We start from the raw sequence: 144,179 nt of genomic DNA, 5'->3' as shown, positions 1-144,179 counted from the left end.
AGATGCTCTGCAAAAGGTGGCCATAGTGTCCAAAACATGAAGCACTTGAGATTTCTTCGCTTTGCAAAAAAGGATAAGGTCGTCTGCAAAAAGGATATGGGAGATTACAGGACCTCCCCTAGACACGGTCACTGGTTTCCATCTACCAACCTCCACTTGCCTAGCAATGAGGCAACTCAACCTCTCCATACAAATAACAAATAAATAAGGAGACATCGGGTCTCCTTGCCTCAAACCCCTCTTTGGCTGAAAACCATCCAACCGGTTACCATTCTACATTAGAGAAAGGGAGGAAGACTTTACACATTTCATAATAAGAGAAACAATAGTACTTAGAAAGCCAAGCATTAGGAGAGATTGCTCCAAAAACTCCCAGCTCACCCTGTCATAAGCCTTTTCTAGGTCAATTTTAAAGTAAGAACACCTTTCTTTGATTTGGTTTTCTTCATAAAATGGAGAACTTCCTGAGCTACAATGATATTGTCTGGGGCACCCCTTCCAGGAATAAACCCTCCCTGAGGGCCAATAATATCTTGTAGAAAAGGTCGTAACCTCTCCACAACCACCTTAGTTATAATCTTGTATATGACATTACAGAGGCTGATAGGACGAAACTCTTTCATGCGAGACGGGTTATCAACTTTAGGAATCAGCACCACCAAAGTGTCAAATAGAGTACTATCCAGATCAAACCCAGCGAAAGCCTTCTTAACAAGTTTCCATACCTCTGTACGAACCACTTCCCAATATTCCTTGAAGAAAAAAGCCTGAAAACCATCGGCACCTGGGGCCTTAAAAGAGTTCATGCCCATAACCACCTTCCTAACCTCTTCTTTAGAAACATTTCTTGTGATACTTTCAATAGCTTCACGAGATAAAGAAGGTAATTCCTGATCCCCCATCACATCAAGTTCTACATGTTCCACATTACAAAAAAGATCTCTATAAAATCCAATTGCACATTCTTCGAGTTCTTGCGGATCAGTACTCCATCTTCCATCCTCCAAAAACAACCCCTGAACCTTGTTACGCTTCCTCCGCATAATGGTTTGCATATGAAAGAACTTAGTATTCCTATCTCCAAATCTGACCCAGTGCTCTCGGGATTTTTGATACCAAAACAACTCCTCTTGCATAAGCAGATTACTATATTCAGCCTGTAACTCCCTTTCTTCCTGTATAAGGGATAAAGCATCAACTCTCTCTATTCTTTGTTGGATACTGGTCACACGCCTCTCCAATTCCCTCTTTCTTTTAAAAATATTCCCAAAGACATTTCGGTTAAAGGCCAAAGTATCATCTCTGACCTGAGAAAGGCAACGAATAGGATTGGGTCTACCCTTGTCCCAAGCACCCCTGACCACTGACGAAAAACTTGGGTGATAAGACCAAGCTACTTGAAAACGAAAAGATTTTACCCCGACTCTTCTATCATTACCTTGACATCGCACCATAATGGGACAGTGGTCAGAATGCATCCTCGCCAAATTCTCCACATAGCTTTCCGGAAAACGAAAACACCAAGCATCAGTAGCCACAACCCTATCCAGCCTCTTTGAGATGAACCGATTACCCTGCATATGTCTGAACTAAGTGTACAAGGATCCATGAGCTCCCAAATCAATCAAACCACACTCATCTAGGAGAGCTCCAAACCGCTCTGCCCTTCGAGAGACAAAGTTCCCACCTTTAAAATAGAAAATGATATTTTATTGTTTTTATTTTTTATTCTTTTATTCATAAAATTTTAAAAACAGAAAATACTAAAAAATGAAAACACAATCCAAATCTACCTTAAGTCACTAAAAAAACAAAATTTGGGTACCGTACTGCTGTAAGACAGAAGAGACAAGAGAACCGGAATTGAGAAAGAAGAAAGACTAGCTTGAATAAACAATTTGATTAAGCTTTTTGAAAAAAAAAAGTTTAAAATACAAAAACTTATATTAAAAATAACTTATATATAAATTATTTTATGTTTGTTTTTTTTAATCACAAAAGTGCTTATTTTAAAGAAAGAGTAATAAAAAAACTATATATTACAGAAGAAGTCATTTTTTTAAACTTTTCTATAAGAGTACTCTAAATAAATTTTTAGAAAATCGCATATTAGTCTTGAAAATTGTATCAAACATTAATGTTGTAACTTTTCATAAATTAAAAGTTAAGAAAAGTCACTTAAGTAGCGTCTGTTTATAACTAAGGATATGATGTTGAAATATAGATATGGGAATGGATCCTCTCAATTGTTAAAAAAAAATTGAGTGTAAAGTGTGATCTCTAACCATTCATTACTCTCTCTCTCATATTTATTTTTGGTCATACTTATAAAATTAATGGTGAGAGATCACACTTTATTTCCTCAATTGTAGAAAAAAAAATTGAGAAGGTCCATTCCGTGTTTAACATGTAAGACATAAAAAGAGACATTGTGTCTTGAGATACTAAATTAGTATATATTGTGTCTTTTCTAACAGAAATAACATAAAAACACTAAACAGAAACACAATTTATTTTTTCATTTTTTTTATTATCATTATCAAATTTTTATAATTATATTTTTTATCATTTTATTTTTTCTTCTAAATTTTGTATGAATAAAAAAATAAAAATAAATTAGACTTTTTATTTTTTCTTCTATTTTTTTGTGTCACATTCTTAATATCTTATCTTTTCCTATTCTTCAAACCAAACATAGCCATATGGACATATCCAAACTGACCCTTAAGCCGATTGATGAAATTGTTCTGCCATGTCTTCATTCTTTTGTTATAATATTCCTACTTTACCCCTTTAAAAGTTTCTCATTTTAAGTCCTATCTATTATAAGTTTATAACCAAACATGATACCAAGAGACCATCCTGGTGAAAGAACCAAACTATTTAACGCAAGAGCATCTCCAATCTAATAGAGTGCTTTTGGAATTTTAAATTTGACATGTACAGGAAGTGGATTATTTACAAATTTTACTTTGCATTAGAGAGAGATGATTGATGAAATGAAATGAGACTAGAGCTGAGACAGCTTCACTTTAGTAGAGAATTACTTAAATTTTATCACCTTATATAAAGTGTAAATTAAATTGAAACTAAATATTAGAATAACAAATTTCACGTATAATCTCAAATTAATATTTATAACATTTGGTCCTACAAATATGAATGTATCATTTTGTGAGATCCAAAATAAAGATAGATGCTCTAAGGACACACACTCTAGCTACTACCCATGTTCAGCCGCCTATGTTAACTCAATCACTTACTAGTAAACATGAACAAGCTTTGCCTAATTCATAGTAACAAAGAATATAGGATGTGCGAGTTGTTACCTCTACTTGATCACCAACATTAATTAGGAGAGCATCAGAGATGATGGGAACTTTGAACCAACGATTATCTTTGAGGACTTGGAGGCCATCAACTTCTTTATCCTGCAAAAGATAAGTAACAGTTGATCCGTCGGCGTGCGGCTTCAGGCCGAGGACATGATCCGCCATGGGACAAGGAGGGTAGTAGTTGAATCTCAAGAGCATTGTATCTTTGTCTCCGCATTCCTTCAAGAGACAGTACTCTTCCAAGTTCAGTGACTTTGCCATGCCCTTCAAAATCACTTCGTTTAGCAATTTTAGCCTTTCAGTATACTCTATTACAGTTGTCCTACATCATGACACCCATTCAAATTAGGGACAATTATGTCTACCTAAAATATTTTGTATCCCATCCCTCATTACAACCAAACAAAGTATATAAGAACAATTTTAGTAGAGTAAACTACCATTTCTATCCATAGAAGTTCCGAATATTTGACAAATCTAATCATGAATAAACAAAACTAATTTTGTACCTGTAAAAAATGAAAATCTGTCATTTCTACCTATGAATAAAATTAACGTTTGGACAATTTTATCACATAAAAACCATCTTTCGTAGATACAAAACTAATTTTGTTCATTTATAGTTAAATTTGTCAGCATTTTAAAATTTTACAGCTAGAAATGATGGTTTACTTTTTCTATCTCAGAGTCACTATCTATGGTTGGTATAGGTGTCTTTGGGAGAGGCAAGAATGAGAGTAAAATTTTGATAATCTACCTAAACTTTTTATCTACATACAATATACCTGAAATCATTGGGTTTTTCTGGCCAGACTTTGAAGTTTCTCTGTTCTTCAGGCTGCACTTTGAGGTATATTCTGTCTGTCCAATCAAGCTTTTGATCTCTGAAATATATAATATCACTTCCATATCCTTCCATGTCATTTGGTTCCCTTGCATATATCATTTTTTCTTCTTTTGGAAGTTCAAAAAATTGCTTTGAAACTTCTCTAACTTTGTCAAGAAAAGAGCTTGACATTCCATGGTTTATTGCCTGAATCCCACAAAAAATTACAAGGCCTATTAAACACGTAAATAAAACGTGAATATCATCTAGACCCAAAAGAAAAAATAAAAAAGAACAAATCAAAGTGAATATCATACTTGCCATTTTCAGAATGAAAAGGGATGGGTTTAGTTTTTTATTTTTAGAATCTTTTATTTTTAAAATTTTATATTATTCTAAAACAACAAATACTGGAAACAAGATAAAATTTGCACAAAAAAAGTTATTAGAAATTCTAATTCATTCTCCTAATTATGCTCCTAATTTTCAAATAAAGAAAGTTAAAAAATTTTATCTTTTCATTTTTTTAAAAAAAATAACATATATATTTAAATTTTTACTCATTTAAGCATTAAGAAAATAATTAAAGAACGGAATTAAAACTTCAAATCCTTACCCAAATTAAATTTATTTCTAAAAAACCATTGTTACAGCATTCTCAAATTGTTTTGATTGGAGCGTAGAAAGACTTATAGTTGTATATACTCCTATTTTTGAATAACATTTTTTACATTAATTGTGATATTGTTCCCCGTTTCTATAACAAGGCTACAAGAAATATGACCTGTGGGTACCTTTTTTTTTCAAATCACGTTCAAAAAGTGTAGCCAAAAAGTAGTGATGGTGGCGTTTGTTCATAATTTTGGCCACACTTTTCATGTTATATTTGGAAAACGTGGCTATTAATAGTAATGGGCACCATTTCGAAACATGGCCAAGTTTTTAAGAAATGAAATAATTGCCTGTGAACAATCATTTTGTTGTAATCACGGTGAGTTTAGTTTGTATTGTGTTTTTTATTTTAGAATTTTTTGTCTTTAAAATTTTGTAAACAAAAAAAAAATAAAATAATAAAATCCTATTTTTTATTTTCATCACTTAATTTTACTTTTTTTTTATGAAATCCTAAAAACTGAATATTAAAAAAAAACGAAAATATAAACTAAATGCACTCTAATTTTTTTTAAAAAATAGAATATGTTTCATATTTTGAAAAAAAAAAACAGTACCTATTCTTTCGTAAAAGTAATAATCTATATATAATTTTAAATATCATAGATATAATTATATATAAGGTTAAGTACTTTTTCCATTTCTAAGGTTTGGAGTGAAAATCAAATTCGTCCCCGACCTTTTTTTGTTATTAAAATCATCCAAAACGTTATAAAATCATCTTTTTGTTTATAAACAACATTTTTTTCGGACAATTTTACTCTTAAATAAAAATAAAAAATATTAAAAAGAAAATAAACCACCCCACCCCACCCTTTACCCCATCCTTCCCACCTAAAACAGAAAAACAAAAAAAAAAAGAAATCAAAAGACACAGAATAAAAGAAGAGAGAAACAGAGAGGAAGAAGAAAGAAAAAGAAAGGAAGAAGAGGGAGGTAACTGCGGGGTAGAGTGCGGCCGCTGCCGTCGCCGGTGTCGTGGAGAGAGAGAGAGAGAGAGAGAGAGAGAGAGAGAGAGAGAGAGAGAGAGAGAGAGAGAGAGAGAGAGAGAGAGAGAGAGAGAGAGAGAGAGAGCTGCTCTATCGGCGTCGAGCTCCATCACTGGCGTCGAGCTTCTGGTGGTGAGGGGCTCTGCTCTTTCCCCTCGCTCGATCTGTCCTCTCCTCAGCCACAGCTGCGACGGCGACGGCAGTAGCTTTCCATGCCGTCGCTTCTTCCTCCTCTTTCCTTCAACCGCGATGGCGATGGACGGCAGCAACACCACCCCTCTTCTCTGAGTTTTTCTCTTCTCTCTTTTTTCTCTCTTTTCTGTGTTCTCTCTGCTAAGTTTGAAGGATTGGAATTTTGAATTTTCTATCTTGAATTTGAATGTAGTGTTGTTAATAGATTTTTGAATTTGAATATATTGTTGTTGATTCTGTGTTAACTTTGTTTGATTTTTTTGACATTAAAAAAAATAGTTGGTGTTGTTGTGATGGATTTTTGTATCTGGATATATTGTTATTGTTGATTCTGTGTTGGCTTTGTTTAATTCTTTTGAAATTAAAAAAAAAATAGTTGGTATTGTTGTTGTTGAAGATTTGAGTGGAGAGAGTGAAGTAGAGAGGAGGCTGAGGTAAAGGGTATAGTGAGGAGGATAAATGGAAAAGATGATGATGAAGGGTATTTTAGTCTAAAATTTAAAAAATGATGATTTTATAACGTTTTGTAACGTTAAGGATGATTTTAATAACAAAAAAGGTCGAGAACGAATTTGATTTCACCCCAGATCTTAAGGACGAAAAAAGTACTTAACCCTTATATATATTATATTTATTTTTTTTTTCATAGCAAAAAAATTAAACTAATAGCTTCGGATAATAATTTTATAACTTTTAAATTTGAATTTTACTATTCATTGTTCTTTAAGGAAGTGTTTGTTTTGAAGTACTGAGACAGAGATTGAGAGACTGAGACTCAGTATCGTATTTGTTAGTTCAGAGACTAGTACTAAAATTTCTGTCTCTGTCTCTAAAATTTCAGTATTTCAGTACCTCCAAAAAGTAGGGACACAGGGGACTGAAATTTTTAGAGATGGAGACTGAAACTTTAATAACATTTTATACCTAAAATACTTTCATTTCAATTAATTAATTCTAATTTTACCCTTTGTGTAAATTAAATTAGAGTTTCATTCTTGTTTCAATTCCTGTCTCCCATTTTTCACTAAACAGAATACTGAGATTTATTTCAACCCCTGTCTCTTAGTCTCTGTCTCTCAGTCTCGGTCTTTCCGTTTCTGTCTCTCCACCAAACGCTACCTAAATACGTATATTGATATCAAACCATCGTTAGCCTTAGCGGTGGCCGCCTTCTTATAGATCATTAAATAAAAGTGCGGAACATCCTTTTTTAAATACTTTTTATTGGTGTTTGCTTCGTATGACTATGAATTTATACGTATCAGATAAAAATACCACAAATAAATTATATTATTCAGATCAGTATTTAATTTTTTTCAAAAAAATATATATTATATTATTATGTTTACAAAAAAAATTTATAATTTAATAAAAAATAAAAATTATCCTTTTATTTAATTTTATAAAAAATCTAAATTTTTTATGTTTGACAAAAGTTAGTTTTTTAAATTAATCAAATTTTAAAATTTAATTTATTTTAATTTCATATTTTTAAATTTTAAATAATTTAAAAAATAAAACAAAAACATCTAAAAAAATATTTTTTGTTTTTTTTATTTTTTAATATTTTTTTTATCGAATTCTTACATCTTCTTCTTCTCTTTCATGTTACATCTATTCCCACTTCTATTATTATACCACTCATTCTAAAAGGTTCGTCTCCCTAAAATAAGTGATGTTAATAGCAGAAATGTGATAGACATAGAGTAAAAAAGAAGAGAAGGATAAGGAAAGAATCAAAAAATAAAAAATTTATAGAGATGAAGAATAATTTTTTAATTTTTTTAGATGTATTTTTGTTTTGTTTTGTTTTTAAATTATTTGAAATTTAAAATATAAAATTAAAATTAATTAAATTTTAAAATTTAATTAATTTAAATGAAATATTTTTGTAAAATTAAATAAAAAGATGTTTTTTATTTTTATTAAATTATAAAGATGTTTGTAAAAGTAATGATATGATATATATTTTTTTAAAAGAAAACAAAATGTTGATGTGGATAATATAGTTCAATATCATATTTTTATTTGTCCATATTTTTATCGTACCAATATGTATAAATTTACTGTCATAACGAAGCAAATGTATAAATTTTTAACCATCTTTAAAATAATATATAATTTGTCTTATGTGACACATTAACTTTTGATTAGTTGATATTTTAATCTGATTACTAATTAAATTAATAATTTGAGTTGTTTAAATTTAATCAAAATTAATATTTTAAGAAAAAAGGATAAAGAGGTCCTCAATGTTCTAAAAACCGGTTCGAACTGGCCGGTCGAACCGGTCGAACCGTAAACCGGAAGCTGAAGTGGTTCGGATAATAAGGAAAACCGCAGAATTTGAAAATCGGCGTTGAACCGACGAACCGGACGGTTACCGGTGGGTCGAACCGAACCGGGACCCGGCCGGTTTTTTACCCTTGCAGCAAACGCTGCTGTTTTGCGCGTTTTGGGAACCCTAATTCCCTTTTTGCCTTTGCAGTTCGCACTTTCGTCCAGGCTCCAGCACTCCAGCATCCCACAGAAGCAGAACAACACCCACCAGGCCACCACATAGAGAACGCCTGAAGCCCTGAACGCACTCACCTCCGTCGCGCCTTCAGCACCGTCACGCCGTCAGCACCATTGCGCCGTCAGCTCCGTGGTGCCGTTGGGTCCGTCGCGCCGTCAGATACCTCGCGCAGTCAGCATTGTCGCGCCCTCAGCTCCATTGTGCACTCAGCTCCATCGCGCACTCAGCTCCGTCGCGCCCTCAGCCACTTCGACCAGTCACCTCCGTCCGTCCGTCGAGCTCTGCCTCTAGGAGAAAGCAATAGAGTTCGGTTGAAGCGTTGAAGCGTTGAAGCGGTGAAGTCCTTTGAGCTCTGAGAGAAAGCAATAGATTTCCTCATTTTCAGGTAATTTTTAATTTAGTTATGAACATGATTTTGTGATGAAATCTGATACTGATTCTGATGAACTGAACTCTGAGTCTCTGAAACTGTTATGAACTGATATGTGAAGTTGTGAACTCTGTGAACTCTGATGAAACTGTGAAACTGAAATCTGATGGAAGTATGAACTGATATGAAACTGTTATGAACTGATATGTTTTAGTTATGAACTTATGATTGTTTGATTGAATCATTGAATAACTGTTGCATGATGAACTGCTAAACTGTGACTGTGAACTCTTTGATTGAGTAGCTCTTTGATTTTGCTTTATTTACTATCAACCTCAAGTTATGGTTTTGGATTGAAAATTAGGTTAACTCTGTTTTCATGCTAGCATTCATAAACACTTTTGGCATATTGGTAAGTGAAGTTGAACACTTTGTTGAAGGAATATATGACTTGATGCCTGTGAAATTGCGAAGGGTGATGTTTCAGGGTCTCTGGTGGAGTTTGACAGGGCAATTGAGTTGGACCCTTGTCAAAAGGCGTGTATGTTTATAAGCATTTTGAAAAAAAAAAAGCGTTATATCAACACTTTGGTTTGGAATGATTGTAAATTGAGTTCAAGTTACATGAAATTTGGTTGTGCTCATTGTGTTTGTTACCATATCTTTGGCAAAGGGGCCTCTCCCTTTACTACCTTGATAGGTACTCACTCTACACTCTTCTGTTATTTATTTGAGTTTAATTACTATTCACATGAAATTGCATATTTATAATGTATTGTTTATGAATCTGTAAAAAGGGGGACTGAATTGGATTCCCATTTTGTCATAGATTTGAAGAAGGAGCTGAGCAGTTTCGGCTAGATGTTGCACAAAATCCGAATGATACCGAAGAGTCCATATGCTGCTTTCTCTGTGAAGCTCAACTGTATGGAGTGGATGAAGCACGGAAGTGATATCTTAAGGTGAGTCATTAATTATGTTACTGGAATTTAACAAGAAAAACGAATATGTGAATCTTCACAAATCTGCAGCAAGTTATGGAGGATTTTGATTATTGATGACAAACTTGGATCATTTTGATGTTGCTATGTTATGTTTGATTGGTTGTTTTGTTTTTTGACTTTTGAATTTGTATTTGAATGAGATTATAACATTCTGGTTTATGTAGTTCTTTTAATTTGAATGATATTTTAAAGTTTACATTAGACTATAATTATATTTTCATGTATTTATTTATATTTTATTTATTATTTTATTATAAAATGGTTTTTTCGATTCAACCACGGTCAAACCGGTTGAACCTATGAACCAGTGAACCAGTAGCTAGAGCGGTTCGATGACCGGTTCGGTTTTCAGAACCTTGGAGGTCCTTTACATTTTCGTCCGCATACATTTAAGTTTTTGAAGATTTGAAAATACATTTAAATTTTTGACCTTCTCAAAATTTAGACACATTGATTCCTATTATTCATTTGAGTTTGTCAGACTCAACGGAAAAATCAAATGTGACTCCCATTATACTGACTTTGTCGATACAGATATCCACGTAAAAATTTTTTTTAAATAGGACAAATCAGACCCAAAGATCGAAGTATTCAGATTTTGAAAAAGTCAATGACTTAAATGTATTTTTCAAATTCTCAGAGAATTAAATATCTATAAATTAAAAAGTCAAGGATCAATTTATCATTTTCTCATTTAATTATAATAATATCATCTTGTAATTAACTTATTGTCAAAATTGATTATTTTATAATTTATAAAATATTAATAAACAAAATCTTCTATCCTAAATTTTCTTCACCATTGAACAAAACACATTTTCTTCTTCTCCAAATTTGATCTCTCTTTCATGGCTTTGCTCTATTTTAAGACCATTGTCAATCTTAAACTATAGTGAAAATTGCATAGTTATGAAATTATCCATTATTGTTATCTAATTATTTTTTTAATTAGCAAGGTGAGATAAATTGAACAAATTTTAAATTTATATATGAATGCTTTGTTTTTGTGGATTTTTTTAAATAAATAAAATAAATATTTTAATTATAAATATATGTTAATTTAAGGATATTTACGGATTTTTATTAAGTGATTTATCTCGTTTACAATATAAACGAGATAAGTTTAGTTATATCTCGTTTACACTATAAATGAGATAAGGTACGAACACTTGGCAACATATCACGTTTACAAATGTGATATAACACGAACCTTATCTCGTTTACAGTTTACACTGTAAACGAGATAAGTCCAGAGAGCGACTATAAATAGAAGTCGTTAGTTCACAGCGTTCCTGACCCTACATTTCTCCCAAATTTTTCTCATTTCTCTCTTTCTTGTACCGTTTTGTTGATATTTATTAGTTCTCCGAATGTTCTGACATGCAAGGATGCACGCACGGATGAACGGGACCCTATCATCAATCGTGTCAATGCTAGTTGACACATTGCGGGAGCTATTGACTTTGAGGTAAGTGTTGTCTTTATTATTTAAATTAATAAGTGTATGCGATTTTATTTCGAGAACTTTTATAGAGTTAGTGTTTTAACACATGAATAGACTGGATGATATTGAGGTAACACAGTTTAGGTTAGTTGTCAAGTTAGTAACATGAGTTAGGTGTATAATTTACTTATAGTGAAAGTTAGATAAGTAATTACTTTTATTTGATTAGTTAATTAAATATTTTGTTAGTTAATATTTTCTTTAAATTCGGAGAGGATTTTTGAGTATTGATTGGTTTTGTATCTTGTTTATTATGTTGTGATGTTTATTTGAGTTGCATTTTAGATTTGTGAGAATAGATTTGGACATGAACTTAGTTTGGAATCGAATCTTTATAAAAGTTTTTCTCTTAAACAGAGGCCTCGTTTGCTACTACTTAGGTGAGTTAGTCATACACTTGCACCCCTGGACGCCATCGTCCCTTACCTGAGGGAGGCTGGATTTGGTGACACAGTGCAGCTCAAGGACTTTATGTTTGACAACTCCCTGATCACTGGATTCGTGGGGCGCTGGCGTCTGAAGACCCACACTTTTTACTTGCCATGGGGTAGTGTACCATCACTTTGCAGGACGTTGCGTACCAGTGGGTGGGTGGGTGGGTGCCTGCGTGACTTCTAGACTTGCATCCAATGTATGGTAGTGACTGGGTACAGATGATAACTTTGGAATTGGATGCGGAGCATGCAGCAGGTATCAAACTGATCCACCAACATGAGTCTCAGGTATGAACTCATCGTCGTCGTCATCGTCAGAAGAACCACTTTCGTGGCTATCGACAATGTACTCTTCGTCAGATTCCTCATCCTCAACGTTCATGTCCTGCACTGGACTAGCACAGTGTAACGATCGTGGTGCGAGCGGAGGGTCATCCGATACAAAGTTCGAGCTGCTAGCACCATCACCACCAACATCACGAACTCCGCAAAAAGCTCCATTCCTTGTTCAACCATAATTCTACCGTGCACATCAAATATTAGGCGCACATGTTCATCGCCATCGAACTAGAATAGGCAAAATCGAAATACACCATTCCCCATTGGTGCTAGTATCCTATACCCAACTCTACCAACCTCATTTCTCTTACTACCACCGACGTGCGTCAATATCATACTCTTTAACTCGGACTATGAATTTGCTCTTCGAGTTCGGAACAACGCAGGACTCTCATACTCAAATATAACCCTGCTATCATTGTTTCTCATCTAATAGTTGGGATACACCATCACAACAAAAAAACCACTACCACTATACATTTTTGCTAAGTTTTTCGAAGAAAACGAAAGAGAAAAAAGAATTGAGAGATTTCTGAGGAATACCAACGATTTTTTGATCCTTTTATAAGGGGTTGATTTTTGTCCTACTCACTATGATGCACGGAGATTGACACAGACACGGGACATGACACGACATGGGACACACCGATACGCAAATTTTAAAATCTTATAAGACATGGGGACATGCATACATATAAAATGTAAAGTATTTTTTAGATAAATTGTAATTATATTTTAATATTTTATTGATATTAAAATATAAATTAATTTTTTTAATTACTTTTAATGTCTTATTTTAATTATATCAAGTATTTAAAATATTTTTTGTTTTAATAAATAATAATATTACTATATCTAAATTTATTTCAAGAATATATGTTAAGAATAAGACTGGACACACTGACACGTGATGATATTTAGGTGTGTCCAAGCGTGTCCGGAGAAAAATTTTTTATTTTTTATTAAGATACGGTTGGACACAGCAGAAACGTGTGTCGGTGAGTATCGTTTCCAAAATATGTCTGACACGCAGACACGACAACTCAGCGAAGTGTCCGTGCTTCATAGTAGTATCTCGTTACTGTATAAATCTTTTTTACTCCCACGTATTTTGTTTACAGTGTAAACGAGATATGATTAAACATCTATTTCTCATGTATCATGTTTGTAAACGTGATACATTGTCACATGTTCGTGTCTTATTTCGTTTATAATGTAAATGAGATATGGCCAAAGTTATCTTGTTTACAATATAAACAAGAACGAAATAAGTCATTTAATAAAAATTCTTAAATATTCTTAAATTAACGTATATTCATAATTAAAATATTTATTTTATTTATTTTAAAAAAATCCTCGTTTCTGTAGGAACGGAGCAAATTGAATTTATGTCCTTAAATTGATACTCTATTCATCGTTGGATTTTTGGTGCATTTATATTGTTTTTCAGTTGTTGAACCTTTTGCTGGGCCATTGAAATGAAGTTTTCTTGCGCAAAGCCATGTTAAAAGATAAAATATTTGGATTTAAAAAAGATAAAATATCCTTTTTAAAGATTTATTTTAAAATTCTAAAATATTCATTTAAAGGTTAATTAATGTAATAATATCGACTTATACAAATATAGAAAAAAAAGGTTCTTTATTGATTCAAACACTATACCTACGAAATAGGAATAGAGAAAGAGAAACAAAAATCAAAGATTTCATACAGTACTTTTGATCGAAAAATCAATCTGATTTATTTCGTAACTTTCACTCAAATAAGAAAATAAGTCAGATTCTACAGGATCAAATTTGTGGGACTTAAGGAACAAAAATACTCTTTTAGTATTATTGTTGTTTAAATTATTAAAATATTATTTTAAGATTAATTTTGAAAAGACAAAAATCTCTTTTTAAGATTAATGTTATTTAATAAAAATTAAAATGTTAAAATTTAAATTTAATTTTAATGATTAGAATACACTCTTTTGGTAATTTTAAAATGATAAAAAATAATCTAGCTCTATTTCTTCCCTCTTATAATTAGAGGTGGCAAAGCAGGCCGGCCCGCCCTAACCTGCCCCGTCCTGCCGCCCGTCTTGCCAACTAAGATGGTTCAAAATATTAGCCCGTCCCATTTTATGGTGGATTGGCGGGTCAACTGGTTATCCCACTTGACTTTTTTTTAAAAAAAATTATTAAAATTAACCAAAAAATAATAATTAAAAAATCAAATACAGATAAAAAATAGTCAAATTATAATATAATTTTTTTATTATCTTTTTTTTTTAATTTTTAACTTCAATAAAATTGTTGAAAATAATATTTGTCAATAGAACCATCTTTATTTTAAAAAATAAGTCACATAATTTAAGCAAATATACAAAATTGTAAAATAAAATAAATAATGTTAATAAGTAAAAGAAGAATAAAAACAAAAACAAAAGTGTTTGAAAATTCTATAATTATTAATTTTATAATAGTAATCACTCTTTTATTTAATTAAAAAAATAAAAATAAAATTTTCGGTCCGGCGGACCGACTTGGCCCGCCTCGCTAAAACTGGCCAATTTGGCAGATTTTTTTAATTCGGCAGGCTCCAAATTCTAGCCCGACCCACCTTTTTAGCGGGTCGGCCCGACTGGTTCAACCCGTTTTATCACCCATACTTATAATCATCAGCAGCAAATAATTTAATTGAATTCTGGAAGACAAAACTAAAAAAAATTATAAGTTAAAACAAAAAATAAAATAAAAATAAAAGCAAAACGAAAAACTCTTTAATAGAAAAAGAGAAGTAACTAAAATAAAAAAAATAAAAAATAGATATTTACCATGACCAAAAAATATAAAACATAATCAAAATCCAATACATACAATTCCAATCACACATGTTCAGAAGATGGCAGCAATCTAACAAATTACAATAAAGGTTAAAATTATGGTTTTTACATTTTACATAAAAAATAGGACTAATTATTGAAATAAAATAATTGGATTTTAAATTTATCATATTATAACTTTCTGAAATAACAAACATATTTGCAATTTTTTTTATTCTATATAAATCGTTGCATGTGTAACTGTTTCTAACTTTAACGTAATCCGCTACAGGATAAAACGAATTACTTAGAGGGTGTAGCAGTTTCTGAAAGAACGCAATCATACATAAAATGCAGTTGTGTATAGCGGTTTATGAAGAAACATTGGGTAGCTTAATCCCTGGTACCCTATAGCAGTTTATGTATATGTACATCATTGTTATTAAAATCTTTCGGATAGATCAAGGTGGAGTGGTTAGAAGGGTCTTAAATTAATCTGTTTTAAAAAAAAAATTCTAAAATAATGTGAAATTTAACAATTAGACCTGTATCAATATTTTTTTGGCAAGATTTAAGATAGTTATAATATAATTAACATTTGACTGCTGAAATAATAATATGATTATTTATCAAATAAAAAAATATCATTAAACTAAGAATCATGCGTGGTACTGTGGTTGTGCATTATTTTACTTTTTTTTAATTTTTTGGGAAGAAGGTGATTATGTACAAAAGGCACCCCACGAGCCATGAAAATGCTCGTATGAAAGAGTCGGAGTTTAGAAAAACTCCTGATAGTTCACATGATACAAGATATTAGAAAATCTCACTCTCCCGATATGATTTTTCCTTGCGAAACGAAAAACCAAACCTCATTTGTGGTGAGAAAGTTAAAGGAATGTGGCTATGATTAAGTGTATTGTATAGAACTTAGAGGATTAACTGATGGACTAGCCTTAGCATGAAAAGATAGTACTGATGTGAAAGTAAAAAGCAGCAATGAGTTTTATATTCAGTTTATAGTATTAGATAAAGAAAAACAGATTACATGAAAAGTCCATAGAAATGAATTAATTTTTTAATCTCCTTAAAATTCAATTTAATTCCGCCATTCAGAAACAAATTCAATTGTATGGCTCATTTTTTTGGATATGAGAAACATGTGTGTGTTGTGCGTTGTTATGAAAAACGTGGGTGTTAGACATGGATGTGGGACAACTTTTTCTGAAACAAAGGATGAAGAAATCGGACCATGCGATTTCTTTGTAAAAAAAATTAAGCCCACTATCAGATGGTTCGATTTGTGTGAGAGGAAAAATTTGAATTTTGGCGAAGGTAATCGGACCGTCCGATTTTCATATAGATTAATTTTTTTTATTTCGCGAAAATCAAATCGGATTGTCCGATTTGATTATTATATGTGTTATTTGAATCTGTGAATACAAATCGGTGGGTCCAATTTGCTATATATAAGTGTGTGTAACTCGTAGAGGGGTTCTTAGATCTCCTCTCCTTCCTCTTTTCTTCTTCTTTTCTTCTTCTTTCCTCAGCTTCTCTATATCTGTTATTTTGTATGAAGTAAAAAAATTTGATAGTGAAGTTTATATTCATATGAGTGAGAAAAATAGATGATAGAGTCCTACTAAAATTATATTATTTCGATCAGATTTTGTTACAAACATATGAAGGAGTAAAATTTTTTTGTAAAAATCCGTTAGATATTATTATTTCATTCACAATCTCATTCGAAGAACTAAAAGGTATGATTTGTGAGAATATAGGTTCTGCAGTGTCAAGAAAAATATCATGTATTTTATACAGATATTCTATACCGGTATTTGGTGGATTCGTTCAATTTCAAACTAAATATGTAACTGATGAAGCGAGCATGCAAGAGATGTTTTCAATGTACATTGAAAGTCGCACTCAAATATCGTTCATTGAGTTGTATATTGAGTTCGAACAATTTGAAGCTGACCGAAATATTGAACGGGAAGATTACAATAGTGACAGTGAGGAAGAGTTTGAAAGCAATTACAAAGTTTTTGGTCCAGACAGAGACGAAGATCAAAGTGACGGCAGTATGGCTCCAAATGTGACAGACGTGACAAATGCACTCGCAAATGAACATCCGTTTGAGGAGCCATCTTTCATGCGAGCTTTAGATTTGGAAGCCATGCATGCTCTGAAGTTTTCGGAATATATGAATGCAGGTACGTAATTGCCTAAATTTATACGAAGGATTAGAATTTTGTAATAATTTACATTGATCGATGGACCAAATAGTTACGTGACATGTGAAAATATACTTAATTAGTATTTGTTTATGTTTTTATTTAGTTAAATTTAAGATAATAATCTTTTTAGTTAGTTATTGATTTAGTTAAATATTAATTAGTATTTATTAATTAGTATTTATTTATGTGTTTATATGTTTATGTTTTTATTTTGTTAAAATTGAGATAATAACTTGATGTAAAGTTAATTTATATTAATATTGATGTAGTGATGTTGATTTACTTTTAATTTCACTTATTAAATATTTATTTATTAAATATTTATCGTATGGCTGTCGTCGTGGTAGAAATACCTATTGTCGCAGATGATGAATTTACCGTGGGAATGGAATTCAGTTCCAGGGAAGCTGTTATTATGATGATGAAAGTTTATACCATCCAAAGAGGTGTAGACTACCGGGTGTATGAGTCCGAGCCGTTGACATTTTATGCCAAATGTACACAGTATGGATCAGGTTGTGATTGGTTGATCAGGGTTAGCATGATCAGCAGAAAGTATTGTTGGGTTATAAGGAGGTATAATGGTAATCACACTTGTACTAGAGCCACCATTTCTTAGGATCATTCGAAGCTGGATTTGAGCACAATTAGCATTTACGAGAACGGGGCGAGACTTACATTAACTGATTAAACCGAATCCCCCGCGGACAGTATGCATTGGCATTCGACGGTGGTTACCGATGGAGTCACATGACCACGAACCTAGTGAAATACATCAAATAAGTCTTGAAGGGTGCACGCAATCTCCCTATCACTACACTTGTCAAAGCAACATTCTATAGGCTTAATGAGTTTGTTCACCCAAAAAAGAGTCGAGGCGGAGGCTCGGATTAATGCTAGACATGTTTTTTCTGATCTTGTGACTTCCAAATTGCACGCAAATCAACTTGCATTAGGAAACATCCAGGTTAATTGCTTCGGCAGGCTGAATGAGGTCTTTAAAGTGTGTGAGATGCCAAGTGGAATGGAGTATGCCGTCGACCTCCGTCGACAACGAAAAATTTCATGCAACCCTTCACCAACTGGAGCAAGCAATCAATTGATTACCTTCCCGACGTTCGGACACTCAAGGAACCCCTATGGCTTCATGTGGGCAATCTAATGAAGAACGCAGCATGAAGGAGATACTAGGAACTCCAATGGACAGTAAGGAGCATGATTTTGTACTGGAACAAGTGGAGGAAGCTGAAATTATCGAAGACAGAATTGGTTGAAGATTTAGGAGATGCTGAACCTCCATGGGAATCCAGAATTGTGGAGAATTCCGTCAAGGAATTTACAATTGATGCTAAGGAGGATAGTGCACAGCCCTCCATGTCGACATGTGTTTGTATATTGTGCGAATCAACGGCTAGATTGACAAGTGTATGTTCATGATGTTTATAAGATGGACCAAGTTTAACGAGTATACCGAGCTAGGTTTAGGCCACTGGGAAATCCTATTACATGGCCTGCTTACAACGGGTCTCGATTCGTACCAAATCCATTCCTGAGACGAGTTACCAAAGGTCGCCCAAGGATGACGCGTTTCTTGAACAAGATGGACACGTGAATGTTACGTGGTCCAAGGTGGTGTAGGCAATGTGGGGCCGAGGGCCACAGCCGTAGTAGATGCCATCAATCAGGAGGTGCAAGTGCCGACAATAATACTCATTAGAGTTATGTATTTTACATTTTATCCAAGTACTTGATGAATCTTTATCCTGCTTACTCTATGACATTTGTGACTTTATGTTTTATCCAAACACTCTATGATATTTGAAACATTGCATTTTGTAAAATCACTCTATGACATTTGTGACTTTATTAAGTACTCTATCACAAACATAGTAATGATACAAACAAAACTTAAATGATACATGGAAAAGTTAAGTGATACACATAACTTGTTAAGTACACAACTACTACTTTCTCATGGACCACTTTATATCTTTCACAAAACTCTTGCACTTCTTGGCAGCCTTTTTGAACACGGATGGTGTGAATCGATTAGCACTACAACGTGGCAGATCAACCCTAAGATTGTAACCTTTGTCTGTCTCATTTGGAGTTCGTGCCTCACCTGTACATAATTTATTAAACAGACCATCTAAACATGAATCTAATAATAGTAATCAACAGCACCTCCAAACATGAATCTAATAATAGCAATCAACATAACCTCTAATTATGAATCTAATAGTAGCAATCAAACAACGAAAAAAGAAAATCTGTACCTGCATCATCACTATGATCAGAATCATCGTCGTCGGATTCTTGATCATCATCCATATCCTCATATCTATCGTCCTCGTCATTTGGTTCATCTACTAGATAGTCATCAGTCTCTTGCTCAATTGCCTTAGTATTTTCTTTAATTAGACCCATTGAAACACGTCGTAGGTTTTGGCTGTTAAGAATTCTTCGACCACCGTCACTCCTACTAGAGTCTCCAGATACTACCCCTCCAGAAGTACCCGAGGAAATGCGGCATGGATGCCTCGCGTCCAAGGAATACCTACCCATTATCATATCAGGCTGATGGCTAGATTGTGATCGGCTTAGATCTACATCCATAAACCCAAATAACTGGCTAAATGAAGCTCCTTCTCCTGTGTTTTGAGTACTCCAATACTGCTGATGTAATGGGTAAGACGGGGTAAACTGTGTTTGAGGTACATATGGAATCGAAGACTGTGGTTGTTCTTCTAGAGGTTGAGGTTGGGGTGGCGGTGACTGTGGCTCATCATTCTCCTACTCTTGGTTGTCATTATCCCTAATTGTTGGATTACCCTCATCATTTTCTTACACCACAAGAGGTGACAAGTGACTGAATTACTCCTTTAATGAAAACAAACCTGACATTCCTGAAGATCATCAAATGACTTCCTAAAGTGAGCAAGACTAAGATACCTACATCGTCTGTCTCCACGGTCCCAGTTATGCCACCTAATATAATTTATTTCATCAACATAATTGGATTCTAAATATGAATTTATGATGTAAGTCGATAATGTCACCTGTTTGCAAGCAAAAAACTATGGGGTTCCCTAGGAACCGGCGCAAGTGTGGTAGACGGAGCCAAGCCCAAGCTAGCAGAAGTGTTAGTGGATCGTCGATTTCCTTGCAGTCAAAACGAGAAGCCCTGCATAACGCTCTGTACATGTGTGCTAGGTATGCCAATCCCCAACTATACTGTCCGATACTGCCAAAATCACGAAGCAAAGGCAGAAACTTCCAATGCACAACTGTCCCAGACTTGTCTCCAAACAAGATCGTACCAAATAACAACATAATGTGGCACTTCACGTACCTCTGAATACTGTTTTCGTCAACGCACTGTAAACGTTCTTTTAAATTCCGAAGCCACGTCAATTTTACACAGCTTCCTCTATAGTCTGACTTTCTCGGTGCAACCCTAAAATGGTGCAAACACTCAGCCTCTAAAGCTTTGTGACTACTTATAGTCACTCCTGTCATTAGAAGACCGTTTGTCGAAAGACCAAGAATCAAAGCCACATCTTCTAGTGTCACAACACATTCACCAACCGGAAGGTGAAATGTGTGTGTGTCTGGGTGCCACCTCTCGACTAGAGCATTTACCAGTGCTTTCTGGCATTGAACTATTTCAATTTGGAAAACATGATAAAAATCAGTGAACCATAAATGCTCCTCCACAGCATGATTGTACCAATTCAGAGACAATAGGTGGTTACATGTCAAATTCTGTAAACTCTACAAAAATATAACAAATTATTAATAAATTAATAATAATTACTAATTCACTACTAAAAGTTAATAATTTCCTAATAATAGTAACTAATTTATTAGACTAATGCTAATTCAACTGTTTATATCCAGAATAAACAAAATTATTAATAATACTAATAATTTAACTCCAAAATATTAATAATTCAACGGTTTCCTAAATTTTCATTCAATTGTTTTTTACATAATTATTTATTTATATATTCATAGTTTAACGGATAATAATAATTCCTATATCACCAAAAATCATAATTATTAACTAACTATTAACAATAACTAATAACTAATAACTAAATAAATTTAATTCTTATTTAACTAATTATATTCCACTTATTAAAACTTCAACTACAATAATATATTTGTATCAATTTAAATATTTAACAATAAATAACTAATTATTACCGGAGTAATATAATATATTATATTTTATAAAACCTAATTATTAACCATAATTCCCAAAATTATTACAAACAATTATACAACAATTAATATAACTCTAAACATATAATTTCTAAAATTATTACAAAAAATTCTAAACATATATTTTTAACTAATCAATCATATTAGTCTAATTCAAACATTATTATTGATTAAAATATTCACTAACTATATATATATATATATATATATATATATATATATATATATTTTTAGCTATTCTTTAAACATATATTCCTAAATTTCTAACAATAATAACAAACACAGCCACATGTATATTATTTAAACATATATTTCTAAATTTTTAAAAATAATAATAATAATTCTAAAATATAAAAAAATTTAAAAAATAAATTTACATAATCAGAATGACAGAGATAATTAATAATATGAAGTTCAAAACGATTAACATCTTTATATTTTTGTTTCTTTGGCATTGTAATTTTTTTTTACTGCAAAAGAAGAAGAAATTAACGTAGTGAAGATGAAGAAAAAGAGAGAAAATAGTGACTGAGTGGTAAGGAAGAAAATGACTTCGAAGGGAGAGAGTGGGCTCAGCAAAAGAACATATTCGTATAAGGGGCACCGCTATTGGGGGGACGCATGCGCGACACGTGGCCTGGAGGACGCAAATCAGATGGTCCGATTTGTGCCACTCTAATCGGATCGTCCGATTACCTATCCTTAAATTGGACTGTTCGATTTTTTTGATCCTGACACCACACTCGCGTATAGCACACATGCACCCCATATCGCCGTCCTACACCATTTCGCGCTCCGTATCAAAATTAAAAAGTGTCAATTGTATATGTGGTCCAACTATATATAAAAATCGAAGTGATTAATTAATTCCACCACATTTGGATTTTCTATTTTTCCCAATATAGTGTATAAAATAAAATAAAAAGGTTTAATTACTCTATTGGTCTCTATAGTTTCGTGAAATTTTTAATTAGGTCTCTATACTTTTTTTCCTTCTAATTGAGTTCTTGCACCAAAATTTTTTTTAATTGAATCTCTACATTTTTTTTATTTGAGTTCCTGTACCAATTTTTTTTTTTAGTTGGATCGCTATACAATTGAGCCAATTACTACTAAGATGGACTTAATTGAAAAAAAATTTGGTGCAAAGACCCAATTAAAAAAAAGTATAAAACCTAATTAAAAATTTTACAAAATTATAAGACCAACAGAATAATTAAACCAAATAAAAACATATAAAATATAAAATAAAAACACACACACGACTATATATATATCTCAATACATATAAAATAAAAACACACACGACTATATGCTTAAAAGGTACAGCAACTTTTATTGGCCACTATTTGTACATACTATCTGTAAAAAGATTATCTGCTTCATATAACCGCTCAAAACACCTGATTAAGCGAAGCAATTATTGTATACGTATAGTATCTATTATCCTCAACTTTGTATACTTTACGTTGATTGATTGGCTTCACAAAATCTTTTGAAAAGTGTATAGTATTACCAGCACTATTGATGTTATTTAATTCAACAAAATTATTTATACGTATACAGATTAAGATATATGGTAGATGGTTACGTTTTACAAACATTTATATAGTGGACTGACTATGACAACAATAAATAGATGATACGTATTTCAAACGTTGATAATATAAAAGTTTAAATATTAGTTAGTAATTATTAGGTTATATTTTTAAATATTAAGATATTTAATTTAATTTTATATATTTTAATTTTTATTTATTTAGTTATTAGATTTAATTTTATGTTAGCGAATTTAATTTTTTTTATTTTAACTTAACTATGATGTACAGACACGTACACGGGACACGACACGACATGGGATACGCCGATACGCAAATTTTAAAATCTTATAAGACACGAAAACTAGCGTACATATAAAATATAAAATATTTTTTAGATTAATCGTAATGATATTTTAATATTTTATTGATATTAAAATATAAATTAATTTTTTAATTATTTTTAAAGTCTTATTTTAATTATATAAAGTATTTAAAATATTTTTTGTTTTAATAAATAATAATATATACTATTTCTAAATTTATTTTAAGAATACATGTTGAATAAGATTGGTCACACTGACACGTGATGGTATTTTGGTATGTTTAAGCGTGTCTAAAAAAGAATTTTTTATTTTTTATTAAGACACGGTTGGATACAACAGACACGTGTGTCAGACGAGTGTCGTGTTCGAAATGTGTCCGACACACGGATACGTTAACTCAGCGAAGTATCTATGCTTCATAATAACTTAATAAAAAGTTATAAATATCTTCCAAACTATTATAGTTAATATAGAGAGATTTCAGAAGTGTCAAATTAGCACTCAGAGATTAAAAGAATGCTAAATTAACACTTAAAAATTAGATAAGTGCCAAATTAGCACTCCTTTAATCTCTTTATGTTGACTACAATAGTTTAAAAAATATTTATAATCTTTTATTAAAACAAAATAAAATAAGAAAAATCTAAGTCTACTAACATAAAGTTCAATTTAATAACTAAATAAACATAAATAAAAATATATAAAATTAAATTAAATATTTTAATATTTAGAAATATAAACTAATACCAATTAAATAATATTTAAACTTTTTATATTACGAATATTTGAGGCATGTATCAATAAAAGAGTAAAGGAGTAACTAGTTAGTATAATTGGTGATCTAATTTTGTTAATATACGTTTTGTCCTTCTTTAATAAGATTTATGTCTTTGGCTAATTTAACCTTGCAAGAAAAAGCATTATATTATATATATTATGTAATAAACTTTTTAAAGTTTAAATCAAAGAAATAAAGAAATTCTTAGAATATTCTTTTAAGGTGGCCAAATTCCAACGATTTTGGAGACATCCTCAAAAGCCAAAATAGGAGGAGCTTCCTGTTCCTGTTGTCGTCGTCCAATGTTGTCAACTCGAAGGCCATTGAAAACTTTAGACTTAGAGCTGGATGATGATGATGATGCTATTGCTACTCTAGGCCTAAGCCTGAACCTGGGCTTGAGCCTAAACCTGAGCTTGAGCCTGAATGTGAGGAATAGAATTGGAAGCGCAAAAGATGATGAGAGATTCTGTTGATTGAGTTTGGTGTGTGTGGAAGTGGAAGGAAGCAGGTTGAGCTGTGTGCTCTGAGCATGAATTTCTCCATTTTTAGAAAAAATAATAAGCAATGGAAATTATTTAGTTTCGTAAGAGAGAGTAGTGAGTAGCATAATATACAAACCATGTATTGTGGGTTGGAGATGGAGAACTGAACATGAGGTTGCCACCAAAGACCTTGCTTGTGGCTCTCATAAAAGGATCACACCATGTAACCAAATTCTTGGAACATATTTATTTATACAAGTATATAAAAAATAAATTTTTATTATTATTTGAAAAATTATTATCATCTATTGCTCCCAAGTAAAATTTTTTTCTTGTCTTTAATTAAAATATTTAGATTATTATCATTTAGGCTAAGATGGGAACCCAAAAACCCTAAGTCCCTAGCGCGCAATAGCCAAAGCCATTCTTCAGTCTTTACCCTCGTCACTCAGCCTCAACCATTCTCCTTGTCCTTCTCCGTCCAGCCACCGCCTTACTACCGTCGCCGTCGCAACCTCGAAGCCAGCGTCGCAACCTCGAAGCCACTGTCAAAGAATTTTCCAAGAAACTGCTCCTTGAGCTCCACCCCTCCGATTTCGACGTCCTCTTCACTCACCCGATGTTTAGACTTGAGTCCGCACCTAACGGATGGACCGGCCTCTCATACGTCTTCGAGAATGTTCGTATCTTTGACGAGGAACAACGTGTTTCTCGTGGTGAGAATGTCCTCAATGGGTTTGCCAGAGAAGGTTGCAGGATTGGGGAGATGAGTTGTGAGGATCACGACCATTACACCACTAGTTTGCAATTCATTACTCATATTGTTGGAAGGATTCTTGAAAGGTTGATGCTGGAGTCGATGCCGATTAATACGAAAGGGTACAAAAGTTTGTTGGGATTGGTGGAGAACACTGTTGGATATATCTTTGATTTGTATTATGGTTTGTTCATGTTTAATAAGAATTTTTTGGAGGTGTTGGAGAAGCTTGATTTGACGTTTTGGGATCTCAGGAAGTAGCTCATTGCGCGGATGCATCACGTGGTCAGGAATCAGTTGATGAAGAACGGTAAAAGGTTGCAGTAGTTGGATGGAAATAACATCCATGCACTGCTCTGGCGAGCTCATAATAGATCTACATTGTTGCATTCCAGGTATTTGATATTTGGTACTTGAAAAAAATTCTCAGGTCTTTTTGCTACATTGTGTGAATATTTGCGATTGATGTTTTAGAGAGTGCTTGTGTTTGCTGACATTGAGAGCATGCAACTTAATCATTTTGAATTTGGAAGATTTTGTTCTTATGATGGGAAAAATGTTAATACATAATAATGATTAATGAGTAATGATACTAATAATGCATATCCAATGATGTTGCTCTTCTAAGTGGTTTTGCTTCAAACAATTCTAGTCCGTCTGATGAGAACACAAAGCTCAAGATTGCAATAGTTGGTTTTGGAAACTTTGGTCAGTTCCTTGCGAAAACTATAGTTAGTCAAGCTCATGAAGTTTTGGCGTATTCTAGATCAGACTACTCTAATGTGGCTAGGAGTTGGGGGTTTCATATTTCAGTGACGCAGATGATATTTTTAAGCAGCATCCAGAAGTGATCTTACTCTGCATTTTCATCCTTTCTATGGTTAAAGTTCTTAAATCATTACCTTTCCAAAGGTTGAAGAGAACTACATTATTTGCTGATGTACTATCCGTCAAATAGTTTTCTAGAAATCTCTTCCTTCAACACTTGCCTCCTGATTTTGATGTTCTCTGCACACATCCCATATTTGGACCGGAGAGTGGAAAGAATGGCTGCAAAGAACTTCCTCTTGTTTATGACAAAGTTAGAATTAGGAACGAAGAATCAAGAATATTGCGATGTTATGGGTTTTTTGACATTTTTGGCAACTTCGCACAGTTCCTTGCAGCCACATTAGTCAGGCAGGGCCACACTGTCCTCGCCCACTAACGCTCCGACCACTATGCCGCAGCTAGAAAGCTTGGCGTATCGCTCTTCCAAAACTCGACGAACTAAGCAAGGAGCATCCCGAAGTGATCCTCCTTTGCTCCTCCATAATCTAAATCGAGCGCATGCTCATCGCGCTCCCTCTCCAACGCCTCAAGTGCAACACTCTCTTTGTTAATGTCCTCTCCGTCAAAGAATTCCCCAAGAAGCTCCTTCTTGAGCTCCTCCCCTCTGATTTTGACATCCTCTGCACTAACCCGATGTTTAGACCTGAGTCTGCACTTGACGGATGGACCGGCCTCCCCTTCGTGTTCGAGAAGGTTCGTACCCTCAACGAAGAGCACAGTGTTTCTCGTCGTGAGAAGTTTTGCAATGCGTTTGCCAGAGAAGGTTACTGCATGGTGGAGATGAATTGCGAGGATCACAACCTTTACGCCACCAGTTCGAAGTTCATTACTCATACCGTTGGAAGGATTCTTCAAGGGTTGAAGCTGGAGTTGACGCCGATTAATACGAACTTCCTTCCGCTCCATCACGCAACCATCGTTTGAACTTCCTTCCCTCTACCTCTGTCGCGCAGCCGTTGTCTCGCCGGCGCCAGCTCTCTAAACTCTGTCGCAACCGCTTAAGCCGAAACACAAATTAAATGACGTCATCTAGATCAATTTTCAGAAAACCGGCCACAGGTAACCAGTCAGAACCACCGCCGAAGCAATCATGCTTTGCATTGCAACCTTCAATCCTTCAGCCCCAATTCAATCACTCTACAGATTACACTGTCTGCCGTATCCTCAACTGTCACTCTCTCCTCCCATCCACATTCTCACTACTGTACAAATCGAATCACTATTGATCTTCCTCCACCTACAAACCACTCTGAGTGCATGCCATCGACGTCGCTCAGCACTTTGACTACAAGAACTAAGGAGTTCACTATCTCCAGTGCCTCAAGATTGTAATTGTCGTCTTCGGCAACTTCAGCCAGTTCCTTGTCGCCACATTAGTCTGCCAAGGCCACACCTCCTCGCTCACTCCCGATCCGACCACTTCGTTGCAGCCAGAAAACTTGGTGTATCGTTCTTCTAAAATCGTGACGACTTATAGGAGGAGCATCCCGAAGTGATCCTCCTTTCTCCTCCATAATCTTAAAGGAGCTTGTGGATCATGATCGTTATGCCCCCGGTTTGCATTTTATTACTTATACTGTTGGAAGGATTCTCGAAGGGTTGATACTGGAGTCGACGCCGATTAATCCGAACTTCCTTTCCCTCCATTGTACAACCACCGTTCAAACTTCAAAACCACCATTTTGAAATTCGTCGCGCAGCCACTGTTCTGTCAGCGCCAGCTCCCTCAACTCTGTCGCAACCTCCTGAGCCTAAACACAAACCAAACGCCGTCGTCCAGATCAATTTTCAGTAAATCAGCCACGGCTAATGTAACAACCGCCCTTCACCCTTTTCTAGAAAATTCAATTTGAAATTTGAAAACCAGTTAGAAGATAAGCTTAGAATTTTAAATTACGGATAGGAATCTAACAACTACCCTTCTTTGGAATTTAAAATACACTAATCACACCTACCACCAGAAGTATATAAATAGGGGTACACCAATAGGTAGTAGATCACCCTTCTCAAACACTAATCCTCCCCCTTCTCTTTCTACAAAAATATTCTGTGTACACAAGAGTCAACCTCATAGTCAATAAAGAGGCATTAGAAAAAAAATAGGAAATTATATTTTGTTACTTTTATGCTTGGCATGCGTTATGCTCTATTTTGTTATTATTTACCATCTATATTGTTCTTATCCTATTATCAAGGTTGTGTGTCTTATGGCATTATTCTCTTTTTCCTTTTCTTTACACACATACATCATGTTTGTCATCAAAGTTTCTTCTATACGCAAACCCATAATTGTTTAAAGCTTTTTTTTATCAAGAGTACATGCATATTTTCTGTGTTTTGTGATGAATGTTATTCCTATACTTGTTACTGCCATCTTACAAGCCTTTTAAGCCAAAAGTACATGCCTTTCCATAAACTTACTTCGATTATTTAATATGCTTTATTCTCGTTATGTGCCTTAAAAATATGATGCTACACTGTCCAAACTTATGCCATTATATTATTATTATTTCTTTAATTAAGGAGTACATGACTATCTTGTGCCATTATCATCATTATGGTATCATTACTTTACATGTCCTTTTGTCGTTTTATCTTCTTGAATGATTCTCTTCTTATGTATGTCTAAATAACATTGTCTGTAAATTGAACTGAGGGAACGATCTTTCGGTAAGGGAAGGTGACCCCCAAACACAACATATTGATATGACCCCTTGGTAAGGGAGGGTGATTGATCGAGATGATTCTTCGGTAAGGGAAGGTGATCGCTAAAACTTTCGGGAGAAGAACCTTCGGAAAGGAAAGGAAACTCCCACCTTTTATACTAGCTTGAGCTCAATGCCTTCCATAAAAGCTATAAGTTAAGAAAAGGAAAGTTTGATTGTGTTCTTATTTTTAAAGTGTATCCAGTAAGTTATGATTATGTTGATCATCCATTCCTTTGTTGGGCTTATCTATGTTGATTATTTTATTATTTTCTTTTATATATGCATACCATGCCATATTTTTAAAATCCCGCAAGTGAGATGGGGATAGATATGGAGGTGTCCACATAGCACTCTTACTAAGATCTTTTAAGTTCTCACCCCTTCTTTTTCCCATAGTATCTCCAGAGGAGCATGACACAGTGGATAGAGATGACGCAGCGCCCCCGAAAGTGAATTCTGAGTATGATCCCTCAAAGCACGCATGGGTAATTACAAACACTACTTCTGTGCTCCAAACTATCTACTTAGGTCAAGATTTCGTAGGAGAAGACCCCCAGCTTCCTGTCTTAACTTTCCTAGATACGAACACTTCAGCACCCAAGAAATGGTCACCCGAGGTGGTCTACCTCGAATCAAATTCTAAGACAGGAGAAGAGGAGTCCAACAGTCCTAGCCAGGAGGAGGACCCAGTGGAGGAGGACCCAGAGTAGTAATTGACCTTTTGCAGAAGTCCAAAGGTGGAGTACGTGCCTTATTCTCCTACTTCAGCACCCCGTCAGATCTTAGTTCACCCACACAACGGAATCGGATCTTCATCTCACAAAAAAGTATTGGAAGAGGATTGTTGGTTCCCCGATTCATGGAAGACTGAAGGGTCCTGACATAAGATAGAATATGACATAAGGATGGGAGTTTCTTCGATGAAATTAGTTAGGATGCGTTGGATTTTTTGTCATAGCAATTTTTAGGCATTTCTTTTTTATTAGAAACCGTACCAATGGGAATTTTGTTGTTATTTTATTTGCTCGAACTTACTTGTGTGTGTTCAATTTTGTCTTTTAATTGCTTATTGATTTTATCCAAAACTTCATGCATATTTCTCTTCTTCCTTGCATAACGATTGGGTTAATTTGCTTCCTAAAAGAGTGACACCCTATCTAAAAGCCTTCAAGGATAGGATTTAAGTTAGGGTGTTATAGCTAACCATTCAGAACTACCGCCAAAATAACTATGCTCTCCATTGCAACCCTCAACCCTTCAACCGCACTTAATCACTCCCCAGATTAACTGTCCTCCATACCCTCAACTGTCACTCTCTCCTCCCATCCACAATCTTACTACCGTCTAAATTAAATGCCTATTGTTCTTCCTCCACCTACAGACCCCTCCGTGTTCATACCATCATCTACCAAGGCCACACTATCCTTGCCCACTCCCGCTCCGACCATTTCACCGCAGCCAGGAAGTTTGGCGTATCGTTCTTTCGAAACCCCGATGACCTATGCGAGGATCATCCCGAACTGATCCTCCTCTGCTCCTCCATAATCTCAACCAAGCGCGTGCTCATCACGCTCCCTCTCCAGCGCCTCAAGTGCAGTACTCTCTTTGTTGACGTCCTCTCCGCCAAAGAATTCCCCAAGAAACTCCTACTTGAGCTCTTTTCCTCTGATTTCAATGTCCTCTGCACTCACCCAATGTTTAGACCTGAGTCTGCACCTGACGGATAGACCAGCCTCCCTTTCGTCTTCAAGAAGGTTCGTATCTTCGATGAGTAGTACTGTGTTTCTTGCTGTGAGAAGTTCCTCAATGCATTTGCCAAAGAAGGTTGTAGGATGGTGGAGATGAGTTGCTAGGATCAGGACCGTTATGCCGCCAGTTTGAAGTTCAATATTAATGCCGTTGGAAGGATTCTTGAAGGGTTGATACTGGAGTCGACACCGATTAATACTAACTTCCTTCACGTCCATCACGCATTCACCGTTCGAACTTCGAAGCCATTGTCCTGAACTCCATCGCAACCTCCTGCCTCCAACACGTAGCCAATGTCCCACCAGCGTTAGCTCCCTGAACTCTGTCGCAACCTCCAGAGCCTAATCACAATCCAAACGACATCATCCAGATCAATTTTTCAGAAAATCAGCCACGACTAACCAGTCAGAACCGCCGCCGGAACAACCATGCTCTGCATTGACACCTTCAACCCTTCAACCCCATTCAATCACTCCCCAGATTACACTGTCCACCGTATCCTCAACCGTGACTCTCTCCTCTTATTCACATTCTCACTACCATCCAAATTGAATCGCTATTGCTCTTCCTCCACTTAAAAAAACTCTGCATGCGCGCCATTGAAGCCACTTAGCTCTTTGACTACAAGTCAAAGCTCGCCAAGGAATTCACTATCTCCCAGCACCTCAAGATCACAATTTTCGGCTTCGACAACTTCGGCCAGTTCTTTGCAACCACATTAGTCTGCCAGGGCCACACCGTCCTTGTCCACTCCCACTCTGACCACTCCGTCAGAGCTAGAAATCTTGGTGTATATCCAAAACCCCCATGACCTAAGCGAAGAGCATCTCGAAGTGATCCTCCTCTAGTTCTCCATAATCTAAACCGAGCGCGTGCTCATCACGCTCCCTCTCTAGTGCTTTAAGCACAACACTCTCTTCGTTGACGTCCTCTCTGTCAAAGAATTCCCCAAGAAGCTCCACCTTGAGCTCCTCTCCTCTGATTTCGATGTCCTCTGCACTCATCCGATGTTCGAACCACAGTCCGCACTTGACGGATGGACCAGCCTCCCCTTCATCTTCGAGAAGGTTTGTATCCTCTACGAGGAGCACTGTGTTTCTCGTTGTGAGAAGTTCCTCAATGCATTTTTCAGAGAAGGTTACAAGATGGTGGAGATGAGTTGCGAGGATCACGACCATTATGCCGCCGATTCGCAGTTCATTACTCATACTGTTGGCAGGATTCTTGAAGGGTTGATGTTGGAGTCGATGTTGATTATTACAAACTTCTTTCTCCTCGATCGCACAACCACCGTTCGAACTTCGAAGCCACTGTCCTGAACTCCGTTGTGTAGCCACTGTTCCGTGGTTGCAGAATTTCACAAACCACAACTTACCGACAAGTGCACCGGGTTGTACCAAGTAATAACTCACTGTGAGTGATTGTCGATCCCACAAAGATTAACGGACTAAGCAAACAGTGGTTTATTAGCTATTCTAATTAACAAGTAATTTTTTAATTAATTTCAAAAAGATTAAAATATTTTTTTAGGATTCGAGTTGTTTGATTTTTAAAAGATTAAGAATTAATATTTGGAATTAAAAAAGATAAAATATCCCTTTTAAATATTTATTTTAAAATTCTAAAATATTCATTTAAAGGTTAATTAATGTAATAATATCGATTCATACAGATACAGAAGAAAAGGTTCTCCATTGAATCAAACGCTATACCTACGAGATAGGGATAGAGAAAGGGGAAAGAAAAAATCGAAGATTTCACACATTACTTTTGATAGAAAAATTAATCTGATTTATTTTGTACCTTTCGCTCAATAAAAAAATAGGTCAGATTTTACAGGATCAAACTTGTGGGACTTAAGGAACAAAATTACTCTTTTAGAATTAATGTTGTTTAAATTATTAAAATATCATGTTTAAGATTAATTTTGGAAACACCAAAATCTCTTTTTAAGATTAATGTTATTTAATAAAAATTAAAATGTTAAAATTTAAATTTAATTTTAATGATTAAAATACACACTTTTTGGTAATTTTAAAATGATAAAAAAATAATCTAGCTCTGTTTCTTCCCTCTTATAATTAGGAGTGGAAAAGCAGGTCGGCCCGTCCTAATCCGCCCCGTTCCGCCGCCCGCCCTGCCAACTAAGATGGGTTACCCGCCTCATTTTATGGCGGATTGGCGGGTCGGCGAGCTAGCCCACTTGACTCTTTTTTTTTAAATAAAATTTATTAAAATTAACCAAAAAATAATAATTAAAAAATTAAATACAGATAAAAAATAGTCAAATTATAATATAAATTTTTTTACTAACTCTTTTTTTTATTTTAAACTTTAATAAAATTGTTCAAAATAATATTTGTCAATAGAACCATCTTTATTTTAAAAAATAAATCACATAATTTGAGCAAATATACGAAACTGTAAAATAAAATAAATAATGTTAAAAAGTAAAAGAAGAATAAAAACAAAACAAAAGTGTTTGAAAATTCTATAATTATTAATTTTATAATAGTAATCACTCTTTTATTTAATTAAAAAAAACTCTCTAGCCCGGCCTTCCCCGCCAAAACTTGCCAATTTGGCGGTGTAAATTTGGCGGATTTTTTTAATTTGGCGGGCTCTAAATCCTAATCCGACCCGCATTTTTAGCGGGTTTAGCGGGTCGGCCCGACGGGTTCAAACCATTTTGCCACCCCTACTTATAATCATTAGTAACAAATAATTTAGTTGAATTTTAAAAGACAAAACTAAAAAAAAATTATAAATTAAAACAAAAAATAAAATAAAAAATAAGAGCAAAATAAAGAACTCTTTAATAGAAAAAGAGAAGTAACTCAAATAAAAAAAAAGTAAAAAAAATAGATATTTACCATGACCGAAAAACATAAAACATAATTAAAATCCAATACATACAATTCCAATCACACATGTTCTGAAGATGGTAGCAATCCAACAAATTACAACAAAAATTAAAATTATGGCTTTTACCTTTTACATAAAAAATAGGACAAATTATTGAAATAAAATAATTGGACTTTAAATTTATCATATTATAACTTTCTGAAATAATAGACATATTTGTAATTTTTTTATTCTATATAAATCGTTGTAGGTGTAACTGTTTCTAACTTCAACGTAATCTGCTACAGGATAGAACGAATTACTTAGAAGGTGTAGCGGTTTCTGAAAGAACGCAATCATACATAAAATGCTGTTATGTATAGCGGTTTATGAAGAAACATTGGGTAGCTTAATCCTTGGCACCCTATAGCAGTTTATGTATACGTACATTATTGCTATCCAAATCTCTCGGATAGATCAAGGTGGAATGGTTAGAAGGGTCTTAAATTAATCTGTTTTTTAAAAAAATTCTAAAATAATGTAAAATTTAACAATTAGACTTGTATCAATATTTTTTGGCAAGATTTAAGATAGTTATAATATAATTAACATTTGACCGCTGAAATAATAATATGATTATTTATCAAAAAAAAAAATTATTAAACTAAGAATCTTGCGTGGTACTGTAGTTGTGCATTATTTTACCTTCTTTTGATTTTTTGGAAGAAGGTGATTATGTACAAAAGACACCCCACAAGCCATAAAAATGCTCATGTGGAACGGTCGGAGTTTAGAAAAATTCTTGATAATTCACATGATACAAGAGATTAGAAAATCTCACTCTCCTGATATGATTTTTCCTTGCGAAACGAAAAACCAAACCTCATTTGTGGTGAGAAAGTTAAAGGAATGTGGCTATGATTATGTGTATTGTATAGAATGTAGAGGATTAGTTGATGGACTAGCCTTAGCATGAAAAGATAGTACTGATGTGAAAGTAAAAAGTAGCAGTGAGTTTTATATTCAGTTTACAGTATTATATCAAGAAAAATAGATTATGTGAAAAGTCCATTGAAATGAATTTATTTTTTAATCTCCTTAAAATTCAATTTAATTCCGCCATTCAGAAACAAATTCAATTGTATGGCTCATTTTTTTGGATATGAGAAGCATGTGTGTGTTGTGAGTTATTATGGAAAATGCATGTGTTAGACATGGATGTGGGACAGCTTTTCTTGAAACAAAGGATGAAAAAATCGGACCATGCGATTTCTTTGTAAAAAAAATTAAGCCCACTAATCGGACGATCCGATTTGTATGGGAGGAAAATTTTGAATTTTGGCGAAGGTAATCGGACCGTCCGATTTCCATATAGATTTATTTTTTATTTCGAGAAAATCAAATCGGACCGTTCGATTTGATTATTATATGTGTTATTTCGTATGAAGTAAAAAAATTTGATAGTGAAGTTTATATTCATATGAGTGAGAAAAATGGATGATAGAGTCCTACTAAAATTATATTATTTCAATTAGATTTTGTTACAAACATATGAAGGAGTAAAATTTTTTTGTAAAAATCCGTTAGATATTATTATTCCATTCACAATCTCATTCGAAGTACTAAAATGTGTGATTTGTGAGAATATAGGTTCTGCAGTGTCAAGAAAAATATCATGTATTTTATACAGATATCCTATACCGGTATTTGGTGGATTCGTTCAATTTCAAACGAAATTTGTAACTAATGAAGCGAGTATATAAGAGATGTTTTCAATGTACATTGAAAGTCGCACTCAGATATCGTTCATTGAGTTGTATATTGAGTTCGAACAATCTAAAGCCGACCGAAATATTGAACGGAAAGATTACAATAGTGACAGTGAAGAAGAGTTTGAAAGCAATTACAAAGTTGTTGGTCTAGACAGAGACGAAGATCAAGGTGACGGCAGTTTAGATCCAAATATGACAGACGTGGCAAATGCACTCGCAAACGAACATCTGTTTGAGGAGCCATCTTTCATGCGAGCTTTGGATTTCAAAGCCATGCATGCTTCGGAGTTTCCAGAATATATGAATGCAGGTACGTAATTGTCTATATTTATACGAAGGATTAGAATTTTGTAATAATTTATATTGATCGACGGACCAAATTGTTACGTGATATGTGAAAATATACTTAATTAGCATTTGTTTATGTGTTTATTTAGTTAAATTTAAGATAATAATCTTTTTAGTTAGTTATTGATTTAGTTAAATATTAATTAGTATTTATTTATGTGTTTATGTATTTATGTTTTTATTTTGTTAAAATTGAGATAATAACATGATGTAAAGTTAATTTATATTAATAATGAAGTCGGTGCCATTGACATTTTATTCCAAGTGTACACAGTATGGGTCAGGTTGTGATTGGTTGATCAAGGTTAGCATGATCAGCAGAAAGTATAGCATGATCAGCAGAAAGTATTGTTGGGTTATAAGGAGGTATATTGGTAATCACACTTGTACCAGAGCCACCATTTCTTAGGATTATTCAAAACTGGATTCGAGCACAATTGCAGAAGTAATAAAGCTGTTGGTTGAGGCTGACCCCTCTAGAAAGGTGAAATCAGTTATTGCGGAAGTGCAATCGAAGTTCAATTACACTGGCAGCTATCGAAAAGCATGGTTGGCTAACCAAAAGTTAGTGGAAAAAATATTTGGAGGTTGGAAAGCATCGTATGAAGCTTTGCCCATATGGTTTGTGGCCATGTGTCATAAGGAGTCATCAGCAGTCGCCCATTTCGAGACTATGCTTGCATATCAAGGCGATGACTTGGTAACTGATATCCAAGTATTGCATCAAGTCTTCTAGAGTTATTACCCCTACATTAGAGAATTCAAACATTATAAACCAGTTGTCTAGGTGGATAAGACTCACTTGTATGAAAAGTATAAGGGTTGTCTATTGGTTGCTGTGTCACAAGATGGTAATAATAATATCATCCCAATTGCATTTGCTATTGTGGAGGAAGAGACTTCTGATGCGCGACACTTTTTTCTTAGTAACATGCGACAACATGTGGGGACTCGGGATGGTGTGGGACTGATCTCTGACCGACACGAATCCATCAATGCAGCTGTGCCCCGTAGTAATGGAGCTTGGTCGCCTCCTAGAGCTTTCCAAATATTTTGCATCAGGCATATAGAGTCGAATTTTCTGAGAAAGTTCAAGGCACTGTACCTGCAAAAACTTGTCGTCAATATAGGTAACATTGAGTAATTCAAAGTTCATTATTAACAGAGTTACCTTTAAACAATGTTTTCCATCTATTTTTTTCTTTTTTTCTCTTATTGCGTAGGATATTCGAGGACTGTTGGCAAGTACGAATTAGCATTTACGAGAACGAGGCGAGACTTACACTAACTGGTTAAACCGAATTCTCCGCAGACAGTATGCATTGACATTCGACTGTGGTTACTGATGGGGTCACATGACCACAAACCTAGTGGAATGCATCAACTCAGTCTTGAAGAGTGCAAGCAATCTCTCTATCACTGCACTTGTCAAAGCAACATTCTATAGGATTAATAAGTTGTTCACCCAAAAAAGAGTCGAGGCGGAGAATCGGATTAATGCTGGACATGTTTTTTCTGAGCTTGTGACCTCCAAATTGCATGCAAATCAACTTGCATCAAGAAACATCCAGGTTAATTGATTCGACAGGCAGAATGAGGTCTTTAAAGTGCGTGAGATGCCAAGTGGAATGGAGTACGCCGTCGACAACGATGTGAATGTGGTGAGTTCCAGGTGGACCGAATTCCATGTCGACATGTGTTTGTATGTTGTGCAAATCAACGACTAGATTGGCAAGTGTATGTTCATGATGTTTATAAGAGGGACCAAGTTGGACGGGTATACCGAGCTAGGTTTAAGCCACTAGGGAATCATACTACATGGCCTGCTTACAACGGGTCTCGATTCGTACCAAATTTGTTCCTGAGACAAGTTACCAAAGGTCGTCCAAGGATGACGCGTTTCTTGAACAAGATGGACACACAAATGTTATGTGGTCCTAGGCGGTGTAGGCAATGTGGGGCCGAGGCCCACAGCCATAGTAGATGCCGTCAATCAGGAGGTTCAAGTGCCGACAATAATGCTCAGTAAAGTTATGTATTTTGCATTTTATCCAAGTATTCAATGAATCTTTATCCTGCTTACTCTATGACATTTGTGACTTTATGTTTTATCGAAACACTCTATGATATTTGAAACATTGCATTTTGTAAAATAACTCTATGACATTTGCGACTTTATCAAGTATTCTATCACAAACATAGTAATGATTCAAACAAAACTTAAATGATACATGAAAAAGTTAAGTGATACACGTAACTTGTTAAGTACACAACTACTACTTTCTCATAGACCACTTTACATCTTTCACATAACTCCTGCGTTTCTTGGTGGCCTTCTTGAACAAGGATGGGGTGCATCGATTAGTGCTACGACGTGGCGGATCAACCCTAAGATTGTAGCCTTTGCCTGTCTCATCTGAAGTTCGTGCCTCACCTGTACATAATTTAATTAAACAGACCATCCAAACATGAATCTAATAATAGTAATCAACAGCACCTCCAAACATGAATCTAACATAATCAATCAACAGCACCTCTAAACATGAATCTAATAGTAGAAATCAACAGAACCTCTAATTATGAATCTAATATAAGTAATTAAACAACGAAAAAGAAAACCTGTACCTGGACCTGCATCATCACCATGATCAGAATCATCGTCGTCGGATTCTTGATCATCATCCATATCCTCATATCTGTCCTCCTTGTCATCTAGTTCATCTACTAGATAGTCATCAGTCTCTTGCTCAATTGTCTTAGTATTTTCTTCAATTAGACCCATTGAAACACGCCGTGGGTTTTGGCTGTTAAGAATTCCTCGATCACCGTCACTCCTACTAGAGTCTCCAGATACTACCCCTCCAGAAGTACTCAAGGAAATGCAGCATGGATGCCTCGCATCCAAGGAATACCTACCCATCATCATATCAGGCTGATGGCTAGATTGTGATCAGCTTGGATCTACAGCCATGAACCCAAGTAACTGGATAAATAAAGCTCCTTCTCCTGTGTTTTGAGTACTCCAATACGGCTGATGTAATGGGTATGACGGGGTAAATTGTGTTTGAGGTACATATGGAATCGAGGACTATGGTTGTTCTTCTAGAGGTTGAGATTGGAGTGGCAGTGACTGTGGCTCATCATTCTCCTGCTCTTGGTTGTCATCATCCCTAACTGGATTTAGCCTCATCATTCTCTTGCACCACAAGATCCGATAAGTTCATGTGGTTGCCATATTTTGTATGGTACCAATGCATGTAAATCTCTAAGGGATGCTATGGAGGCACGGGAATCTCAATAAGAATGTGATTATACTTGTTTGTCCACTGTATCACCCAAAATGAATGAGTCGTGATTGTGGCCCAGTCAAGATTCTTAGGACTAGTCAGGACTTCCCCGTGTGTCTTATCCAGACTCCGTTCCTGATGAGGAACTCCCTAAATGAAACCAAACTATCGCCTAAACCAATCAGTTGCATGCCACTCAATGCATTCAAATGATACCAATGGCACCGTAGCGCTCCACACAACTGAGTCAATGTAGACTTCTACAGTAATTAAGTCTGGCTCAATGCGATCAACACCATAGGCCTGCACACAAACTGCACTTCATCCCACACAAACTGCACACAATAAAAGAAACAAATGATTACAAGCCAAATAATAAGTACACTAAAATAAAAACAAATACTCCTTTAATAAAAACAAACCTGACCTTCCTGAAGATCATCAAATGACTTCCTAACGTTTGCAAGACTAAGATATCTATAGCGTCTGTCTCCACGCTCCCAGTTACGCCACCTAATATAATTTATTAATGCAATTGGATTCTAAATATGAATTTACGATGTAAGTCGATATTGTTACATGTTTGTAGCAAAAAATTGTGGGGTTCTCTAGGAAATAGCACAAGATGTGGTAGACGGAGCCAAGCCCAAGCTAGCAAAAGAGTTAGTGGACCGTCGATTTTCTTGCAATAAAAACGAGAAGCCCTGCATAACACCTTGTATAGGTGCGCTAGGCATGCCGATCCCCAACTATACTGTCTGATACTACCAAAATCACGAAGCAATGGCAGAAACTTCCAGTGCACAGCTACCTCAAACTTGTCTCCAAACAAGATCGTACCAAATAACAACATAATTATGTTAATATACGTTTGTCCTTCTTTAATAAGATTTATGTCTTTGGCTAATTTAACCTAGCAAGAAAAAGCATTATATTATAGGAAACATTTCAAGTGTACCGGGAGTACCGGTGTTCTAGTTGTTTTAACCGTTGATCTGAATTATAAAAAATATATATAATATATATTAATTGAAATTAATGGTTAAAACAATTGGTACACCGGTACTCCCCGGTGCACTTGAAATGTTTCCTATATTATATATCTTGTGTAATAAACTTTTTAAAGTTTAAATCAAAGAAATCAAGAAATCCTCAGAATATTCTTTCAAGGTGGCCAAATTCCAACGATTTTGGAGACATCGTCGGAAGCCAAAACAGGAGGAGCTTCTTGTTCATGTTGCCGTCGTCCACTGTTGTCAACTCGAAGGCCATTGAAAACTTTGGACTTAGATGTGGATGATGATGATGATGCTACTACTAATCTGGGCCTAGGCTTGAGCCTGACCTGAGCCTGAGAGTTGGGCTTGAAAGTGAGGGATAGAATTGGAAGCACAGAAGATGATGAGAGGTTCTACTGATTGAGTTTGGTGTGTGTGGAAGTGGAAAGAAGCAGGTTGAGCTATATGCTCTGAGCATGAATTTCTCCATTTTTAGAAAAATAATAAGTAATAGAAATTATTTAATTTCGTAGGAGTGAGTAGCATAATACACAAACCATGTATTGTGGGTTGGAAATGGAAAACTGAACATGAGGTTGCCACCAAGGACCTTGCTTGTGGCTTGATGAGCGGATAATTTATACGCTTTTTGGCATTGTTTTTAGTATGTTTTTAGTAGGATCTAGTTACTTTTAGGGATGTTTTCATTAGTTTTTATGTTAAATTCACATTTCTGGACTTTACTATGAGTTTGTGTATTTTTCTGTGATTTCAGGTATTTTTTGGCTGAAATTGAGGGACTTGAGCAAAAATCAGATTCAGAGGTTGAAGAAGGACTGCTGATGCTGTTGGATTCTGACCTCCCCGCACTCAAAATGGATTTTCTGGAGCTACAAAACTCAAAATGGTGCGCTTCCAATTGCGTTGGAAAGTAGACATCCAGGGCTTTCCAGCAATATATAATAGTCCATACTTTGCCCGAGTTTAGATGACGCAAACTGGCGTTCAACGCCAGCTCTCTGCCCAATTCTGGCGCCCAGCGCCAGAAACAAGTTGCAAAATGGAGTTCAACGCCCAAAATGGCACAAAAGCTGGCGTTCAACTCCAAGAATGACCTCTCCACGTGTAGACTTTAAGCTCAGCCCAAGCACACACCAAGTGGGCCCCGGAAGTGGATTTATGCATCAATTACTTACTTCTGTAAACCCTAGTAGCTAGTTTATTATAAATAGGACCTTTTACTATTGTATTAGATATCTTTGATTAGTTATATGCTATCTTAGATCACGTTTGAGGGCTGGCTTCTCGGCCATGCCTGAACCTTTCACTTATGTATTTTCAACGGTAAAGTTTCTACACTCCATAGATTAAGGTGTGGAGCTCTGCTGTTCCTCAAAGATTAATGCAAAGTACTACTGTCTTTCTATTCAATTCAACTTATTCCGCTTCTAAGATATCCATTCGCACCCAAGAACATGATGAATGTGATGATTATGTGACGCTCATCATCATTCTCCCTTATGAACGCGTGCCTGACAAACACTTCCGTTCTACATGCGAACAAGCTAGAATGAATACCTCTTGGATCTCTTAATCAGGATCTTCATGGTATAAGTTAGAACCCATGGATGGCCATTCCTGAGGTCCAAAAAGTCTAAACCTTGTCTGTGATATTCCGAGTAGGATCCGAGAAGGGATGGCTGTGACGTACTTCAAACTCGCGAGTGCTGGGCGTAGTGACAGACGCAAAAGGATAGTAAATCCTATTCCAGTATGATCGGGAACCTCAGATGATTAGCCGTGCCGTGACAGAGCATTTGGACCATTTTCACAAGAGGAGGGGATTGTAGCCACTGACAATGGTGATGCCCTTGCATAAAGCTTGCCATGGAAAGGAGTAAGACTGATTGGATGAAGACAGCGGGAAAGCAGAGGTTCAGAGGGACAAAAGCATCTCCATACGCTTATCTGAAATTCTCACCAATGATTTACATAAGTATTTCTATCCTTAGTTTCTATTTAATTAGTATTATTTTCGAAAACTCCATAATCAATTATTATCCGCCTGACTGAGATTTACAAGGTGACCATAGCTTGCTTCATACCAACAATCTCCGTGGGATTGACCCTTACTCACGTAAGGTTTATTACTTAGACGACCCAGTGCACTTGCTGGTTAGTTGTATTGAAGTTGTGACAAATTATGAATTGAGATTAGAGCACCAAGTTTTTGGAGCCATTACCAGAGATCACAATTTCGTACACCATGGCTCTCATAAAAGGATCACACCATGTAACCAAATTCTTGGAACATATTTATTTATACAACTATATAAAAATTAAATTTTTATTATTATTTGAAAAATTATTATCATCTATTGCTCCCAAGTAAAATTTTTTTCTTGTCTTTAATTAAAATATTTAGATTATTATGATATAGGCTCAGATGGGAACCCACGAACCCTAAGTCCCTAACGCGCAGTAGCCAAAGAATTCTTCAGTCTTCACCCTCGTCACTTGGTGCGAAATTTATAACCACAAACTAACTGGCAAGTGCACCGGGTCGTACCAAGTAGTACCTCAAGTGAATGAGGGTCGATCCCACGAAGATTGATGGATCAAGCAACAATGGTTAATTGATTGGCTTAGTTAGACAAACAGAAAGTGGTGTTTGAGAGTTCAATTGCATTAAACAGTAAATTCAGGAAATCAGAAAGCAAACAGTAAACAAGTTGGGAATGATATATGGAGAAACAGTTAAGGCTTCAGAGATATCTATTTTTCGGATTGACTTTTTTTACTAACTAATTTAATCATGCAAGATTCAATTCATGGCAAACTATATATGACTATGCCCTAATTCCTTATACCTTCTTAATCTACTCTAACTTTCATCAACCGCCAATTCCTTGGTCACTTAATTCCAATTAGAGGGTGAAGTTCAATTCTAGTTTATATGCCACAGAAACTCTAATTACAAAAATATAAAAGGATTATATGTCACGTATCCCGTTAAGTCCAGATAATTAGAAATTTAGGAGAATATATTTTCAAACTGTTGTTCAAGTAAAGAGCTTTTCCAAGTTATACAAGAACTCAATTAGAACAAGGGTCATACTTCCGTTCCACCCAAATTCATAAAATAAAGAACAAAAATAATTCATGAATTATAAATCAGTACATGAATTAAAATAGAAAAAATAATAGTATCAATCCATCCAATAGACAGAGCTCCTAACCTTATCAGTGGGGGGTTTAGTTGCTCATGGTTCAGAGAGAAAAACTAGGATTCTGGTAAATTGTAAATTGCAGAATGAGGTAGAAGAGAAGAGAGGCCGAAGAACTGATTCTTTTTCCTTTTACATCTAATTCTAATTAATGTAAAATATATTTTCTAAAACTAAAATAATATCTTTTCCTAATTGTAAATAAAATAAAAGTTGAATCAAAATTAATTTGATTGATCCGTGCAGGGCTTGAAGAGTGTGGGGACCATTGGATTCATTAAGCTCCACGCTGAACTTGGCTTTTTCCAAGTTCAATGTGGAAAAGGCAGCAAGTGCTTCAGCGTGTTCCTTTGAATCCTCCCAAGTTCAGCGTTGAGAAGGCAGCAAGTTCTTCCTTGGAAGTTCTCCAATCCATGCTGAACTTGGCAGGAACCAAGTTCAACATGGAGGATGCAGAGGTTGCTGGAGAAGAAATGTGAACTATTATATATCGTTGGAAAGTTCTGAAAGTTAACTTTCTAATGTCACTAGAATCACGTCAATTAGACCTCTGTAGCTCAAGTTATTCCAGTTTGAGTGCAAGGAGGTCAGGATTGACAGCATCATTCGCTTTCTCCCTTTTCTGCTACAAAACTCCGTCAAATCCCTCTGGATGCTACCTGAAATAAATAGAATTGTGCGCAACTCAAAGTAGCATCCATAGTAGCTAAAAGATATTTAAATTTTAATTTAACTTAGCAATTCAAGTGCAAATTCACAAGGAAAAGATAGATAAGATGCTCACGCATCACAACACCAAACTTGAATTGTTGCTTGTCCTCAAGCAACCAAAATACGTGCATGATTAAGACCTGAATTTTCATGAGAAGTGAGAGTTTAGTCATGCTCAAGTCTATTCTTAAAATGGGATTTATTCATTGTAACTCTGAACAGTTTTGGCATCTCACTCTCCTTTGAATCAGAGGAATGTCAGTGTCATTCGGAATTAGAATCCGGATCATATTATGAATTCTTTGATCTTTATACTCCAGTTTAATCATTGAACACAACAAAATTTACTTTAATTCTCTTTTCTTTGGTGCTTTGCACCTTGAGCCTAGCCGTGACTTTAAATGTTTTGTCTCAAGCTTTACTTGACACAGAAACACCACAAGCACTTGACTGGGGAACTATTTTTAAATTTTTATTTTTCTTTCAGTTACTCCCAGACAGTGTTGCTCAAAGCCTTTGGCATATTCTGTTGAATGCAATTGGTTGCCACTCTAAATACTCTTTCTCAAAGGTTACTTGAAACAAGAATATCACAAGCATATGACTAGGAAAATAACTCTTTGAGCTTTTGATTATTTCAGACCCCCTAGTCATTGATACTCAGAGCCTTGCACCTTGCTTTTATGCTTATTTTGCTGTCTCTTTTGCTTCAAGGATTAAATTTTTTGTTTATTTCAGAGAAGTCATAATAATTCTCTAAATCCCTCTTCCTCATACATTAACATCCCTTGATTCAAATTCAAATATGCACTATTTATGTCATTCATTCAGGCAAATAGTACCACCACATTTAAGTAAATAAGGTTAATCTTAAATATAAATTCACTCTTTTCATGCATTATATCATTTCTTTCTTTTCTTTTGATTTTCAAGCTCAGTGAGCAATACATGAGACACTCTTTTTCAGCATAAAAAGAAATCAAATAATAAAATAGACAGTAAATTAAACTAAAACCTAGGAATTGAAATAACAATTGATCATGCAGTAACAAAAATAGCAGAATACAGGAATATAACATAATACGAACAGGAGGAAATATAGAATGAAAGGAACTTAACCACCTCAGTTATCCTAGTGGCCATCTCATTCTTATGGCTGTACTCCTCCGTGGAAATGATTCGCCTCCTTTTGATGTCATTAAAATAAACAAAAAATCCACAAGCGAAGCGACAACACCAAACTTAAAAGTTTGCTTGTCCTCAAGCAAAGAAGAACTGAAAACAGAGAGGGACATAAAAAGACAGACGGAGGAGTAAAAACAAATATTAGTATAAGAAAATAGAATAATAAAAGGACAAGAAAGATTAAAATAATTAAAACATATATAGATATTTTTATTTTATTTTATAGTTTGTGATTTTTTTAATTTTATTTAGATATAGAGAATTATTTATTTATTGATTTATTTATATATATATATAAATAAAAGGGGGGAAGGGGGATAATGTATATATACGTAGATAGGGGGTTCAGGGGTTGGTGGGGCATGGGTAGTTGTTAGGTGTGAAAAGGAGGGGAATCTCTGAATGATATTTGGGAAGGATGTGGTAATTGAATTGGAGATTTGGTTGAGATATGTGGATTGGCGCTGAACCAGAAGAAAGGTAAGTTCAGCGTCACCTGCTTTGTGTGTGGAATGCATGCTTCACGCTGAGCTTGGTGGATACCACGTTCAGCGCCAACGCTCTCTTTTTTTTTTTTTTTGGATATTCCCACGCTGAATTTGAAAAAGGCCAAGTTCAACGTGGGAATGGCAGTGGCAACTCTCACTTGGTACGCATGCATCCACGCTGAACTTAGGAAATTCCAAGTTCAGCGTGGAGTCTGGCCCTGATTCACATTAATGACGTCTTTCCAAGTTCAGCGTGGACTTTGCAGTAAAAACTCCCTCTTTGCACGCTTCTAACTACGCTGAACTTGAAAAATCCCAAGTTCAGCGTAGAACTGGCAGAGACTTCCTTCCAAATTACACGCACATGCCACGCTGAACTTGGAAAATCCTAAGTTCAGCGTGGAACTGGCAGAATCAACCTCCTCTAGAGTGTTCAGAAATTTTTCTAAGTGTCCGGTTCTTATTTTAAAATTTCTGCATGATCAAAACACAAGTAAAACAACGAAAAATAGTAGAAACTCAATAAAAATCAAACAAGTAATATAATCAACGTAACGGAAAAATAACTAAAGATACGAAATCATCGGGTTGCCTCCCGACAAGCACTTCTTTACCGTCACTAGCTTGACGGTCAGCTCCTCTAAGGAGGAGGATCATAGGGGCTCAGCTCTTCACCCCTTACTTTGAACTTTTTTCCTGTGTCTCCATAAAGTAGCTCAATATGCTCCAGAGAGAGGATTCTATTTACTGTATAAATCTACACTGGATTGCTAGTCAACACCACTTTCATTCCTGGGGAGAAATCTTCAGTGGGGATCTTTTTGTTTCTCCATCCCCTGGGTACTTTCTTCTTTTTGGAAATCTCCTCCTTGGTGGATGATGCATTCCCAACACCAAACTTAGGTTTGATGTCAGGGATAAGTTTGTTGATTGTCACCAAGGGAGGTTTGAGCTGCAGATTTTGTGGTGCATCACCAGGTGGATTTTTGAAGGTTTGGATCAATAAGTTCAGTCTGTATGCACCTCTCTTCTTCACCTGCTGAATGTATATCTTTGAAGACATGAAAGACCAGTTGCTCATTGTGCACTCTAAGTACTAATTCACCTTCTTCCACATCAATTAGAGCTCTCCCAGTGGCTAGGAATGGTCTTCTTAGGATTATAGAGGCATTCTCATCCTCTCCCGGTCAAGAATCACAAAATCTACTGGGAGGAAGAACTTACCCACTTTGACCAATACATTCTCCATTAATCCATATGCAGGCTTTATAGATTTGTCTGCCATCTGTAATGCTATCCTTGTGGGTTGTGTCTCTTGGATTTGCAGCTTCTTCATCACAGACAAGGGCATTAAATTGATGCTTGCTCCCAGATCACATAACGCTTTCTCAAAGATTGTGCTTTCAATGGTGCATGGAATTTGAAAGCTCCCTGGATCCGGCATCTTCCTTGGCAAGTTATTCTGAATGATGGCACTACATTTGATCACCCGATGTTCGGACCTGAGTCTGCACCTAACGAATGGACCGGCCTCTCATTCGTCTTCGAGAAGGTTCGCATCCTTGACGAGGAGCACCGTGTTTCTCGCGGTTAGAAGTTCCTCAATGGGTTTGCCAGAGAATATTGTAGGATGGTGGATATGAGTGGTGAGGATCACAACCGTTACGCCGCCGGTTTACAGTTCATTACTTATACTGTTGGAAGGATTCTTGAAGGGTTGATGCTGGAGTCGATGCCGATTAATATGAAAGGGTACCAAAGTTTGTTGGGATTAGTAGAGAACACTGTTGAGGATAGCTTTGATTTGTATTATGGTTTGTTCATGTTTAATAAGAATTCTTTGGAGGTGCTGGAGAAGTTTGATTTGGCGTTTGGGGATCTCAAGAAACAGCTCATTGCACGGATGCATCACGTGGTCAGGAATCAGTTGATGGAGAACGGTAAAAGGTTGCAGCAGCTAGATAGAAGTAACAACCATGCACTGCTTTGGTGAGCTCATAATGGATATACATTGTTGCATTCTAGGTATTTGATATTTGATACTTGAAAAAAAGTCTCAGGACTTTTTGCTACATTGTGTGAATATTTGTGATTAATGTTTTAGAGAGTGTTTGTGTTTGTTGATATTGAGAGCATGCAACTTAATCATTTTGAATTCGGAAGATTTTGTTCTTGTGATGGAAAAAAGGTTAGTACATAATAATGATTAATGAGCAATGATACTAATAATGCAGATCCAATGATGTTGCTCTGCTAAGTGGTTTCACTTCAAACAATTCTAGTCCGTCTGATGATAACACAAAGCTCAAGATTGCAATAGTTGGTTTTGGAAACTTTGGTCAGTTCCTTGCGAAAACTATAGTTAGTCAAGCTCATGGGGTCTTGGCGTATTCTAGATCAGACTACTCTAATGTGGCTGGGAGTTGGGGTTTTGTATTTTAGTGACACAGATGATATTTTTGAGCAGCATATATCCAAAAGTGATCTTACTCTGCACTTCCATCCTTTCGACAGTTAAAGTTCTTAAATCATTACCTTTCCAAAGGTTGAAGAGAAGTACATTGTTTGCTGATGTATTATCCGTCAAAGAGTTCCCTAGAAACCTCTTCCTTCAACACTTGCTTCCTGATTTTGATGTTCTCTGCACACATCCCATGTTTGGGCTGCAGAGTGGAAAGAATGGCTGCAAAAAACTTCCTCTTGTTTATGAAAAAGTTAGAATTAGGAACGAAGAATCAAGAATATTGCGATGTTATGGGTTTCTTGACATTTTTGCTAGTGAAGGACTACAGATGGTTGAAATGTCTTGTGCAAAACATGATTGGCATGTAGCTGGATCCCAGTTTGTTACACACACAACAGGAAGATTTTTAGAAAAACTAGGGTTAGAGACAACACCAATCAACACAAAGGGTTATGAAACTTTGTTGAGTTTAGCGGAAAATATCGAGGGGGATAGTTTTGATCTGTAACATGATTTATTCTTGTATAATTTAAATGCCAAAGAGCAACTAGAAAGATTAGATTTGGCTTTTAATCATTGAAGAAGCAGCCTTTTAGTCGATTGCATAGTATCTACCAAACGCAGCTATTTAAAAATGAAGAACAGGTCTTTGCTTTGCCAGAGAGGTCTATGTTGCCAAAGAAATCTGAAGAACAGATCCTCCTTGAGCTCCTCCTTTTCGATTTCGATGTCCTCTACACTCACTCGATGTTTGGACTTGAGTCGGCATTTGAAGGATGGACCGACCTCCCATTCGTCTTTGAGAAGGTTCGTATCATCGACGAGGAGCACTGTGTTTCTTACTGTGCAAAGTTCCTCAATGCGTTTGCAAAAGAAGGTTGCAGGATGGTGGAAATGAGTTGCGAGGATCAAGACTATTACGCTGCCGGTTCGTAGTTCATTACGCATACCGGTGGAAGGATTCTTGAAGGGTTGATGCCGGAGTCAACGCCAATTAATACGAACTTCCTTGCCCTCCATCGCGTAGCCACTGTTCGAACTTCAAAGCCACTGTCCTGAACTTCGTCGCAACCTCCTGCCTCATCACGCAGCCACTGTCCTGCCGGCGCCAGCTCCTTGAACTCTGTCGCAACCTCCTAAGCCTAAACACAAACCAAACGACTTCGTCTAGATCAATTTTCTGAAATTCGGCCACGACTAACCACTCAGAACCGCCACTGAAACAACCATGCTCTCCATTGCAACCCTCAACCCTTCAACCTCTTTCAATCACTCCCCAGATTACACTGTCCACCGTATCCTCAACTGTCACTCTCTCCTCCCGTCCACATTCTCACTACCGTCCAACTCGAATCCCTATTGCTCTTCCTCCACCTACAGACCACTATGCGTGTGCACTATCGACGCCGCTCAACTCTTCGACTACAAGTCCAAGCTCGGCAAGGAGTTCACTATCTCCAAGCGCCTCAAGATTGCAATTGTCGACTTCGGCAACTTCGGCCTTGCCGCCACATTAGTCCGCCAGGGCCACACCGTCCTTGCCCACTCCTGCTCCGACCACTCCGCCACAGCCATAAAGCTTGGCGTATCGTTCGTCCAAAACCCCGATGACTAATGTGAGGAGCATCCCGAAGTGATACTCCTCTGCTCCTTTCTAATCTAAACGGGGTGATGCGTGAGCATCTTTCCTATATTTTCCTAGTGAATTTGTACCTAAATTGTTGAATTTAATTAAGAATTAATTATATTTTAGCCACTATGGATGCTATTTTGAGTTTTGTGCAATTTTATTTATTTTAGGTAGCATTCGGATGGATTTGATGAAGTTTCTGCAGAGAAAGGGAAGAAGCCAAGGAGATGACCAGCGAATACCGGACGCATGGCTCACGCGACCGCGCGAAATAGAGGAAATCGCAATGACGCGATCGCGTGCCTGACGCAAACGCGTGGACTGGAATCTGCACAAATGACGCGAACGCGTGGACGACGCGGACGCGTTACATGCGCCACATGCAAAAAACGCAGAAAAATGCTGGGGGCGATTTTTGGACTGTTTTAACCCAGTTTTCAGCCCAGAAAATACAGATTAGAAGCTGCAGAATGGACAAATCAAGTGGTTCCCATCCATCCATTGAAGACTTGATTATTTTAATTAATTCGAATTTAAATTCAAATCTTAAATTAGGAAAAGATATTATTTTAAGTTTAATTTTAAATATTAGATTTTAAATTTATTAGGATTAGATATAAAAAGGGATCTAATGCCATCAGATTGGAACTCTGTACATTTTTACCTGAATCCTTATTTTCTCTTTTTCATGAGCAACTAAACCTCCACTGTTAAGGTTAGGAGCTCTGTCTATTTCTATGGATTAATTTTATTGCTTTTACTATTTTAATTTATATGTGGATTTATAATTTAAGAATTGTTTTCGCTCTTTATTTTATGAATTTGGGTGGAACGGAAGTATGACCCTCTTTCTATTTGAGTTCTTGTAAAACTTGGAAAAGCTCTTTACCTGAACAACAGCTTGAAAATTATTTCTCCTAAATTTTAATTATCTGAATTTAATAGGATACGTGACATATAATCCTTTTACCTCTTGGATAATTAGAGTTTTTGTGGCATATAAACTAGAAATTGATTATCACCCTCTAATTGGAATTAATTGACCAAGGAATTGGCAGTTAATGAATTTTAGAGGAGACTAGGAAGGTCTAAGGAATTAGGGTCTAGTCACATACAGTTTGCCATAAATTAAATCCTGCATAATTAAATTAGTTAGTAAGAAAAGTTAATCCGGAAAAATAGATAACTCTGAAACCTTAACTATCTTCTCCATATTTTTTTCCAAAGTATTTACTTGCCTTTCTTCAATATTTTTGATATTGTTTAATGTCTTTTATATTGCATCTCAACACCAATTTTTGTTTGTCTAACTAAGCCTATCAAACACTATTGTTGCTTAGTCCATCAATCCTCGTGGGATCGACCCTTACTCACATAAGGTATTACTAGGTACGACCCGGTGCACTTGCCGGTAAGTTAGTGGGTTATAAATACCGCACCAAGTTTTTAGCGCCGTTGCCGGGGATTGACTGTGATTAACAACTATTAGTTGTTTGATTGTTTAGATTAGGCTTTTTAATTTTAATTTTAATTAAATATTATTTTATTATTTTTCAAAAATTTTTTTTTTAATTTTCCTTTTTTTTTCGTTTCCCTTTTCCTGCCCGTGAAAATTTTTTTTTCTTACTTCCTTTTATCTTTTATTTTTATTTTATTTTATTTTATTATTATTATATTTTTTTCCTGATTTATTGTTCCGTTTTATTTTTATTTTTATTTTATTTTTGTTTCTGTTTCTTCCATTAATTTTTTTTACTTTTTACATTTTATTAGTCTTATTTTATTTTTCTTTATTATTTATTTTTTCTAAAAAAAATATTTATAATAGCACTAATATTTTTTTTTACTTTCTGAAATTAAGTTTGGTGTCACTCGGTTAATTTTATTTTAATTTTTCTGTTTATTTTTTCTTTTAAATTTTTAATTTTTTTTAGTTATTTATTTAGTATTTTTATTTTATTATTTTACACAGGTTACCTCACAGGGACTTCTCTGCACTCTGACGTAGAGAGTCCCTTTTTTTTCTTATTTTCTGCTTGTGTATGCACAGGAGTAGAGACAAAGAACATCTCTTAGACTTTGATCCTGAACCTGAAAGAAATTTCAGGCGACGTTTACAACAAGCAAGACTTTGCAAGGCTGCAGAATTCACTATGGCAAATAATAATGCTAATGCCAATGTGGTAAATTCGAATGGGGATGATCAACAGAGGAGAGTGCTTGGCTCTTATTCTGCCCCTACTGCGGATCTTTATGGAAAAAGTATTGTGGTGCCTCCTATAACTACAAACAACTTTGAGTTGAAGCCACAATTGGTCACCCTGGTGCAACAGAACTGCCAGTATCATGGACTTCCTCATGAAGATCCAAATCAGTTTATTTCTGATTTTCTGCAGATATGTGATACTGTGAAGACAAATGGAGTGAACCCAGAGGTGTACAAACTCATGCTCTTCCTGTTTGCTCTGAGGGATAAAGCAAAGTTATGCCTAGATTCCCAACCAAAGGAGAGTCTGAATACTTGGGACAAGGTTGTTACTGAGTTTCTCACAAAATTTTTCCCACCAAAGAAGCTGACTAAGCTTAGGTTGGAAGTTCATACTTTCAGACAGAAGGAGGGTGAAACTCTTTATGAAGCTTGGGAGAGATACAAGCTACTGACTAGGCAATGCCCTCCGAACATGTTCTCCAAATGGACCCAACTAGATATCTTTTATGAAGGTTTGGGTGAGATGTCCAAGATGAGCCTAGACACTTCTGCAGGCGGTTCATTGCACAAGAAGAAGACACCAGAGGAGACTATTGAGCTTATTGAATTGGTTGCAAACAACCAATATCTGTACTCATCTAACAGGAATCCTGTGAACTCTGAGACCTCTCAGAAGAGAGGCGTGTTGGAAGTGGAAGCCGTTAATGCTCTTCTTGCTCAGAACAAGCTTATGTCTTAGCAGATAAATCTACTTACTCAACAGATGGGTGGCATGCAAGTCTCAGCTATCAACACTCAAAATCTACCCCAAGAAATCTCCTATGACATGGCAGGTAATTTTGTTCAAAATGATAATCATGATTATGCTCAACCTTCTTATGAACAGGTGAATTACATGGGGAATGGCCCTAGGAATCCCAACAATGATCCATATTCTAAGACATACAACTAAGGATGGAGAAATCACCCAAATTTTGGATGGAGGGACCAACCTCAGAGACCTCAGAACTTCAACAATAGTTCTCAGGGAAGTTTCTAGCAGAACAATGATTTGGAAGCAATATTGACAGGTTTTAGATAGGAAACCAGAGCATCCATCAAGAACCTGGAAATTCAAATGGGTCAATTAGCCACAAAGGTTAATGAAATTGATCAGAGGACCACTAATAGCCTTCCTGGTAACACAATTCTAAATCCAAGAGAGGAATGCAAGGCTATCACCGTAATAAGTGAACAAGTGGCAAGTACGGAAGCACAAGTTATACAAGAAACCAGAGCCTCTATTAGAAACTTAGAGGTGCTAGTGGGCCAACTGAGCAAGCAAATACTTGAGAGGTCTGCAAGTATATTTCAAGAGGATATAGTGGTGAACCCAGGAGAAGATTGCAAGGCTATTCAATTGAGAAGTGGTAAAGTAGCTGGCTCTGAGACCAAGGCCAATGAAGAGCTAGTTGAAAAGGAAGCTTCAGAGGAGAAGAAGGGAGAAGTGGAGCACACCCCTCCAAAGCGTGCAGACAACCCATTCCCAGATTCTCTTGACACTTATCCTACATTGCCAAAGGCTCCTGAGTACAAGCCTAAAATGCCATATCCTCAGAGACTTCAAAAGGAGACCAAAGACAAACAGTTTTCAAAGTTCTTGGAAGTCTTCAGAAAGTTGCAAATCAATATTCCTTTTGCTGAGGTTTTGGAACAAATGCCTCTCTATGCCAAGTTCATGAAGGATCTGTTGTCAAAGAAGAAGCCTTTAAAGGGAAATGAGACAGTGGTCCTGACTAAAGAATGCATTGCCATCATTCAGAATAACTTACTAAAGAAGATGCCAGATCCAGGGAGCTTTCAAATTCCATGCACCATTGGGAGTACAACCTTTGAGAAAGCATTATGTGATCTGGGAGCAAGCATCAATTTAATGCCCTTGTCTGTGATGAAGAAGCTGTAGATCCAAGAGGCACAACCCACAAAGATAGCATTATAGATGGTGGACAAATCTATGAAGACTGCATACGGATTAGTGGAGAATATCTTGGTCAAAGTGGGTAAGTTCTTCCTCCCAGCAGATTTTGTAATTCTTGATACAGGGGAGGATGAGAATGCCTCTATAATTCTAGGAAGACCATTCCTAGCCACTGGAAGGGCTCTGATTGATGTAGAAGTGGGTGAATTAGTGCTTAGAGTGCATAATGAGCAACTGGTCTTTCATGTCTTCAAAAATGTACATTCAACAGGTGAAGAAGAGAGGTGCATGCAGGCTGAGCTTATTGATCCAAACCTTCAAGAATCCCCTGATGATGCAAAGCAGAATTTGCAACTCAAACCTCCTGTGGTGACAACCGATAAAATTCCGCCTGACATCAAACCTAAGTTTGGTGTTGGAACTGCATCATCCACCAAGGAGGAGTTCCCCAAAAAGAAAAAAATACCCAGAGGATGGAGAAACAAAAAGATCCCCACTGAAGGTTTCTCCCCAGGAATGAAGGTGGTGTTGACCAGCAATCCAGCATGGGTTTATACAGTAATCAGAATCCTCTCTCTGGAGCATATTGAGCTACGTTATGGAGACACAGGAAAGAAGTTCAAAGTAAGGGGTGAAGAGCTGAGCCCCTATGATCCTCCTCCTTAGAGGAGCTGACCGTCAAGCTAGTGACGATAAAGAAGCGCTTGTCGGGAGGCAACCTGATAATTTCGTATCCTTAGCTATTTTTAGTAGTAGTAGTTTTCTTAGTTATTTTATTTTATTTTTATTGAGTTCTTACTAATTTTCTGATCATGCAGCTATGTTCTTCCAAGAACCGAACACCTCAAGCTATATTTCAAAAAAAAAAGAGAGAGAGAGACACACGACGCGCAAGCGTCATTGACGCGAACGCGTCAATCATGTGTGCGTGAAAAATAAATTTAAACAGAGAGTTGCGCGAAAGTGGCGCAAGAATGATGTCTCTAGCACAACCAAGCCCACGCGGACGCGTACCCCACGCATGCGCGTCATTCATGATTTTGCCACCTCACGCGACCGCGTCATCGACGTGGACGCGTGACATGAAGAATCGACGTAAAAGGTGTCTGGGCAGAGAGTTGTGCTGGCTTGACGCAAGAAGTGTGCTAAAAGCACAAATTTGGTCACGCAAACACGTCGTAGGAAAATTTGGCTCCCAAGCCATGCGAACAGAAAGTCACGCGGGCGCGCAGCTGGCTTCGCGCGAATCGCACAAAATCTAAGGCACGCGGATGCGTGCCTGACGCTAACGCGTCATTATGAAGAATGCGCGACGTACGCGATCGCATCATTGACGCGAACGCGTCGCTTGCGCCACCCAGTTTTCTTTCTCTCCTCCCAATCCTAATTCTCTCTTATTCTCTTATCCTTTTATTTTTTCTTTCATTTTAACATTTGTCTCTTCTATTTTCAGTTCTTATTTGCTTGAGGACAAGCAAACCTTTAAGTTTGGTGTTGACGCTTCGCTTAAGGGTTTTCTGTTTATTCTTATGGCACCAAAGGGAGGCGAATCATCTTCACAAAGGAGCACAACCTGAAGAATAAAACGATCGCTAAGATAACCCAGGTGGTTGAGTTCCTTTCATTTTTTATTCCCTCCCACTTTATTATGTATGTTCTGATTTCCTGCTACTTTGTTTTGTTTATTGCATGATCCTTTATTAGTAGATTCATAGGTTCTAATTTAATTTTTCTGTTAAATGCTTAAATTCTGAAAGATGTCTCATGTATTGCCCACTAAACTTGAAATCAAAAATAAAGAAGAACAGATGTAGGGCATGAGAGTTTGAATTTAATTTTTAGAGTAGTCTCACTTACTTAGATGTGGTGGTATTTTCTGTGATTCTGAATGAATGCTTGAACAGTACATATTTTTTATAGTGAAGTTTATGAATGTTAAAATTGTTGGCTCTTGAAAGAATGATGAAAAAGGGAAATGTTATAGATAATCTGAAAAATCATAAAATTGATTCTTGAAGCAAGAAAAAGCAGTGAAAAACACAAAGCTTGCAAAAAAAAAGCAGAGAAAAAGCCAATAACCCTTTAAACTAAAAGGCAAAGGATAAAAAAAGGATCCAAGGCTTTGAGCATTAATGGATAGGAGGGCCCAAAGGAATAAAATCCTGGCCTAAGCAGCTAAATCAAGCTGTCCCTAACCATGTGCTTGTGGAGTGAAGGTGTCAAGTGAAAAGCTTGAGACTGAGCGGTTAAAGTCGTGATCCAAAGCAAAAAGAGTGTGCTTAAGAACTCTGGGCACCTCTAACTGGGGACTCCAGCAAAGCTGAGTCACAATCTGAAAAGGTTCACCCAGTTATGTGTCTGTGGCATTTATGTATCCGGTGGTAATATTGGAAAACAAAATGCTTAGGGTCACGGCCAAGAATCAACATACTGAACTAGGGGAATCAATAACACTATCTGAATTCTGAGTTCCTAGGGATGCCAATCATTCTGAACTTCAAATGATAAAGTGAGATGCCAAAATTATTCAGGATTGTAGTTGTAAACCCCACTATAAGAGAAGACATGGGCTTAATCTAACTCTCATTCTCATGCAAATTCACATCCTAAGCTTATATTAGTTTTGGTTGCTTGAGGACAAGCAACAGTTTAAGTTTGGTGTTGTGATGCGTGAGCATCTTTCCTATATTTTCCTAGTGAATTTGCACCTAAATTGTTGAATTTAATTAAGAATTAATTATATTTTAGCCACTATGGATTCTATTTTGAGTTTTGTGCAATTTTATTTATTTTAGGTAGCATTCGGATGGATTTGATGAAGTTTCTGCAGAGAAAGAGAAGAAGCCAAGGAGATGACCAGCGAATACCGACGCGGACGCATGGCTCACACGACCGCGCGGAATAGAGGAAATCACAATGACGCGATCACGTGCCTGACGCAAACGCGTGGACTGGAATATGCACAAATGACGTGAACGCATGGACGACGCGGACGCGTCACATGCGCCACATGCAGAAAACGCAGAAAAACGCTGGGGGCAATTTCTGGACTGTTTTAACCCAGTTTCCAGCCCAGAAAATACAGATTAGAAGCTGCAGAATGGATAAATCAAGTGGTCCCCATCCATCCATTGAAGACTTGATTATTTTAATTAATTCGAATTTAAATTCAAATCTTAAATTAGGAAAAGATATTATTTTAAGTTTAATTTTAAATATTAGATTTTAAATTTATCAGGATTAGATATAAAAAGGGATCTAATGCCATCAGATTGGAACTCTATACATTTTTACCTGAATCCTTATTTTCTCTTTTCCATGAGCAACTAAACCTCCACTGTTAAGGTTAGGAGCTCTGTCTATTTCTATGGATTAATTTTATTGCTTTTACTATTTTAATTTATATGTGGATTTATAATTTAAGAATTGTTTTCGCTCTTTATTTTATGAATTTGGGTGGAACGGAAGTATGACCCTCTTTCTATTTGAGTTCTTGTAAAACTTGGAAAAGCTCTTTACCTGAACAACAACTTGAAAACTATTTCTCCTAAATTTTAATTATCTGAATTTAATAGGATACGTGACATATAATCCTTTTACCTCTTGGATAATTAGAGTTTTTGTGGCATATAAACTAGAAATTGATTATCATCCTCTAATTGGAATTAATTGACCAAGGAATTGGCAGTTAATGAATTTTAGAGGAGACTAGGAAGGTCTAAGGAATTAGGGTCTAGTCACATACAGTTTGCCATAAATTAAATCCTGCATAATTAAATTAGTTAGTAAGAAAAGTTAATCCGGAAAAATAGATAACTCTGAAACCTTAACTATCTTCTCCATATTTTTTTCCAAAGTATTTACTTGTCTTTCTTCAATATTTTTGATATTGTTTAATGTCTTTTATATTGCATCTCAACACCAATTTTTGTTTGTCTAACTAAGCCTATCAAACACTATTGTTGCTTAGTCCATCAATCCTCGTGGGATCGACCCTTACTCACGTAAGGTATTACTTGGTACGACCCGGTGCACTTGCCGGTAAGTTAGTGGGTTATAAATACCGCACCACGGGGCGCGTGCTCTTCAAGGTCCCTCTTCAGCGCCTCAAGCACAACACTCTCTTTGTTTACATCCTCTACGTCAAAGAATTACCCAGGAAGCTCCTCCCTTCCGATTTCGACGTCCTCTACACTCACCTGATGTTTAGACCCAACTCTGCACCTGACGGATAGACCGGCCTCCCCTTCATCTTCAAGAAGGTTTATATCCTTGACAAGGCGTACTGTGTTTCTCACTGTGAGAGGTTCCTCAGTGCGTTTGCCATACAAGGTTGCAGGATGGTGGAGATAAGTTGCGAGGATCATGACAGTTACGTTGCTTGTTTGCAATTCATTGCTCATACAGTTGGAAGGATTCTTGAAGGGTTGATGCTGGAGTCGACGCTGATTAGTATGAACTTCCTTGCACTCCATCGCGTAGCCACTGTTTGAACTTCGAAGCCACTGTCCTGAACTCTGTCGCAACCTCCAACCTCCGTCGGGCAGCCACTTTGCCACCGTTGCCAGCTCTTTGAACTCCATTGCAACCTCTCGATCCCAAACGCAAACAAACGATGTCGTCTACATCAATTTTCAGAAAACCGGCCATGGCTAACCACTCAGAACTGCCGACAAAATAGCCATGCTCTCTATTGCAACCCTCAACCCTTCAACCCCATTCAATCGCTCCCCAGATTACACTGTCTGTTGTATCCTCAATGGTCATTCTCTCTTCCCATCCATATTCTCAGTACCATCCAAATCGAATCCCTATTGCTCTTCCTCCACCTATAGACACCTCTGCGTGCACGCCATCTACGTTGCTCAACTCTTTGACTATGAGTCAAAGCTCGCCAAGGAGTTCACTATCTCTCAATGCCTCAAGATTGCAATTATCGGCTTTAGCAACTTCGGCCAGTTCCTTGCCACTGCATTAGTCCGCCAGGGGCACACCGTCCTCGCCCATTCAATCATTCCTCCTCTGCTCCTCCACATATTCTCAACCTAGCGGGTGCTCTTCATGCTACGTCTCCAGTGCCACTCAGCTCTTCGACTACGTATCAAAGCTCGCCACGGAGTTCACTATCTCCAAGATCCTCAAGATCACAATTGTCGGCTTCGGCAACTTCGCACAGTTCCTTGAAACCATATTAGTCTGCCATGAATACACCGTCCTCGCCCACAACCGCTCCGACCACTCTGCCACAGCTAGAATGCTTGGTGTATCGTTCTTCCAAAACCTCGACGACCTAAGCAAGGAGCATCCCGAAGTGATCCTCCTCTGCTCCTCTATAATCTAAACCGAGCGCGTGCTCATCGCGCTCCCTTTCCAGCGCCTCAAGTGCAGCACTCTCTTCATTCATGTCCTCTCCGTCAAAGAATTCCGCAAGAAGCTCCTTTTTGAGCTCCTACCGAATCAATCACTCTACGGATTACACTATCCGCCGTATCCTCAACCGTCACTCTCTCCTCCCATCCACATTCTCACTACCGTACAAATCGAATCCCTATTGATCTTCCTCCACCTACGAACCACTCCGCGTGTGTGCCATCGACACCGCTCAGCACTTTGACTACGAGCCAAAGCTTGACAAGGAGTTCACTATCTCCCAGTGCCTCAAGATTGCAATTGTCGCCTTTGGCAACTTCAGCCAGTTCCCTGCCGCCACATTAGTCTACCAAGGCCATACCTCCTCGCTCACTCCCAATCCGACCACTCTGTTGCAGCCAAAAAACTTGGTGTATCGTTCTTCCAAAATCGCGATGAATTCTGGGAGGAGCTTTCTGAAGTGATCCTCCTTTCTCCTCCATAATCTTAACAGAGCGCGTGCTCTTCATGCTCCTTCTTTAGCTCCTCAAGTGCAACAGTCTCTTTATTGATGTCCTCTCCGTCAAAGAATTTCCCTAGAAGCTCCTTCTTGAGCTCCTCCCCTCCGATTTTAACGTCCTCTGCACTCATCTGATGTTCGTACCTGAGTCCGCACCTGACGGATATACCAGACTCACCTTCATCTTCGAGAAGGTTAGTATCCTCGACGAGGATCACTGTGTTTCTTACTGTGAGATGTTCTCCAATACATTAGTCAGAGAAGGTCACAGGATGGTGCAGATGAGTCGCGTGGATCACGACCGTTATGCCCCCGGTTTGCATTTCATTACTCATACCGTTGGAAGGATTCCCGAAGGGTTGATGCTGGAGTCGATGCCGATTAATCCGAACTTCCTTTCCCTCCATCGTACAACCACCGTTCAAACTTTGAAGCCACCATTCTGAACTCTGTCGTGTAGCCACTGTTCTGTCGGAGCCAGCTCTCTCAACTCTGTCGCAACCTCCTGAGCCTAAACACAAACCAAACACCGTCGGCCAGATCAATTTTCAGAAAATCGGCCACAGCTAATGTAACAACTGCCCTTCACCCCTTCTAGAAAATTCAATTTGAAATTTGAACACAAGTTAGGAGATAGGCTTAGAATTTTAAATTACGGATAGGAATCTAACAACCGCTCTTCTTTTGAATTTAAAATACCCCAGTCACACCTACCACCAGAATATAAATAGGGGTACACCGATAGGTAGAAGATCACCCCTCCCAAACACTAATCCTCCCCGTTCTCTTTCTACAAAAATATTCTGTGTACAAAAACAAAAGTCAACCTTATAGTCAATAAAGAGGAATTAGAAAAAAATAGGGAATTATATTTTGTTATTTTTATGCTTGGCATGCATTATGCTGTATTTTGTTATTATTACCATCTATGTTGTTCTTATCCTACTATCATGGTTGTGTGTCTTATAGCATTATTCTTCTTTTTCCTTTCCTTTACACACATACATCATGTTTGTCATCAAAATTTCTCCGATACGCAAACCTATCATTGTTTAAAGCTTTTTTTTATCAAGAGTACATGCATATTTTATGTGTTTTGTGATGAATGTTATTCCTATAATTGTTACTACTATCTTACAAGCCTTTTAAACCAAAAGTACATGCCTTTCCATAAACTTGGTTGGATTATTTAATATGCTTTATTCTCGTTATGTGCCATAAAAATATGATGCTAGACTGTCCAAACCAATGCCAATATGTTATTATTATCTCTTTAATTAAGGAGTACATGACTATCTTGTGCCATTATCACCATTATGGTATCATTACTTTACATGTCCTTTTGTCGTTATATCTTCTTAAATGATTCTCTACTTATGTATGTCTAAATAACATTGTCTGTAAATTGAACTGAGGGAACGATCCTTCGTTAAGGAAAGGTGACCCCCAAAGACAATATATCGATATGACCCCTTGGTAAGGGAGGGTGATTGATCGAGATGATTCTTCGGTAAGAGAAGGTGATCGCCAAAACTAACTTTCGGGATAAGAACATTCAGTAAGAAAAGGGAACTCCCACCTTTTATACCGGTTTGAGCTCAATACCTTCCGTAAAAGAAACAAGTTAAGAAAAGGAAAGTTTGATTGTGTTCTTATTTTCAAAGTGTATCCAGTAAGTTATGATTATGTTGATTATCCATTCCTCTGTTTGGCTTATCTATGTTGATTATGTTATTATTTTCTTTTATATATGTATACCACGCCATATTTTTAAAATCCCATAAGTGGGCTGGGGATAGATATGGAGGTGTCCACATAACACTCCTACTGAGATCTTTTAAGTTTTCACCCCTTCTTTTTCCCATACTATCTCTAGAGGAGCATGGCACAGCAGATAGAGATGACGCAACGCCCCTGAGGGTGACTTCTGAGTATGATCCCTCAAAGCACACGTGGGTAGCTACAATCACTACTACCGTACTCCAAACTATCTGCTTAGGTCAAGATTTCATAAGAGAAGACCCCCAGCTACCTGTTTAACCTTCCTAGATATGAACACTTCAGCACCCAAGAAACGGTCACCCGAGGTGGTCTACCTCAAATCAGATTCTAAGACAGAGGAAGAGGAGTCCAGCAATCCTAGCCAGGAGGAGGACCCAATAGAGGAGGACCTAGAGGAGTAATTGAACTTTTGCAGAAGTCCAAAGGTGGAGTACGTGCCCTATTCTCCCACTTCAGCATTCCGTCAGATCTTAGTTCACCCCACACAACAGAACCAAATCTTCACCTCACAGAAAAGTATTGGAAGGATTGCAGGTACCTCAATTCATGGAAGACTGAAGGGTCCTAACAAAAGATAGAATATGACACAAGGATGGGAGTTTCTTCGATGAAATTAGTTAGGATGCATTGAATTTTTCATCATAGCTATTTTTAGGCATTTCTTTTTTATTAGAAACCGTACCCATGGGAATTTCGTTGTTATTTTATTTGCTCGAACTTGCTTGTGTGTGTTCAATTCTATCTTTTAATTGCTTATTGATTTTATCCAAAACTTCATGCGTATTTCTCTTCTTCCTTGCATAACGATTAGGTTAATTTGCTTCCTAAAAGAGTGACACCCTATTTAAAAGCCTTCAAGGATAGGATTTAAGTTAGGGTGTTACAGCTAACCATTCAGAACTATCGCCGAAATAACCATGCTCTACATTGCAACCCTCAACCCTTCAACCACACTTAATCACTCCCCAGATTAACTATCCGCCATATCCTCAACCGTCACTCTCTCCTTCCATCCACAACCTTACTACCTTCAAAATTGAATCCCTATTTTTCTTCCTCCACCTACAGACCCCTCCGTGTTTGTGCCATCGGTGCCACTCAGCTCTTCGACTACGAGTCAAAGCTCGCCAAGGAGTTCACTATCTCCAGCGCCTCAAGATCGCAATTTTCGGCTTCGGCAACTTCGACAAGTTCCTTGCCTCAATATTAGTCTACCAAGGCCATACTGTCCTTGCCCACTCCTGCTCTGACCATTCCATGCAGCCAAAAATCTTGGCGTATCATTCTTCCAAAACCCCGACGACCTATACGAGGAGCATCCCGAAGTGATCCTCCTCTGCTCCTCTATAATCTCAACCGAGCGCGTGCTCATCACGCTCCCTCTCCAGCGCCTCAAGCGCAGCACTCTCTTCGTTGACGTCCTCTCCGTCAAAGAATTCCCCAAAAAACTTCTGCTTGAGATCTTTCCTTCCTATTTCAACGTCCTCTGCACTCACCCAATGTTTGGACCTAAGTCTGCACCTGACGGATGGACCGGCCTCCCCTTCGTCTTCAAGAAGGTTCGTATCTTCGACGAGGAGCACCGTATTTCTCGCTGTGAGAAGTTCCTCAATGCGTTTGCCAAAGAAGATTGTAGGATGGTGGAGATGAGTTGCTAGGATCAGGACCGTTATGTCGCCAGTTCGAAGTTCAATATTCATGTCGTTGGAAGGATTCTTGAAGGGTTGATACTGAAGTTGACACCAATTAATACTAACTTCCTTCACCTCTATCACACATTCACCGTTTGAACTTCGAAGTCATTGTCTTGAACTCCGTCGCAACCTCCTGCCTCAAACACGTAGCCACTATCCCACCGGCGCTAGCTCCCTGAACTCCGTCGCAACCTCTGGAGTCTAATCACAATCCAAATGACATCGTCCAGATCAATTTTTCAGAAAATCGGTCACGGCTAACCAGTCAGAACCGCCGCCGAAACAACCGTGCTCTGCATTGACACCTTCAACCCTTCAACCCCGTTCAATCACTCCCCAGATTACACTGTCCACTATATCCTCCACCGTGACTCTCTCCTCCCATCCACATTCTCACTACCGTCCAAATTGAATCCCTATTGCTCTTCCTTCACTTACATAAAACTCCGCATGCGCGCCATTGAAGTCATTTAGCTCTTCCACTACGAGTCAAAGCTCGCCAAGGAGTTCACTATCTCCCAGCTCTTCAAGATCACAATTGTCGGCTTCGGCAACTTTGGCCAGTTCTTTACAGCCACATTAGTCTGCCAGGGCCACACTGTCCTCGCCCACTCCCGCTCTGACCACTCCGCCGCAGCCAAAAATCTTGGTGTATCGTTCTTCCAAAACCCTGCTGACCTAAGCAAAGAGCATCTCGAAGTGATCCTCCTCTGCTCCTCCATAATCTAAACTGAGCATGTGCTCATCACGCTCCCTCTCTAGCGCCTTAAGCACAGCACTCTCTTTGTTGACGTCCTCTATGTTAAAGAATTCCCCATTAAGCTCCTCCTTGAGCTCCTCCCCTCTGATTTTGATGTCCTCTGCACTCACCTGATGTTCGAACCTAAGTCTGCACTTGATGGATGGACCGGTCTCCCTTTTGTCTTCGAGAAGGTTTGTATCCTCGTCGAGGAGCACTATGTTTCTCGCTGTGAGAGGTTCCTCAATGCATTTTCCAGAGAAGGTTACAAGATGGTAGAGATGAGTTGCGAGGATCACGACTATTACGCCGCCAATTCACAGTTCATTACTCATACCATTGGCAGAATTCTTGAAGGGTTGATGTTGGAGTCGATGCTGATTATTACAAACTTCCTTCTCCTCCATCGCGCAACCACCATTTGAACTTCGAAGCCACTGTCCAGAACTTCGTTGTGTAGCCACTGTCCCGTGGTTGCAGAATTTCACAAACCACAACGTACCAGCAAGTGCACTGGGTGGTACCAAGTAATAACTCACTGTGAGTGAATGTCAATCCCATAAAGATTAACGGACTAAGCAAACAATGGTTTATTAGCTATTCTAGTTACACAAATTAAAATGAGGGTTTTGATTATCAATTACCATAAAAGACAATAAAATAAGAAAGCAAACAATGAACGGTTGAGAAAACGGTATGAGAATGGAGTTAAGGTTTTGGAGATGCTTAAATGTCCGGATTAATATTCAATGTCAACTATTTTGATCATGCAATGATTATGTTTATGGCAAACCCCAGGTGATTAAATTCCTATTCCTAGGCAATCCAACCTCCTCTAATCTAACTGACTGTCAATTCCTTGATTACTCAATTATATTAGAGGGTTATGTTCAATTTTCGATTTATAAGCCACACAACTCTAAGAACCCAAAAGCATAATGCAATTATATGTCACGTAACACACAAAGTCCAGATAATTAGAAGTTGTGAGAAATTGGTTTTAAGCTATAATTCTAATGATATAACTTTTTCGAGACTCAAATAGAATTCAAGTTGAATTAGAGTTATTTTTCAATAATCACTAATCCCTAGGATGAAAAACGAAACTAATCCTTAAACAATAATCAAGACATTAATTAACGGAAGAAGAACAATTATTTATTAATCTATTCAAGTAAACAGAGCTTCTAACCTTAACAATGGAGGTTTAGTTGCTCATGGTGTAGAAAACCCTAGTCGAGAAAAGTTGTAAAAGTGCGGAATGAAATTTAGGAGAAGAGAAGTTCCCGCAAAGACAGATCTAAATCCTATTTATAGTCCTAATTAGAAATAGATTTAAACTTAAATAAAACCCTAAGAGATCTTTTCTAATATCTATTTGATTTACAAAATCAAATCTTTGAAAGCCACATTGATTTGTTACAACGTGTGGTCCCATTATTGTATATGCATTCGGCGCTAAACGATAGGTATTGAGTGTTTAGTGCCACCCAGACAACAAGCTTTGTATGCAAAGAAAAGTGGTCTTGACACTAAACACCGGTGGCTGGGCGTTTAGCACCAGGTGTCCTGAACTGTGGTATGTATCACGAAGCCTTAGGCGCTAAACACCGAGTCGTGGCGCTTGGCATCACCCATCCAGAGGAGAATTGTCTCACTTAAGCCCTTGTAGTCGTGCATACGCATGGCTCCTCTTTCTGCTCCAATGATGCGTACGCGTGGTCTTGGTTTGCTTCTTCATGCATTTTTCCACCAATTCTTAATCCGAATGCTACCTGAAATCAATCAAAAGTAAAAAAACTCAAAGTAGCATCCAATGGGGCATAATCCACTAGAAAATTCTAATAAATCAACAAAATACCATGTAAATCACATAGAAAAGATACTAATGATGCTCACGCATCATCCTGCCAATGTCAGCTCCCTGAACTCCGTTGCAACCTCCTGTGCCTAAACACAAACCAAACAATGTCGTCCAGATCAATTTTCAGAAAACCGGCCAAGGCTAACCACTCAAAACTGCCGCCGAAACAACCATGATCTCCATTACAACCCTCAACCCTTCAAGCCCATTCAATCACTTTCCAGATTACACTGTCTGCCGTATCCTCAATCATCACTCTCTCCTCCCATCCATATTTTTACTACCATCCAAGTAGAATCTATATTGCTTTTTCTCCACCTACAGACCACTTCGCGTGCGCTCCATTGATGCTGCTCAGATCTTTGACTAAGAGTCAAAGCTCGCCAAAGAGTTCACTATCTCCTAGTGCCTCAAGATCACAATTGTCGGCTTTGGCAACTTCGGCCAATTCTTCGCCGCCACATTAGTCCGCCAAGGCTACACCGTCCTCGCCCACTCCCGCTCCAACCACTCTGCCATAGCCAAAAAGCTTGGCGTATCGTTCTTCCAAAACTCCGACGACCTATGCAAGGAGCATCCCGAAGTGATCCTCTTCTACTCCTCCATAATCTCAATGGATCGTGTGCTCCTCATGCTCTCTCTCAAGCGCCTCAAGTGCAACACTCTCTTTGTTGACATCCGTCCGTCAAAAGAATTCCCCAAGAAGGTCCTCCTTGAGCTCCTCCCCTCCGATTTTTGACGTCCTCTGCACTCACTTGATGTTCGGACCTAAGTCTGCACCTGACGGATGGACCAGCCTCTCATTCGTCTTTGAGAAGGATTGTATCCTTGACAACGAGCACTGTGTTTTTCACTATGAGAAGTTCCTCAATGCGTTTGCTAGAGAAGGTTGCAAGATGGAAGAGATGAGTTGCTAGGATCACGATCGTTACTCTGCCAGTTCATAGTTCTTACTCATACTGTTGGAAGGATTCTTGAAGGGTTTATGCTGAAGTCGATGCCAATTAATACGAAAGGGTACAAGAGTTTGTTGGGGCTGATGGAGAACACTGCTGGGGGATAGCTTTGATTTGTATTATGGTTTGTTCATGTTTAATAAGAATTCTTTGGAGGTGCTACAGAAGCTTGATTCGGCATTTGAGGATCTCAGGAAGCAGCTCATTGCGCGGTTGCATCACGTGGTCAGGAATCAGTTGATGGAGGATGGTGAAAGGTTGCAGTAGTTGGATGGAAGTAATAGCCATGTACTGCTCCGGCAAGCTCATAATGGATCTGCATTACTGCATTCCAGGTATTTGATATTTGGAACTTGAAAAATCTCAGAGATTTTTACTATATTGTGTGAATATTTGTGATTGATATTTTAGAGAGTGTTCGTGTTTGTTGACATTGAGAGCAAGCAACTTAATCATTTTGAATTCGGAAGATGTTCTCGTGATGGGAAAAGGGTTAATACATAACAATGATTAATGAGTAATAATGCCAATAATGCAGATCCAATGATGTTGCTCTGCTAAGTAGTTTCGCTTCAAACAATTCTAGCTCGTCTGATAAGAACACAAAGCTCAAGATTGCAATCGTTGGTTTTGGAAACTTTGGTCAATCCCTTACAAAAACTATATTTAGTCAAGGTCATGAGGTTTTGGCATATTCTAGATCAGACTACTCTGATGTGGCTCGGAAATTAGGGGTTTCATATTTTAGCAACGCAGATGATCTTTGTGAGCAGCATCCAGAAGTAATCTTACTCTGTACTTCCATCCTTTTGACAGTTAAAGTTCTTAAACCATTACCTTTCCAAAGGTTGAAGAGAAGTACATTGTTTGTTGATGTACTATCCGTCAAAGAGTTCTCTAATAACATCTTCCTTCAACACTTGCCTCCTGATTTTGATGTTCTCTACACACATCCCATGTTTGGACCAGAGAGTGGAAAGAATGGCTGGAAAACCTTCCTCTTATTTATGACAAAGTTAGAATTACGGACGAAGAATCAAGAATATTGCGATGTTGTTGGTTTCTCGACATTTTTTCTAGGGAAGGATGTCGGATGGTTGAAATGTCTTGTGCTGAACATGATTGGCACGTAGTTAGATCCCAGTTTGTTACACACATTACAGGAAGATTTTTAGAAAATCTAGGGTTAGAGACAATACCAATCAACACAAACAGTTATGAAACTTTATTGAGTTTGGTGAAAAATACCATGGGGGATAATTTTGATTTGTACTATAGTTTATTCTTGTATAATTTAAATGCCATGAAGCAACTAGAAAGATTTGATTTGGCTTTTGAATCATTTAAGAAGCAGCTTTTTAGCCGATTGCATAGTATCTACTGAAACCAGCTATTTGAAAATAAAGAACAGATCCTTGCTTTGCCAGAGAAGTCTATGTGTCCAGAAAAATCTGAAGATAGTGATGCGTCATCACCTCTTTCAAAAACTGTAGACACCAAATAAATTTATGCCGAAGATTTCTATCTCATTGATAAGCATTGCAGGCCCCAATTATGCTAATAGTAGGTTTAAATAAATTTGTTAATTCTAAAATTTCACATTCAATAATTTTCAGAGTTTAGCTGTTTTGTCCTATTGAAATTAAAAAAAAAAGTGTTGTAATTCTCAATATATTTTAGCTTCCCTATATTTCTTAGTTTTCATGCCATGTGTAACTTGCTGCATTGATAACAGTGGAGATGGATGATCATGTATTTAGGTGCCAATGCAGTTATTGGCATTAAATATAGACTTAAGAGTTCTAAATCTTAAATGAGATAAAGCGCAATCCAGTGGACAAGCATCCCACGTTAACGCAGGGTCTGGGAAAGAGCCACACCCAAAGGATATGATGTACGCAGCCTAACCTAATAATTAAATCAGTGGCTCTTTGTACGGCTTTAACCCGTGATCTTAGGTTCACTCGAAGACAACTCAATCGTTGTTCCAAAGCTTTCCTTCTGAATCTGAAGTGAGATATTCGTTGAAAAAAAATGTAGATACTTTAGATAAAAGTTGGATGTCTGTAGGAATTGAGTGACTTAAAATATAAATATTCACTTGGTATAACGTGAAAATAGGAAATAATCATGAAAACTGCTGTGAAGTGTGATCATGGACAATGCTAAAGGATGGCAAAATAATCCGCATCCACGGATACCCGCTGGGATTACCTACGATGAGGAGGTTAACGTGGACCTGCAAAATTTTTACGGGGACGGAGACCTACTCCCATGAATAAATGGAGACAAGAGCAGGGATTGAGGTACCCGCCCCACAGGGTCCCGTGAAAGCCTCACGAAAAGTAATTTACTTAAATGTTCTTATGTATATAAGTTTTGTAAGTAACTTTAATTCATTTTATTTTAATTTATATGTTAAAAATTTTACGTATATGTTATCAGTTATTATATTAAATTTTTCTTTGATTATGTGTGATTTGATATATTTGATTGAATTATATAAGATTTTATTATGGTTGTGTTAATTATCTTTTAAAAAAATTTAAAACTTAATAATATCTAATTATTCATTCATACCCACGAGTATCCGCCTTTTTCACGGAGAGAAATAAACGAGACCTGTGGCGGGAACTGAGGGCGGGAGAGGGGTCCCACCCATAAAGATCATTGCCATCCATAATGCTGATACAATGATACTAAGTGTCCTTCATATCCTAGTCTATAGTATATAGTCTATAGTCTATTTTAGTTGAACTTATTCTACCAATGATTGTATTATATATATGTTGTGTTCATTTGATCCTATATAATTCTATGTAATTTTTTTGACTTTTTTTGCTTCATAACCTTGATTAAGCACTTGATAACCCCTAAAGGATTTTGCTCCAAGAAAAATTAAACTTGTCATCATCAAGCTATTGATGGAGCTGGTGTATGTATGTATGTATAATTAGTCTGTACTCTAAGAAAATTTGGCAAAGACGTAGTGGCCACACCTTGACTTAAATGAAAGGTAAAAGAGCCAATGTGAGAGGTCATTGTCATCGGACTTTTTTTATGATGTCTCTGAAGATGCCCCATTAAAGTGATTAGCAACAAGTTCTTCAATAGATTATAATCTTGGTGGCATAAACTAAGTATTGATTTTTAATTTATAATACATAAATTAATAATATGATGAGTGATCTCTTCCAACTTGTATATGTTTTTTGTCCTCTTTAAAATGAATCTGAATGGTGATTATGTTTTGGGTTGTATGTGTTTTTTCGAAACTCGAAAATTTGTAATTTAGGCAGTTGCGAATCAGTAATATTATAGTATATGATTCATTAATTTTTTTTTTCTTTTAATTATTTCACTTTATTTAATTTATGATTGTACTACCTCAAAATAATTAATAATTAGATGAACCTTAAAAAATTTATTGTAAAATAAATTAAGAGAAATTTAACAGTCTGCATCAAAATTATAAATTAAATAAACCAAAGAATGACTTACACGTAAGAGAAAACTAATAATATGCTATTTTACTGAAAAATTATGGGTATAAAATGAATTGTGAATTCACAAAGAAATAACCGTACACAATTTTTTTAAGTAATTTGACTTAGTGGTGATATTGCCGAGACGTGTGCTGTTTATATTTGAAACTTTGAATCATTAATGTCGTCTCTCACCAAAACTAAGCAAGCAACCACAAATTATTTTCTTTTCCGCTGCTATTGTCAATCTCAAATATGATTTTATTGTTTGTTTTTCGTATAAAGTAGAGAATTGTTAATTCAATTTCTACATCTAAATTTTGTTATGGTTATGGCATATTATTTTATTATAATTATTTTGATAACTATATTAAATATATATCAAAATTAATCACTAAAATTAGTTATTAGAGTAAAATTTATATTAAAATATAAAATATATATTAAAAATAAATTAAATTATATATATTTATATTCAAATATATAATATAACTGATTAAGTGTGTAAATAGTATTTTTGTTATTCTAAAAATGTGATGTAGGATTCAATATAATATTCATTTGATAAATAAAAATAAAAGTCAAATATATAACTATCTATTATATCATATGATTCATTTTCCAAATGTTTAAAGTGTGTTTTATTTTTTATTTTTATTTTAGTATTTGTTTTTAGATTTTATAAAAAATAATAAAATGAGCATATAATAATCTCTCACGAAATAAATTTATATGCAAATAATATGAAACTTGTGCATATGGGCCAATTTCCTGACAATACATGTAATTATTGGTCAAATTCGTGCTTCTCTTTTAAAGGTTTCTTATCTAAAATATTTTTTTCTCTGTTTCAGTTTTTATAAAATTTTAAATGTAAATAAAACTTTTATGTTAATTTTGTTTTTTATTTATTAAAAAAATATATTAAATTTATTAGAGTTTAATTTTGATGCTGATAGTGTAAAGTGTTTTACACCATCATGTAATCACATTTATTTTTTTAGATAACTATAGAGTAATTATTTTTACTGATGTAGTGTTATATAATTGAAGGCTCATTTTTTTTGTTATGAAAATCACGTTAGTGTTGTACTTGGCTATGGGTTCCTGGGGTGCTAGATCAATGTGTGAGACAGTTTTTGCTCAGTTTCAGTGTGTAAAACTCGGACCATGCGAGTTTTTTGTATGGAAAAGGTGATGATCAAATCGGAGGGTCCGATTTGGAGGCATAGAAAATTTGAATCTTCGACAAAGCATATCAGACCGTCCGTGTTGTATATATATTTAATTTTTTTTTAGAAATTTGTATATGAAATCACATGGTCCGACTTGATTATAATAATTTATTTTTGAATGAGTTGAAAGTAATCATCGGGTCCGATTTAGTTATATATATATATAAAGTGTGTAACTTGTAAAGAAGATTTTAGATCCATGTTCTTCTTCTTCTCCTTTCTTCTACCCGTGTTCTCTCTTCTCTGATATGAAGTAAAAAAATTTGGTACTAAAGTTTCTGTTTTTAATTAGGTGAGTGAGAGAAATGGATGATAGAGTTCTTTTAAAGATGTATTACTTTGGTCAGATTTTGTTACAAATACTTGAAGGAGTGAAATTTATTTGTAAAAATCCATTAGATGTTATTCCCTTCACAATCTCATTTGAAGAGCTTAAAGGTGTGATCTATGAGAAGATAGATTCTGAGATGTCAAGGAAAATATTATGCATTTTATACAGATATCCCGTACTGGTGTTTGGTGGATTCGTCCAATTTGAAACCAAATATGTAACGGATGAAGCAAGTATGCAAGAGATGTTTTCAATGTATATTGAAAGTCACGCTCGAATATCGTTCATCGAGTTGTACATTGAATTCGAACAATCTGAGGTCGACCGGAATATTGTACGAGAAGATTACAATAGTGACAGTGAAGAAGAGTTCAAAAGCAATTATGAAGTTGTTGGTCCAGACAGAGATGAAGATCAAGGTGACAGCACTGTGGCTCCAAATGTGACGGATGTGGCAAATGCACTCGCGAACGAAGTGCCATTTGAGGAGCCATCTTTCATGCGAGTGTTGGATTTGGAAGTCATGCATGTTCCGAAGTTTCCAGAATATATGAGTGCAGGTACGTAATTGCCTATATTTATAAAAAGGATTTGAATTTTGTAATAATTTATGTTGATCGATGGACGTAATAGTTAGGTGACATGTGAAAATATACTCAATTAGTATTTGTTTATTGTATTTATTTAGGTAAGTTTAAGATAATAGTTTTTTTAGTTAGTTATTGGTTTAGTTGGTTTAGTTACTGCTAAATAGTCATTTTCTAATTTTAATTACAAATTAACCCCATATATTTTATTTAATTATAAAAATTATTTTTTCTTTTATAAAATATTATTTTATGAATCAACTATTATGTTTATTAACAATAAAAAACAAAAACAATAACGAATTAGATCTTCCATTGATCGTAATAAAGCTTTTGGTCATTCCAATGGATTAAAAGTTTATATTTGATCCGTGACGTTCGTCCAGGGCCGTGAAATCGTATTTCCTTGAAAACCAATCGATTGGATTACAGTTTATCACAAAATAATCGATTGAAAATTGCAAGGCAGCATGGTTTTCGCATAAATCAATCGATTGGTCATAGTATTTCAATCGATTGGACGATGAATAATATGTAGATTTTTTATAATTCAATCGATTGTTTATATCTTCCAATCGATTGAGTGCTTCAAAACAACCTGAGGTTCACAATTCAATCGATTGGAGTGTGCTACTCAATCGATTGAAGTGTGTACTATGCCTATTTCAATTTTCTTATCGTTTTTATAAATTATTAAATTATTATTCATATATCTTATCTTTAAAATTCTATCTTCAATTTTTAAGGTTTTATTTTGATTTAGATACTCTAATCTTATCTTTTCTTTAATATTAACATTATAAATTGGTGAATAATCCATCACCAATTATTCAATATCCAATTTTTTTCATTTTTTATCCGTCTATTTAATATCCACTATTTGTTCATCATTTGACAATCACTGTTGCAGCAATCAGCAAAGGTCCAATCAATTTTTTCATTGTAGTGTTCAGAAAACAATCTATCGTTTTGTTTACAAAATCGAGGTCAATGAATAGAATCTCTAATTTTACAATTCTTCGTTTTGATACTTTATTCGGGAAATTGATTGTGTAATGAAAAAATATTTTTTATCTTTTATTAATTCACAGACATTGAGAAATACTAAAAAGTAAATAGATGTTATTATTTTTTATTATTAATTAGCTAGCAATCAGGGACGGACCTAGAGGGGGCGAGTAGTGGACTAGACCCCCCAAAAGTTTAAGAAACTATACTTATATATAAGATTTGTGTTTAAAAAATAAAAAAATATTAAGTAATTTAATAGTTTTATATGGATTATTTTTCACTATGTAATAGATCTATGTCTTAATTGTTTAATTCACTAATATTTTTTACCTAACTAATTTAATATCATACCCACAAGTCTTTGTACCTTTCAAACTAGTTTTTATATAATAAGTTCTATATTTATTTTTAAAAAAAATCATTTGTTTTTTATATTAATTAGAACTTACTTAATTATGTTTTGGTAATCACATTATGTACTTTAGATATTATTTTCTTGTAAAAAATATTAATTCTTCTTCTAAATTTACGTTGGTAAAAGAAAAATTTTATAAAGATATCGTATATCTTGTATTCTATAAGGGTACTGTGTCTTTCAAATAATTAATAATTTATAATTTATTTTCAAATTTTTTAAAATTTTTGAATGAAGGAATTTTAATAAATAAGATATCGGATAATTTTTAGCTAAACTCGTTATAAATTATTGGTATTTTATAACTTTATAATGTACTATTTATATTGTTATATTTTCTTTATGTAATTATGATATTAAAAATAAAATTGTGGAAAAAATTATAATTATATGTATCTTAATAAATCTGTTAAAAAACTAACTCCAATAACTATATGTTAATTATTTTTATAGATTAAAAAAATTATTTAAAAATTGGCACCTCCATATTAAAATCTTTGGATCCGTCCCTGCTAGAAATATTAGAATATATCTATTTTTTGTTCTGTTATAAGACGGAGTGTACTAAATTTTTTTTTCATTGGACATTTTTAAGATGTCAGGTATATTTACGGACACTGAGATGAATGAGCAATACCAGGAGGAGGATGACATTAACCAACAAGAAGAGCAAGTTTGTGACCAAGATACGATGGATGAACAGAATGAATTCGAACAAGATTTCAGAGATGAAGTTACTGAGGGAGCGTATTTTTCTGATTCTGATCAGTCAGAAGATATCCTTGAAGCTGCTTATGCGGTTGACTCCGTGCAAGACATTACAACTTTGAACTTTAGTGAAAATTTTGTGGAGGAAATTGGCAAATATCACTTTTCTACTTTGCAGCTTGCATTTTATTTTTATCTGAAGTACTCAAAGTCGAAGGGCTTTAGTGCAAGGAAGAGCAAGACCTTCAAGAATAGTATTGGCGAGATTTATAAACAAAAGTTTGTATGTCATAGGCAAGAATTCAGGGAGGAGAAATATTACACGATGGAAAAAAGGAAGAAGGAGCCTCGATTGGAAACAAGAACTGGATGTGAAGCCCGAATGGATGTTAAATTTGTACCAGAAACTGGAAGGTGGCATATCTTTTATTTCTCTGACGAACACAACCATGATCTATTGGATACACAATTCAGTGCTATGTTGCCTGCCCACAGGAAAATATCATAGGCAGATATTATGCAAATGATGAACATGCTAAAGTCCAGGATTAGCTCTTCACAGATATTTGGTCTTCAAGCTAGTCAAGCAGGCGGGTATGAATTTGTTGGCTATGGTCCCAGAGATATGTACAATGAGATTGCTCGGCAAAGGCGTCAAATTCCTGGTGATGCAGCACGAGTGTTGAAGAAGTTGGAGGATATGCGGTTGAAGGATCCACAATTATATTTCAAGGCATGTCATGATTCAAGAGGTTTGTTACATAACTTGTTTTGGTCTGATGGGATTAGCCAACTAGACTACCAACTCTTCGGGGATGTTATTGCTTTTGATGATACGTACAAGAAGAACAAGTAAAGTTGTCCATTAGTCATATTCAGCGGGGTTAACACCACAACCAAACAATTGTTTTTGCTGCTGCGTTAATTGTGGACAAAACTACTGATACATATATTTGGCTCCTGCATCAGCTCATGTTTGCAATGAAGGGCAAGACCCCGACCTCAATAATAACTGATGGGGTCATGGCGATTAGGAATGCAGTAAGAGATGTATTTCCCGAAGTCAGACATAGATTATGCGCTTGGCACCTTATTCGAAATGCAACTAGCAATGTCGGAAATTCATCGTTTACATCTAAATTCAGAAAAATCATGTTGGGAGACTATGAGATTCCCGTGTTTAAGCGTAAGTGGGTTAAGCTTATTGAAGAATTTGGCCTTGAGGATAAGTCGTGGGTGATCAACATGTATGAAGAGAACCATATGTGGGCTACTGCATATATAAGGGGAAAATTCTTTGTTGGCTTTAGAACTACCTCAAGATGTGAAGGTTTACACTCAGTTGTGGCAAGGTATGTGGGGTCGCGGTATGATTTGACAAGTTTTGTAGAGCATTTTCAAAGGTATGTTGCACACTTGCGCTTTAAAGAATTTAATGCTGATTATGAGTCTACACATGGGGTGCCCGTCATGCAGACTTGTATAGAGCTGCTAGAGAGATATGTTGCTGAGTTATACACTCATGAGATATTTCTTCTGTTTTGGCCATTTCTCTCTAGAGCTGGATCAATGCAGGTGCTAAACATAGAGAATAACTATGATTGCATAAAGTACATTGTGTGTAAGCATGGGAGGCCCGATTTTATGTGGACCATTGATTTTCGTCAAGAAGAAATGATCTTCATGTGTACCTGTTTAAGAATGGAGTCATTTGGAATTCCCTACAAACATATTGTGAAAGTTCTGGTTGATAGAGACATTTGCGAGATTCCCCGGTCATTGGTATTGGATAGATGGACAAAAAAGGTTAAATTAGCACTCAATGATCCAAGTGGGTTCACCAGGGATGCTGTTGTTATTATTCATCAAAGTGCCTTGATGGAATTTTCGAAGCAATTGGCTGCTGTTGCTGCTAAAGTACCAGAGAGATATGAAGATACACGTGACATAATTATGGGATTGTACTCATCTTACAAGGCTGCAGACGAAGGCACTAATCAACCTCAGTCAGGTGTAGCTAAAAGTAGCAATCCGTATATGCATCAAAGCGGTGTAGGCTCAGGACAACCATCTAGGAAGAAGCGGCAACGTTGTAGTGTTTGTCAAATGGAAGGACATAAGAAGACAACATGTCCTTGGCAAAAGGACATTGACAACAACATTATAGAAGATGAAGCTAATGGTTCGGATGATAACGACATGTATACCGAACCGACGGCTGATTTAGATACTGATGATTAGCAACCTCCATAATCTAAATATTTTTGCGTAAAGAATCAGTTTCATATTTGTATTTACTTTTTTTTTTCACTATATTAATGATATTTTATATATTCTTCCAATAGTCGTACTTATGCTTTTTAGATGACATAATTGTCAAATAAATATCGGTTAGCGAAAAATAGGGTATAAAAACCGGTCAAACCGGTAGTTAACTGATAAATCGGTAAAAAATCGAACGGTTTTTTAGCAGTTTTTCGGTTTAACTGTTGCACCAACAGTGTCGTTTAATGGGCTGGAGAAAAAAAACAATGTCATGAAAACCGATTCGAACCGGCCGGTTTTCGAAATTGGATAGCTTTATGCCGCGTTTTGCATGCTGAAGAAAGTGGGAATGAACCCTAGTCTCAGACAGATCCACTCACACCTCTCATCTAGAGCCTCCACAGTCCACTCTCACTAGGGGTGTTCAAAATCGATCCAATCCGAAAAAAACCGACTAACCGAACCCAAAAAACTGATAACTGAACAAACTGAAAACAGAAAAATTATGCAAAAATGATTTTTGCAGTTTTTTGCGGTTTGGTTAGGGTTTTTGGTTCTGATAGAGAAAACCCGAACCGAACCGGTGTTATTAAAAAAACCCTAATATAAAAGCATCCCCTTCCACAATCCACAGTGACATTCTATGTGACCTAAATTAGCTACTCCAGGAACCCGAACTCCCTCAAGCCCTCTCTCAAGTGCCGAATCTCAGCGCTGATCCTCCTCCTTCTTTGCCACCAACGACGCTGCCAGACAGTACCATCGCGGTGGCGCATCTCTTTCCCCTCCCTCTGCCTTCCTCGTAGGCTCGTAGGGCTTCTCTCTCTCCCTCATCCTCGACAAAGCGCAGCAGCATGCACGGACGCACTAGACGCAATCGAAGCCGCCGCCATTCATTACCCATCGGCCGTCAGTAGTCGCCCATCGCTCGTGGCTCGTCGCCCGTTCGTTGAAGCAATGTTGTCCTTACATCTCTGGGTTTTTGGTTCGTGGCCGCCATCGTCTCACCGTCATGGATCTCTGTCGTCCTCTGTAACGGACTCTAAGTCTAAGCCTCAGGTTTGTTTTTTTTTTTTTTTTGTTCTGAAATTTGGATTTTTTTTTTTAATTCTGGTTTAGTCTGCTTATTGAAGTTAATTTGTATTGAACACTTAATTAGCTTGTTCTTGATTATATGGTTGAGTTGTTGAATTTGAGGTTGTTTTTTAATTCTGAACTTTTATTCTGTTGTTAATTTAGGGTAATTTTGGTTTAGGGTTGACTCTGAACCTTTTGTTTATTCAATGTTAATGCAGGAAAGGGGAATTAGCTTGGTTGTATTTCACTATTTCTAATTCAGTTTTGTTCTATTTTTTATTCAGTTTGGTTCTATTTCTGATTCAGTCTCTTGCTTTTATTTTTGCTTGATTTTTCTGAGTATTATTGTACCATCTGCTTCCTCCGATTTTGCAAAACAGTTAATGACCTAAATTTGGTGTGCTTCTGCTAATTTGATGTTACTGATTTCTTAGTCGAATTGATTATTGTTAGAGGAAATGTGTCTTTTATATACCATTTACGGGTTTATTGATGATTGTATTTCTTTCTCATTTTAAAGGATGATACACCAAGGCCCGGTCAGCCTGGTCCTGCACCTCGTCCTGCTGGTGGAGTAGGAGCTACCCCTGGGTATATTGGAGGTTGAGAAAGCAGATCACAACATGAAAGTAACGTTATTAGAGCTTTACAATGAGGAAACAATGGATTCTATGCCTCCTGAGGAAACTGTAAAATCTGAAGATGATAATTCTAAAAGTCCTATCGCTCTAATGGAGGATTGGAAAGGGGGCTTCCATTGTTAATCTAGGAAGAATTGATTAAAATTCTGTAATATATATACTTCGTATATGTCTTAGCAATATATGGACAGATTATTAAAATGCTTTGATATATCTTGCATGGTGGTTTTTTTTTCTAGTCGACATTGAATACATCAGTCTAATGTTGAACAAATGAAAAGAACAAAATAGAATGCAAACAAATAAAAGGCCATGGAATGTTTTTACATAAATTAATTATATAAAATAAAATATAATTCACAAGACATAAAATTTGTATGGCATTGTTGCTGAAATAATAAATGAGAATGACATTGCTTCATCATAAAAATATGAGTTTTTGAAACTAAAATATCTCTATATGCATAGATATAGAGAAAAATTGTAAAAGTCACAAGCAATGAATATCTATTTAAGAAGTCATTGAAAAATAACTAAAGAAGTACGTCCTTCAAACATAAAACCAAAGTATAGTCATATATCTAGATTACTGCTATTATCTTTACATCTTATTCTATTTTGTGTGCATATTCCAAAACTCATTGGCCAACGCTATAAATTGTGACTTCTTCTGGTTGATCCAACTCCGGAGTAAATGCACAGCGGTTATCATGCGAATATCGTGATCCTCAAGCTGTAATTTATTTATTATAAATTAGTACAAAAAATAGAGACTAAATATTAGAGAGTTGTTTTATAAATGCTCACACCTTATTGTTACCATTTTGTTTAAACTCAAAAGTCATATCCATCCACTTCATTACCCAAGTTGCAGAGTTCCAGCTTGAACTGCATTGAGGTATATCATCTGGCTTTTTAATTTTGTAGTCCTGAAATTGTTTATTATACTCTTGAATGCCATCATCCTTGTAGAATTTTGACTTGATGACTTGCTCCAGTACGTTTGCTTGATTTCATTTAACTAGTTAAATAATAAAAACAAAATATCAGCAAATAAGCTTATAAAGATTTTTTCTTGGCTTTACTAGTGTATTGATAACACATTCACGATAATGAATTCTGTCATCATTAAAATGGGTGTCCAAGTGATAGATTGTGCGATCGTCAACTGAGATTACCATTAGATACCAGTGGTCACCCTCTTGAATAGGAACATATATCTATACCATAAAATTTGCCCGTGAGTTATAAATGTTAATGATGAAAAACTATATTCAACAAAAAAAATCCAAAAAAAATTCTTACAAATTTTAAATCAGAAGTAGGTTGCATAAATTTATAAATATAGTGTTCCATCTTCTTCCTTAAATTTATCTTGTTGAAGATATCCACCTAATTCATTAATGCAAACCAATATAACTGTTAGTACATGATAAAGCATGGTTCTATATCAACATTATATTTATAACTTATAATCAGTAAAATTATCTTGTTAGGGATTATATAACATACCATAAATCTGGGTGGAAGTTGCCATGTTGTCTTCAAACTTACATCAGATTGTTCATCAGTGCATCTCAATACCGCTAATTCAAGAATCTGAACCATAATCCAAATATATTACTAGATTGTGCAAAAATCAAAATGTAAGTTAATTAATAGATTATTTGGGTACCTTATCCGTAATGGGTCTGTCAGGTATGAAATGTTCAAAGTCTGATCTAGTTGTTCTGATTGTATCTGTTACCACAAGTTCTTCACTGAATCAATAAAAAATCAAAACACATTAGATTGGTCATCATTCATCGTCAATAGTGATAATATCAACTTAAATTACGATGGATCTAGCGAGGCTGAAAATGCATATGCACAGGCCTTATATCTAATCTTCCAAAAGACGCATGGTTGGAGTTGGCATAAATTTACAATGCATTGACTACGAAGTTTGACACAAAAGTATTAGCAATACACAACTAAATGGTTAATTAGCAGTACTCATAAGAGACTAGATAAATAAAGATTAGTATCTAAGTGGTAATTACGTTTGTAATGGAAAAGAAATAAACAGGTCTTCTATAGTCATTTGTGGGTTGGCTCAGTGCATAAGACGCCTTGGATTTATTGGATGATTTGGACTCAATTTTTGGCTTTCTAATTCCACTTGGGGGAGTGAAGGGTAATTTTTTCTGTGTCCCCATAGTGGTCTTACCCTAGGAAAAAAAATAGATTCAGTCAATTCTTATTATCATGTTAAGAATATATTAGTAAAAAATATGAGTTGTTGTCCATTACTACAAATGCATTTACCTTTGATATATTTTTCTTTTTTTTGCGGCTCTTATAGTTGGGGATACTGGGTTATCCATATTGATCTTGATTTTGAAGGCATCATCGTGAATGAAAGATCCCTTGTCCAGTTCAATAAGACCATCTTCATCGTCTGATATAGCAGTATGAATATCAATATCCGAACTCTTAGCCTTCAATCTATTTGAGAATGGATGTTTCTTTTGTACAAAAAGCTTGGTCGGAGTCTTGAAATCATTGTTCAGACTGAGTTGTGATATCATTGTCTCAATGCGGCTAACAAATTCAAGGATTTTATCAATCTTTTCATCCCGAGCCATGTATACAACTCTCATTGACTGCAAACATTTTAGGTAAATAATGTCATATAAATGTAAAAAAAGAGTGATAAAAAATGTTTATACTATATAGATTGTATGACATAATATAAATTGCATTACTGGTTGTCAAATTAAATTACCTCCACGCTACGGAGGACCTCTTCCACTTTACTAGACAATTCTTCACTTTTATTTAGATCCTTGCTTTGAATAATATCACCATTGATAACTATGTCATCCTGAAATATGAAAACATAAAAGATTAAATTACTCATAATACATTCTACTAAAATTTAAAAACCGATACGTCTTACCTTAGCACTAGGAATTGTAGTTCCAATTTGAACACCAAAATCAACTGCGATAATGTCACAGTCTGTAGCCAGTGATATATTCTGTGTATTACATGCATCGTTGACGACTAAATCTTCGTTAGGAGGAATATCCATGATTATTATCAACTGAAGAATATTGTATGAGTAGATTTGGTTAAAAGGCAAATACTTAAAATAAGTTGTCAACGTATAAAAAATTAGTCAGATTGAGCACATATATATACACCCAAAAAAGATAACCAAATTTTAATTCTATCTTTTTTAAAATTTTTAAATTAAGTGAACAATCTTAAACCTGTTTAAGATCTCTTATCTTTTGGTTAAAATCAAATGCAAAGCAAATTTTATCTTGATTTTTATTTACAATTTAACAAAGTAAATTTGATTATTTCATATGATTATATCTTATCTATAATTATTTTTAAGTAGATAAATACTCAAGTAATAATAATAATTTTTATTAGACGCATCAGATTAATAATTAAATAAAAACCGTATTAAAACCGGTTGATAGGCACCATACCCAATCAAGCCCCCACCAGATTGAAATAATAATTGTGGATACTTCAATCGATTGCACTTAGAAAACAATCGATTGAAATAATAATAAGTGTAATCCAATCGATTACAATAACAAAACAATCGATTGAATTAGTAATTGAGGATAATTCAATCGATTGCATTAAAAATCAATCGATTGAAAACAGTAATTAAGTGTACTCCAATTGATTACAATAACAAAACAATCGATTAGAACAGTAACTAAGTATACTTCAATCGATTGGAGTAAGAAAACAATCGATTGAATCAGCAATTGAGGGTACATCAATTGATTTCACTACCAAAACAATCGATTAAATCCATACAAACACCTGATTGCAAGCATTTTTCAATCGATTGGTTTCAAGAACTGATTGCAGGATATAGATAAACTTAATTACTAATTTAGCTGCATACAAAAGTCCCACTGAATATTCAAGAACTCTACATGTGAATTAAGTTCCCAGATTTACATGCATAGATAAGATGTTTTTTGCTACTTTAGCTTCTTTGTATAATAAGAAAGTAAGATTGCCATAATACTTTCTTTAAAAACAAAATAAGCTTAAAAAAGTTGCACTACCTAATAAAAGCACAAGAAATTTTTGCCATCATGTATGAAAATGGCAGATAGCAAAAATGTCAGTGCTATGCTTCATGATCATCAGAACAAAGTCCAAAGATTAAATTGATATCAACATTAGTATTCACTAATCATCATGTTGGCACCAATTGTTGCAATAGTAGCAGCATCAATAAACTTTCACCATGGAAATAACTTGCAAGAACTTATGCTTCTGTTGGATTTCATGAACCAGTGAGAAAGTTACAATCAATTCCAAAGTAAAATTTATAATATGATTTACAGGGATGAAATTATTTAAAATTGTCAAAATACCCAGTAAACAATAATACTTAGGACTCTCAAAAGTGAAATGACACATTTCATGATAAAGTGAAAATAACACCTAGATTTTGTCCTGGATTTTTTTGTAACTCAATAACATTAACTCTCATCCAAGAATCAATGGGGATTATAGTATCATATGAAGTTCTAGATAACAATTTCTTCATGGTCCAGGCCTTGGGATGATTCCCCTTGGGTTTGTGATGCCTAGATTAGTGTATAGAAGATCAATTGCTTCTCCTTGACGATTGATAGCTTCAGTTTGCCTGTCTTGACGCTGCCTCATATCAGCAAATTGCTCCTCCATATATACTCTCATGCTTCGCAATTCATCCATCAAATCTCGCATTGTTGGCGAAGGAAGGGGTGGTGATGGGGGTTCATGTGATTGTGCTTGCACCTCAAGGTCTTGTGGTTGTCCTTGGATCTGAGATTCTTGGGCATCCGGATCTCTTCCCATTTGTTTTAGAGTGCTATCATCAATCTTGGCTACATTACTCAAGATGACACTTTTCTCTTCACTCAAGTCAATTCCAAGCCAGGTGAAAATCTTGGTCCAATGGCAAGCATATCCTAAACCAACACTTGATTTTCCTTTCTTCATTTCAAGCATATGATGGACCATAAAATAAGGCCAGTTTATCTCCTTTCCAGTCACCATAGCCCAAAGCACTAGAATATCTTCGTTAAACAAGATTCCATGGTTATGTTTCCTTGGAATCAACATGTATGAAAATAAATACATTAATATACGCTGCTCATTACCCAACCCACTGCAACTTATATTACCTCTAGCATCCATATGTGAATTTATTGTAGACTCTGCAAACCAACCAATCTATTATATTCACCCCATTCCTCATCTGCCGCAATACCTCCAGTAAATTTTGCCCCATGATAAACTAAATTCCATTGTTCAGCTAATTGTTCCAAAGTAACTCTATAATGATGTGACCTTAAATCAAACTCAATCAGCGGCATTACCTCCTCACCCTCTTCATTAGGTTCAGGAATAACATAATTTAAAGTACTATAAACAGCCCTAACCAAGTGCGGGTAATAATCATCCTTAGTTTGTACAAAATCAGTTAAGTGCTGTGCTTGCAAAGCATTCCACACCAAATTATAATGCCTATTATGAATGAACTCGGCTGTTATGTACCTGGGAGGAACAATTGCCCTTGACTCGAACTTCTCCACATAGTTCTTCAATGCCCTCCGAGACGGCAGCCACCTTGCCATGTAATGGGATGAAGCAATTAGTCTGGCGGAGGCAGAGCTTTCTCCCTCAACCCTAGCTCTTTTGGCGTTCTTGGTTCTGGCCATTATGGAAATATTAGTTTGGTGGGTTTTGTAAGGATTTGGATGAGGGTTTATATTATGTATGTAGTTTGGAGTGGATGTTGGTGAGATTGGAGAAGAAGAAGAGAGAAGCTTCCTAGATTTTAGAGAGAGGAGGGAGGAACCGAAATGGTGTTCTTATGTTTCAAAACGGGGAGAGAGTGGGTGTGAATACGCATGGTTTTCTGGTTTAATAGATAGCGCATTTCAAATTTCAATTGATTGGATTACATTACCAATTGATTGAATGCAGAAAAAACATCATTTACCTCACTTTCCAATCGATTGAATTCTCATGCCAATCGATTGAATTGGAATTTGAGTAGCACACTTCAATCGATTGAATTGGGTAAATTCATATTGTTTTGGTGAATTCAATCGATTGAGTAACAAAAACAATCGATTGAATTGTGAACCTCATGTTGTTTTGAAGTATTCAATCGATTTGAAGATATAAACAATCGATTGAATTATAAAAAATCCACATGTTATTCATCGTCCAATCGATTGAAATACTATGACCAATCGATTGATTTATGCGAAAACCATGCTGCCTTGCAATTTTCAATCGATTATTTTGTGATAAACTGTAATCCAATCGATTGGTTTTCAATGAAACACGATTTCACGACCCTGGACGAACGTCATGGATCAAATATAAACTTTTAATCCATTAGAATGGCCAAAAGCTTTATTACGATCAATGGAAGATCTAATTCGTTATTGTTTTTGTTTTTTATTGTTAATAAACATAATAGTTGATTCATAAAATAATAATTTATAAAAGAAAAAATAGTTTTTATAATTAAATAAAATATATGGGGTTAATTTGTAATTAAAATTAGAAAAGGACTGTTTAGCAGTTATTAAAAAACTTAAAAAAAATGTTTTGTTATGGGACCATTTAGTGGTCCAAACGTTCTGGGACCATTTAATCCTTTGCCGGTTTAGTTAAATATAAATTAGTATTTAGTTAAATATTTAGGTAATTATGTGTTTATTTTTTTATTTTGTTTAGAAAGAGATAAAACCTAATGTAAAGTTTATTTATATCATAATTGATGCAGTGAGTATTGATTTACGTTTAATTTCGGTTATTAAATATTCGTGTATTAAGTTTTTTTCGTATGGTTGCCGTCCTTGCAGAAATTTCTATTGTCGCATATGGTGAATTTGCCGTGGGATGGAATTCAGTTTCAGGGAAGCTGTTATTAAGGCGATAAAAGAGTATACCATCCAAAGAAGTGTAGACTACCGGGTGTATGAGTCGGAACCATTGACATTTTATGCGAAGTGTACACAATATGGATCAGGGTGTGATTGGCTTATCAGGGTAAGCATGATTGATCAGCAGGAAGTATTGTTGGATTATAAGGAGGTATGTGGTAGTCACACATGTACCAGAGCCACCATTTCTCAGGATCATTCGAAGCTAGATTCGAACACAATTGCAGAAGCAATAATGCCGTTGGTTGAGGCTGAACCCTCGTTAAAGGTAAAATCAGTTATTGTAGAAGTGCAATCGAAGTTCAACTACACCGTCAGTTATCAGAAAGGATGGTTGGCTGAGCAAAAGGTAGTAGAAAAAATATTTGGTGGTTGGGAGACATCGTACGAAGCGTTGCCTATATGGTTTGAGGCCACGTGTCATAAGGAGCCATCAGCTATCGTCCATTTTGAAACTATGCCTGCATATCAAGGTGATGACTTGGTAAGTGATATTCGGGTATTTCATCGAGTCTTTTGGAATTATTTGGGTATTAATCTATCATATTACTCTAACTCAAATATTATCATTGATTAAAATATTCTCTAACCATATTTACATATATATATATTCTTAAATTTCTATCAATAATAATAATAATAATAACAATAATAAAATCAATAATAATATTAATGTCACTGATATATGCTCCTAACTTGAACTACTAACAACAACAATTATAATTAAATTTTTAGCAATAATAATTATATTTTTAAAATATATAATAATAATAATAATAATAATAATAATAATAATAATAATAATAATAATAATAATGTATATTCCTAAGTTAAAACTACTGGCAACAATTATAATTAAATTTCTAACAATAATAATTATAATTTTAAAATATAAACAATAATAATAATAATAATAATAATAATAATAATAATAATAATAATAATGTAGCTGCTATATATGTTCCTAAGCTGAACTATCTCCAACAATAATTATAATTAAATTTCTAACAACAATAATAACGATTCTGAAATATAATAAAAAATTAATAAATACACTTACATAATCATCATAACTGAGATAATTTACAATATAAAATTCAGGACGATCAATATTTCTATATTTTTTTTTGACATTTTAATTTATTTTGTATGAAGCAGAGGGTGCAGAACTTGTTGAAAGATGAAGAAGAGGGGAGAATGGCTGTTGGGTGGGGATGAAAATGAAGCTTTGAAAGGGACTCGGAGATAGGTGTGGATGGAGAAAACGGTGTATGTTGGTTAATGGGGCACCATCCTAAGGAGCAAGGCACCTGCGACACGTGGCTACGGTGAACAACTCGGAGGGTCTGTATTGTAGGCAACAATTTGGACCGTCCGATAAGGCCCCTCCCACTCGCACCGTCCGATTTCTCTTGTGCTGACATCACATGCAGGTAAAGCACACCCGATCTCCATAACGAAGTCCTACTCCATTTTAACCTCCATAATAAAATTAAAAAGTGTATAATGGAATGTATGTGTAAATATTACTGTATCAAAATTATATTCAATTTATTAACAATATTTAATAATTCAATATATTTTTATAATGGAAAATTCTAGGGGACCAGCAACTTTTGTGTTTTGTATCCAACACTTAACCAACAAAACAAAAATGAGTGATATTTCACCATTAGATGTAATCTCACACCATTAAAAATACTATTGATGGCCAATTGATGGTTACAAAACACCAAAATTGCTGCCCCTAGCATTCCTCTTTTATAATAATAAACCCTGGGTCTGTCTTTAGTAAGCTCAAGTCTTTTGAGCTTTTCTAATAGACACAAAATATAAATTATAAATATACCCCACATGGGGGTTTAATAATAATAATAATAATAATAATAATAATAATAATTTTTTATGTTTACCATATTTTTTTTTAAATTTAACTAATAAAACCCTTAATTCACCACACTCCACAGCCCCACCCCTAAACTCACCATACGGTACCCTAATTCCCAAATCCTTTCCCTGTTAACTCACCACCACCTACGTGACTCTCCATTGGTCTCAACCTTCGCCGTCGCCGTCCAGCAGAGCCGTCGCCATCCAATTCATCTCCCCGTCGTTCGTAGGCTCTCCCTCCCCGTTGATCGTTCAATAGCAAGTCATCCATCAAGGCCAGCGTCCACGTTGGGTCCAAAGGCGAAGCAATAATTGTGGCTTTCCTTTCAAGTAATTTTGTTTAAATGCTCAAATCCTTGATTGTTAGTAGTTAGAGTATTATTGAACGATGATGTATCATCTTGTTATATGGTTAGTAGTTCGAGTGTGATTGAATGATGATGGCCATATTGTGATCTTTTATTTTTATTTTGGGCTGGAATTGAGCATTAGTGATTACTGAAGCAGGGATTGTATGCTATATTTGTTCTGTTCTGTGCTACAAGCATGTTGGTGTAGCTAAGATTCATGCCAATTTAGTCGTTATATGTAGCAATTATAATTCTCCATTATTGTGCTACACTTTTTTCTTTTTTTTTTATGCTTCGGAGGAAAGGGGGGGTTTCAATGCTGTAGTGGTTTGAATAAACATAGATAATTGAAGAGTGCGTGTATAAACAATGAGATGGAGACAATACGATGGACCTTTATTGAAGTAGGAACTAGGAAGCTCAGGTTGATGGTTCCAATAAACTTGTGCATTTTGTAATCTACACCATATTGTGTTGGCATAACTGATTAAAAAAATCAATAACTGCTGCTTAGCTTGATGTTATAATACCCAATCTTAAGTATATGCAGGTTTTTTAGCTTTGAGGGAAGCATATCAAAGAAATCTGATAATATATCTGAGTGATTCTCATGACTACACTAATATGGCTGATATGACTTTACTGATATTTTAACAAGATGTATATCCTGAATATTTTGTTGCACTAGGTTATCTGTATATTTTTGCTAGTGTTTTTTGGTTACTTCTAAAAAATCAACCCTTTTTTTTTTATTTTGCCTGTAAAATATGCCCAGTTGAACATATCTAAGTTACTGTATAGTGCATGTTTGAAGTAGATAGTCATATTAGATGAGTGGAAGAGGAAATAAATGGGAAGATAGAAGGGTGGAGAGAAGCTTTGGAAGCAGTTTTCTTTATCTTATATCATTTATATTTTATATTAATAGAAGTAAAACAAAGTATACAGAATTTAAAGTTTCACAGAAAGCTTATGATTCCTAGCTTAGAGGTGCAAATTGGGAAGATATACTAACATCACAATTCAAACAGTTTGTGTTTCTTGGTTTTTATCTAAGATACTTGTTTTCACACTATGTTTTCTCTTCCCTTTTCACAGAACCCACCTCTACTGCCAATTTATTTGAGAATTCCTTTTTCAGCTTCAAAGTATCGTCGTTCTTTCTGCTTTCATCATGCACCACGTCTTCCCGTCGTCCTCGGTGTCGTCTCCCCCTTCATCGCTACACTTCAAGAGTTTCAATGGAGCGTCAGCCTCAGGTATGAACTTGTTTCATTTAGCTCATTTTTTTATCCCTTTATGTTCTGCTGCATGAACCTATTTCGTTGAATTCATGATTTCAATTTATGGGTTTATGTTTCTACTCAAATCTGGTATTTATTTTTATGATTCTGATTTCAATTTCTGGGTTTATGTTTCTACTCAAATCTGGTATTTGTTTTTATGATTCGGATTTCAATTTCTGGGTTTATGCTTCTGTTCATGCTGTTCTATTTTTTATTTATTATTGCTGTTTGATTTCTGTTCATAATTTTAATTTTTGAGTTTATGTTTCTATTTAAATTTGGTATTTGTTCTATTTTTTATTTGTTATTGTTTTTTGATTTTTTTTAGTGTGTTTGTAAATTCAGAAATTAGTATTGTGATTCTTTTTGAAAATTCAATGGTTATTGGTTAGTTTTTCTTATTCGATTATAAATTGTACCTAATTTATGCTATAAATTGCAGGAAGCATCAAATAGTCAAAGACACACAAGTGATCAAAATGTGCATAATGTTAGTGATCATGTGGATGAAGACGCAACTTCTGATGCGGTGGATATGAATCAATATCGCATAAACTCTTAGGAAGATATTGGTAAGATCGATTTCTCAGGTCTATCTATGGAAAATATTTGTCAATTGCACTTTGCTGATCTTGGCTTGGCATTCGAATTTTATAATTCATATGCCAAGACGAGGGGCTTCAGTGTGCGAAAGAGTAGGAGTAGAATAGTTGATGGAAAAGTTAGAGAAAAAACATATGTTTGTTCTTGTGAAGGGTATAGATTAGAAAAATGGAACCATATGAAAAATCGAGTTAGGGAGCCAAAATCAGAGGCAAGATGTGGTTGTATGAGTAAACTTCATGTGATCTTCAATGCGGTAACTGAGAGTTGGGTAGTGAGAGATTTTTGTGATGAACACAACCATGAGCTTGTTGTTCCAAAGTTAGCAAGAATGTTAAGATCTCACAAGAAAATGACTGAGCCCGACATTAGTCAAATGAACCATATGAAAGAGGTGGGGATCAGCATGCCAAACATATTTGGGTCATTAGCTAGCCAGTGTGGTGGGTACGAGAACGTTAATTTTTCAATTAAGGATATGCACAATCAAGTTGCGAAGCAAAGAAGACAATTACCTGATGATTTAACCTCTGCAATGGCTTACCTGGAAACGCTAGCAGCAAGGGATCAAAACTTGTTCTATAGTGTTGAAAAGGGAAGAGAAGGAGTGTTTCGGCAAATTTTTTGGTGTGATGGCCGGTGTCAGTTGGATTACGATCTGTTCGGGGATGTGCTAGCATTTGACGCCACATATAAGAAGAATAGATACAGATTGCCGGTGGTAATATTCTCGGGAGTTAACCACCATAATCAAACCGTTGTATTTGGTGCTGCGATAGTTTCAAATGAGAGGAAAAGCACCTATGTGTGGTCACTAAAACAGCTTCTCATAGCAATGAAGGGAAAGACACTGACTTCAGTAATTACGGATGGTCATCCATCGATGGCTATCGCTATTCAGGAAGTGTTTCCGAATGCACATCATAGGTTATGTGCATGGCACTTGATGCGTAATGCAACAAGCAATATTCACAAACCTCAGTTTACGAAAATGTTTACAAAGTTAATGCTAGGTGATTACGAAGTTGGTGTGTTCGAACAAAAGTGGGAGGAAATGGTTGGATTCTTTGGAGTGGAAGATCGGGAATGGATAGTAGATATGTATGGGAAAAGAAACATGTGGGCTATCGCTCATATCCGAGAAAAATTCTTTGCTGGGTTTAGAACGACTTCGAGGCGTGAAAGTCTACATGCTGTCCTCAAAAGATATGTTAAATCACGCCATAATTTGACAGAATTTGTTCAACACTTCCAGCGTTGTTTGAGCTACATGCGGCACAGAGAGGATTTGGCAGACTTTAAATCATCAACTGGACAACCTGTGATGCAGACACACTTTCAACAATTAGAAAGGTCAGCAGCTACCATTTATACCCGACAAATTTTTGTGTTGTTCCGTTCAATGCTCCACAAGGCCAGCACATTAAAGGTAACATATGAAGAGGAAACGAGTTCTTGCAAGATTTATCAGGTGTCAAAATTTTACAAGCCTAACATGATATGGCATGTGTCTTTTCACGGAGAGCAAGATGAATTTAAATGCTCATGCATGAGAATGGCCTCGATAGGTATTCCATGTAGTCATATACTTGTTGTTTTGGGTTTTCTAGACATTGCAGAGCTACCAAAATCATTAGTGCTGCGAAGATGGACTAGAAAAGCGAAGGAAGGCATTAGTGGGTATGATGACATGGGCGGCTTGATGGAGGATTCCTTGGCTATCAGTCGGCGTGCATGTTTGGCACATTGGTATAAACAAATTATGAACGAAGGGTGCCTAAAAGGGGATCTTTTTAATGAATCACGAGATGCATTGGTAAATATACTTTCATGTATTAGGGCTCATAGCGGGGACAATAACATCATGGAGGGGCATGCGGAATACATGTATGAAGACCTTGCAAAGAATGGAAGTACTGAGATAGAGACCATAAGGAAGCCTAAGCATTACAGCTACTGTCGCAGGGGGGGCATAACATTGCTATGTGTTCCATGAAGAAAATGGATGAAAGGACTCCCAAATTTGATGATGATGCTGAGGAGAATATTGAGGGTGAAGACTACTCCTTCGTAGATGCTGAAAGTGATGAGTATATTCACACTGAATGGTTTGAGGAGGAAGATGTAAGTTCAATACATTTAAGTTCAAGTATATTTTGTTACATATAATATTGTATGGCTAGCTCATAAGCCTTCCTATTTACTATTTTGATCCAAGAATATTTAAATTCCTCAAGGTATTATGAACAGAGTAGTGGCAATTATATCCATATTTGTAATTATTATTATAGATTCATAATAAATAAAATTATATCAATATTTTAAAGATTAAACGTTTTAAAAAAAATTATTAATAACTTTCTATTTTTAATTTTCTTTCCTAAATACAAGTACTTTTGTATTTATTTCAACAATACTTATACTTAAAACTTCTTAATAAAACGGAAAAATAAAATATTTATACTACTGACCTAGTAGATAACTCGTGTACATTTTCATGGTGCACTGTTGAGGCACGCGGTTTATATTGCTACGTTCGAACTAACAGCTCTGAAAATTTGATAATTAAAGTTAGAAATAATTCAAGCTAAGCTAGAATAGACCAAACTCAACATTAACTCACTAAAATCTCACAAGGTAAGTCGATTATTTGGACATGAAAGAATAATAATAAAAGTTATATTAGGCTAAGTAATTTTAGTTAAGCCAAACCAAACCAAGGTCAAGTTTGACTGAAAGCTCAAAAGTTGCCTCGAGCTCATGAGCTTAGCGGATCGAGTTGTTAATGACTTACTAGTTGTTTAAATAGTTAGATGAACTTCCAGTATTTTTTTAAAATTAATTACTATAGTGTAATTGATAAAAATATTTGATATTTGTTATTTATACATGTTTAATAACATTTATATTAATAATTATGAATAAAAATATGTTATATAGTTTTACCATATAACTAATAAGTACCACATAGAATAGTATAAACCCGTAAAATTATATAACTAATGTGCTATATAGTTTTACTGGTTTATTGGTTTCATCGATGACTTACTAGTTGAACTCGTAGAACCGTTCCCACGTAAATAAAAAATATAAATTGATAAAAAAATAAAAATATAAAATTATAAAATAACATACATTCACTAATATTTTAAGAACAATCAAGTCTCAACAAATTACAATCAACATGTTATAAACCGGTTGTTGTTAAGTAGTTAGATAAACTTCCAGTATTCTTTTATAGTACAAATTTTTAATTTTTTTTAACACTAAGCACCTATTTTTTATTTTAATGAGTAACTAATTAATTTAATATTATTATATTAGTGTATATTATATGTATTTATTCAGAAAATAATATTAATAAATATTGTATAGTCATAAAAAAATTACTAGAGTGTAACATAAATAAAATATTAATATTTATTATTTATACATATTTAGTAATATTTATACTTACCTCCAACTTCATGATTCTTCAATTTCATCCTCACAACCATAACAATTATATAAAAAATCTACAAAAAAAACAGATACAACATAACCATCAATATCACCATGCCTAGACAGAACACCATGGTGCTATTCTTTCTTAGTTACACTAATAATCAAACTCAGCATTATTACATCTTTTTCTCATAAACTACCAACACTACCACCATTGCCAATTCTGCCACTGCCCATCATATTCACAGTTAAAATGGCAACAAAGGGAGATCATAATGTTCCTCCATTTTGGAGTCAACACATTCACAGATAGAGAATGAAAAACAGGCCATGAAAATCATGTAGTATTTAACCCTTCTGGACTCACAAAACATTGGGTCAAGGTGGCAGCAGAGGCAGGAATCTCATTGATGACACTAATTAATTTTTAAGTAGTTAGATAACCAACTAATTAATTTAATTTTATTATATCATTTATTCAAAAAATAATCTTAATAAATATCATTTATTGTATCATGCGCTTTAATAATATCTGATGTGTATTGTTGGATTTGATTTTAACTTTATATTATGTGCTTTAATTAAATGATCTCATTACTTGTAATAAGTAATCAAAATCTATGATATTGAATCATTCTTAGTGCATAATCATTAATATGCAAATTTTGTCCTCTTTCTTGATCATTCATTCTGACTCTTTTAACAGATATCAAGGCAAATCCTCAAATGCATTAAAACTATAACAAAGTTCAAGTTTTATTCATTTTATTGAAAATTATAAATTTGTATCCTGGAATTGAGAAAAATAAAATAAAATAAAAATTTTTATTCAAGTTTTTAAGCCTGTCTTGATATAGTGCAGACCGTTTATGCAAATGGAGCACACTTTGGAAGAATAAAATGAACAGACGAAAACAAAATGAGTGTGACAATCTATTTGGCACCAAAGAATATTTAATGATGTTGTATTGGAGTTTTGTGTTTGATCTTGGCAACACCATTATTTGTTCCACGCTGTTAATAACAAGCTGTCAAGCACTATTCAAATAAGGGAATATTAAAAATTTAAAGGACAAATAATTTTTTGTTCACTTTATTTTGTTCCCCTAAGAAGTTAATGCATGCACTCTGATCTACTGAGTACAAAACAATGAGAAAATGTTAAAAAAAAATCATGGTTAAAAAATAAATAATTCTCTTCTCAATATAAAATTAGTAATTAACTAATAATCTTGCATCTCTCTGAAGAACAGAAATCTAGAATATTAGCATGTAGATAACACGTGAGAATAATTACTCGTACAGAAGTACTTGACAATAACTAAGAAGCTCATGATAATTAATTAATCTTAAATTACTTAGTGTATTAGATTAATTAGACTTGTGCTCATTATAATGATTGTGGCGCTATCAGTTTAGTTAGTTGTTGCCTGTCTTGGTATATTACAGTGCTGTCAACCGTGGGATTGGAATTTACCGCAGCAATATGGTTATATATATGAATTAAGAACTTTAAGATCCTGAACTTTTTAAATGGTCATTGGTTACAAGAAAAGAAAATAAAACATGGTAATAAAACATGACGTTCGATGTCAGCCTGAGAAATCAATGTCATGATAATCTTGTATTTGTTAGATGTTGAATGTCTTTCATCATTTGAATCCATCGAAGAAATCAATTAAAGGCGATACATAATAATAATAATATCTTTAAGATAGTGTCATAGGTAAATCACAACGTCCTAACTTGCCTCCACAGTCTTCAAATTGATACGCAACAACTCTTTACGACTCTCAAAATTCGGAAGAGGAATGTATATACGCTTTTCCAGCCCTCGCCTGATTTGATTTGCATCAACATATTACATTGTATCAGTACATGCACATTAAAAGAGGTTTCCGACAGATATAACTAATTCATCGCATACTTCTATCACTTGCAATGCATATTAAGAAGTATAAGAAAAGGATGCAGAAAAGCAAATACAAACCTCAGTGCCTCATCTATGTCCCAAGGGAAGTTTGTGGCTGCCAAAACCATTACTATTTTACGGGTACCATCTTCATTTGTGGAACTATTGTTTACACCATCAATCCGAACTAGAAGTTCAGACTTCACCCTTCTGGATGATTCATGTTCCCCAGAAGTCCTGATGAATTGAAAGGCAACTCGATCAGAAATCAAATAATCTCAACTGATACTACAAACTCAGGGTGAACCCAAGGGGTAGTTAACAACCATTATCTCCCAACGCAAATAAAAATATGGCATACATGATGCAAAACTCAAGATTTTTATGTAGGGAAAAGAACAGCAAAGACTTACCCCCTAGCATTGCACAGAGAATCAATTTCATCAATGAAAATTGTACTTGGTGCATATGCTCTTGCAAGATCAAACAAACACCGCACCATGCGTTCACTCTCACCACGCCATTTGGAAGCTAAAGTTGCAGAAGAAACATTAAAGAAAGTGGTACCGCATTCAGTAGCAACTGCTTTAGCAAGAAGTGTCTTCCCAGTTCCGGGAGGCCCAAACATGAGAACACCTTTCCACAGTCTCTTAATCCCCTGTAAGAATCACATATAATGAATTGTACAGAAAATGTCTTTCCATGACAACAACAATGGGATAGAAATACAACAACAGCCTGCTTAAGGCCATCGAAGCTCAGCATAACAAGAGAATTTGTGTGCATGACTACACAAGCATGGGAGAATTCCAAGTAAAAAAAAAGAAATAGTAGCATGCAAGATTAATTCAAATTTCAACATATAGCGATACAACTACCAAGGGAATAAAAAGCACCAGACATCACAAAAGATCCGCATAAAATAATCTAAGCTCTATACATTTTACACGGCTCTTAGATACAAGAATCCTCCTCCTAAGTTTTTTATTGTTGGCTTAATTTTCAATTCTGATCTCCATTCTCAGCTTCTAAGGAAGCAAAATCCAACAATGAAAACTGAAGGGTATGCATAAAAAAGGTTAATTAGCAAGGTTTTGCTTTCCAAGAGAATCACGCCCTTCTGTTCTGCTTCTCACAATTCTATGGAATACTTCCCTAATCGAAAAAACTTAATCAGAAAATTCGGAAATTAGAAGTTCAATTATGCACAAAAAAAATAAAAAGAGAGAGGAGAGAAAGCTCACCGAGATAGATCTCTCCAAAGGATCCGCTACCAATTTTTCGACCGATACAGAACTAATTTCCAACTCGAGGCTCCATTAAAGATCAACTTCTTTTGAGCAAAACCCTACAAAAGATTCGAAAATTTGAGAAGATAAACGAAAGCCGAGCAGCAGAGTTTGACCAAAATCCTACCAATTTTCGTTGTGGAAGAAGGCTTAACCTAATAATCTTACTAATTTTGATATATGGGGTCTCTCATCGGTAAAAATGGGGAGCAAGGAGTTTAGAGTCCATCATAGCAACCCTATGATGAGGAGTACAGCCTTCTCTCCCCAGACCCTTGCTGCAACTGGTAGCATCTCCCCTCTTCATGAATCGCTACAGGATTTGAGACCGCCACGAGTTGTTCATAGGTACCAACTGAAATTCGCGCTCGGGTGTGAATTGGTAGCTCACAATCTCTGAATTCGCATCGCCAGAAGGCTTAGAAAGGATAGACAATTCTTCGGTAGACAGTGAGTAGAGGAAGAAGCGGAAGAAAGAGGGGGTAGAAGAAGAAACCGAGGTTCATCATTTGACGAAGAAGACAGAGGAAGTGGGTAGAGGGAAGAGGCAGGGGCGCATAGCTGCAACAAGCAAGGGTTTAGTTCTGAATTTTTATATTGGATAATATTAAAATATTAAAAGAGTTGTTATCTTTTAATGTAATTTTTAATAAATTAATAATGATTTAAATATAAATCATTAGATTGTTTGTCAATCTAATCTAACGCTTTGAATTTAATAATGCATCAAATAAGTTCATAAGAGGTGTGCTGATTTTAGACAGGCCCATAAATCCAAACCCTGGTGAGCATAATTCGAGGGGTTTTGCTGTTTTGAGACATTTCATTTCAAAACCCTTTCACTGCAAAGCCACCGTCAGCGACAGATGCAATTGCCTGCTGCAGCGGCGCGTGCGCCCACATGGTTTTCCACTTGCGCCTTCTCGATGAAAAGCTCTCTGACCTCCACCGCTGCTCAAACCTCAACACCGTGAAGCAAATCCAAGCTCAAGTCGTCAAGCACGACGTCCACCAAGACCCTTACGTCGCACCGAAACTCGTCGCCGCGTTCTCCGTCTCCCGCCACCTTCCCTCCGCCGTCAACGCATTCAACCTCGTAACCAACCCCAACGCCCACCTCTACAACACTCTCTCAGAGCTCAGGCCCAAAACAAGGCTCACCCTTCCGTCGCATTTGAAACCTTCTTCCAGATATAAAGGAACAATGTTTTTTCAGATAGCTTCACCTACACGTGTCTATTGAAAGCTTTTGATGGTTATAACAGTGTCGGATGGTGCAGATGATCCATGCACATGTGGTGAAGTTTGGGTTTTTTTGGGAGTGATATATTTGTGCCAAAGTCGTTGATAGATTTGTATTGTAAATGTGGGGGAGCTAGAATTGATGCGGCAATTTGGTTGTTTTTGGAGATGGAGGAACGAGATGTGGTGTCTTGGAACTCTGTGATTGGTGGGTTGGTGCGAGGTGGTGAGTTTGAGAAACCCTGCAAGGTGTTTGATGAAATGCCTGAGAGGGATGTGGTTAGTTGGAACATCATGTTGGATGGGTATGCTAAGGCTGAGGAGATGGGGAAGGTGTTTGAGATGTTTGAGGGAATGCCTGAGAGGAATGTGGTGTCATGGGCGACGATGGTTTGGGGGTATTGTAGAGTTGGGGATATGAATATGTCAAGGATGTTGTTTGATAAGTGTCCTGGGAAGAACTTGGTGATTTGGACCACTATGATATCTGGGTATGCTGAGAAGGGGCTTGTTAATGAGGCAATAAAGTTATGATAAGATGGAGGGAGTTGGGATGAGGGTTGATGATGGGTTTCTGATAAGTATTTTAACTGCATGTGCCGAGTCTGGAATGGCCGCGTTAGGGAAAAGAATTCATGCTTCTGTTGAGAGGCGGAGGTTTAGGTGTAGCACTAAGGTGTTGTGTGGATGTGTGGATGTTGCCCTTGGTGTCTTTAGTAGGATTGAAAAGAAAGATTTGGTGCCTTGGAATTCCATGGTTCAAGGGTTAGACATGCATGAACGTGGTGAGAAAGCACTTGAGCTTTTCACTAGGATGGTACATGAGGGTTTTGAACCGGACAAATATACGTTCATTGGCCTTTTATGTGCTTGCACCCATGCAGGCCTTGTCAATGAGGGCGTATTACTTCTATTGAATGGAGAAAGTGCATGGGATTGTTCCTCAAGTTGAGCACTATGGTTGTATGATTGATCTTCTTGGTCGAGGGGACACCTGGAGGAAGCTTTTCAGCTTGTGCGCAGCATGCCTATGGAGCCAAATGAAATAGTCTTGGGAACTCTTTTGGGGGCTTGTCGAATGCATAATGATGTAGATCTTGCAAAAGCTGTGTGCGAACACTTGTTTGAGTTGGCACCATTGGATCCTGGAAATTTCAACCTTTTGTCAAACATTTATGCTCAAGTAGGGGATTGGGTGAATGTTGCTAGTGTAAGGTGGCAAATGAAGAACACAGGAAGCCAAAAGCCTTCTGGAGCTAGTTCCATTGAGGTGGAAGAGGAAGTGCATGAATTTACAGCATTTGATCAGTCACACCCGAAATCAGATGATATATATATAGAATGATCGACAGATTGATAAAGGACATTAACCAGGTCTGGAAAATCAAACGGAGGTAGTCCATAGCTCAAGAAAAGAAAATATGACTGTCACAAAATAGCCCATTTTAACATTCCATATATGTAAACTAGATTTGATCTCGATATGAGCAGTATGTGTTTATTGATGAGCTTAGAGTACATGTTTTCTCTATCATCCGTGAAACAGTTTTAACATTTTCGTACTCTTAATTCCTTATTGCGGCTTGAACATGGTTCATATGTAATTTTCTCTCCATTGGCTATATCTTCACAAAAACCTTTTAGCCTTAGGTTTGTTTCAGTTTAATACTACTAGACCTAATCCTAGTTTCAGCTGTTGCTTGGAGTTTTATACATGTCTGCATTTTTTTTTTAAATCTTCAATTCACATTTACGGGATATTTTTCTAACTATTGTTGTGTATTTCTTCTTATGTTAATATATTTATTGTTGATCATCATCAGGAGCAACCTCTTTCCTTTTCACTGAGTACAAGTGTGTGGGAATCTTCATGGTGGCTTTTGCCATCTTGATATTCCTCTTCCTTGGCTCTGTGTAAGGATTCAGCATAAGCCACCAGCCTTGCACCTATGATGAAACCAAGATGTGTAAACCAGCTCTAGCCACTGCCCTTTTCAGCACCATTTCATTCTTGCTCGGTGGCATCACGTCGCTAGTCTTCGGTTTCTTTGGAATGAAAATCGCTACTTATGCAAATGCGAGAACCACTCTGGAGGTGAGGAAGGGTGTTGGAAAGGCTTTCATCACTACATTTAGATCTGGTGCAGTTATGGGATTTTTCCTTGTTGCAAATGGTCTATTGGTTCTTTACATTGCTATCAACGTTTTCAAGGTCTACTATGGTGATGACTGGGAAGGTCTTTTTGAGGCCATAACTGGTTATGGTTTTGGTGGGTCTTCTATGGCTCTCTTTGGCAGAGTTGGTGGAGGTATCTACACTAAGGCTGCTGATGTTGGTACTGATCTTGTTGGCAAGGTTGAAAGGAACATTTCCAAGGATGACCCAAGAAATCCTGCTGTAAGAGAGATCTCCCTGAGCTAGATTTTATTTTTAAGGTACTTTCAACAATTTTCCTGTATATCCGACTCTGAGTCAATCATGTTGTAACCAGGTGATTGTGGATAATGTGGGTGATAATGTTAGTGATATTGCTGATATGGGATCTGATCTCTTCGGTTCATATGCTGAGTGTGCTGCCCTTGTTGTTGCTTCCATCTCCTCTTTTGGGGTGAACCATGAGTTGACTGCTATGTTGTACCCTCTCATTGTCAGCTCTGTGGGTATCATAGTCTGTTTACTTACCACCTTATTTGCAACTGACTTTTTTGAGATAAAGGCTGTGAAGGAAATTGAGCGGCATTGAAAAAACAACTCATATTTCCACTGCTTTAATGACCATTGGGATTGCAATTGTTAGTTAGATTGCACTACCATCTTCCTTCACTATCTTCAATTTTGGAATCCAGAAAGATGTCAAAAACTGGTATGTTTTATAATTCTCCATTAGCAAAATAATGAATGGTACATTGCCTATTTTGGAACTAATGAGATTGCTTTCTGTTTACAGGCAACTATTTTTGTGTGTTGCTGTTGGTCTTTGGGCAGGGCTTATTATTGGATTTGTAACCGAGTACTATACCAGCAATGCATATAGGTAAGGTGTTTTAAGGCATATTTTACACTTTAACATGTTCTCATTTTTAGATGTTACCTTATTTTTTTTCCTACCTGCTTTTGCAGCCCTGTGCAAGATGTTGCAGATTCTTGCAGGACTGATGCTCACTGATGTTATCTTTTGGCTTGCCTTGGGATACAAGTCTGTCATTATCCCAATTTTTGCTATTGCTGCTAGTATTTTTGTTAGCTTCAGCTTTGCTGCCATGTATGGTATTGCTGTTGCGGCACTTGGGATGCTGAGTACCATAGCCACTGGATTGGCCATTGATGCTTATGATCCAATTAGTGACAATGCTGGAGGTATTGCTGAGATGGCTGGCATGAGTCACAGAATTAGAGAGAGAACAGATTCCCTTGATGCCGCTGGAACACAACTGCTGCTATTGGAAAGGTTTGGATTTTTCGACAGTCTGATATCTTGATTTTATGGAAACACCACATTTCCTGATAGGTGCGTGACAATTTGTTATTCTTTTTCAGGGATTTGCAATTGGTTCTGCTGCGCTTATGCCTCTGGCTCTCTTTGGTGCCTTTGTGAACCGTGCTGCTGTCACAACTGTTGACGTGTTGACTCCAAAGGTTTTCATTGGTTTGCTTGTTGGTGCAATGCTTCCATATTGGTTTTCTGCCATGACCATGAAGAGTGTGGTAAGTGATGCACTAAAGATGGTTGAGGAAGTGTGCAGGCAATTCAATACCATTCCTGGCCTGATGGAGGGAACTGCTAAGCCTGACTATGCCACATGCGTTAAGATCTCCATCGATGCTTCTATTAAAGAAATGATCCCGCCTGGTGCCCTTGTCATGCTTACACCCCCCATTGTCGGTATCTTCTTTGGAGTAGAAACACTTTCTGGTGTCCTTGCTGGATCTCTGGTGTCTGGTGTACAAGTAATATTTTGGTTTGGTGTACACATTTTATTGCATGCTCAATATTCAAGTAACCGGTTGTTTTACTTTGGCTCTATCAACAATCTTCTGGATTCTCCTTTTTATTGGAGGCATTTCTCTAGTCCCTGAATGGCACATGCCAAGATAGAAATGATTTCTTATGATTCGAACATGCTGGGTAAGTATTTAGTAGCAATTTTAAGCATACTTTGCTCAACTAAATATATCACTGTGCCAAAATTTTTCAAATGAATATACTTTTTGAATTGAAAAAACATCTAATTAGCATGAATAATAAACATTCAAATAACACATTGTTATAAAATATCTTACAACGAAGGAGCAGCTTATGCAACATACCTTCGACCCTTGTTCTTGAATAACTATTTCACCCGCACTGAATTGTTCATCGCCTTGTGTTGGATTGATCAATGTACAAATCGATCCTTCTTCCGGGGTTGAAAACGCCATGGAATAAGCTCTCTTCTGGAAGTGTTGCACCGCACCCTTCTCTTGGATGGTTGATTGGAGGAGGTTGGCGCCGCTGATGTAACCAGGAGCGAACCATGCACTGTAGCCGTCGAGAGGAAGATAGGATGAATAATCGAAAGCGTATACTTCACTTGAGAATGGAGCGGCGCTTGGATGGTCCGATGGAGGAGGTTGGCACCGTCAATGATATGTAGAGAGAACCATGCATTGCGCCACCAAAGGGAAAAGGAAGTTTGAATGGACTTGATTTTCTGCTCCGTGATCCCCGGAGCAGTTTTTAAAACATATTAGTCAAAAGGTGATTTTAATTAAACAGCAATTAATAACAAATATTGTAAATTAAAAAAATTAAATTAATTAAGATTGAAATATAAATTAATATGGTTTTGTTTACTTTTTGGTTGGTCACCTCTTGGTTCTATATATATTTTCTTTTTTTATAATAAAAATATTGTGTATATAAAAATTAGTTATTAAATTATTCATTAATCATTATATATTTGTATATAAATATATGTATTGTTTAATTTATTTTTAATGTGCGTTTTTTATTTCAATATATATACATGTGGTTATTTTTTATGTACATATAACATGATTAGTTTTTAAAATATCTAATTTACAAATTAAAACACTAAAATAGTAATTTAAATAATAATATATAATTTAAAATTTTATTATTTAGGTTTTATATTTTAAAAAAAATTAACTTTTTTTTAACAATACAATCGAAATATCTCTCTTTTTATATAGAATAATACTACATATTTATGTTATGTACTTGTTATCAGAAAAAATTAAAACTAATAATAAAAAAAAAATAAATAATACTCTTTTTCGATTTCTAAAATAAATACAAATTTCATTTAAATTATGAATTGGTCATTCTAATAACATCTAATATGATATTTTTAAATTGGTTATAAATTATCAAAAATTAAATAAAGTATTATTGTAGATGTTAAATTCAACAATTTAATAAAGACAAATAAATATTATTATCATATACTACTAAAAAAAATTTAAATTATAGTGAGACGTTTGCCCCTACAATATGACACCCTACATCCATTGCTGATTCTGATTCATAGTTTTTCATACGCAAGGATGGTCAGCTCAAACTAAAATGATATGGACCTATACCGAAATACACCCACACGGACCACGAGGCACGTTTTTAACTTGGTACAATTTGCATTGAGTTTTATGTTTTATTTTATCTATTTACTATTTTAGAGTTAGAAAGTTTAAATTCATAACTTTATTTAATGAGCAGGAGTTAGGTGTTTAGTTACTTAAATTAACTGGGGATCATTGGCCTTAGATTTCAGTGTAAAAATTCAGATGTCACAGAGTCGCAAAGAACTAAGGTGAGAAAATTGAATTCTTGATGGGAGTTAAAGACTCCTTTTCAAATTACATGATTAAAAGTAAACTAATTATACTCTCTATTTAAGATAAAATGAAGGACACTCAGTCCAATGCATGAAATAAAAATTCTTTGATTGCGGTGATGTCATCTTAATATTTTTTTGGTTGGGTTTGTGGGTGACGGGTACTGCATTGCATTGCATCGCATCGGGACAAGGACAAGTAGTCATAATTCATAAACATAAACACCGATTTTTTATTTTTCTTTAAATGTCAATATTACTACCCTTTGTGTTATCAATAGTAGAGATGAAGTTAAGTTTCTGTTGGGACGACAACAAGGACCCCACAATAATGCATATCGTTCTGCAAACATTAGGGCAGTCCGGGCAAGACATCTGTTCCTTTTTCTATTTTTCCACATCTCATGCTTTCAATCTTAGTTTTTCCACTTGGTTTTCGTGTCAGATTCTTATTGCTATTTCTTACTTGGATTCACACGAATATCTACTTCTATATACTTTAACTGGAATTGATAACTAGTGACGTGCATATGCAATATTTACACACTTGTTCCATTATTGACTGATTCACAGGATTTAAAGCTTTACATGCTAATGCTACTACAAAATTAAGCATTTTCAACAGACTTTAACCATGGTTTCAAGAAAAATATAATGTTTGGATGTTTGTGATAAAAAAATCTATTTTGTCATGACACTCAACGATAGTTTGAGTGAAGGCAAGAAAGACCTGCTTCTACTATTTACATTGAGCGTCAATAGATAAGTAACATTCTCATTCTATATACTCAGCTAAATTTCTCATATATTATGAATTCTAAAAAATGCTTGACCGTGACAATATATATAACATTGATTTTTTTTTTTTTTTTTTTTGGTGTCTACACCATAACATTGATTATGTAATAAAATGTTTCATTTACATACATTGTAATGAATTTCATGGAGTTTCATTAGTAAATTTTTATATCAGTTATTATAAATAAATAAATTTTAAATTAAATACACTTTTATACGCAAAAGTAGGTAATGAAATGTTACACAATGCAAAGAAAGTATAGCATTTTTTGGACATTAATTTGGTAAAAATAAAAAAGAAATAAAAAATAATTAAACATTAAAATATGTATAATTAAAATTTATTTAATTAATAAAGATTATATATAAAGAATGTTTAAGAAAGAATCAATAATAAAAACATTAAACGTATATTAAATTGCTATATATGATTTTTAATGTAAAAAAAGATAGATTAAAGAATGGCAGCATAACACCTTTCTGGTAATAAACAAAGGATTTAATTAACACGTATTTGAAAATAAGTTAAAATTACTAGTAATAACTTTTTTTAAATATTTTACTTTAACAAATATATAATAAATCATAAATGCATTAAAAATTTAAACTTTGTACATATGTTTTTATGAAGACTTTTTTAATTGGTAATTTTATCGTATGTCATGTTAACTAAACCCATAAATAATTAATAAGATAAATTTATTAAGAAAACAATTATTGCACATTTAAAAAGAAAAGATTGGTGTTTGATTTATAAAGTCATTAAATTTAAAAATAATAAACATGGAAAAATTAAAAATAAGTTTAGCTGATATGTGCATTAAAAGTATATGATAAGATTATTATTATAAAAAAATTTAAATATTTTTTTTAATGAATACAAAAAAAATACATTGAAAATTTTAAATTTTTATATTTTTAATAAAAAAATTTTAATTTACAATTTTAACATGTATTCTTAAGATATAAATTAGTTAAATCTGTTAAAAATATATAAAAATTACGTTCAAATATATAATAATTGTAAATTAGGTGAACAAAGGTAAAACAGAAATTGAGATTAATTAATATTATTCTATCATTTATTATACTGTAAAGTAATTATAAAAAATTTAATTTACCTAATATTTTAAAAAAATTGATTTTTAGACATTATTAATATAAAATAATTTTATACATATATTTAATTTAATAATAAAATAAAAAAATAATTATGTTTTATATTAATACATAAATAATTTAAAATTTAGAATTTAAGATATATAATCATTTAAAAACTTAAATGTATTTGTAAACTATTACGTAAAATATCCTTACATACAAATTAGGATTTTTTTAAAATAAATAATTTAATTATTTTATTTATCGAAATATGTAATTCATAGCGTATTTATCAATTTATATCATTTGGCTTATCTCATTTAAACAGTAAACGAAATATTTAGAGTTTGAAAAAATACATATATCTTGTTTATAGTGTAAACGAGATATATGTATTATTATAAAAAACGATTACACTTAAAAGAATACATTAAATTTATTTTTAAATTTGTAACAGGTATAAAAAATATGTATATTTAAATTTTTAATATTTAGAAGAGTACATAAAAATTTTATTTAAATTTATTCAACTTTCAATTTTTTTAATTTGGTATTTTCTTCCATTACTTATTTAATTTTTTTATTTATTATTTTTCTAAATTTCTATAAATTAGATTTAAAACCGTTCATTATTCTATTTAAAGTAAGTATATGATAAAAAAAATTAAAATATTCTATTAATGTAGAGATTTCCCCTTCACTCTTCTAGAGAAATAGCTTAACGTTTCAAATGAATATGGGAATGTGCTGTTTCAAATTCTCTTTAAAAAATAGTGGGTAGTTTGAAATTTAATTAAATAATAAAATTAAATTTAAAAAGAAAAAAAAAACTCAGAGTTTAAAAATTTGAATGAACTATACGCAAAGAAGATTGACTTTTTAAATAATATAATGTGAAAATTCAGGTACAGTCAACTTTATGTGAAGTTGATAGATAAGTGTTGTTAGATGAAAATTTAGTTAAATTAGTCAAATTATCTAATAATTCTCAACTATCAACTTCACCTAAAGTCGACTGCACCTGAATTTCTACCGTAATATAATAGAAAAGGGAAGAGTTGATTGATACAGGATGTAAAACATGAAAAATTCGAAAATATTTATCAGCGGCACAGGATTTTGACTCCCAATCAAACAAACAAATTGCTCCTATTTTTGAAATTTCTTTAAATTTAATGATGCAATTATAATATTTGTTAATATTTCATTCCTTCTAAATAGTAATAAAATATATCAATCTTTTTAAATCGATCTAAATTAAATTATTAATATTTTTATTATTTTAAAAATTATATTTTTATACTTACAAATATATATTTTGTTTATAGGGTAAACGAATTAATTATAAGTATATCTCATTTACACTATAAACAATACGTGGAGTACGACAATTTTCATATATTATGTGTCTAATCTCGTTTACAATATAAACGAGAGATAATTAATTCGTTTACACGGTAAACGAGATAAATAATAAGATGCAAAAACGTAAATTATGTTTAAACAAGTGTAATAATCCGTGTGATAAGATTAAAATTATAATTTTAAGTTGTGTTGTTAAAATTAATTTTTATATCAGTTATTATATGTAAATTAATTTTAAATTAAATACACTGTTATACGCAAAAGTAGGTAATGAAATGTTACACAATGCAAAAAAAGTATAGCATTTTTTGGACATTAATTTGGTAAAAATAAAAAGAAATAAAAAATAATTAAACATTAAAATATGTATAATTAAAATTTATTTAATTAATAAAGATTATATATAAAGAATGTTTAAGAAAGAATCAATAATAAAAACATTAAACGTATATTAAATTGCTATATATGATTTTTAATGTAAAAAAAGATAGATTAAAGAATGGCAGCATAACACTTTTTGGTAATAAACAAAGGATTTAATTAACACGTATTTGAAAATAAGTTAAAATTACTAGTAATAACTTTTTTTAAAATATTTTACTTTAACAAATATATAATAAATCATAAATGCATTAAAAATTTAAACTTTGTACATATATTTTTATGAAGACTTTTTTAATTGGTAATTTTATCGTATGTCATGTTAACTAAACCCATAAATAATTAATAAGATAAATTGATTAAGAAAACAATTATTGCACATTTAAAAAAAAAGATTGGTGTTTGATTTATAAAGTCATTAAATTTAAAGATAATAAACATGGAAAATTAAAAATAAGTTTAGCTGATATATGCATTAAAAGTATATGATAAGATTATTATTATAAAAAATTTTAAATATTTTTTTAATAAATACAAAAAAATACATTGAAAACTTTAAATTTTTATATTTTTAATAAAAAAATTTAATTTATAATTTTAACATGTATTCTTAAGATATAAATTAGTTAAATCCATTAAAAATGTATAAAAATCACATTCAAATATATAATAATTGTAAATTAGGTGAACAAAGGTAAATCAGAAATTGAGATTAATTAATATTATTCTATTATTTATTATACTGTAAAGTAATTATAAAAAATTTAATTACTAAAATGACTAAGAATTTAATTATAAAAATTAGAATTATATCAATATAATTAAAATGACAAAATATTTTTTATTGATAATTAGTTTAATAATGCATCAAATATTGATTTTATATAATTATAATAAAAATATTTTTTTTAAATTAGTATAATTATGAATTATTCATTAAATGCTAATTATAATATTATAATATAATTATAATAAAGATATTTTTCTAAAATAAATTAAAAAAGATATAAATTAATTATTATTAAATTAATTTTTTATTATTTACGTTATATATCATATATTTGCGTTGTTAATATCATTAGATTTGATCATATTATGATTAGAATCAAATATTTTTTATCATGATTAGAATAACCAGTGTCATTATCATATCATATTATTATTATTATTATTATTATTATTATTATTATTAAAATGATTAAAAATATTTTCAATTGATAATTGATAAGTAGTTTAATAATGCATTAAATATTGATTTGATATAATTATAATAAAAATATCTTTTAAATTAGTATAATTATGTATTATTTATTAAATACTAATTATAATATAATTATATTAAAGATATTTTTCTAAAATAAATTTAGAAGAGAGAATAATACATTCATTTTGGAGAGAAAATGAATTTATGAAGAATTGACACCTCATCTTTATTAGTTAAAAAAAATTCAATTTTAGTATATTAAGTAAAAGTAGATAAGTAAATTACATATATTGATAAATAAAATATTTAAAATATTTATTTAAAAAAAATCCTCCAAATTAAACTTTAGGAAAAAAAAAAAAGAAAAATATAAAAGATTCCTCTTACAAATAACCCCTCATATATTGTACTCAAAGTTCTGGAACGATACGAAGCGGTTGAACTATGAATCCACGAAATTTGTGATTCGATATTTCGATTAGAAACTGTAACTACTAAAATTGAAATTTGTTGTTGAACCGTCGAATCGGTTGAAAAGCAATCGGTCGGACCGAACCAAAATCTGTACGATTTTCAAAAATTTTCCCTAACCAAACTGCAGCACCCTCGCGGCCTCACTCACAAACTCCTCCTTCCAGCCCCTTCCTGATTGAGAAAAGCAACCTCCAACGGCAACCCTAGCCTCCACTCACTCACTCACCCACTCTTAACCAGTTAACCCTAAAGGCCTCCCCAGTCCCGCGATTCATCAACTCATCATCAACACTCCTCAGCCAGCCACCACTAGCTGCAGCAGGCAGCAGCTCCTACCATCGCCGAACTCCTCTCCTCGGCCAGAGCTCGCCGTCGCCACTGGATTTGTGACTGATAGAGAGTGCCGTCGCTGAACGTCTCTGCCCCTCACCCTCTTCTCCTCGCGGTGGAATCTCTGCTCGGAGCTCTTCTCGTTGCCGTCGCGAACTGCTCCTGCTCGGCTGTCGTCTCCTCGCCGTAACGAGCTCTGTTCTCGGCGTCTCTCTCTTCAAGATCTCTTTCTATCTCTACGAGGTCATTGTCAGCGCCGTGTTACTCCGAGCTCACTCTGTCACCGCCGTTCCTCCCTCGGCGTCTCACCAGTAGGCCATTTCTTCAGTTTCATCTTTATTTTTTAGTTAGTTTTTAAGATTCTGAGCTGAGTTTGTGTTCTGAAATTGGATTCTGAAGTTATTGTTGGCATGGAGTTTTCTAGTTGTTGCGGTTGGTTCTGTTGTTGGCGAATTTGTGTTGCTGCTTCATTATAATTACTAATTTGGTCGCCGTCTCAGACCGAAGGTCAGTGCTCACTGCTCACTTGTTCTTCGTTTTTTTTTTTAATTTTTTTAATGCTCTGTTCAGAAATCAAATCACATGATGATTAATTGATTATTGAATGTTTTGTGATTTTATTGAAGAAAACCCTTCTACACTCCAATCTCTTTCCTTCGAGTTCAGAGATCAGAAGCTCAACCAAGAGAAAAATCCTAGCCTCCACCACCGCCGCAGGGAGCAGCCGTGTTTGCCACCGTCCGCTGCAGTCAGGGCTTGTCTCTTTGAGCTTCGTCCGCCACAGTCAGTGCTCACTTGTTCTTGTTTCTTTTTTATGCTCTTTTCAGAAATCATTGAATGATTATTGAGTTTACGTTTTTATTGAATGATTATTGATTAGCTTTCGCTGCTCTGTTCTGCTGTTGTTTTGTGTTTTGTGATCTTTTTGGGTAGTGATGAGCTGATGATGTGCTGGTTTGTGTTTTACTGTTTTGTGATTTAATTATGCATAAATTGTGATTGTCTTAATAATTAATTGAACTCCAATATTTTGTTCAAAACATTCCCAACCTTGCTGTCCTTGAATGCTGGAAATAGACTGCTTCTACCTGGGTTGCGGAAATTAGAGCTTTTATTCTAGCACAATAGCATTAATAAATCTAGCCTTTGAATTATTAGGAATCAGGTTATACTAGTGCTAGGAAATATGAATTATGTTCTATAAGCACCTTTTTATTTGGGCCTTAAGACTGACTTTTGTGTGTCATTAAGTTTCACAAATTATGCTGCATTATGACTGGCTTAATTATGAGATTAATTTATTTGTCTTAGTTTAAGGTGGATATATGAGTTTTTAAATATGGTGATATGGTGAAAAAATTTTATTTTTGATTTACTATCTTATTTTCCCATATACAAGTCCTGAACTATACTTTTGTTGTACAGTGCATCCTGCATAGGTTTTTGTTGCATTGAATGGTGCATTTCAATATTTCATACACTTTCGGAGTACTTCGCAAACATGTATAATGCAGCAGTTGTTAGTCAATTAGATTTGGAATTGAAACTCAGTATATTTTTTTATACTAGCTGGGCTACTTAATCTTAGTCTTAATTAAAATATAAGGTTAAGGATTTTACAATTTTTGTATTTCTAATTTTACATGTTAAAAACTGATTGTACTAAGAAGCTAGTTAAAAGCATATTTTTTAAAGCTTTGGACTAAAACTGTATGCAAACATGAAAAGTAGTTTATTTTACTGAAATTGTAGAGAGTTTGAAGAGAAAAGGGTTCATTTCTTGAATGATTGCTGCTTCTGTTATTTGAAACTTCAAAGATATAACTACAAAACGATTTTTCCGGTTGAACCATGGTTGAACCGGTTAAACTACTAAACCGATGAGCTAATGACTAAAGCGGTTCGATAACCGGTCCTGTTCTCAGAACCTTGATAATTTCTGCTGTTACTGGTTTTAGATCTGAAATTGTGGTTGATGATTGCTGAATTATTGCTTGATTCTGGCAAGATTGAAAGCATGTCTGGTTGTTAGCGATGATTGAACCATCTTAGCTATGCTCCAGTGCTGTTCTGTACTCTATATTCTGTATTTTCGGTGTTGATTGAATCATTGAATGATTAGTTCACTGCTGGGTTTTTTTAGTTAAATTTTGGAAAAAGATTTGTTAATCTTTGTTAAAATTGTGCTGAAATTTTGCTAAAATTGTGATCAGCTGAAAATTGTGTTGAAAATTTTGTTAAAAGTTTTTTGGAGTTTCTATTTGTTCATTATGATCAGTCTTTTGTTAGAGAAGAAATAAATTTGTCATCTTTGTTTTTAATGAAGAAATAGGCGAATTGAATTAACTGAATAAACTCAATTAACCAGATAAGTAGATGATCGAATATTTATTATTGGTTTGGTTAATTCAATGAATTTTTTTTCTTTCTTGTGACTATCTTAAATTTCATATAATATAAATTTTATACTTATATAAGTTTTGACCTTTAATATTTGGTTTTTTATATTTGACTCGTGTTGTAGTTAAATGTGATTATGAGATTTTAATTGTAATTATACTTTTAATTTGTGTATATTTAAGATTTATATCAGAATATATTTATATTTTTGTATATTTATTTATAATTTGATGTTATTTTATTATAATTCAGTTATTTCAGTTGAACAACGGTTGAACCGGTTGAACTTCTAAACTAATGAACCAGTAGCTCGAGCGGTTTGATGATCGGTTTGGTTTTCAGATCCTTGATTGTACTTGTGAGTTGTGACTGCCACAGTTTCGGAGTCCTCTTCACTGTTTCTCTGAGGCCACTGCTAACCACTTAGAACCGCCACCGAAACAATCATGCTCTCCATTGCAACCCTCAACCCTTCAACCCCATTCAATCACTCCCCAAGTTATACTGTATGTTGTATCCTCAACCGTCACTCTCTCCTCCCATCCACATTCTCACTACCATCCAAATCGAATCCATATTGCTCTTCCTCCACCAACAGACCCCTCCGCGTGCGTGCTATTGACGCCGTTCAGCTCTTCGACTACGAGTCAAAGCTCGCCAAGGAGTTCACTATCTCCCAGCGCCTCAAGATCGCAATTGTCGGCTTCGGCAACTTCGGTCAGTTCCTTGCTACCACATTAGTCCGCCAGGGCCACACTGTCCTCGCCCACTCCCGCTCCGACCACTCTGCCGCAGCCAAAAAGCTTGGTGTATTGTTCTTCCAAAACCCCGATGACTTATGCGAGGAGCATCCCGAAGTGATCCTCCTCTGCTCCTCCATAATCTCAACGGAGCGCGTGCTCCTCACGCTCCCTCTCCAGCGCCTCAAGCGCAACACTCTCTTCGTTGATGTCCTCTCCGTCAAAGAATTCCCCAAGAAGCTCCTCCTTGAGCTCCTCCCCTCCGATTTCGACATCCTCTGCACTCACCCGATGTTCGGACCTGAGTCCGCACCTGACAGATGGATCGGCCTCCCATTCGTCTTCGAGAAGGTTCGTATCCTCGACGAGGAGCACCGTGTTTCTCGCTGTGAGAAGTTCCTCAATGTGTTTGCCAGAGAAGGTTGCAGGATGGTGGAGATGAGTTGCGAGGATCATGATCGTTATGCTGCCGGTTCGCAGTTCATTACTCATACCGTTGGAAGGATTCTTGAAGGGTTGATGTTGGAGTCGACGCCGATTAATACGAAAGGGTACGAGAGTTTGTTGGGGTTGGTGGAGAACACTGCTGGGGATAGCTTTGATTTGTATTATGGTTTGTTCATGTTTAATAAGAATTCTTTGGAGATGCTGGAGAAGCTTGATTTGGCGTTTGAGGATCTCAGGAAGCAGCTCATTGCGCGGTTGCATCATGTGGTCAGGAATCAGTTGATGGAGGATGGTGAAAGGTTGCAGCAGCTAGATGGAAGTAACAGCCATGCACTGCTCCAGCGAGCTCGTAATGGATCTGCATTGCTGCATTCCAGGTATTTGATATTTGGAACTTGAAAAATCTCAGGAATTTTTGCTACATTGTGTGAATATTTGTGATTGATGTTTTAGAGAGTATTCGTGTTTGTTGAGATTGAGAGCAAGCAACTTAATCATTTTGAATTCGGAAGATGTTCTTGTGATGGGAAAATGGTTAATACATAATAATGATTAATGAGTAATGATGCTAATAATGCAGATCCAATGATGTTACTCTGCTAAGTAGTTCCGTTTCAAACAATTCTAGCCCGTCTGATGAGAACACAAAGCTCAAGATTGCAATCGTTGGTTTTGGAAACTTTGGTCAGTTTCTTGCAAAAACTATAGTTAGTCAAGGTCATGAGGTTTTGGCGTATTCTAGAACAGACTATTCTGATGTGGCTCGGGAGTTGGGGGTTTCATATTTCAGCAACGCAGATGATCTTTGTGAGCAACATCCAGAAGTGATCTTACTCTGCACTTCCATCCTTTCGACGGTTAAAGTTCTTAAATCATTACCTTTCCAAAGGTTGAAGAGAAGTACATTGTTTGTTGATGTACTATCCGTCAAAGAGTTCCCTAGAAACCTCTTCCTTCAACACTTGCCTCCTGATTTTGATGTTCTCTGCACACATCCCATGTTTGGGCCGGAGAGTGGAAAGAATGGCTGGAAAAACCTTCCTCTTGTTTATGACAAAGTTAGAATTGGGAACGAAGAATCAAGAATATTGCGATGTTGTCAGTTTCTTGACATTTTTGCTAGTGAAGGATGCCGGATGGTTGAAATGTCTTGTGCTGAACACGATTGGTATGCAGCTGGATCCCAGTTTATTACACACACAACAGGAAGATTTTTAGAAAAACTGGGGTTAGAGACAACACCAATAAACACAAAGGGTTATGAAACTTTGTTGAGTTTGGTGGAAAATACCGTGGAGGATAGTTTTGATCTGTACTATGGTTTATTCTTGTATAATTTAAATGCCATGGAGCAACTAGAAAGATTCGATTTGGCTTTTGAATCATTGAAGAAGCAACTTTTCGGACGATTGCATAGTATCTACCGAAAGCATCTATTTGAAAATGAACAACAAATCCTTGCTTTGCCAGAGAGGTCTACGCTGCCACAGAAATCTGAAGACAGTGATGCATCATCACCTCTTTCAAAAACTGTAGACAGCAAATGAATTTATGCCAAAGATTTCCATTCTCATTTGTAAGCATTTCAGGCCCCAATTATTCTAATAGTAGGTTTAAATAAATTTGTTAATTCTAAAATTTCACATTCAATAATTCTCGGAGTTTGGCTGTTCTGTCCCATTGAAAATAAAAGAAAAATGTTGTAATTCTCAATATATTTTAACTCCCCTATATTTCTTAGTTTTCATTTCATGTCTAGCTTGCTGCATCAATAATAGTGGAGCTGGATGATCATGTATTTAGGTGCCAATGCAGTTATTGGCATTAAATGTAGATTTAAGTGTTCTGAATCTTAAGTGAGATAAAAAGCGCAGTCCAGTGGATAAGCATCCCGTGTTAGCGCAGGGTTCGGGAAAGAGTTGCACCCAAAGGATATGATGTACGCAGGCTAACCTAATAATTAAATCAGTGGCTGTTTTCACAGCTTTAACCCGTGATCTTGGGTTCACACGGAGACAACTCAATCGTTGTTCTAAAGCTCCCCTTCTGAATCTGAAGTGAGATATTCATTGAAATGAAAAATATAGATACTTTAGATAAAAGTGGGATATCTGTAGGAATTGAGTGACTTAAAATGCAAATATTCACTTGGTATAACGTGAAAGCAGGAAATGATCATGAAAACTGCTGTGAAGTGTGATCATGGACAATGCTGAGGGATGGCAAAAAAATCCGCGCCCATGGATACCCGCTGGGATTACCTACGACGGGGAGGTTAACAGGGACATGCAAAATTTCTATAGGGACGGAGACCCACCCCATGAATAAATGGAGATGGGGGAGGGGATTGAGGTACCCACCCCACGGGGACCTGTGAAATCTCCACAAAAAATAATTTACTTAAATGTCCTTATGTATATAAGTTGTAAGTAACTCTAATTCATTTTATTTTAATTTATATGTTGGAAATTTTATGTGTATGTTATTATGTTAAATTTGTGTTTGAATTATGTGTGATTTTATATATTTGGTTGAATTATATAAGATTTTATTATAGTTCTGTTAATTATCTTTTAAAAAAATTTAAAACTTAATAATATCCAATTATTCATAGATTTTGAATCATCTCGTTAGTAACAAGTTTAACATTAATGATAGGTATATTTCAGGGCTAAGGGCTAAGGTTATCTTTGGATTGAATGCTCTTGTTGGAAGAACCATACAATCTGATTCTGCAGTTGGACCATGGAACTTCTTCGATGCCGAATCTTTTATCCGTTACATTGTAAGAAAGAATTACAGCATTGCTGGTTGGGAATGTGGTAAGTGTATGCTCCCTCATTACATATATGCCGAAGTAGCAAGCATCAGTGTAATTGATTCAATAAGAGTAAAATTAAAAATGGTGATTTTGACATAGTTGGATTTCACATAGTTTCTAACACAAACATTGCAAATCTTTGTACCCATTTTTATTTTATATATCTAAACAATGCATCTTTTCACCATTGGATAGAATGTGTGATCTGCATATGATATCTACACCCTCAACCAATGGTAGAAAGGTATGTGCGAGTTTGTATAATGAGCACACAATATTTTTCTGAAGAGAATGACACTTGAAAGCTAAAATGAAATAGTCCACAATAATATGCTGGTCCTCCTTCAACTATGAAATTTAACATTTGGTATCTATAATAATCTGGATTTGACACAAAAGTAGTAGTGTTTAGTAAACCATAGTTTCCTCCAACCAAACTCTGTCTGCAGTATGTTCTGGTGTCATAAACAGCCGACATTCCAAGCTGATCCAAATACCTGTGTTATGATGTATTAACATTAGAGCAAATGCTTGTAGAATCTCCAATGACAAAAAAAATAAAAACAAAAATAAAAATGAAAAAAAATCAAGGTGAGTTAGTTGAACTAACCAGAAGCTGTAGACAAATGCATCAGACACAAGATGGTGGCCACTGTTGTAAGCCCCTCCTGCCTCACCAACCCATGCTTTTGCTTTGGTTGCTGATTTTTTAAGTATGTTTTTGAGGCCACTGAATGTGCTAGCCACTCATCAAGATATGATGGATCAAGAATTTTTTCAATTAGGTGCTCATCAACTCCTGAATGTAAGATAAAGTAGTAGCTTTTGTTATAACCAAAATTCATAAACATTGGTCAAATATTATATTAGTATTCCTATTTGGTGGATGATACCTGGTCCGAGGTTATATATGTGTGATGAGATACCACATCAACAGATTTATCAGATTTGTTTACAAATTCCTGGAACCAATTTGCATCATAGAAGCCACTTGGAGCAATGACCAGTGGCTTATGCCTAATCCCTCTATATACATCATGATTATGTTTCTTAGAGCAGCAATATCAGAAGCATATTGATCTGCAGAAACACTTGTTCCAACTCCAGTCCCGCACAATTCATTGCCTGCACAAGCAAGAAGGAATTCATTTATACAATTAAATCTATCGAGGCAGACATGCTATTTTTGTTTTGCAAAAAGTACTTGAAAAGACTTGCAATGTTTGTGTTAGAAACTCAATGTGAAATCCTGCTATGTGACAAAGATAATGAGTCTTAAAATCACCATTTTTAATTTTAGTCTTATTGAATCAATTACACTGATGCTTGCTACTTTGGCATATATGTAATGAGGGAGCATACACTTACCAAATTCCCAACCAGCAATGCTGTAATTCTTTCTTAGTGTAACGGATAAAAGATTCAGCATTGGAGAAGTTCCATGGTCCAACTGCAGAACCAGATTGTATGGTTCTTCCAGCAAAAGCATTCAATCCAAAGATAACCTTAGCCCTGAAATATACTTATCATTAATGTTAAACTTGTTACTAACAAGATGATTCTTGTTTAGTGCTAAAAAGATAGACAGACACACAGAGATGGAAGGAAACAACTTAAAAGGGAGAACTGATTTTTACCCTGCTTTTTGGAAAAAGCTGTTTTGCTCATCCCATGTATGCATTGGTAAGCATCCTTCAGTGAATCCAAATATCTCAGAGGACCTGTTAACAAAAGGAGTACATGGTTTTGGACTTTCTTCACTCCCATATATGACCTTATCTTGCAAGGTGCCACCTAACCTAATCTTCAATGGTGAAAATGCTGCAGAATATTCAGAAGTAATGATCCTTAATAAGCTCCCAGGAAAAAGGTGGTCCCCATAAGAATAAAAGAAAGAGGTAACTTCTTCTGAATATTATAGAGATGTCTATTCTTTCTGACCTTTTACTGCATTTAACAATATTTTGTTGTTGAGGTCCTGCAAGAAATGAAAATTAAAAGGTGTAAATTCCTCTCTCTCACTTTTATGCTACATACAGATTCTAAATGTATGAATGTTAGTCTGAGAAGTCACTACAGCGTCATTCCATAAATGGGAAAAAAAAGAATATCATCACAGAATGATATTTAGAGCTCAAGAAAAAGAAAGTATAACACAGCAGCAGAAACAATCTTTAGTTATCATTATGTTGCAATGATTTGCAGCAGTGAAAAATTTAAGCGGAAAAAAGAATAATAATTAGATAGATTCAAATAGCACAGTACAAAGAAAGAAAGAAAGAATACCAGGTTGAGAAGAAAAGCATGACCCCAGCTAAATGTTCCATAGTCACATTTCTGAGGACGCCACCAATCAAGAGTTGCACAGCCAAAATCATCATCAATCCTTCCAATGTGAGATTTCCCATGTATCATTATTCCTTTAACTGCTTCATGTCCACTACTTTCCCTTCCATGCATAGCTCCAGTGAAGCTCAACAAACTGACCACCAAGTAGAACAGACCCATAAGCCTTATCATCAAAGAACCCGCACTATTTTTTCTTTTTTGGTTAACGGTGTCAACTTAAGTTGGAACCATTTCAGCATGTATAATGTTAGGGACTTGGGAGAACGAATACAGGCCCAAATTTAAGTGGGATTAAACATTAAAATTGTGGGTCGTCTTCACCAAAACGAATGTTGTGGGTCTTATGCATCTTTCTGAATCACTATCAAATATTTAAAACCTTCTGCAGGCACCAAAACTTAAGCCAACTAGGTGTACCACTTTGGACTTACATTGACCACAAACGAACAATTTACAAAAAGAAAAGAAAATTATTAATCCATTTTTTTTCTCGACAAAGAATTATATGATCTAGAATCTTGTTTAATCGAATTTCACCTAACCAGCAAGGGAAATTATTTCACAACGATAAAGTACTAAAATAAACAATGTACTACTTAATATTAAATTTTATATTTCAGCTTAGTTAACGATAGGTATCCGGATTTTGCATTGTTCATTTGCAGTGGTACTTAATTGTTAATTATTATAGGGTAGATCAACAATTCACATGGTGTATAATTCACTATATTATAAAATAGGAAGTGGTTCTAGTATTCTTCTGTACGGAAGCAGAATTTTGTTGTTCCGTTCAATATAGTCACTAAGATATACTATAAATTATTCATACGGTGGAAATACAAAAAAGCCGTCATTGAGTGGAAACAATGAGAATGAAGCTCAAGGATGTCATGCAATCGGTTAAAAAGTTTTTAAGTGTGTTAATATACAATTTTTACACTAACAACTTCTTTAATATCATCATTATAATATTTATGTCATAATATATAATTTACAAACCAAAATTAAAGTATTATAATTTTAAAATTTAACATTTTAAAAAAGAAAACGGCAAAAAAAATTCGATTATTAGTGAAAAATAAACATCAATCCTAATAGTACATCATTTGGTTAATATAAATGGTCTGTTAAGTCAGAATAAATCTAAAAAAAATGTCAATTTTAGAAAATATATAAGTAGGTATTGGTAAGGAATTTTAGTCTTTAATAATTTGGACTTCTTTTGGACATATAGTAAAAAAATTTAGGCGACAAAAGATCTGAAATTATATACAACTAGATTTAGATCCATGTAAAATTAAAATAAATTAATTTATATATAAAAAAATTATTTAATAAAAAACTTAAAAATTAATATTAAATTTATGGTAAAGTATACTTTTTGTCCCTAAAATTTGACAAAAGTTTTAAAAATACGCGTAAGTTTTATTTTGTTTCAATTTTGTCCAAAAAATTTTCGATTTGTATCAAATATGGTTAAACTCTACTGCGGTGATAATACTGTAGGGGAGGTCCTGTGAAAAAATAGCTCGGCGCCAGGATGATATAAAGCTTAAGACCTCTCTTATTACTTTTTCATACCTTTGACGGCTAATTTTTCAAAAAATTTAAGACCAATTCAACAACAATTTCATAAGAACAATGCTCAACACAAGCAAATCAAGCATACTTTTCATGCATTATTGTTAAATTAGTCTTAAATTTTTTGAAAATTTAGCCGTCGAGGGTATATTTGATGCAAATCGAAAACTTTTAGGACAAAATTGAAACAAAATAAAACTTAGGGGTATTTTTGAAACTTATGCCAAACTTTAAGGACAAAAAACATACTTTATCCTTAAATTTATTTTTATTAAATTATTTGAAAAATTTATATTTACTTAGAATTACTTGTATAAATTAACTAATTGTTTGTATTAGTAAGTTAAAAGTAATAATTTATTTTTTTTTTTTGTAGTGTAAGATTGCAAGAATAAACTTTCTTCTAAAAAAATTATAATTAGTTAGATAAATACTATAGTTATTCATGTACAAAAACACATTAATAATAATATCAATATATATGAATACAATTGGAGAAAAAACAGTTGTTTTTGTATTTATAACTATAGATAAAATTGATAGATATTATTAGAGTATAATTAGGATCAATTAGATCAATTAGCATTATTTAGCATATCTAAATATTTATTATAAGATATTACGTCTTTATTATTTCGATTCTTTTAGCACCTATAAATACTCTTCTATATTATATCATTCTCAACAACCTGAATAATACACTCTTCAGATTACTTTCTTATTTCTAACATGGTATCAAAAGCATAGGTTCTTTTTTTTTTTTTTCCATGAATATTCGTTCATAGCCCCTTTATTTTTCTCTTCTGGTAGTATTTTTTGCCCTCGTTTTTCGATCCTTTTCCAACGCTTTGGTTAGTCACCGCCGCCACCAGTGTATTCCTCTCGTCGTCACGATTCTAACGCCTCTAGACTCGCCACCAGCTGCCGCCAGACGCGCTCTCACGCACCACCTGAAGATTGGTGTTCGCTTCAGGTTCTTCTCTCTCCAGACACCTCCAGCACCGTTGGATTCACGTCCAGGATCAACGGTACTTAGCGCGCCACGTGTCAAAGCCATCAAAGCATGTGGACCCGCTCCAACCCGCGTAGAACCCGACCCGGCCTGCCTCTCCGACTCGCGTGCCACCTCCCTTTTCGCGTCAGCGCTGACGCGTCCTCCTTCTCCTATCACGCGTTGCCACGTGACCTACCCCTGTTGACGTGGCAGATCGTGGGATCCTCTCAGCTTTTTTGGTGAGATCTTTTTGATTCTGCCGTCCGTTTCTCATTTTCGACCCCGAATTTGTAGTTTTTCTCTCATCTCTTTGATCATTGTATCTACTATTACGGAAGAATCAGATATTTTTGCTGCCAAAGATAGAAAAGATAAATTTTGTCGAAACTGTAACCGTTTTAGGCATCTCTTCTCCGACTATCCTTCTGTTGAATGTCTCAAATGCCAATAGAAATGTCACATTAGCTACAATTGTCCACAACTGTTCTGCCATTACTGCAAGCTCTTGGGATATTTGATTACTACCTGTCCTACTCGTCCACCACGTCCTGATCACCTCCAGTATCATTCTCATCCCAAATTTTTAAAAAATGTGTCTGCTTCTGCTGTTGTTGTTGCTGTTACTATTGAATCTGCCACTTCTACTCCTCTCAATTCGTCTTCTGTCTCTCTATCTGATATTGCGTCTCTTATTAAGAATCTTCTTTCCCTTTTTGGTAACACTCCTGCTACTTTTTTAACATTAATATAATTTATTCTAATTATACTCTAATAATATTAAGACAGTAGGATGTCTGGAGCATAAAAAGTATTTCAACTTTCAAGTATTTTAGGAATTATGGTATTTCATTAATTTTAGTTATTAATCTCAATTATAAAAAATATATATAGTTAAGATTAATATATATAAAATGTATTTCAGGATTTAAAATTCGGACATTTTTTTGGAGAAATAATGTTTTTTTTTATAGTAGAAAATATTCATTACTAATAGTATTAGCGATATAGAAAATAACAATAATAATAAAAAAGAAAACATTTCACATGACATGGCTTTGTTAATTAGTGCGTACCCCTGTAAAGTATATATTTTGTTAGTTAGTGGTTACCCTTATGAAGTAGAAGCAAGGCATTTTTGAAAAACAAGCAAAAAAATTTTAGAGTTGCATTTTGTTGTTATTATGTGCCCCAAGCGGCCAAGCCCATGAAGCTGGTCCATGCATTGCATATTATTCCTTCGTTTCTATGGATGGTCATTTGGAGTTATCATTGCATAATTTCTGAGCTATATTGTAGCCACTAGCCGCTCACAGGCATCAAATTATACGCTAGTATGTTAAAGTTTTTGTTCTACCCGACCAATACTGGCTCATTTTTTATATGATTTATTGGTGTGAGTTTAGCTGGATTATGATCATTACAGGTGAATTACACTGTTATGACGGCGTTGAGTTTGGAATCTTGTGGGAAAGAAATCGAACCTACCGATTTCAAGCAATTTGAGGAAGGAACACAAATCGGTGGGTCCGAATTGTGTGAGGTTGTTGAGCTAGAAATCGGTGCAACCGATTTGTGGGTTAACAAAGAGGAAGGAAATCGGTCCAACCGATTTCAAGGGAGAGGAAATTTTTTTTAATCCGTGAGGGGACCGGTCGGACCCACCGATTTCTGATGCGCACAAATTTCGATACGAACACGGTCGGTCCCTACGATTTGCCTGTAAGTGCATTCCTAAGATGAAAAATATCACAGAAGTCGCATTCAATTCTTCGTAGCCGTCCCAACTGTTCTTCCTCTCCTCGTCCCAGCTGTTCTTCGTCTCCTCCTCTGATTTTTCTTTCTTTTTCCCTCCCTGTTGAAGTAGAATAAATTTCTGGAATAGTGAGTTTAGTCAGGTACGTATACTATTATGGATGATAGAGTTGTGTTGAAAATTTATTATTACGGGCAGATTTTATTGGAAACATATGAGGGGGTTCAATTTGTGTGTGAGAATCCATTAGATGTTGTTATTCCGTTCATATTATCATTTGAGGAATTGAAAGGGGTGATTTGTGAGAAGATAGATTCTCAAAGATTTAGGAGAGTATCGTGTATTTTGTACCGGTATCCGTTATCTGTGTTTGGTGGGTTCGTTCAATTTCAGACCAAGTATGTCACAGATGAAGCGAGTATGCATGAAATGTTTTCATTGTATATGGATAATCGCCACCGAATGTCGTGCATCGAGTTGTATATTGAGTTTGAGCAATCCGAAGCAGACCGTAACATTGAGTTGGAAGATTATAATAGTGAAAGCGAGGATGAATTTGAAAGTAACTACGAGATCGTTGGTCCAGGTGAAGACGAAGATGAAACTGGCGGTGATATGAACGCAGATGTGGTAGAAGTTGCAAATGCAGTAGCAAACCCGCATCCGTTTCAGGAGCCTTCTTTCATGCGGTCGTTGGATTTGGAGGCTATGCACGCATCGGAGTTTCCGCAATATATGAATTCAGGTGCGTAAAGCTAGATAGACATGTGAAACTCTGATGTAGCTGATAAATAAGTCAGATGCATAACATATGTGGATAGTCATTTGTGACCATAGCATTTGATTTTTTTTTATTAATAGGTAGTTCTTTATTATGAATTGTATTTAGTGGTTCTTTGCATAGATAGATCAGCGAAAAAAAAAAGACTATTATAGGCTTATATAGTTCTAGTGTGTTTAGTATTTGAGTTGTAGTAAGTAATTTATTACTGAGGACATAATAAAGGATTTCTTTCTTTTGCTGTATGCAGCCCTTCCTGTTGTGGCGGATGGTGAGTTCACAGTGGGGATGAAATTCAGTTCAAGGGAGGCAGTAATCAAGGCAATGAAAGATTATACCATCCGAAGAAGTGTAGACTATCGGGTATATGAGTCGGAACCCACGACATTCTATGCCAAATGTACAGAATATGGCAATGGTTGTGACTGGTTGATCAGGGTAACCAAAATGCAGAAGAAGTACTGTTGGGAGATAAGCAGGTACAATGGAAGTCACACGTGTACCAGGTCAACTATTTCTCAAGACCATTCGAAGCTGGATTCGAAGACAGTTGCAGAAGCAATTAAGCCGTTGGTAGAAGTTGACCCGTCTATAAAGGTGAAATCAATCATTGCTGAAGTCCAGTCAAAGTTTAACTACACCATCAGTTATCGCAAGGCTTGGTTAGCAAAGCAGCAGGCGGTGGAATCAATTTTCGGTGGTTGGAAAACATCGTATGAAGCTTTGCCCATATGGTTTGAGGCCATGTGTCAAAAGGAGCCATCCGCAGTGGTTCACTTTGAAACAATGCCTACTTACCAGGGGGATGATTTGGTTCCTGATATACGTGTACTGCATAGAGTCTTTTGGAGCTATTATCCTTGTATAAGGGCCTTCAGACACTGCAAGCCAGTGGTGCAGGTGGACGGGACTCATTTGTATGGAAAATACAAGGGTTGTTTATTGGTTGCAATCTCACAGGATGGTAATAACAACATAGTACCTATTGCATTTGCCATAGTGGAGGGAGAGACTTCGGATGCATGGTACTTTTTCCTGAGTAACTTGCGTCAACATGTGGTGACACGTGATGGAGTGGGACTTATCTCTGATCGACACGATTCTATTAGGTCAGCTATTGAAAGAAGTAATGGTGCTTGGTCTCCTCCTAGAGCATTCCATATGTTTTGTATCCGGCATATTGAGTCAAACTTCTTGAGGAAGTTCAAGGCACCTTACTTGCAGAAGCTCATCGTCAACATTGGTAAGTGTGAAAACAATGAAGTTTGATGTGATTGTAAGTACGAGAAAGTATAATGATTTCCATCATTGGCAAGTGTACGTTCATGATGTATACAAGATGGACCAAGTTCGAAGAGTATACAGGGCTAGGTTTAGGCCACTCGAGAATCCTGCAACATGGCCTGCTTACCAGGGGCCTCGATTCGTTGGAAACCCGTTCCTCAGACGTGTTGCCAAAGGTCGTCTGAAGACGACCCGCTTCTTGAATGAGATGGACACTCGTATGTTACGTCGCCCTAGGCGATGCAAGCAATGCGGTGGCGAGGGTCATAATCGAAGTAGATGTCGTCAAATTGGTGGACCTAGTGCTGGACCAGCCGACGATTAGTAACAACTTTTGTTACATTTCATTTTAATTTATGTATGACAATGACATATGGATAAACTTTTGCTAATTTTCGTGCTTGTAGTCATTTCCAACGTCATTAACATACTTCATGGAAAAATAGTAATAACAACATAAGTTACATAGACTTATTAATCAAATATTAATAACAACCAATGTGACATACTGAATAATTAATAAGTAACAGCACCCTTATAGTAACATCGTCAATAATTAATAACAACACCTTAATAGTAACATACCCAATAGTTAATAAGTAACAACACCCTAATAGTAACAACACCCTTAATAGTAACATACTCAATAGTTAATAAGTAACCACAACCTCATAGAAACATACTCAATAATTAAATAGTTACAAGTTTTTTTTTTAATTACTGATAACTACCTAATTAAAAACAAAAAAAAAATAATAATAATAATAATAATAATCAATAAAATTATTAGAGATTATTTTATAAGAAATTTAAGGTTAAAATCATTTGATATTTTTGTATTTAATATAATCAAAAGATGTACTATTTTAAAAAATATGTTTGTATTAAAAAAATATGTATTTAATATAAATTCAAATTAAAATATTTTATTTTAATACATATTTTTTAATATAAACATATATAATTTTTTTTACATAGGACATCTTTTGATTATATTAAATACAAAAATATCAAATAATTTTAACTTTGAATTTCTTGTAAAATAATATCTAATAATTTTATTATTATTATTATTATTTCAAACAATTCTATTATTATTATTATTATTATTATCATTATTATTATTATTCCTAACACAGCTTACTATTAATTAATTTCTTAATCTAAATTTACTTATTACTAATTTATTGTCTAAATTTTACTGAATTAAAATTCAATTATTTGTCATCATAAATAAAATAATTTATTATATTGTTATTACTATTAATCATAATAACTTATTAAACTCAGTTATTAATACTAATAAGATAATAACAACAACAACATATTAATATTAATATCTATTCTAATCTATGATATACAGATCTCCTTTTTCTTCCTCATTCATTCCAACTCAACGGTTAAAAAATTTCAACCATTTCAGACATACAACATACAGGATTTATTTTTTAGTTTCTATTTCTAACTACTTAACAAACAACACATACATGATTAGATTAATTTTTATTTAGTGCCATTATAATATACATTACTACTAACTAAAACCTACTATTATGACTATTATTATCAATAAATTAGAATATTAAAAAAAATTAAAAACTTACATAATCTGGATGCCCAAGATAGTTGACAATATGAAGTTTCGGTTGATTTACTTCTTTAATTTTTCTTTTTTTTGGCATTTTCTTCAAATTTTTTTGAACCTTTCTTGTGGTTCAACAATGGTAAAGAAAGAAGGGAAAGAGGTGGGGTTCAGAGAGGAAAGTGTGGGGTTGAGAGAGAGATTCACGAAGAAGAGTGAAAATGATATGTTGGGGGGAGGGGTTTACATCACTTGCATTAGGAGAAGGAGTGTCACGGGCCAACCAGGACCTGCGTGCATGCGTGACACCTGGCCATTGTCCTCAAATCGGTGGCACCGATTTGCGACCCATCTCCACCCTGAAATCGGTCCATCCGATTTCTGCCCACCAAATCGCTCCGTCCGATTTGTTTTACCACGCCGTCACATTTCTGTAATACACCCTAAACCTTCATAACGCTGTTAGACTCCATCAGAATCCCCATATTAAAATTAAAAAACTCACCAATACTAGCTGCCATCCCCTAGGTTTGAATTCTCTTTTTTATTTGACATAATTTTTTCTTACTACATTTTTTATTAAATCATAAAATTACTATTAAGTATTTAACATAAGTTTAATAAAATAAAGTTCGCTCTGTAATAAAATAAAATTAAATAGTCCCAAATGGATATAGATCAATTTGGTGTGATCACATGTTCTGATAGATTCAACAAATGTCTGTTAGTCTGTAACAGAAATTCTATCACCGATCTAATAGTCTCAAATGTCACCCTCCCGGTGACATCAAGAACAAGCTTCCTATTGCTTGGAACTACCAAAGTGGATGAGACTCCGCTGATCCAGCTACTTTCATTCTCATTCTCATCATCAGAATCACTTTCCCATTTGAATTCAACAAATGATGTCTCTACATCTAATGCCTCAATTCTTGAAGGAGTAACACTTGTATCTTCTTCGAAACTGGGATTTGGGTCTCTCAACACCTGGTGCAATGTTTTGATCAGAGAAAAAATCATCATAGGTTAATATGCATGGTCTTGTCAAGATAAACAGCAATGATCGTGCTTACAAAAATCTAAACGCAACTCCCAATGAGCTTTGCACACTTACTAAAAAATCACACACATTACTAATGTACCTTCTAAATTTAAGAGTTTATAATTTTAAACACTTATATAGTCTTGTGTTTATCTTAGTTTCATGAATATTTACGAGAATAAAATCTCTAAAATTTTCGATTAAAACGGTACAACTTCTATATTCATATAGGTGGAATCTTTTGATAAATAACATTATCATTCCATTAAGAGTTTTAACTCACCCTCCTAATTTATTGTCAATAGTACTAAATCCTATACCGTAGTGCTCCAATTGTTAAATAACTTGTTATTATCCATTAAACTTTGAAATTAGTAGTCTACTAGAATAATGTTGGGTTCCCATCATTTAGCAATAATAGGGTTTAATCCCATTTTAGCAGTAGTCTCTTTGATTTTATTCCTTGACAAACTTTTAGTCAAAGTTTGCTAAATTTTCTTGAGATCTTACATAAGTGATGGTAATTACACCATCATCTATTAGTTGCCTCACAAACTCATGTATTAAGTTTATATGTCTAGACTTTCCATTATAAATCTTATTATATGCTCAAGACATGGTCGATTCACTATCACAAAATATTGAAATGGTTGTCGTCTGCTGTGGCCACAACTTTATATCATATAACAAATTTATTAACCATTCCGCTTCTTTACCTGCGGCTGATAAAGCTACAAACTCAACCTCCATAATAGATTGTGTAATACATGTTTGTTTCTTTGAGGCCTAACTTATTACTCTACCACCTATAGTAAAAATCCATCCTGAAGTGGATTTGTTATCACTAAGATTTGTAATCCAACTTGCGTCGGAATAACCTTCTAAAACTGCGGGATAATCACTATAATGTAATCCCAAGTTTATGATTTTCTTGAGATAACCAAGAACTCTTGTTATAGCTTTCCAATGTTGATTGCTAGGCTTTCCTGTAAACCTTGATAATTTGCACAAAACAAATGATATATCAGGTCTAGTACAATGTATTGCATACATTAAACTTCCTATAACACTAGCATATTCTAATTGTGCTATAGGTCTTCCCATATTTCCTTCTAATTTAAAATTAGGATTGTAGGGTATATTGGATTCTTTAATTGTGAGATTATCAAACTTTTTCAATACTTTTTTGATATAATGAGATCGACTTAAAGTAAATCCAACTTCATTCTTATGCACTTTTATGCCTAATATTGTATCAACTTCATTCAAATCCTTCATCTTGAATTTAGAAGTTAGATACTCCTTCGTTATACGAATTTCTTCTAAATTTGTTCCGATGATTAACATATCATCAATATATAGACAAATGATTACTCCATAATCTTTAGTAAATTTTGAGTAAATACATTTATCCGCACAAGTATGTGAGAAGCCATTTGATAACACCAATGAATCAAACTTCTCATACCATTGTTTAGGCGCTTGTTTTAGGCCATACAAAGACTTAATTAAATTGTAAACTTTTTTTTATTTCCGAGTAGCACATAACCTTCCGGTTGCTCCATATAAATTTTTTCATGAAGATCTCCATTTAAAAAAGCCGTTTTAATATCCATTTGATATATGTGAAACTTGTGAATGGATGCTAATGCTATAAGACTCCTAATAGAAGTCATTCTTGTCACAGGTGCATAGGTATCAAAATAGTCTAGACCTTCTTGTTATCTAAACTCTTTGGTCACTAACCTTGCTTTAAAGGTTTGTAATGAACTATCAGTATACTTTTTTTCTAAATACCCAGTTACATCCTATAGACTTTGATCCTGGAGGTAAATCAACCAAGACCCAAGTATTATTTGATAATATTGAGTCCATTTTATCATTTGTTACTTCTTTCCAAAAGGCAGAATTCCTTGAAGTCATAGCCTCTTTGAACTTTTGAGGATCACCCTCTATGTTCATCAAAATAGGAATCCTGTTTGTCATATAATTCCTAGTTCCTTCTACAAAAAAGATGATAGCTCGAGAAGAAATAAAATCTATACTCAAGTCCTTTTCTTTTCTCCCTCTCAAACTCTTCCTTAATTCAATCAATTCTTTGTCACTCAGATATTTATTATTTTGATTATTTATTTCTTGTGAAATGTTAGTATCATTTTGGGATATTCTAAACTAGAAGTTGAATCATTGATAAATTTATTTTCAATAAATTCTACCTCTCTTGATTTAACAACTATATTAGACACTAAGTCAAGTATTCTATATACTTTAGAATTTTGAGCATATCCTATGAAAGTGCCTTTTATGGCTCTTGATCCCAATTTGGTCCTTTTTTGATCAGGAACTCGATAAAAGGTTAAATACCCCCACACTTTTAGATAATTCAAAGTAGGTTTTCTTTCTTTCCAAATTTCATAAGGAAAAATATTTCTATGTCTTAATGGTATCCTATTATGGATATGACATGATGCCAATAATGCTTCATCCCACAAATTGTAAGGCAATTTTGCATTTAGTAACATTGAATTAACCATATCCACTAAGGTACGATTTTTTCTTTTCGCCAAACCATTTTGTTGCAGAGTATATAGAGCGAAAGATTCATGCACAATACCATCTAATTCACAAAAGTTATCAAATTCATTAGAAAAATATTCTCCACCTCAATCACTATGAAGAACTTTTATTTTCTTATCATGCATATTTTCTACTTCCATTTTATATTTCTTAAACATTTTACAAGTTTCGTCTTTATTTCTAAACAAATACACATAAATAAATCTAGAACAATCATCAATAAAAGTTATAAAATATCTTTTTTCTCCTCTAGTAATATTTTTATTTAATTCACAAATATTACTATGAATCAATTCTAATAAATTTGTATTTCTTTTAACTTTAGGAAAAGATTTCTTAGTAATTTTAGATTGTATGCAAATATCACATTTTCTATTAAAATCCTTGTTACTAAGATCAATATAGGTTTTTTTTTTTCGCATATATTCAATTGATTTGTAATTTAAGTATCCTAATCTACTATGTCATAAATCACAAGAATCAACAACATACAAAGAAACATTCACTTTATTAATACTAAGTTTAAACATGCCTTTAGTACAATATCCTTTTCCTATGAATACATCATTCTTAAGCAAGATCACTTTATCGAATTCCATTACAACTTTGAATCTTTTCTTACACAAGAGACCAACAGAAACCAAATTTTTTCTTAAATTCGGAACATGAAGTACATTTATTAAACTCAATTTCTTTCTAGATGTAAAATTTAATTTCACAGTTCCTTGACTACAAACTTTGGCTGAGTTGTCATTGCCTATCAAGACTTCTCTATTGTTCACTTCTTCATATATTTTGAATTGGTTGCAATAATTGCAAACGTGAATAATAGCCCTAGAATCTAACTACCACTCAAATAATTTTTCTTGTGTTGCTATGTTGATTTCTGTAACTATGCCAATATGTATATTTTGTACTTTTTCTGCAACCATAGCAATTAGATCCTTCTCTTCCACTAAGTTGGTCTTTGGTGCTTTCTTTTTCAGAAGTCTACATTCTTTGATGTAGTGTCCTTTCTTGTGACAATGATAACACTCTTTTTGTCTCTTCTTATCTTGCTTTGAATCTTTAAAGAACTTTCTTTTCTTCTTATTGGTGTTATTTTCACCAATATAATTCACTTTAGAACTTTGAGAAAAATACATAGCATCACGTTTTTGAGTTTCCTCCTCTATAGGTATATGCCTTAGTAATTTCTCAATTGTGAAGTCCTCACCAAGATGTAAAAGTTTCTTCCTATAACCATTCCAAGATGAAGGCAATTTTGAAATAATTGCTCCAATTTGTAATGATTTAGGGATCACCACTTGTAGATTACGAAGTCTACTTACAAGGATTTGTAATTCATGAATTTGATCCATAACAGGCATAGTATCATCCATAATAAATTCGAAATATTTCATCATAATAAACTTATATGTTCCTTGTTGTTCAATATTGTATTTTTCTTTCAAAGATTTCCAATTCTCCAATGGTGATTGAATTGACATAGAGATCATAGAGTCGGTCGGATAAAGTATTGAAAATATGTCCTCAACATGCAAAAGTATCTTCATCACATTTCTTCTTCAATTGAACAATCTTTTCTTTCTCTTTCGGTGTGAAATTTTCAATGGCATCGATAATTGGTGTAGTCTTTGGGTTAATCGCATATGCAAAATTGAGAACTGAAATAAAAAGAGAGAATGATTCTGAGTTTTAATGATGAATGAAAAGAAGGTAATTATGTATAAAAGACACCCCACGAGCCATAAAAATACTCATGTGAAACTGTCGGAGTTTATAAAAATCCATGATAGTTCACATGATACAAGGGATTAGAAAATCTCACTCTCCCGAGGTGATTTTTCCTTGCGAACAAAAAACCAAACCTCGTTTGTAGTGAGAAAGTTAAATGAATATTGCTATGATTATGTGTATTGTATAGAACTTAGAGGATTAACTGATGGACTAGCCTTAGCATGAAAAGATAGTACTAATGTGAAAGTAAAAGACAGTAGTGAGTTTTATATTCAGTTCACAGTATTAGATCAAGAAAAATAGATTATGTGAAAAATCCATAGAAATGAATAGTATGAAACTACTTGATTTAATACGGAACATGGGTGATAAGCATCTGATTATAGGTGATTTTAACGCCATACTTTCAGTGGATAAAACAGAAGGTAATAGAGATAAGGCTCCTCAATCGATTTAGCAATTCCACAATTTCATCAGTAGAGGAGGTCTTATAGATATAGATTATGTGGGAGACAAATTTACATGATAGAATAAGAGTGATAGAATAAGAGCTTTCAGTAGAGATCAGTCAAAGAGAATTGACAAGGGTTAATCTTAACCACACTTCAACGAGAATATGATATAAATACAATCACACACCTTGAGGACTTTAGATTTGATTATAGACCATTGCTATTATATTCAAATTCGGTATTTTCAAAGGGTACAAAACGTTTCAAATTTAAAAAAGGATGGTGCGAAAACGAGTTTGTTGATAATATTATAGTAGAAGGGTGGAAAGAAGACATATTGGGACCACCTATTGTATCTTATTCATTTTGGTCAATGCAATAAAATGATTAATACTTTTGAAAAAAAAAAGAAGAATAAAAATTAACAGCAGTGTTAGAGAGCTAGCATGTTTTTAGATTTTAGACCAGCAAACAACCAGCATTTAGAAAGGAATGAACAACAAAAGTAAAGTTTGTAAATCATTTAGAAAGGAATGATACTTGCCCGCTAAATGATGGCTAAAGAAAAAGTCTCAATAACCAACAGTTTTAATCAAATTTAGCCATCATTTAGCCAACATGTATTATTTTTTTTCAAATGACTCAAATTTTATTTTTATTGTTCATTTCCTTTTAAATGCTAGCTATTTGCTGGTCCAAAATCTAAAAAAATATTGACCTTCTAGTACTGTTATTTTGGTAATAAACAAAGAATTTGATTAACACATTTGGATATAAGTTAAAATTACTAGTAGTTAATTTTTTAAAATATTTTACTTTAATAAATATATGATAAATACATTAAAATTTAAACTTTGTGCATCTATTTTTTTGAAGACTTTTTAATTTGTAATTTTATCGTATGTCATTTTAACTAAATCCATAAACAATTAATAAGATAAATTTATTAAGGAAGCAAGTATTGCACATTTAGATTGATGTTTGATTTATAGTCATTAAATTTAAAGATAACGAACATGGAAAAATTAAAAATAAGTTTAGTTAATACGTACATTAAAAGTATATGATAAAATTATTATTAATAAAAAATTTTAAATATTTTTTTTAATGAATAAAAAAATACATTAAAAATTTTAATTTTTTTATATTTCTAATAAAAAAATTTAATTTACAATTTTAACATATATTTTTAGGACACAAATTAGTTAAATCCATTAAAAATATATAGAAACTACATTCAAATATATAATAATTGTAAATTAGGTGAATAAAGGTAAAATAAAAATTGAGATTAATTAGTATTATTCTATCATTTATTATACTGTAAAGTAATTATAAAAAAATTAATTTACCTATTTTTTAAAAAATTAATTTTTAAACATTATTAATATAAAATAAATTTATACATAAATTTAATTAAACAATAAAATAACAGATAATTATTTTTTCTATTAATACATAAATAATTTAAAATTTAAAATTTAAGATATATAATCATCTAAAAATTTAAATATATTTATAAACTATTATGAAAAATGTCCTTACATCCAAATTAAACTCTAGATAAAAAGAAAAGGATAGAAAATTCGTTTTACAAATAGCCATATTTTGAGAAGTGAACCGGTCAGGTTATTAGGTCACTGAGATACTAGTTCAACTGGTGGATCACTGGTTGAATCGGTTGATCCGGTCCCACGTAAATAAAAAATATAAAATAGTCAAAAGTTTAAAATTAAAATTCAAAATATATATCTTTACTAATATTTTAAGAATGATCAAGCTATTCTAAAACAATATGAAACAGAAACAATAAGTATTTTATTATTTTTATTATATCATAAGTACTTTTATTTTTATACTAAAATAACTATTATTTTCAAATTTCAATAATTTATTAATTTGTTTATACCTATTATACGATTATATACTATAAGTATTTATTGAAAAAATAATACTAATAGATATTGTTACGAGAGGTAATCGGAGATTATTGAGTTGGATTCGTTTGGCTGGCCCAATCGTTGGAATGAGGGAGTATCCAAGCGGATTGATGCTCCAAGGCCCCCGTCCGACTTCGGTATGAGAGAATGGGGGGTGGTACCTGCAAAGACACTCCGATGCCAAAGTCAGCAAAGGGAGCAAAACAGGTCTAGAGAGTATTGGGCTTAGTGATACCTGAGAAGTGTCAGTGTATTTATAGTGGTAAACCCATAACCACCGTTGGTGTAGTTCCGTTATTCATAGAGAATAACCGTCCCTTTATCTTAGGGAGGTTGAGATATGGCTCCAGGAAGTGGGTAGAGAGATTTTAGGGGCAGTTACTCATTTGAATGGGTGTTTATCTGCCAGCTAATCTTCGTCCCGACTTCTTTAGAGCAAGTCGTGGTAGGAACCGACTTCGTGGGGTGAAGGTCGGTATAGAGCAAGGATTAATCCTTTGGATTGGGCCTTTCGTTTGGACCTGGGCCTTATCATTGGGCCAGGGTATGAACAGTGCCCCTACTCGAGCCCAATTTCTTTCAATATTTGGGTTCGAGTATTCTACTCGGGGTCGTAGCCGACTTGGGAGGGAACTGACGTGATTGTTCGGAACCGACGTGACTTTCGTGACTTTTGGTTTTCATAGTTACGTCTAATCAAACGTCGCGTCCGTTAGGGGGTTTGCGTAGGTTTTAATTACCTTGGTAACGGTGTGCCCATTAATGACCGCTTTTTATTTTTACCATTATGCCCCTAACGTGCCTATAAATGCCTTCCCTCTCTTTCATTGTTTCGTTTCTGCATTTTTCAAATTTTCTTCTCTTCTGTACGTGGGGCATTCTTTGTTTGAAAGCTTGCATCTTCCTCTACCTTGTTTCCAGGAAAAGTGGTGCACGAAATTACAATCACACTTTTGTAACTCCGCACAACTAACCAGCAAGTGCACTGGGTCGTCCAAGTAATACCTTACGTGAGTAAGGGTCGATCCCACGGAGATTGTCGGCTTGAAGCAAGCTATGGTTATCTTGTAACTCTTAGTCAGGATATCAGTAATTCTCAAGTTTGATTGTAAAAAGTAAAAGAACATGAAATAAATACTTGTTATGCAGTAATGAAGAACAGGTTGAGGCTTTGGAGATGCTTTGTCTTCTGAACCTCTGCTTTCCTACTGTCTTCTTCTTCATGCACGCAAGACTCCTTCCATGGCAAGCTTTATGTTAGGCATCACCGTTGTCAATGGCTACATCCCGTCCTCTCAGTAAAAATGTTCCAAATGCGTTGTCACCGCACGGCTAATCATCTGTCGGTTCTCGATCATGTCGGAATAGGATCCATTGATCCTTTTGCGTCTATCACTACGCCCAACACTCGCGAGTTTGAAACTCGCCACAGTCATCTCTTCCCAGATCCTACTCAGAATACCACAGACAAGGTTTAGACGTTCCGAATCTCAGGAATGGCCGCCAATGATTCTAGCTTATACCACGAAGACTCTGATTTGAATCATGAGGCTAAGAGATATGCATTCAATCTAAGGTAGAACGGAGGTGGTTGTCAGGCATGCGTTCATAGGTGAGAATGATGATGAGTGTCACAGATCATCACATTCATCAAGTTGAAGTGCGAATGAATATCTTAGAATGGAAGCAAGTGTAATAGAATGGAAAACAGTAGTAATTGCATTAATTCATGAAGAACAGCAGAGCTCCTCACCCCCAACAATGGGGTTTAGAGACTCATGCCGTAGAAAATACAACAAGAAACGTGTAAAGTGTCATGAGGTCCAAGATGAATCACTGAAAGTAGTATTTATAGTAAACTAGTGACCTAGGGTTACAGAAAATGAGTAAGCTAGGGTGTTTATTGTAAAATTCCACTTCCGGGGCCCACTTGGTGTGTGCTTGGGCTGAGCATTGAAGCTTTCATGTGTAGAGACATTTTCTGGAGTTAAACGCCAGTTTTTATGCTAGTTTGGGCGTTTAACTCCAGCTTTTGTGCCAGTTCTGGAGTTAAATGCCAGAATTCTTGAGCTGACTTGGAATGCCTGTTTGGGCCATCAAATCTCGGAAAAAGTATGGACTATTATATATTGCTGGAAAGCCCAGGATGTCTACTTTCCAACGCAATTGAGAGCGTACCAATTGAACTTCTGTAGCTCCAGAAAATGCACTTTGAGTGCAGGGAGGTCAAAATCCAACAGCATCTGCAGTCCTTTTTCAGCCTCTGAATCAGATTTTTGCTCAGGTCCCTCAATTTCAGCCAGAAAATACCTGAAATCATAGAAAAATACACAAACTCATAGTAAAGCCCAGAAAAGTGATTTTTATTTAAAAACTAATAAAAACATAATAAAAACTAACTAAAATATACTAAAAACATACTAAAAATAATGCCAAAAAGCGTATGAATTATCCGCTCATCACAACACCAAACTTAAATTGTTGCTTGTCCCCAAGCAACTAAAAATCAAATAGGATAAAAAGAAGAGAATATACAATGAATTCCAAAAACATCTATGAAGATCAGTATTAATTAGATGAGCGGGGCTTTTTTAGCTTTTTGCCTCTGAACAGTTTTGGCATCTCACTTTATCCTTTGAAGTTCAAAATGATTGGCTTCTATAGGAACTCAGAATTCAGATAGTGTTATTGATTCTCCTAGTTAAGTATGTTGATTCTTGAGCACAGTTACTTTATGAGTCTTGGCCGTGACCCTAAGCACTTTGTTTTCCAGTATTAACACCGGATACATAAATGCCACAGACACATAACTGGGTGAACCTTTTCAGATTGTGACTCAGCTTTGCTAAAGTCCCCAATTAGAGGTGTCCAGAGCTCTTAAGCACACTCTTTTTTTGCTTTGGACCACGACTTTAACCGCTCAGTCTCAAGTTTTCACTTGACACCTTCACGCCACAAGCACATGGTTAAGGACAGCTTGGTTTAGCCGCTTAGGCCAGGATTTTATTCCTTTAGGCCCTCCTATCCACTGATGCTCAAAGCCTTGGATCCTTTTTATCACCCTTGCCTTTTGGTTTAAAGGGGTATTAGCTTTTTCTGCTTGCTTTTCTCTTCTTCTTTTTTTCATGCAAGCTTTCTATTCACTGCTTTTTCTTGCTTCAAGAATCAATTTTTTGATTTTTCAGATCATCAATTAACATGTCTCCTTTTTCTTTCATTCTTTCAAGATCCAACAATTTTAACATTCATAAACAATTAAATTAAAAAATATGCACTGTTCAAGCATTCATTCAGAGAACAAGAGTATTGCCACCACATCAAAATAATTAAACTGTTTTAAAATTCGAAATTCATGTACTTCTTTTTCTTTTTCAGTTAAAAACACTTTTTATTTAAGAAAGGTGATGGATTCATAGGACATTCATAGCTTTAAGACATAAACTCTAATTTTATTGATTATGGAATAAAAATAAGACTCAAAGATAAATATAAGAGCAGACCCATAATAATAGAAGACAGAAAATTAAAAGCAGAAAAATAAATGACTCTTAAAATAGACTCTTAATAATAAAGGTTATCACAGAGTTAGGACTTAACAACCTTGATTTTGAGAGGTTGATGCTCCCTCTTTTTGTGGGGTGCTTGGTCCTTCAAGGGAGAGCTTCTGGCGCTTCAGCTCCTGTAGCTCATGCCCCTGCTTCTCCTGTTCCTTCAGCAGCTTGCAGAGCATGCAGTTTTGATTCTGCTGTTCTTCCTTAAGTTGTTCCATAGCTTCCTGCAGCTTGGTACCAGATGCTTCTAAGCGGGTCCAGTAGTCAATTTCAGGAATTTCTGGGAGGAACTCCTGCGCCCTCTTTTTGATGGAGTTGTCTTACACTTGTCCTTCCATTGACTTCTTGGTGATTGGGTGTTTAATTGGGATGAATTCATCTACTCCCATCCTCACCCCAGCATCTTTACATAGCAGAGAAATTAAGCTTGGGTAGGCCAGTTTGGCTTCAGTGGAATTCTTGTTTGCAATTGTGTAAATCTCACAAGAAATCAGATGATGAATCTCCACTTCTTTTCCAAGCATAATACAATGAATCATCACTGCTCTTTTGACAGTGACCTCAGAGCGGTTGCTAGTAGGCAATATAGAACGCCCAATGAAGTCCAGCCAGCCTCTTGCAACTGGTTTGAGATCTCCTCTCTTGAGTTGGTTTGGGACACCTTTGGAATTGGTTATCCACTTAGTTCCAGGGAGGCATATGTCCTCTAGAACTTGATCCAACCCCTTATCTACTCTCACCATTCTCCTATTAAAGGATTCAGGATCATCTTGTAGTTGAGGTAGTTTGAAGACCTCTCTTATTTTGTCCAGATGGAAGTAAATAATTCTTCCTCTGACCATGGTTCTGTAGGTATGAAAGGCGGTTCCAGTCATTCTCTGCTTATCTGTCAGCCACAGATTTGAGTAAAATTCCTGAACCATGTTTCTTCCAACCTTTGTCTCAGGATTGGCTAGAATTTCCCATCCTCTGTTTCGAATTTGCTCTTGGATCTCTGGATATTCATCTTCTTTCAGATTGAATTTAACTTCCGGGATCACTGACCTCAGACCCATTATTTTGTAGTAATGGTCTGCATGTTCCTTGGTTAGGAACCTCTCTTGATTCCAAAGACTCTTTGGAGTATTCTCTTTCTTGCCTCTTGATTTGGTTTGTTTTCCCTTGGGTGCCATGATCTTGATGAGTCTTAGCTCAGTGATCACGGAAAAGCACACCAAACTTAGAGGTTTGCTTGTCCTCAAGCAAAAGAAAGGAAAGGGAGGAGAGAGGAGAAGAGGTAAATTCGAATGGTATAGAGGAGGGGATGGCTGAAACTATATTTATAGGAGGAGGGGATGGCTTTCGAAAAATGTGAGAGAGATATGAAAAGATATGGAAAGAAATTGAGAAGATATTTGAGTTTTTGAAGAAGATATGTAAAGGATTTGAAAGAATTTTGAGAAATAATTTATAAAATTATTGAATGATGGGAATTGAGGGTGAATGATGAAAGTTTGAAACATGTTTATGCAGAAAATTATGAGTCAAAATATGAAAATTTGAAAAAAATTGAAGTTGGAAACAAAATCTCCTCCCCCTGTCTATCTGGCGTTAAACGCCCAGAATGGTATCCATTCTGGCGTTTAACGCCCAGTTGTTGGCCATTATGGGTGTTTAACGCCCAGCCAGGTACCCTGGCTGGCGTTAAACGCCAGAAACTCCTTTATCACTGGGCGTTTTGCTGAACGCCCAGGATACTGCAAATCTGGCGTTAAATGCCCAGAATGGTACCCATTCTGGTGTTTAACGCCCAAAATGGTACCTTTACTGGCGTTAAACGCCCAGAATGATACCCATTCTGGCGTTTAACGCCCAAAATGCCCTTTACTAGCATTTTCTTGCCAGCAAGCTCCTTTTCTCTGCTTTTTGTACTGAATCCTTCTGTAACTCTGTGAATTCCTTCAATTTTGATGCTTAGCCTTTGATGAAAATGTATATCAAACCTCTACAAGTATTAATTAAAATAAATAACTTGCTAATGGCTGGGTTGCCTCCCAGGAAGTGCTTCTTTATTGTCTTTAGCTGGATTCTTACTGAGCTTCATTCAAGCCTCAGTTTTGAGCATTCTTGCTCAAAATTACTTTCAAGATAATATTTTATTCTCTGTCCATTGACAATAAACTTTTTGTCAGAATCAATATCTTGAAGCTCAACATATCCATATGGTGACACTCCTGTAATCACATATGGTCCCCTCCACCGGGATTTTAATTTCCCAGGGAATAATCTGAGCCTAGAGTTGAATAGTAGAACTTTTTGTCCTGACTCAAAGACTCTGGATGACAATTTCTTGTCATGCCACTTTTTTGCTTTTTCCTTATAAATTTTTGCATTTTCAAAAGCATTGAGTCTGAACTCTTCCAGCTCATTTAGCTGGAGCAATCTTTTCTCACCAGCTAACTTAGCATCCATGTTTAGGAATTTGGTTGCCCAGTAGGCTTTATGTTCCAGTTCCACGGGCAGATGACAAGCCTTGCCATACACAAGCTGGTATGGAGAGGTTCCTATAGGAGTCTTGAATGATGTTCTGTATGCCCACAGAGCATCATCCAAGCTCCTTGCCCAATCCTTTCTACGGGCAATTACAGTCCGTTCTAGGATTCTTTTTAGTTCTCTATTAGAGACTTCAGCCTGCCCATTTGTCTGTGGATGATACGAAGTTGCTACTTTGTGGCTAATTCCATATCGAACCATAGCAAAGTAAAGCTATTTATTGCAGAAATGGGTTTCCCCATCACTGATTAGTACTCTAGGAACACCAAATCTGCTGAAAATATGTTTCTGGAGGAACTTCAGCACAGTCTTGGTATCATTAGTGGGTGTCACAATTGCTTCCACCCATTTAGATACGTAGTCTACTGCCACCAGAATGTAAGTGTTTGAGTATGATGGTGGGAAAGGACCCATGAAGTCTATACCCCATACATCAAATAACTCAATCTCTAAGATCCCTTGTTGAGGCATGGCATAACCATGAGGCAAGTTACCAGCTCTTTGGCAACTGTCACAATTACGCACAAACTCTCGGGCATCTCTATAGAGAGTAGGCCAATAGAAGCCACATTGGAGGACTTTAGTGGCTGTTCGCTCACTTCCAAAATGTCCTCCGTACTGTGATCCATGACAATGCCACAGGATCTTCTGTGCCTCCTCTCTAGGGATGCATCTACGGATCATTCCGTCAGCGTATCTCTTAAAGAGATATGGTTCATCCCGTAAGTAGTACTTTGCATCAGAAATTAGTTTTTTCTTTTGCATCCTGCTGTACTCCTGGGGTATGAACCTCACAGCTTTATAATTTGCAATGTCTGAAAACCATGGTGCCTCCTGAATGGCAAAGAGTTGCTCATCCGGAAAGGTCTCAGAGATCTCAGTGGAAGGGAGGGATGCCCCAGCCACTGGTTCTAACCGGGACAGGTGGTCAGCTACTTGGTTCTCTGTCCCTTTTCTGTCTCTTATTTCTATATCAAACTCTTGTAGAAGCAACACCCATCTTATGAGCCTGGGTTTTGAATCCTGCTTTGTGAGTAGATATTTAAGAGCAGCATGGTCAGTGTACACAATCACTTTTGATCCTACTCAATAGGATCTAAACTTGTCAATGGCATAAACCACTGGAAGCAGCTCTTTTTCCGTGGTTGTGTAATTCTTCTGTGCGTCATTTAGAACACGACTGGCATAGTAAATGACGTGCAGAAGCTTGTTATACCTTTGTCCCAACACTGCACCAATGGCATGGTCACTGGTATCACACATTAATTCGAATGGTAATGTCCAGTCAGGTGCAGAGATGACTGGTGCTGTGACCAGCTTGGCTTTCAGGGTTTCAAACGCCTGCAGACACTCTGTGTCAAACACAAATGGTGTGTCAGCAGTTAGCAGGTTGCTCAAAGGTTTTGTAATTTTTGAAAAGTCCTTTATGAACCTCCTATAGAATCCTGCATGCCCCAGAAAGCTTCTGATTACCTTTACATTGGCAGGTGGCGATAATTTTTCAATTACCTCTACCTTGGCTTGATCTACCTCTATTCCCTTGCTTGAAATTTTGTGCCCAAGGACAATTCCTTCAGTCACCATAAAGTGACATTTTTTCCAGTTCAAGACCAGGTTAGTTTCTTGGCACCTTTTCAGGACAAGTACTAGATGATCAAGACAGGAGCTGAATGAGTCTCCAAATACTGAGAAGTCATCCATGAATACTTCCAAGAATTTCTCTACCATATCAGAGAAAATAGAGAGCATGCACCTCTGAAAGGTTGCAGGTGAATTGCAGAGACCAAAAGGCATTCTTCTGTAAGCAAATACTCCAGATGGACATGTGAATGCTGTTTTCTCTTGGTCTTGAGGATCCACTGCAATTTGGTTGTAGCCTGAATAGCCATCTAAAAAGCAGTAGTATTCATGACCTGCTAGTCTTTCTAGCATTTGGTATATGAATGGTAAAGAAAAATGATCCTTTCTGGTGGCTGTATTGAGCCTTCTGTAATCAATACACATACGCCACCCTGTGACTGTTCTTGTGGGAACCAGTTCATTCTTTTTATTATGGACCACTGTCATGCCTCCCTTCTTGGGGACAACTTGGACAGGGCTCACCCAGGGGCTATCAGAAATAGGATAAATAATCCCAGCCTCTAATAACTTAGTGACCTCTTTCTGCACCACTTCCTTCATGGCTGGATTTAGCCGCCTCTGTGGTTGAACCACTGGCTTAACATCATCCTCTAATAGGATCTTGTGCATACATCTTGCTGGGCTAATGCCCTTAAGGTCACTTATGGACCACCCAAGAGCTGTCTTGTGTGTCCTTAGCACTTGAATTAGTGCTTTCTCTTCCTGTGAATTTAAAGCAGAGCTTATGATCACTGGAAAAGTGTCACCCTCTCCCAAAAATGCATATTTCAGGGATGGTGGTAGTGGTTTTAGCTCAGGTTTAGGAGGTTTCTCCTCTTCCTGAGGGATTTTTAGAGGTACTTTTATTTCCTCTGATTCCTCCAGATCAGGCTGAACATCTTTAAAGATGTCTTCTAGCTCTGATTCAAAGACTTTCAGTCATATTGATCTCTTCCACTAAAAAGTCAACAATATCAGTGCTCATGCAGTCATTTGATGTGTCTGGATGCTGCATAGCTTTGACAGCATTTAACTTGAACTCATCCTCATTGACTCTCAGGGTCACTTCCCCTTTTTGTACATCAATAAGAGTTCGTCCAGTTGCTAGGAAAGGTCTTCCTAGAATGAGAGTTGCACTCTTGTGCTCCTCCATTTTCAGCACTACAAAGTCAGTGGGAAAGGCAAATGGTCCAACCTTGACAATCATGTCTTCAATGATGCCTGATGGATATTTAATGGAGCCATCAGCAAGTTGAAGACATATCCGGGTTGGTTTGACTTCTTCAGTCAACCCAAGCTTTCTGATAGTGGATGCAGGTATTAGATTGATACTTGCTCCAAGGTCACATAGGGCTGTCTTGGTACAGGCATCCTCTAATGTGCATGGTATCATAAAGCTTCCTGGATCTTGAAGCTTCTCTGGTAAGCTTTTCAGAATGACTGCACTGCATTCTTCAGTGAGAAACACTCTTTCAGTTTCTCTCCAATCCTTCTTATGACTTAAGATCTCTTTCATGAACTTAGCATAAGAGGGTATTTGCTCAAGCGCCTCTGCAAATGGAATCTTTATTTCAAGAGTCTTGAGATAGTTTGCAAAGCGGGCAAATTGTTTATCCTGTTCTGCTTGGCGAAGTTTCTGAGGATAAGGCATCTTGGCTTTATATTCTTCAACCTTAGTTGCTGCAGGTTTATTCCCTACAGGAGTGGTTGGAGAAGCCTTCTTAGAGAGGTTACTATCAGCACTTGCAGGTGTATGATCCCTCATTGGCGTTTGAACGCCAGGATTGGGTGCTGGATGGGCGTTTAACGCCAGCTTCCCATCCTTTTCTGGTGTTTGAACGCTAGAACTGGACAAGGAATGGGCGTTTAATGCCAACTTTTCCCCCTTTTCTGGCGTTTGAACGCCAGAGTTATTTCTCTCTGGGCTCTTGATGTCCTCAGAGGGATTTTGGGCAGTGGTTTGGTCATCCTCTGTCATTTGTTCCTTTCTTGACTTTTTGCTACTTTGGGCTGAGTTATTCAATGTCTTCCCGCTCCTTAGTTGGACAGCTTGACATTCTTCTGTTATCTGTTTAGATAGCTGCTGTCTTGTCTGATTCAATTGTGCTTCTCTATTCTTGTTAGCATTTTTAGTGTCTTGGAGCATCTCTTTGAATTCTGCTAATTATTTTGTCATAAGGAGTAATTGCTGATTAAGTTCCACAATCTGTTCTTTAGGATTGGGATCAGTAGTTACTGCCATAGCCTCTTCTTTTATGGAGGACTCACTGTTTGAGTACAGATGTTGATTTCTAGCAACTGTATCTATGAGTTCTTGAGCCTCTTCAATTGTTTTTCTCATGCGTATAGATCCACCAGCTGAGTGGTCTAGGGACATCTGAGCTTTTTCTGTAAGCCCATAGTAAAAGATGTCTAACTGTACCCACTCTGAAAATATTTCAGAAGGGCATTTTCTCAGCATCCCTCTGTACCTATCCCATGCATTATAAAGGATTCATGATCCTCTTGTTTAAAGCCTTAGATATCCAGCATTAGCTGTGTCATCCTTCTTGGAGGGTAAAATTGATTCGGGAATTTGTCTGTTAATTGCCTCCATGTTTTTATGCTTGATGTGGGTTGGTTATTTAACCACCTCTTAGCTTGATCTTTTACAGCAAATGGAAACAACAATAATCTGTAGACATCCTGATCCACTTCTTTATTACATACTGTGTCAGCAATTTGTAAAAACTGTGCCAGAAACTCAGTAGGTTCTTCCTGTGGAAGATCGGAATACTAGCAATTTTGCTACACCATGATAATGAGCTGAGGATTTAGCTCAAAGCTGCTTGCTTTGATGGGAGGTATACAGATGCTACTCCCATATGCAGCTGTAATGGGGTTAGCATATGACCCTAGAGTCCTTCTGAACTGTTCACTTCCACTTATGTCCATGATGGAGAAAAGAGAATTGATATGAATTATTTTTTTTAAAGTAACCGAAAATAATAAGTAAAATAAATGGAAAATAAAATAAAATTTCGAAAACAACAAGAAAATAAAATAAAAGCAAATTGAAAACTACATTAATTAATTAATTAAAAAGATTTTGAAATTAGCAATTAAAAA

General features: G+C 35.2%; 4 protein-coding genes, 1 non-coding gene and 8 pseudogenes across 7 annotated transcripts in view; 9 read left to right on the top strand and 4 right to left on the bottom strand.

Annotated features, from left to right (window-relative positions):
• LOC112754797 (protein LATERAL BRANCHING OXIDOREDUCTASE 1) overlaps positions 1–4,377 on the bottom strand; it is a 7,078-nt gene extending 2,701 nt beyond the window's left edge. The window contains exons 1-2 of the mRNA XM_025802571.3: positions 4,121–4,377; positions 3,330–3,657 (exon numbers count right to left, since the gene is read on the bottom strand). Coding sequence (XP_025658356.1) covers positions 3,330–3,657; positions 4,121–4,353 — 561 coding nt within the window. The 5' untranslated portion in view covers positions 4,354–4,377. The remainder of the gene's footprint in view (positions 1–3,329; positions 3,658–4,120) is intronic.
• An 18,616-nt stretch (positions 4,378–22,993) lies between these two features.
• Positions 22,994–27,092, top strand: LOC112757448 (arogenate dehydrogenase 1, chloroplastic-like; annotated as a pseudogene).
• A 95-nt stretch (positions 27,093–27,187) lies between these two features.
• On the top strand, positions 27,188–48,885 carry LOC112757446 (arogenate dehydrogenase 1, chloroplastic-like; annotated as a pseudogene).
• A 292-nt stretch (positions 48,886–49,177) lies between these two features.
• LOC140173144 (arogenate dehydrogenase 1, chloroplastic-like) lies at positions 49,178–60,060 on the top strand (annotated as a pseudogene).
• LOC112761311 (small nucleolar RNA R71) lies at positions 52,160–52,265 on the bottom strand. Its single transcript, XR_003181711.1, has one exon. It is a non-coding gene; the product is annotated as a small nucleolar RNA R71 (small nucleolar RNA).
• A 1,605-nt stretch (positions 60,061–61,665) lies between the features above and the next one.
• LOC112757444 (arogenate dehydrogenase 1, chloroplastic-like) lies at positions 61,666–64,254 on the top strand (annotated as a pseudogene).
• A 1,611-nt stretch (positions 64,255–65,865) lies between these two features.
• On the top strand, positions 65,866–68,153 carry LOC112757443 (arogenate dehydrogenase 1, chloroplastic-like; annotated as a pseudogene).
• Positions 68,154–89,505: 21,352 nt separating this feature from the next.
• On the top strand, positions 89,506–91,506 carry LOC112757442 (protein FAR1-RELATED SEQUENCE 5-like). The gene has a single exon (XM_025806029.1). The coding sequence runs from the start codon at positions 89,506–89,508 to the stop codon at positions 91,504–91,506; it is 2,001 nt and encodes a 666-aa protein (XP_025661814.1).
• Positions 91,507–94,674: 3,168 nt separating this feature from the next.
• LOC112757441 (katanin p60 ATPase-containing subunit A1-like) lies at positions 94,675–95,652 on the bottom strand (annotated as a pseudogene).
• Positions 95,653–97,935: 2,283 nt separating this feature from the next.
• Positions 97,936–98,349, top strand: LOC140180199 (pentatricopeptide repeat-containing protein At3g29230-like). Its single transcript, XM_072220636.1, has one exon. The coding sequence runs from the start codon at positions 97,936–97,938 to the stop codon at positions 98,347–98,349; it is 414 nt and encodes a 137-aa protein (XP_072076737.1).
• Positions 98,350–98,880: 531 nt separating this feature from the next.
• LOC112757440 (pyrophosphate-energized vacuolar membrane proton pump-like) lies at positions 98,881–101,568 on the top strand (annotated as a pseudogene).
• Positions 101,569–108,516: 6,948 nt separating this feature from the next.
• LOC112754794 (arogenate dehydrogenase 1, chloroplastic) lies at positions 108,517–114,187 on the top strand. 3 transcript variants are annotated; one of them, XM_072219286.1, is made up of 5 exons: positions 108,517–109,196; positions 109,310–109,392; positions 109,512–109,668; positions 111,538–112,849; positions 113,053–114,187. In XM_072219286.1, exons 4-5 carry the CDS (start codon positions 111,732–111,734, stop codon positions 114,017–114,019), a joined length of 2,085 nt encoding a protein of 694 aa, XP_072075387.1. In that variant the 5' UTR covers positions 108,517–109,196; positions 109,310–109,392; positions 109,512–109,668; positions 111,538–111,731; the 3' UTR covers positions 114,020–114,187. The 3 variants fall into 3 exon arrangements, with proteins under 3 accessions (XP_072075387.1, XP_025658355.1, XP_072075388.1); XM_025802570.3 differs by having other exon boundaries at positions 109,285–109,392; XM_072219287.1 differs by having other exon boundaries at positions 108,539–109,196; positions 109,302–109,392.
• Positions 114,188–115,422: 1,235 nt separating this feature from the next.
• LOC112754796 (heparanase-like protein 3) lies at positions 115,423–117,963 on the bottom strand (annotated as a pseudogene).
• Positions 117,964–144,179: the final 26,216 nt, after the last annotated feature.

This window comes from Arachis hypogaea, chromosome 16 (assembly GCF_003086295.3).
Source record: "Arachis hypogaea cultivar Tifrunner chromosome 16, arahy.Tifrunner.gnm2.J5K5, whole genome shotgun sequence".
NCBI classification, from domain to species: Eukaryota; Viridiplantae; Streptophyta; class Magnoliopsida; order Fabales; family Fabaceae; genus Arachis; species Arachis hypogaea.
Note: the sequence above shows the minus strand (reverse complement) of the source record. Positions and strands in the feature narration are given on the sequence as shown.

Coding starts and splice junctions, on each gene's coding strand:
- LOC140180199 (XM_072220636.1), top strand. CDS start 97,936: ATGGAGGGAGTTGGGATGAGGGTTGATGATGGGTTTCTGATAAGTATT.
- LOC112754794 (XM_072219286.1), top strand. CDS start 111,732: ATGCTCTCCATTGCAACCCTCAACCCTTCAACCCCATTCAATCACTCC. Junction 112,850..113,052: donor TCTGCATTGCTGCATTCCAG/GTATTTGATATT, acceptor CTAATAATGCAG/ATCCAATGATGTTACTCTGC.
- LOC112757442 (XM_025806029.1), top strand. CDS start 89,506: ATGGAAAATATTTGTCAATTGCACTTTGCTGATCTTGGCTTGGCATTC.